We start from the raw sequence: 144179 nt of genomic DNA on the forward strand, positions 1-144179 counted from the left end.
GGGGCAGCAGCCAGGGGTCTCCCAACCCTACGGTTCCAGAGGTCTTCAGCTGCTACACCCTCCGCCCTGCTGCCCCCCTGCCTCATGATCTGCTACAGGTTGAACTGTGTGCCCCAAAAGATATGTTGAAGTCCCAATCCTCAGTACGTCAGCCTGTGACCTTATTTAGAAATAGGGTCATTGCAGATGTAATTAACTAGGATGAGTCAGACTGGAGCAGGGTGGATCTCTAATCCAACAGAGCTGGTGTCCTTAGAAGGCTGGTGAAGACACAGACACATGGGGAATGTGCCACGTGACCATGAAAGCACAGACTGGATCTAGAGACTGTCATACAGAGTGAAATAAGTTAGAGAAAAACAAATATCGTATATTAACGCATGTATGTGGAACCTAGAAAAATGGTACAGATGAACTGGTTTGCAGGGCAGAAATAGAGACACAGATGTAGAGAACACACGTATGGACACCAAGGGGGGAAAGCGGGGGGGTGGGGGGGGCGTAGGTGGTGGTGTGATAGTTGGGAGATTGGGATTGACATGTGTACACTAATATGTATAAAATGGATAACTAATAAGAACCTGCTGTATAAAAAAATAAATAAAATAAAATTCAAAAAAAAAGAAAAGAAGATACAGACACACAGGGAAAGTGCCACGTGACCATGAAGGCACAGACTGGAGGCGGGCAGCTGCAAGCCGAGGACGGCCGGAGCATCAGAAGCTAGAAAAGACCAAGCAAGGTTCCTTGGCTGGTTTCAGAGGCAGCGTGGCCCCAGGATTCCTTGATTCCATTCTCTCTGGCCAGGCCTCCTGGACTGCGAGAGGACACATTTCTGTTGTTTTAACCCACCCAGTTTGTGGTGCTTTGTTAGGCAGCCCTAGGACACTAACATCCACCCCCTCCTGCTTCTCATTAGGCTAGTCCAGAGGTGAATTTATTGTGAAGCTAACGAAGCAGAAGATTCAGTCCCCTTCCAAGGCTCTGGACCTTGCTGTATGTTTGTAATTTTGGATCATTTGTCTTAAAGTGTGTCCCCCTTATCGTATAAGATTCAGCCTCCACGAGCCCTGGCTCTGCGCTGCCCTCGCCGTCCCCCCGTGCGCTCCACCCTGGGCCCAGCCTCTGCAGGGCAGGACCGCAGGCCCTCGTGGGGTTCGTGGCCACTCCTGCTTCCTGGCGGGCAACATCGCCAGCTCAGGAGGCTTTGGAAAGAGAGGCCAGTGCCAGGTTGTTCTATCTGTTTGGGGGGTAGAAGGCGGAATTAGAGGACTTCTCAGAGTCTCTCCTGGATAGCTGCGTAGAACCGCATGCCTTCAGAGCCTCAGTGGGCAGAAGCTCACATTCACAACAGGCAGCCTCCATCTGAGCAGAGCTGAACAGCCCGACGGAAGAGTTGAGCCCCGGCAGAGAGAGGCCTGTCACCGCTCTCGTTCCAGGCTGTCCTGCCGCGTGGCTTTCCCACCTCCACCCAAACCTGTCTTCCTTCTCTACATCCCCATCGGCAGGGGTGGCAGACGTGCCCCCTCAGGCCCTACAGGCACGTGTACACACGGACACGGCCCTGGGCTCAATGCAACTTCTTTCCCATCCTGTCGCCCTACCTCCAAGCCAACCCAATTCAAACCAATATCACCCACTTGTGAGCGGCACTTAGTCTGCGCTAGGCACTGGGGAACCCTGGATGAACGGCACGTGGGAAAGGGGAGACAGACCGGCACACCTCGGAGATATTGCAGGTTCCATTCCAGACCATGGCAAATAGAGCTAGTCACACAAATTTTCTGGTTTCCCGGCGCATATAAAAGTTATGCTTACATGGTACTGTAGTCTATTCAATGCAATAGCATTACTTTTACAAAACAGTGTACATACCTTCATTTAAAAATACTTTACTGCTGGGGCTTCGCTGGTGGCGCAGTGGTTGAGGGTCCGCCTGCCGATGCAGGGGACGCGGGTTCGTGCCCGGTCCGGGAGGATCCCACATGCCGCGGAGTGGCTGGGCCCGTGAGCCATGGCCGCTGAGCCTGCGCATCCGGAGCCTGTGCTCCGCGAGGGGAGAGGCCATAACAGTGAGAGGCCCCCGTATCCAAAAAAAAAAATATATATATATACTACTTTACTGCTATAGTCGTAGAGAACGGACTTGAGGACACAGGGAGGGGGAAGGGTAAGCTGTGACAAAGTGAGAGAGTGGCATGGACATATATACACTACCAAACGTAAAATAGATAGCTAGTGGGAAGCAGCCACATAGCACAGGGAGATCAGCTCAGTGCTTTGTGACCACCTAGAGGGTGGGATAGGGAGGGTGGGAGGGAGACGCAGAGGGAGAGGATATGGCCATATATGTGTACTTACAGCTGATTCACTTTGTTCTACAGCAGAAATTAACACAACATTGTAAAGCAATTATACTCCAATAAAGATATAAAAAAATACTTTACTGCTATAACCTATATGGAAAAGAATCTGAAAAAGAATAGATAAATGTAATGAATAACCGAATCACTTTGCTGTACACCTGAAACTAACACAACACTGTAAATCAATTATACTCCAATATAAAATAAAAATTAAAAAAATACTTCGTTGCTAAAAAGTGCTAGTCATCACCTGACTACGCAGGATTGCCGCACCTTCAATTTGTAAGAAACGCGCTATCTCCAGAGTGCGATAAAATGAGGTATACATGTAAATGACCACGCAACATACAAATAGCACTAAAGAATGTGGTGAGTGCCCAGCGTGTAAGTGATGTACCATCTGGCTTCTCAAGAGGGCCATTAATTCCAGTTTGGGTGGGGGTGGGTGATGTTTGTATGAAGGAGGTGCTGCAAGGTGGTGATTAAAAGTCCGTAACAGTCGGGACTGACAGCACTGACCAGCGGGAGAGAAGAAAGTTCCCGGGGGCCTGGCGCGCACCCTCAGCGGCTGGGTCGTGGGAAAGTCCCAGGACCTTGCAAAGGGAGGGCCCGGCAGCCAGGAGGGCCGCTATGTCGCACTCAGAGCTGAAGCATCCCGATGCTTTCACAACAGGCTCGGTCGGTCGAGCCCGGGTGAGTGTACCCGCTGCCTGCAGCCCAGAGGTGCGGTGACGGCTGGACACATCCAGGCACCTGCTTGGCCCCTTCCCTCTGGAAATAGATTTCCTTCCATTTCCAGAACAGCCTCTCACAGCTGGGCCTGCCTCTTCTCCCTGGATGTTTCAACAAAACCACCTGCCTCCCGTGAAAGAAGGCGTGGTCTCCCACCTGGGCCGCCCCCAGCTGGGTGGGGAGGAGGGCAGTGCCCACTGGGAAGCTGCCCAGATGGGGGATCCTGGATGCCAGGCCTGAACCAAGAAGTGGGTATTGCTCCCACAAAAAAACACAACTCCCCGGGCACCCCGAACTCAGTCACAGGGCTGCTGTTTCCCTAGAGGTGTCACTATCATTGGGAAACCTCTCCTGAGAGCTCACCCACCATTGGGGGATAAAATGTTTACAAGAGGAAAACACGTGAAGAGATTTTGTTTTGCTTTTCTTTAGACACGTGAGCCACCCACGATCACAGTTACGTAAAACAAAACCTTCTAACTGCGGTCCACGCGGAAAGAGCAAAGGTGAGCGTCCTGAGGGCGGCAGGGTGAGACCAGGCCCATGGGGCAGGATTGAGGGCCCCAAACCCCAGCTGCTTACACCACCAGCCGTACTGGGGCCAGGGCTGTGGCCTCATCTTAAAAGGCCAGTTAAGATGTAAATTATTTAGCTGAGTATCTAACCTGAGACCTTCACACAGGAAGGGCATGCAGGCTGTGTCAGTTTAGAAGTGAGGGCAGTGTCTGTGTGTCTGTGTCTGTGTGTTAAGATGCCTGTGTGTGTGTATGTCTCTGTGTGTTTGTATGTGTGTGTGTCTGTATGTCTGTGTGTGTCTGTCTGTGTATGTGTCTGTCTATGTGTCTGTGTGTGTGTTTGTATGTCCCTTTGTGTGTTTCTGTCTGTGTCTGTGTGTGCTTATGAGAGAGAGACAGAGAGAGAGGAAGCACAGCTGTAGCTATGGGCAGGTCCATGGTGGGGGGCTCGGGGCCACAGGTGCCCCTCTCCGCCCCACAGCTCAGCCCCCTGGCCCGTCAGCCACACTTGCTGCCTCACCCACCACAGACATGTGTGTCCTTCGGTCGCCTCAATGTTTCCAGTCTGACGGCTACAAAGGGATGGCAAGTTTTATGCGCCAGGCCGTTTACTTGTGGGCCCATGAAGCATCCTGTCTGCATGGTGGGCACCTCCTCAGGGCCCAGGGCTGTCCTGCTGACTGTCTTGTCTGTCTGTCTGTCTGACTGGTGTGACCCCAGCAGTGCCAGCAGGCAGCCTGGCTCCTCTTTCCCTTCCTTTTCTCACAGTCTCCTTTGCCCCTTTCTCCTTCCTTGTCCTTTTTCATCCTCCCACTTTCCTCCCCACCTCCTCACGGTGTCTTTCTCAAGAGAGAAGCAAACTACAGGCCACTCACAGGAAATTTCTGAATTCTACGTATGGTGGGAAGAGGTTTTACCTCAACACCCCTTAAAAGAGCCGCCCCTGGGGCAGAGCGGGAGGCTGGGGAGGAGGGAGCTGGGGGGCTGTTCAAGCATTCCAGCCAGGCCCTCGGTCACCGCAGGCCACGAGGACCCCTTCACCCCACCCTTCCCTTCACAGAGCTGCCCAGCTGCGGCCGCTGCTCCCAGCCCGTCAGACCTCAGAAATCAGGAACCATCTTGTCAATACCAGGGTCATCTCCATAGACCGAGAGGACTTCATGCAGTGTTTTCTGAAGATGATCCTGTTGTCCCAGAGGGCCACTTGAGGGATACGTGGAAGCACAGCCAGAGCCCTGGACTGTGCAGCTGGCCTGGGTGTCCTCCCAACAACCTGCCAACCCAGGGATTCTCAGCTGGTCAGAGTCCAAGTGTTCCACTTAGTCCCACTTTCCCATTAAGTCATCAAAGTTTATGGCATGTTGTTGTGGTTAAATATACCCATCGACCCTAAGAAACTGTGAGAAGTGAGCACACACCAATCATGTAAGTGTCAAGTGAAAGCTTTTCCTTCAATGTTGGAGGGCACAAGAGTAACGCATTTGGAGTCATACACATCTTGTTTCGTGGGTGTGTACGTGTGTGTGAAACTCGGGGTGGAAAACCAGCACGAGAAAGGAGAGAGCAGGGACAGTTGCGTGACTGCATCTTCCTGTCTACAAGGCTCGTGCTCAGTCTCTGGTGACCTGCCAGCGGCCAATATTTTTGATGGGCTTTAAAGAACCCATTATGTGCATAACAGGTTGTTCCAGATGATGTGGGATTATAAAACATGGAGCCTGTGGTCTCTGGGGAGAAATATAAAACGTACATGCATGAGGTATTATAGAGCCCGCTTACCACTGAAAATAAAAGCTGGTGGGTGTGAGGGGCTCGGGCAGGTGTGTTGCAGGGAAGCTTGGAGGGGAAGATGGACGGGGACCGAGGTTCCTGCAAAAGGCTTTGTGGGTGGGTGCTCTCAATCATTTGGGTGCCAAGGCACAGAGAGAGGCAGGAGAAGGAAGCAAGGTGTGTGTGGAGGCCACTTCTCCGTCTACTTATTGGCTCAGGAAATATCCTGAAATCCCTGATTGGAGATCAGGAGCAGGTCACTTGTTCTTGGATCCTATAGTCAAAGCATTTGACTATAGGAGTGTCTGGGGCACTGTCCAGTGAGATCTGACAGCAGCAAGTCCCTTCCTGGCCCAGCATTAACCTTTCAGCTGCAGGATCCTTAGCAGGTGGGGGGCAGGTGATAGGAGGGTAGGTGGGAGCTCAAGGCAGCAGCGTTTACAGAAGTATTTCATTATTTTAGCAGCCATTACAACTGTACTCATGTGTGCAGCTACATGTCAGTTCTGACCGCCTTATATGGCTGTTGCAAGGATCCAATGGCATCATGTACATGAGAGCACTTCGTAGCTGTCACAGGCTATGCAAATGCAAATCGTTGCTGTCTCCGTACGTGCCGTGTTGTGTGGTGCAGTGCAGCTTGCTGGCACAGAGAGCTGAAACGTGAGCCTTTGCAACGATAAGGTAACCAGAAGGGGATTTTTTTTTTTTTTTTTACCATTTATAGCTGGTGATAGCTTACTTTATTTAAAATATACAGTTTAACGTAAAGAGCTAAATGTTAAACACTTCTAATGTGGCACATTCACAGAAAGATTCTAAACCTGAGAGCATGGAGCTATGATTTACACGTTTTGTATCCCGAGGATCCTTCACGCGCTTAACAAATTATTGAGGAGAGTTCTGTTTTGGAAGATGGGTTAGACAAACTTTTCCATATTCCTCCCACTGCATACAACTACAAGCCCTAGACATTACATATTAAAAAAACGTAAGAAAACTCTGGATTTACTTTTTGCCTCATATATCCCAGACTTGGAGCTAAAGAAGCCAGCAGCCTGGAAAGCACCTGTGGATGCAGACAAGAAAAACTCTAACCAAAGTCTCCTCTGTCTAGATAAAGGACCAGGAAAGGGTCAGCTTAGCAAGACAGAAAGCTTTTATTATTTATTTATTTTTAACATCTTTATTGGAGTATAATTGCTTTACAATGGTGTGTCAGTTTCTGCTTTATAACAAAGTGAATCAGTTATACACATACATATGTTCCCATATCTCTTCCCTCTTGCGTCTCCCTCCCTCCCACCCTCCCTATCCCACCCCTCCAGGCGATCACAAAGCACTGAGCTGATCTCCCTGTGCTATGCGGCTGCTTCCCACTAGCTATCTACCTTACGTTTGGTAGTGTATATATGTCCATGCCTGTCTCTCGCTTTGTCACAGCTTACCCTTCCCCCTCCCCATATCCTCAAGTCCATTCTCTAGTAGGTCTGTGTCTTTATTCCCAGAAAGCTTTTAGACAATAACCATTCTACGCAGGCCAGAAACTATAGCCCCACCCAGCCCATGCTAACAAAGGCCAAGTGGGGAGCCTTGACTTCTACCTCACAAGGCTGTAATGAGGTACCCCAGCACTTCCACCAGGATGGTGTCAGAGAAGGCCAAGTAGGAAACTGGAACTTTCATCCCTGCCAGCCTATAATGAACTCACACACACACACACACACACACACACACACACACACACACACATACACACATGGTGTCAGTGGAGACCATGTTGGGCACCTGAGTATCTACCCCCACCTGGCATTAATGAGGCAGCATCCCCTCCTTCCTCATGGGGTGATGCCAGAGGAAGCTTAGTGGAGAGTCAGGACTTTCACCATCTCCCAGAGGTAATAAGGCCACCTCAGAAGAGACCACAAGGGGGGCTGGAACTCCCACTCCTCTCCAGCATTAATGAGGATCCCCACCTTGGCTGCCATTGGGGGCTGAGTGGGGAACCTGGGCTTCTACTTGGCAGTAATGAGGCAGTGCACCCTCTTCTTCCATGCCAGAGTTGTATCAGAGAAAGCCAGTTTAAATAAGATCCAGAGTATCATAACATAATAAAAAAAAGTCCAGGTTCAATAAAAAAATCACTTGTTATACTAAGAACGAAGATGATCGCAAACTGAATTAAAAAAAACAAAACGGTCAATAGATGACAACACCAAGACAACAAGTTGGTAGAATTATCTGACAAAGATTTTAAAGCAGCCATGATGAAAATGCTTTGACAAACATTACGATTATGCTTAAAAAAATGAAAAAAAAAAAGCCCTGGCATAGAAGATATAAAGAAGAACCAAACAGAAATTTTAGAACTAAAAAATGTAATGACAGAAATAAAAAGCTCAGTAAATGGGCTCAACAAAAGAATGGAGGGGACAGAGGAAAGAACCAATGAACTGGAGTATAGAAAAGTAGAAATTACCCAATATGAACAAAAGAGAGAAAATAGACTGAAAAAAATGAACAGATCCTCAGGGACCTATGAGACTATAACAAAAGATTTGACATTCATGTAATGGAGTTATGGAAGGAGAAGAGAGAGTGAGGCAGAAAAAGAAATTGAAAAATAATACAGATGAACCGGTTTGCAGGGCAGAAACTGAGACACAGATGTAGAGAACAAACATATGGACACCAAGGAGGGAAAGTGGCGGTGGGTGGGGGTGAGTGTGTGATGAACTGGGAGATTGGGATTGACATGTATACACTGATGTGTATAAAATGAATGACTAATAAGAACCTGCTGTATAAAAAAATTAATAAAATAAAATTCAAAAAAACAAAAATAAAAAAAAATTTTTTAACTAAACAATATAAAAAAAATAAGAAAAATAATAGCTGAAAACTTCTCAAATTTGGTAAGATACATAAATGTATAGATTTAAGAAGCTGAGCAAACTCCAAACATGATCAACCCAAATAAGTCAAAGATACATCATAATTACACTTCTGAAAACTAAAGAAAAATCTTTAAAGAAAATTTTAAGAAAAACTTAAAATCAGCCAGAGGAAAACAACATCTTACCTATAGGGGAAAAACAATTTGAATGACAGTGAATTTCTCATCAGAAATCATGGAGGCCAGAAGGAAGTGGCACAATATTTTTGACAGAAAAGAATTGTCAACCCAGAGTTCTATACCCAGCAAAAATATCTTTCAGGAATGAAGGGGAAATAAAGACATTGTCAGATAAAGAATAACCAAGAGAATTTGTCATCAACCAATCTACCCTAGAACAGTAGCTAACAAAATTTCTCTAAACAAAAGTTAATGATAGGGGCTTCCCTGGTGGCGTAGTAGTTGAGAATCCATCTGCCAGTGCAGGGGACGTGTTCAATCCCTGGTCTGGGAAGATCCTGCATGTCACGGAGCAGCTAAGCCCGTGAGCCACAACTACTGAGCCTGTGCTCTAGAGCCCATGAGCCACAACTACTGAGCCCACGTGCTGCAACTACTGAAGCCCGCGTGCCTAGAGCCCGTGCTCTGCAACAAGAGAAGCCACCGCAAGGAGAAGCCCGTGAACCGCAATGAAGAGTAGCCCCCACTCGCCGCAACCAGAGAAAAGCCCGCGCGCAGCAACAAAGACCCAACACATCCAGAAACAATAAATAAATAAAATAAAATAATAAAAAAATAAATTTATTAAAAAGAAGTTGATAAAATCAAGAACCTTGGAACACCAAGAAGGAAGAAAAAACACAGTAAACAAAAATACGGGTAAATATCATAAGCTTTCCTTCTCCCATTTAGCTTTCTAAATAATGTTTAATGATTGAAGCAAAAATCACAACATATATAATGTTCTATATATTCAGAGGAAATATTTATGATAATTATTTTCAAGACAGGGGAGAGTGAAAGGACACTAAGAGATATAAGATTTTTATACTTCATTTTATACTTATACTTCATTCAAATGAAGTAAAATGATAACACAGGAATCTGTGATAAGTTTTGTATATATAATGTAATACCTAGTGCAGCCAGAAAAAAGCTACAGAAAGAGATACAATAAAAAAAAATACACTAGAGATAAATAGAAATAAAATTCTAGAAGGCATTCAAGTAACACACAGGAAGGCAGGGAAAAGAAATGAAAAACAGAGAGAACAAACAGAAAACAAACAAAATGACAGATTAAATGAGCTCACAATGGCCTAAACACAACATTTAAAAGACAGAAGTTGTTAGAGTGGTTTAAGAAAACATGACTTAATATGCTGGTCTGCAAGAAACTCACTTCAACTATAACAAAATAGGCAGGATGATAAAATATAGATCATGAAAATATTAACAACAAAAAAAGAAACATAACAAGATATTAATATCAGGTAAAGTAGACCTCAGAGCAAACAGAATCAGTAAAGAAAGAGAGCAACATTATATAACAATAAAAGGATCAATCCACCAAGAAGACATAGCAGTCCTAAATGTGTATGTACCAACCACCAGAGCTGCAAAATATGTGAAGCAAAAACTGATATAACTGAAAAGAGAAATAGACAAAACTGCAATTACAGTTGTAGACTTCAACATCACTTTCTTAACAATTGATAGACCAACTGGACCCCAAATCAACAAGGATATAGAAGAACTCAACAATGCCATCAATCCACTGGATTTGATCAACATTTATAGAACACTCCACCAAACAACAGCAGAATACACATGCTTTTCAAGAACCCATGGAACACAGACCGAGATGAAACATACACTGGGCCATTAAAAAAAGAATTTACAGGAATTTAAATCATATAAAGTGTATTCTCAGTGGAAACCAACTAGAAATCAATAACAGAAAGATAACATGAAAATCTCCAAACACTTGGAAACTAAACAACACATTTCTAAATAATTCATGGGTCAAAGAAGTAGTCATAAGATAAATTGTTTAAAATACAAGAAAATGAATGAAAATATGACATGTCAAAATTTGTGGGATATACATAAAGCAGTGCTGAGAAGGAAATTTGTAGCACTAAATGCATACATCAGAAAAGAGGAAAAGTCTCAAAGCACTAATTTAAGCTCCCACTTCAAGAACTTAAATAAACCCAAAGCAAGCAAAAGAAAGAAAATGATAAAGTAAGAGCAAAAATAATAAAATTGAAACAGAAACATGTGTTTCCAAATAAAGAAAATCAATGGGAAAAAATAGAGTTGGTTCTTTGAGAAGATCATAAAATTGATAAACCTCTAGCAAGACAAAAAGAGAGAAGACACAGATTACCAACATCAGGAATGAAAGAGAGTATATCACTACAGACTCTGCAGACATCAAAAGGAAAATAAGGGAATATCATAAACAGCTGTACATACATAACTTTGACAGCTGTGATGAAATGAACCACTTCTTTGAAAACCACAAGCTACCATAACTCACTCAGTATGAAATAAATCATTTAAATAGTACTACAACTATTAAGGAAATTGAATTTGTAATTTAAAAACTTGCAAAAAATCTCTAGGCTTAGATTATTTTGCTGCAGAATTCCACCGTTCATTTAAAAAAGAATTAATACCAATTCTATACAATCTCTTCCAAAAAATAGCAGAGAGAGAACACCTCAAAATTCATTCCATAAAACTAGTATTACCCTGATACAAAAACCAGACAAAGAGGGTATAAAAAAATTCAGACCAATGTCCCTCATGAACGCAGATGCTAGAGTTCTTTAAAAAATATTATCAAACAGAATTTAACAATATGTAAAAAGAATTGTTCACCATGACCAAGTGAGGTTTATTCCAGGGATGCAAGGCTGGTTCGATACTTGAAAATCAGTGAAGGTAATCCTTCATATTAACAGGCTAAAGAAGAAGCACATGATCATATCAATTAATGCAGCAAAAGCATTTGACAAAATTCAACACTTATTCATGATAATAGCTCTTGAAAAAATAGGAATAGAAGGGGACTTCCTCAACTTGATAAACAGCATCTATAAAAAAAAAACTCAAAAACGAAACCCTATAGCCAACATCATACTTAGCGGTAAAAGACTGAATGCTTTCCTTCTAAGATCTGGAACGAGGCAAGATTGTGTACTCTTACCACGCTCATTAAGCATGGTGCTGGACATTCTAGCTAGTGTGACAAGGAAACAAAAGGAAATAAATGGCATATAGATTGCTCTGAGAAAGACTGCATTAAGAGTTTAAAAAGACCAGCTACAGATTGGGAGAAAATACTTGCAAACCACATATCCAACAAAGGACTATTATCTAGAATACATAAAGAACTCTCAAAACTCAACAGTAAAAGAGCAGATAATCCAATTAGCACATGGCAAAAAGATATGAAGAGACATTTCACCAAAAAAGATAACAAAGATAGCCAACAAGCACCTCAAAAACAAACAAACAAAAACAAATGTTCAACATCATTAACCACTAGGGAAATGCAAACCTAAACCACAAACACATCAGAATGCCTAAATAAAAAATATAACAACAACAAATGCTGGTGGGGATACAAGTCAGAGAAACTGGATCACTCATACCTGGTTGGTGAGAGTGTAGATTGGTACTGCTACTCTGGAAAACAATTTGGCAGTATTTTTAAAAACTAAACATTACTGCTACCATATAACTGAGCACTCCTGGGCATTTATCCCAGAGAAACAAAGACTTATGTTCACACAAAAACCTGTACAACAATGTGTATGGCAGATTTATTTGTAATAGCCCCAAACTGAAAGCAATGCAGGTGTCCTTCGATGAATGAATGACTAAACAAACTATGGTATAGCAATAAAAAAAAGAATGAACTATTAATACATGCAAAAACCTGGATTAATCTCCAGAGAATGATGCTGAGTGAAAAAAATCCAATTCCAAAAGGTTACATATTATATGATTCTATTTATATAACATTCTTGCAATAATAAAATTATAGAAATAGAAAAGAGACTAGTGGTTGTCGGTGGCTAAGGAAGGGATGGAAATGGGAGGAAAGCAGTTTGTGGCTATGAAAGGGCACATTCTAGTGGTGACGGAAATGTTCTGTAACTTAACTGTATTAATGTCAACATCCTGAACATCCTGGTTGTACTAGCGTTTTGCAGGATACTGAGTAAAATGTACCTGATAGCTCTGGTATTACTTCTTACCACTGCATATGAATCTCAATATAAAAAGTTTAATTTAAAAATTACTAAAGATAAAAAAGAGCTTGCTTATGTTGGTTATATCTATTGATACTTACCATATTAAAAATGAAAATAGAGACATTTTAAGATATTTACTTAATACATTGAAAATAACAACATACCCAATATATATTAATACAAATAGAGTATTTTATGAGAAATAAGTATATTTTTCAAAACAAAGAAAGTGGCATGGTTTTGCATTTTTCAGATCTCTGTAAAGTTTAGCTTAATAGAAGACAACTAGATTCTCATACATGTTTCTGCATTCTATCATTTGCAATACGTTGTTTTAAGGTATTTGTAGACAAGCCAGCCCCACTTTGATATGAAGTTACAAAAGAGAATATTTTAATAGCCTTTTCAAGTAATTGTTGATACTTTTTTTTTGATACTATACAAAAACTTGACAAGTGATAGTTTCTTAAAAATTAGTTGTAATGTGGAATCTGAAACTATGTCAATAAGCTTTTCATTCTCCATTACATAAAATCCATTTATCCATCTTGTACTTTGAAGGAATCCATGGTTGAATTTTGGCCTCCTGGAGCCTTGAAAGGTGTCTGGAACCACAGGGGTTCCTGCCCCACACTTTGAGAACCATTGCCCTAGCGTTCTTAGTCTGAGACCTGATATGAGTGCTGAATAAATGTATCAATTTGATGATGGAATATTGAAACCCTTAGTTCGAAAGACTTGCTCAGAGACTGGGCAGACGAAATGATTAGAGGCAGAAGAATTCTTCCCCAGGAGAAGTCAGATAGCAAATACATATATTATAGAACACACAGTCCTTGCCTCTGGTGTTTCCCCAAGGTAGACCCATGTCCACCTGTGTGCCGTGATGCTATTGTGTGTCCTCAAAGAGGAAGGGCTCCTCTGTGGTACACCAGCCTACTAGGTGATGTTTCAAGCACTTTGTTTTTTTTTTTTTAGTGGTACGCAGGCCTCTCACTGTTGTGGCCTCTCCCGTTGTGGAGCACAGGCTCCGGACGCGCAGGCTCAGCGGGCATGGCTCACGGGCTCAGCCGCTCCGCGGCATGTGGGATCTTCCCGGACCGGGGCACGAACCCGTGTCCCCTGCATCGGCAGGCGGTCTCTCAACCACTGCGCCACCAGGGAAGCCCTCAAGCACTTTTTAAAAGACGTTTTATTCTCTTTTTAGAGATGAAGATGTTGAGTGATTGAAATGGCTTGTACAGGGAAGCAGAACGGGAACCAGGTGCCAAAGCTCCTGACCCTCTTCCCCATCTACATCCCCAGCAGAGCAATGAATGGCCCCTTTTAGAGCCTGTTAACAACTTATACTTAGCTTTTCTCTCAACAGGAGCATAATGGTTCCCCCATGAATCTAAACCAATGAAACAGTCCTTTCCCTTTCCCAGTGAATGGTAACCCAGGAGAGCTCACTGCCACAAGTTATTATTATAGCAAATAACTAAGCAAGGATAAAAACAAGATCAGACACTCGTTCGAATACAGGAAACCATGGCAGGCTTTTAAATCTATTTTCTTTGAAGCAGTAAATGGTCACCAACTCAAATCTGGGAAGACATCTCAGTAAGAGGCGATTAGGTGTGGTTTCTTGTTTGGTTCTGTGTTTTAGGGAAAAGTTTGCATCTTATTCCAAAACTCTCTGGGAAAATCTGAGAAGAGATTAGCTGTGAAATGCTTAGGAAGGCCCTGATAGGTTTTTACTTACAACTATAGACAATAGTTACCACTTTGTACCCTCCAGTTTGTCCCTGAGGGACAGTGCAGTGCATTGTAAGGGGCTGTTCCCTGCCAATTTCTCCCTCAGAGAACTCCACCTAGGTAGGGGCTGTGCCTTAGTCACCTGCCGTCTCTACCCCTGCACCCTAAGTCGTACAGAATTAGTGCTCAGTTAGTTTTTGAATTAATGAATCACATTTAGCCGGCTAGATGTTGAGCCATTGTTAAACAGTTATGTAGGAGCTTGTCCTTCCAGGCTGTTCTAGAATTCTATGGAAAACATCCTGGGATTCCATACAGGGGAAACTTCACTTGTGCATGATGTTGCTGTTTCTGAATTTTCTAAATTATTTTTGTTAATGTAATTTAATTTGTCAAGCAAAAGGACTTCTGGGATCAAAATCATGTTTGAACATGCCTCTCCTCTCTCTTCCCTTAGGTCCTCACTTCAGGCACTGGGAGTAGGCTGGTGTGCTATAGAGTCAGAAATAATTCAGGACAGTTTTTAAAAGCAGAAATTGTCTTCTTGGTGTCATGCCAGTCAGAAACCAAAGGATCCAGTCCCTTAAAGCATCTTGGAAATAGCTACATGCATTGTAGTTTTTTTGATAGAAAAACATGGACATGAGATTTCTGCCCTCTATATTTTCTTTAAATTCTCATGGGTTTTGTGGGTATACGTATGCTTTAGAAGAGATCTAAGTTAAATTCAATTATAGCACTTGCAAGTATAATAACAATAACAATAAAAACTCTATAAAATAAAGCATTTCCCAGCCCCAGCTGGTGGCCTACTTACAACAGCAATTACGCAGTCCTCAGGTTTGTTGTAATAAGATTTGATTCATGTCTGGGAATCCCTGAATATATGAATAGAGGATTTCACTATGATTTGTGGCCCTTACCAGGAGGTATATATGTATCATAGCAACTAGAGTTTTAGCTCAAGTTGACTTCATTCATTTTTTTCACTAATTCAACAGCTAGCTATTATAAAATAGCCTACCAAAAATAATTTTTTTAAATAAGCCCTGTACATGTCTTACTGTATGTCAGACCCTATTCTAGATTCTTTACTATATTACATCATTTAATTTCCTAACAACCTTATACTGTAGGTTTTTATTTGTCTCTGCCAAGAGTTTATAGTCTTCTGAGGGAGACAAACACTTCAACAGATAAATATAGAACAATATGGTAGATGCAGTGGGAGAGCTGGTCCAAGGGGTTATGGGAAACAAGAGAGACATGGGACTCAATTTCCCCAAAACACCAGGGGTGGGTGAAAGGTAAAAAATACTTGAGCTAAGTCATTATTTATTCTTTTATGTACAATAACTTAAACTTTCATGGTCTGAAAACATTCCTTAATATTTTATCACAGATAACTCAATATATACCACTGTGTTCAGTACATTTCTAAATATTAAACTATTAGGCTCTAAAAATATATCAATTTTCTGCTAAAAATGTTTTTAGATCTGACTTCTGCTATTTTGAGCAATCTATTGGTAAATCTGTATGGAGACCCCTGAGCTTTACTCCTTGAGAAATAAGAATATATGACGATTAGGTGAATTATTAAAAAGCAAATCTGGATAACATAGTGGGGAATACCTTGGCCAAATTTGCAAACTGGTGCTCAGAGTCCAAATTTGGAATCCAGAGGGTTTTTGTTAGACTCTCTACAATGTTTGCAAAAATTTAAGTCAATATTGAAACATTTGGGAAATGTCATGTAAAAATGGATGTATTTCTCATGAAAACCAAGATTCCTGTTTTCCCTTTGGAAAAAACAGAATAGCTGGTAACCTGGGCCAATATTTGGAAGGCCAGCATTAGAGACAGAGGAAATAGTATAAGAAAAGAAGGTGTGTGTGTGTGTCTGTGTGTTTGTGTGTTGAACTGCAAGGGGTTCCCTGAGTTAGAAGAGTAAAATCTGTGTCAAAAGGAGTAAAGATGAGTTTGGAAAGGCCCAAATGGGTTAGATTTTGGCAGGCTTTGCATGCGATGCTAAGAGCTTGAACTTGATCCTACAGACAGTAAGCGGATAGTTGGGTTTTAAGTAAGTGAGTCACATTGTCAGATTTCTGTTCCAGCCTGATGGCAAGTGGAGGGAGAAGGTGAGGACACTCAGCCCAAAGGCTGGGAGACCAGTTAAGAAGCTGTTAGAGCGGCTTGAGCTCTGGTAGTGACAGTGGGGATGGGAAAAAATATACAAAATACTTGAGAGATATAAAGGAGCATAGAAAAAGTTCATGGTTTTATACCATATGGAGCAAAAGCTTGAGGAAGGAGAAGAGGATACCTCCTAGGATTCTAACCACTGGGTGCGTGGTCTTGCCTTTTGGAAGGGAAGGGGTCACAGAAGAAAGAGCAGTGTAGGGGGGAAGAAAATGCTCACTCCCAGGTCTGGGAGTTCAGGTGTGTGGACGGCCAAGTAGAGATATCCAATAGGCAGTTAGCTATAGGAGCTGTCTTAGTCTGTTTGGACTGTGAGACCAGGGATGTCCAAGGTCAAGGCGCTGGCAGGTTCAGTCTGGTGAGGGCCCACTTCCTGGTTCACAGGTGGCTGTCTTCTTGCTGTGTCCTCACATGCAGGAAGGGGTGAGGGAGCTCTCTGGGATCTCTTTTATAAGGGCACAAACCCCATTCATAAGGGCTCCACCCTCATGACATAATCATGTCCCAAATGCCCCACCTCCAAATAGCATAATACTGGGGATTAGGTGTCAACATACGAATTTGGGGGGGCACACAGACATTCATTCTATAGCAGGCATCTAAGTCTCAGTGAAAATGACTTATATAGAGGTAAAACTTTGGTCGTTATTAGCAAATCAGTGGTTGCCAAACCAGAATGGTGCTTAAATCAGTCAGGGAGAGTATCTAGCTAGGGAAGGGCCGTCGTGGAGGATGAACCCCAGGGAACACCATCTTCTTATGCAACGGCATTCAGACTACAACTACTCGATATGTTTTTGCAGCTCAGACAAAATTTGACTCCTGTCTTTTCACCAGAATGGCTTTCTTTTCATCTTTTCCCTTATCACATTCATTCCTTCCTCTCTGTTCCTTCCTTGTCTTCCTTGCTACTTCATCATCTTACTCCCTTAGATTCTTTGTTATAAAATACATCACATATAGAAAGAGGGCATTTAATGCATATGCATGGGTTAAAGAAGGGTAATAAAATAAACATAGTATCAATTTAAGAAATAGAACATTCCAGATGTAACCCTCCCCTTCTCCCTCCTCCCAGAGGCAAAAATCACTATCATGAATTGTGTGGTCTTCACGTAGATTTATCACGTATGATTATCACTAAACAATATTTTTCTTTTTGGAGGAGGAGTGTTTGTAAAAATGATATAAGACTGTCTTTTTCTGTAACAGCTTTGCTGTTCGTGTTGTTTTCGATATGCTTGTGAGCTCCGTCTTTGCCCACACACGTAGCTGTAGTACGCACTGTCACGGCTGTTTGGTCCTTTGCATACCGCAGTTTATCAGTTCTCCTGCTAACAGACATTTGGGGTGTTTCTGGGCTGTGGCCGTAATGCACTTGTGTCTTTACAGACATTCTTATCTGTGTGTTTGGTGAACATCTGTGTCTTGAGTTACACCAAAATTTGAAATTGCTGAATTGAACTGTGTGGGCGGGCATACTCTTCCAAAGTGGTTGTACCGATTTGTAATCCAACGTGAAGTCATCATGCTTTTTTTAAGTTAAGAACGTTTATTTTGTTGTAAAGAAACCTATGTTCATTAAATAATTTGTTTAAGTGAAAAAAAATTTACCCATTGTCCTAATACTCAGTGACAAAAAACGTTTTTTTCAGCTTTCTTTCTTGTATTTTAACTTTTCTGTTCCACTTTCTTTCCCCTTAGTTTGTTTTCCACTTTTCCTTCATAGATTCATTCTAAAGGCCAAAGTGCTCAGCTTTATACTTTGTAGGCCCTGTTTTCTTTTTCTGCTCATCTTACTCGCCTCCGCACCCTGTTGTCTGCCACAGGAACTGGGGGAAGGCCCCCAGAGTCCCGTGCCTTGAAATTCCCTGTGGATTCATGGGCGGGAGCAAATTCCCCGCCATCAGAAAAGCAGGAGAGGGCAGGGTACTGGTGGCCTCTGGAAAATCCACCCCCCGCCCCGACCCGGGGCTCCCTGTTGGACCGAGTGCAGCCTGTTTTGTTCTTTCTTTTTTCTTTTGTAATATGTGTCATCTGTACAATTAGCCTTTGGGGATAGCGGATATCGGTCTGTTGAACTCCCTGTTTCCTGAGTGGAAAGGTAAACAGTACTGGGACCTACTCAGTGTCTCCCACAGGTTATTTATGAATGCGGCGTGATGGTCTGAAAATAGAAACATCGGCGCAGTGAGGTGTCCCAAGGTGAGTGGGGCAGGGCCCACTTGCTCCTTGCCAGACAGACAGCTGGGGCCTCAACAGAAGAGCAGACCAGAGCCTGGTTCCCTGCCAGGCAGAGGGAAGCAGCCACTTCCATTTGCCAGGAGTGTCAGGGAGGATTGCAGAGGCCGCGCGGCCCCCAGGAAGGGCTGGGGTCCCTTTGCAGCGGAAATGCTCTCGTTGGCCCCCAGCTGCCTGGCATTCGGGCATCTAGGCTCTGGGCGGTATGATGCGCCTCTGTCATTAGCCTCCAGGGGATTTCCTGAGGTGAGGGGGCTTCTCTCTGAGTATCTGTACTGCAGCAAACTGAGAAGGTGCCCTGGGTGGGATTATCGCCCATCTCCGTTTCCGGGGCTTCCTCCCCTTTGCCCAAACACTGGAATTACCTGGGCAATACCTGAGTCTCACCCTCAGAGATTCTGATGTAATGGGGCTGGGGTGAGGTCTGGACATCAGGATTTTTCAAAGCTCTCCAGATGATTCTAACATATAGCCAAAGCTGAGAGACACCACCTACGCTCAAAGCTGAACAGTTCAGGGATACCAAGGAGCCATCCGTTGTTTTCTAATTTTTTAAAAATAATTAATTAATTAATTTTATTTTTGGCTGCATTGAGTCTTCGTTGCCGCACGCGGGCTTTCTCTAGTGGCGGCGAGCGGGGGCTACTCTTCGTTGTGGTGCGTGGGCTTCTCATTGCGGTGGCTGCTCTGGTTGCGAAGCACGGGCTCTAGGTGCGCGGGCTTCAATAGTTGTGGCACGCGGGCTCAGTAGTTGTGACGCACGGGCTTAGTTGCTCTGCGGCATGTGGGATCTTCTTGGACCAGGGCTCGAACCCGTGTCCCCTGCATTGGCAGGCGGATTCTCAACCACTGCGCCACCAGGGTAGCCCCGTTGTTTTCTATTTTGCTTTAATAGCTACCAGTCATTGAAGCCCATTAAGTGCCCACAAGGTACAAAGCTCTGAACACACATTAGCTCACAGTGATTAGCCCTGAGTCAATGGTTAGGAAACAAAAGCTCAGAGAGGTTAAGGGATTTGCCCAAATTTACACAGCAAAGTTCGGTTTAAACTCTGATCTTCATGACTTCACTGCCTGTGCTCCAACCACTTTACCAGGCTGCCCCAGGTAACCTCTCATTTAGAGGCACCCTATGAGAATGAGAGATGAGAGAGCCCTTTCATTCAACATAGCAGGTTAACGTGATTTAGACATGAATGAGGGAGAGACAGAAGAATACAAGAGAGTGAGGAAAAAGGGGGCAGTTGCCTAATTGGAATTCGGGATCAAACCTTCTACAATGAAGCCTTTCTTCACGCAGCTCAGAGGAGCCACAGTCCTCGGCTGCAGTCGGGCCGCTGCAGTGGGGAGAGGCAGGCCTAGGCAGAGCTCTGACTCAGCTTTGATGGAGAGACAAGGCGCTCTCACCCGCCACATGCACCAGACCCCTCGGTATGGGGCCTGTGAGATCAGCACAGCAGATGCTGGAGACCCTGGGCCACCCTGCAGGGCACAGCCAGGTCGGCCAGGCAGCAGGACATGAGGAAGCTAAGGGACTGGCCATGTATTTAAAATTGTTCTGATTATCCAGTTTCCTGTGTATTCATTTTATGATGAGAAAAATAAACACTGAAAACACTATTATGTGACCACTTATTCTACAATTTGTTGTTCTTAAGTTTACAATCTCTCTTAAGGTACTTACTATAGACTGAAAATCTATTTAAAAAATCAAAACTATAGAGCCTAAGGCTATTTCTTAGCATGTAGACCGCTTGGGTCACCTAATTTACATTCAGTTTGGGGGCATAGAAAGAGTAGAAATACCAGTCTTCCTCTTTGGAGCTCAGATTCTCTACTCCCGGAACCAGTCCCCTAACTGTGGCCGTTTTCTCGGCTTCCCGTCATCAGAATTTAAAATAGCGATGGAACCAGTTGCCCGCAGGCTTTCTCTGCAATGGCAGCAGGCTGACCAAGCTGCTCTCCCAGAACCGTCTCCCTCCATGGCTTCTGTCCTGCCACCTTTTTACCTTGAACCAGAGATTACCACTTCCTGATTTTCCAAGGCAGGGATGCATCTGCTTCTTTCTTTCCTTTCTTTTCTCCCCCAAATGGGCCTGGAACATTATCTGAAGACACCTGCTTGGAACTGCTCCCTTCTTGCCAAGAAGCTGGTTTCCTTGTGGTGGTGTCGTCTCCCTGCTCTGACGCTGTTACCCCAGACACCACTGCCACGTGCATCATCGTGCTGTGTTTGGACGTTTATGTTGAGAACCAGGACGTCCCAAGGAGTTGCTGTGTTCTCATCAAGCACACTGCGTGCCTGGAACACCATTCATGGAAAGCCTACCACAGTCTTCCTAACAACATCACAGAGGATCAAAGGTTTCCTTGATAGCACCCCAAACACTATTTAGTTCACTGTAATGATTCTCTCACGTACCCCAGTCATCCAGGTCATTGACAAAAAGATCTTGAAATGAGGGTGTCTTATTTCATCTTAGGAAGTGTAACTTAGCCTGTGTGTGTGTGTGTGTGTGTGTGTGCGTGCATGTGTGTGTGTGTGTGTGTCCACGTGCAGTCACACAGAAGAGTGAAGATGTTCGTATTGACACTAAATGAATCGGCAGCCACGGTTGCAGGGTCTTGACTGAGGCTCTTACGGAGCCCGCACTGTGTTGACCAGCAAACACGTCTCTCAGGACAGCACTTTTCTCCCCTCCCCAACAATGAAGTGTGCGGGCTGACCGGACAGTGGATTCCTGAAGCATCCAGCGGCCCGGTGGGGGAAGGGGGTGAGCTCTCATCTCTACCAGGCCTTCCCTTCCACGCTCCCCGGCGGACACTCAATGTACTAACCCTGGAAGTGGAAACCCAGCGTCATTGCGGGAAGGAACGCTTTTTCCTTTGGTTGGTTTTCCCCTGAGAGGCCTGACACTGAGAAATGCAATACCTGGAGGGGATCAAATTGCTTCTGCTACCACAAGGAAGACTCTCAAGTTTGAAGGTGAGACAAACTTAGCTCTAATCTGGCCCATGCGGCCATGTGGCCTTGGCTTGTTTCCACTTCCTTGTGTGGAATTAGATGGGAGCTTTTCTTCCAGCCTGCAGAAAGGGGAAGGCATGAGAAAGTGCCTGTGTGGTGGAGGTGTCACCACAGAAGACACTTGACTCTCAGAGGGGCGGGGTTCCGGGAGTGTGCCGAGACCCCTCCCCGCACAGCTCCTGACACACTGTTCGCGTGGTCTGTGTCAACCTACAACACTACTGAGTTCTACTGTAATCCCCAATCCCAGTGGGGTTTTTAACATGTGATCCAGGGCAGTGTTTTTCAAACTGTAGGCCATAGACCCCCGAGAAGTCTGCAAGTACATTTAGGAATCCATACATTCTAGGAGGACTTTGAAAGGTTTGGATCATCGGACAGCCATTCAGAACAGAAATCGCAGAGCCTTCGTCTACTTTTGCGTTTACAGTCAAAGCGTCATTAAGACTATCAGTTAACATGATCATGTTTCACTTTTTTTTTTACATCAAAAGAACATTCATACAGAAAAGTACACCCTTTCCCAAATCCATCAGGTGCCCTCGGTCCCACCTTCTCTCCCATCTTTCATTTCTGGGTCAGTGGCCTCACCGCAGAGACAATGACTGAATTTCCGTCCTGGGGAAGTCCCGCTGAGGAGGTAGGGATGGAGCTAGGCCAGGAGGAAAGGGCGGGGTTTAGATGCGGAGGGAAGAGGGGGCCGGGTGAAGGCAGGAATGTGACGCTTTGCAGTGTCTACTCACTTCCAATCCAGACTGTCACTAGTTCTACGGGGAGACCCCTCACATGGCAATAGTTTGATACATTATGAAGTTAATGAATTGCACGTAATTAAAAAAATTATATCAGTAACAGTCATGACTTCTATTTACCTCCACCTTAAGATAGGTGAAGAATGAATTTTTCTACACGATACACATATTAAAACATTAAACTACTTTTGTATTGGACTCTGGCTTTCCATTCATGCCTTGGAAGACAAAGGTAGTTCTGCTTTGGTTTCACTTAGGAACTGAGTGATTGATAGCAGGCGACAGGCAAATATTTAGAAATACCATATAGGTTGTCATGGTAACCACCATAACTCCATATTCTGGTTTCCCCATGTCACTGAGTGTGGACACTGGCACATCTGGAGTCTGGAGAGAGGGTTGGGGGACTACTCCCGAGAGCCACATGGCAGGGGCTCCGTGGTTTCTCAGGCTGAAGGTAGGGAGTTAGAGAGGCTGAGAATGTGCAGTTGGTCCATTGCCTTTGAGGAAATGGTCTTGTCCTCCCTCACCTTCCCCAGCCTTTCTCTTAGATAACAATGTGGTTTTCTTTTTCTTTCTGGAATTATGGTATTTGATTCTGTGCCATCTCTTCCTTTTATCATAAGCACAAAAATTTCTCATCAGTCCTGTTTGATGTTTGAAGTCTAATCAGCTAACTTGAGGCAGCATCTGTTGGAACGTTTCCTCTACCCACAGGGTCACTTCCTGTCCTGGATACCTTCTTCCCCATGCCCCCGGGTGCCCTTTGCCCAGGCCCCCCTCTGTGTACTCACTGCACAGGCAATCAGTTTGAAATCCAGCGTTACGGTGCCAAGTCTCCACTTACTTTCATCCTTTTATCAAAGCCCAGGACACAGCAACAGAGGAGCTCTAGTGCAGCTCTGCCACTAACTGGCCAGGACTGTAGACACCTCAACTACTAGGCATGATCTTGCCCTCACCTTCCGACCCTGTCACCTTTCTGTCTAGAGCCACGATCCTGGACTGGAAACAGCCTTAAAGGAAGAGTCCATACCTCCACCGGGCTGGACCAACTTCTGCAAGTGGGGTGTGGCGACAGATCAGACAGGTCTAACTAGGAGGTCGTTCTGGTGTTAGCTAGCTGTGTTGACCTGGAGCAAATTACTTCCACTCTCTAAGCCTCAGTTTCCTCATATGTAAAATAGGGATAATAATAGTACTACTCCATATGTGCAGGACTACTGAAGATTAAATGAGAAATGTATGTAAAACATTTAGCACAGTTAGCTATTGATGGTGGTAACGATGATGATGGTGGTGGTGGTGGTGGCGGTGATAGTGATGGTGATGATAACCCCCAATCCACTCCACCAGAATATTTTGAAGAGTTTTGCCAAGGGTGGCCAGGAGAGAGCCCTGTCTTGGCTCTAGACTGGATCTTCTTCCCCTTCTCTATCTTGGGGAACTTCATCCACACTTGGACGTACTCCATGATCATACACTGGCATGCTGGCTACATCTTAGTTACAGAGAGCAATAATTCATTTCTTCCATTGATTCACAAAATTCAACACCTCGACATTGATCGTCTCGCCATGCGCTTCCTTTCTTTCTATAGCTCAAATGCACCTGTCACTGCAAGATGAGGGACTCGTCCCCTGACTCCCTCAGAACGCCCAAGGTCAATGCCTCCAACCTCAGCCTTGGCTCTAGCAGTGGAAAGTGGGGAGGTCAGATATTAGGATAGAGGATCCTGGAAGACTTCCTCCTCCCCCCACCACATACCCCCCCACCCCAATTCAAAAACTCTGTTGAAGTTTGACCATTTCCTTTATTTCCCTGCAACTTTCTTTCTGCAGAGGCTCATTTTCCTTTGAAACTAAGTTGCTCTCCCTGAGCTGGAGTCTCACTATTGACTTATTTTGTACCCATCAGTGGGTAGTTTACAAGAGTTCTCTGCAAATTCTGGGGCTTGTGTGGAAGTTTGCCAGAGACAAGTCGCATGAACTAAGTTAAAAATGAACTTTTTGCAGTTCCTGCATCCACCATACTTTTCCCAGAAAAGTTTTCCATTTTTCTTCCCACTTATCTATTATCTAGAGCTAGACTAGAATTATTCTATAAACTGAGGTGTAATAGATTCTTATCTCAAAGAGTTTGTTCCTTGAAAATTTTTATATGTGTGTGTGTATATATATATATATATATATATATATATATATATATATATGTACTTACACACTGAGGAGGACAGATTTCAATTGTATAACCCAGAGAATTTTTGCATAACGCACAGATACGTACATATTTGACCTCCTGGATCAGGATATGAAATATTTTCCATGTCCCAGAAGCTCTCTAATGTTCTCTAATGCTGCTTCCCTGTTAATACCAACTGCTGCCACAGACGAAATGACTTCAGTGGCTTCTATCACCATGGATTAGTTTTCCCTGTTCTTGAAATTCATATGAATGGAATCATACAACAAGTACCCTTTAGTGTTCACTTTTCTTTGCTTATCTCTCATGTCTATGAGACTCTTTTGTGCTGTGTGTGGTAGCAGTTATTTTTTATTTTTGTATGTTTTTCTATGGTACAAATGTTGCATAATCTATCCATTCCACTATTGATGGACACTTGAGTTATTTCCAGGTTTTTGCTATTTTGAATTAAGCTGCTATGGAAATTCTTGTACATGTCTTTTTGTGGGCAAGCTCATTCCTCTTGACGGTAAACCTAGCAGTAGGATTGCTGGGGCCTAGGGTAAGCTTAGTTTAGCTAGAGTAGAGATTGTTAAAGAGTTTTCCGAAATGGTTGTAGTCAGTTACATTCTCACCAGTGAAGTATGAATGTACTAGTTGCTCAACGTCTTTGTCAACACTTTGCCTCATGGGTCTATTAATTTTAGTCATTCCTGTAGGTGTGTAATATTTCATTGTGATTTTAATTGGCATCTCCTGATGTGGTACTGATGTGAAATAACCTTCATATGCTTATTGGCCATTTGGATATTCTCTTTTGCAAAGTGCTTGTTGAAGTCTTTTGCTCATTTAAAAATTGGATTGGGGCTTCCCCGGTGGCTCAGTGGTTAAGAATCCGCCTGCCAATGCAGGGGACACAGGTTCGAGCCCTGGTCCGGGAAGATCCCACATGCCGCAGAGCAACTAAGCCCGTGCGCCACAACTACTGAGCCTGCGCTCTAGAGCCCACGAGCCACAACTACTGAGCCCACGTGCTGCAACTACTGAAGCCCGCGTGCCTAGAGCCCGTGCTCTGCAACAAGAGAAGCCACCGCAACGAGAAGCCCGCGCACCGCAACGAAGAGTAGCTTCCGCTCGCCACAACCAGAGAAAGCCCTTGCGCATCAACGAAGACCCAAAGCAGCCAAAATAAATAAATAAATAAATAATAAAAAAATAAAAATTAGATTGTCTTTTTCTATTCATAGGAGCTCACTACATATTCTGGATTCTAATGCTTTGTCAAATAATGTATTGTGAACACCTGTCAATCTGTGGTTTTCCTCTTCGCTCTCTCAATGGCATCTTTTGGTGATGACAAGTTTCCTAATTTTAATGTAGTTCAATTGACCAACTTTATCTTTAATGGTTGTTGCCTCTTGTCCTCTACTTAATTCTTGGACTACCCTTAATGTCATAAAATATTCTTCTATGTTTTCTTCTGGAAACTCCATTGCTTCACCTTTCACATAAAGATCTATAATCTATTTTGAATTAATTTTTGCGTTAAATAGAGGGTCAAAGTTTAGTTTTCCCATATAGAAATAGAATCGATCCAGGACTACTTGTTGAAAGGACTATTCTTTCCTTCACTGAACTGCAGGAGTGCCTTTGTCATAAACAAAGTAATTGTATATGTGTAGGTCTGTTTCTGGGCTCTCAGTTCTGTTCCATGGGTCTATTTGAATATCCCTGTGTCAAAAAAATGCTGTCTTGATTACTGTAGCTTTATAATAAATCTTGATATCTTCTAGTGAAAAATCTTCCAATGTTATCCTTCAAGATTTTCCTGGGTATACTAGATCTTTTCCATTACCATATAAATTTTAGAATCAGCTTGCCAATTCTCTCTCTCTTGCTGTCACATACACACAAACACACACACACACACATACACACTATTGGCAGTTGATTGGGATTTCATTAAATCTATAGATCATTTGGGGATAGAATTGACATATTGACCATATTGAGATGATATATGTCTCCACTGTTTAGGTCTTTAGTTTCTCTTAGCAATGTTTATCATTTTCAATGTAGAAAAGAAATTTAAATAAAATTTATCTTTTTACTTGACATAATTCTTTCCTTTCTCATTGGGGAGGAGTAACAATATAAAAGCTGCTGAAAATCAAATTCCATTTCCAACCTATTGATGATAGACTTCAGGGGAGACTAGAGGCGCCACGGTGGCTTTGGTCTGACCCCACAAACCTCAGTGCCTGTCGTCCCCTGAGTTTCCACAGATTCCTTGAGGCCTCCCCGCATCTCTCCATCTGACTGTCCTGCTGTGACTCTGCCGCTTTCTCATCCCTCCGGACTGAGTTCTTCTTGTTATTTACTTACAGTCGGGTTTCAGACCGGATATTTGTTGGCAAGCTAGCTTAAGTGAAAAGACACTTTACCAGAAGGACACAGGGGGCTCACAGGATCGACGGGAGGCTGGAGGGCTAGGGGCTGAAGTGGGCAGACATCACCTGGCTTGGAAAGCTGTGTCATGAGAAGCCCAGCACGGTCTCTCAGTAGGAGCTTGGTCCACAAGCTGGTGTGGCTGCGTGGGAAGAATATCCACCACCTGCTCCTCCGTCCGTGTGCTACTTGCTCAAGAATGAATGTTCCAGAAGAAAGGGTCTTCTGAGCCAAGTCTAAATTATGTGAGGATCTGGCTGCTTTGGTTTTTGCAGTGGGAGGTTGGAGTTGGAGGAGGCAAGAATGGTCTCTCACCCGAGCTGTGCAGCATGAGAACTCACCAAAGGCTAAGCAAGGAGCTATTGTGCAATGCGAGGGAGGGACGCTCAAAGGTTGGGGGGCTGAAAAATGACACTGTTATCCTAACCACATGGTAAGCTACTTGAGGGCAGTCACAGGTCCCTGAATATAAACTGTGAAGGACAGTGCTTGTGATTGTTGTTTACAGCAATAAATACAGTTCAGAATATGCTCAAAGGATTCGTCCTCTGGTAGGAAACCCTTAGTCTTCATTATAAAGTGGAAAATGGTACCCCACCCCCTTGTTCTCTGGGTAACCTCAGAGTTACCATTGCAGTTACCATGTAATCCATTGCAGCCATCAATCATTTTAAAGAGGAGAGAGAAGGTAAGAATATATACAGAATGATTTCAACCACATTAAAATATACATAGATAAAACAGGAAGTATATGCACTAGAATATTGAGTGGAAATGTCTGGATTATGAGAGTGTAGCCAATTTTAATTTATGTTTTTTGTTTTATTTTCTATATTTTCTAAATTTTCTATAATGAGCATATATTACTTAATGGCATTATAGTCAGAGAACCTCGTCTGTATGTTTATTCTATGGGATTCGTTGACACATCCTTCCTGGTCAGTTTTATAAATATTTCATGAATGATTGAAAAGAATATATAGCTTCAATTTCATGAATGCAAGTTCTCTTCATATCTATTTTTTTCCAGAAACATAGCATAATGTTTATAGTGATTAGTGTCCTCACCTCTATAACATGTTTTCCCTATATTTTTATGTTGGATAACCTTGAATCATTTTTTCAAATAATAATTTTCAAAAGTGAAAATAATGTGTACTTTAACTTTTAGGTGAACATTTTGTTGACGTATGCTATCTAGAGAGAAGTGCATACATCCTAAGTGTACAGCTTGATGAATTTCCACGGAATGGAAGCACCCATGTATCAGCACCCAGGTCATTACTGGCACCACAGTGGCCCCCTCCTCGCCACTATTATTGACCTCCCAGTCTCTTTCTCCTCTCACAATAACCACTATCCTGACTTCCCACATTATGGATTGATTTTGCTGGTTTTTGAACTTTCTATAAACGGAATCATGCAAGACTTATTTGTGTGTCTGCCGTCTTTTATTCAACATTCTATTTGTGAACTTCATCAGTCTTGCTGTCTGTAGTTGCAGCTTATTTATTATCATTGATATATAGTACTCCATTGTACCAATTTATCATGATTTTTAAAGCCACTCTACTATTGAACACTTAGTTCCCCCACCCCAGTTTTTGCCTACTATGAATAGTGCTACTATCAGAATTGTTGTATATGTGTTTGATGAATATATATATATGCTTTTCTGTTGGGTATATACCCAGGAGTAGAATTGCTGTGTCGTAAGGTATGGGTATAACAAGCTTTAGCAAATTCTGTCAAGCTGCTTTCTACACTCCCTCCCTCTCAAGTGATGCTTGACAGTTCTAGTTGCCCCAAGTCTTTTCCAACACTTCACGTTATTTTTTCCATTTTAGCCATTATGATGGGGATGCAGTGGTCTCTCATTGTGGTTTTATTTTGTGTTTAGCAGTTGACTAATACAGTTGAGCACTTTTTTCAAATGTTTATTACCCTTTTTTGTAAAGTGCCCATTTTAAGTATCTTGCCCCTTTTTCCTGTTTGCTCAATATACCTATCAGATTATGCTTGATAATTGTGCCATTCAAATCTTCTCTGTCTTTAATTATTTTCTGTATGCTTGATTTATTAGGGTTAAAAAAAAAGTTAAAATCACCTGGGAGCTTTAAATAAATGTTATTACTGGGACCTCATCCCTAATTATTGTCAGGACGTCTAATTAGTGAAATCAGTTGCAGCACCAGCATTGGTATTTTGTAAAACTTTAAAAAACTTTTGATTTCAGACTTACCAAAGAGTTGCAAAAATAGTACAAAGAAGTCCCATATTCCCTTCAACCATTTTTTTTTTGGGGGGGTTCGCGGGCCTCTCACTGTTGTGGCCTCTCTCGTTGCGGAGCACAGGCTCCGGACGCGCAGGCTCAGCGGCCATGGCTCACGGGCCCAGCCACTCCGCGGCATGTGGGATCTTCCCGGACCGGGGCACCAACACGTGTCCCCTGCATCGGCAGGCGGACCCTCAACCACTGCACCACCAGGGAAGCCCCCCTTGAACCATTTTCATTAAATGTTAATGTTTTATCACCCTTGCTTTATTTATTATATCTACATCTATATTTATGCTTATATCTAGGTTTAGATTAAGATCTAATTTATTTTCTGAATCATTTGAGAGTAAGCTGTACATATCATGCCATTTTACCTCAGTCTAGCAGTTTTTGAGAGATCTTTTTTTTTTTTTTCTTGTAATTTGGTTCATTTCTACTTGGTAAATTTTCAAAGTTGTATTGTTAGGTCCCCTGAGTTTGAAAATTAGAATTTTCAAAGTTATATTGTTAGGTCCAAATAGGCTTATGTTTGTTATATCTTTTTAGAGAATTGTTTCTTTTTTATTGAAATATAGTTGATGTATAATATTATGTTAGTTTCAGGTATACTACATAGTGATTTGACATTTGCATGTTTTATGATCACCATGATAAGCCTACTAATGATCTGTCCCCATACGAAGTTCTTACAATATTATTGACCATATTCCTTATGCTGTATGTTACATCCCTGTGGCTTACTTATTTTATAACTGGAGGTTTATGCCTCTTAATGCCCTTTACCTATTTCACCCTCTCTCATACCCTCCCCTCTGGCTACCACCATTTGTTCTCTTTATCTATGAGTCTCTTTTCATTCTGTTTTGTTTGTTTCTTTGTTTTGTTTTTCAGATTCTACATATAAATGAAATCGTACACTATGTGTCTTTCTCTGTCTGACTTACACTTAGCATAATACTCTCTAGGTCCATCATGTTGCTGCAAATGGCAAAATTTCATTCTTTTTATGGCTGAGTAGTATTCCGTTATATGTGTGTGTGTGTGTGTGTGTGTGTGTGTATGCCACATCTTCTTTATCCATTCACCAATCAATAGACACTTAGGCTGATTCCATATCTTGGCTATTGTAAATAATGCTGCAATGAACATTGGTGTACATGTATTTTTCTCAAATTAGTTCTTTTTCCTTTGGATAAATACCCGGAAGTGAAATTGCTGGATCATATAGCAGTTTCATTTTTAATATTTTGAGGAACCTCCATACTGTTTTCCATAGTGTCTGCACCAATTTACAATCCCACCAACAGCACTTCAGGGCTCCCTTTTCTCTACATTCTTGCCAAGACTTGTTATTTGTTATCTTTTTTTAAAATTATTTTTATTTAATTATTTTTAGCTGCGTTGGGTCTTCATTGCTGCGTGTGGGCTTTCTCTAGTTGCAGCAAGCGGTGGCTTCTCTTGTTGTGGAGCACAGGCTCTAGGCTCACGGGCTTCAGTAGTTGCGGTGCACAGACTTACTTACCCTGCGGCATGTGGGAGGGATCTTCCCGGACCAGGGATCGAACCCCTGTCCCTTGCGTTGGCAGGCAGATTCTTAACCACTGTGCCACCAGGGAAGTCCTATTTGTTGTCTTTTTGATGATAGCTGTTCTGACAGGTGTCAGGTGGTATTATTATGGTTTTGATTTGCATTTCCCTGATTAGTGATGTTGAGATTTGTTTCTTACTTTCTTTTCTCTTAGCTAATAAGTAGCACTCTCCCTTAATCCTACTAATATTTGTTTTTCCAAATTATATATTATCTAATATTAAAATTACTACTTCATCTTTCTTTTGACTAGTAGTTTTCTGCTATGTATTTACCCCTGCCACTATATTTAATTTTTTTCTGTCAATTTGCTTTAAGTGTGACTCTTACGTGAGAAAGAACTCTTTCTTTGGGTTTTTTTTGTTTGTTTGTTTCCATCAGGTGTCTTTATGTTTTAACTGGTTAGTTTGGTGTTACTGATATCACGATTAGTGATATGTTGAGACTTATGCCTGCCATGTTACTTAGTGTTTTTTATTTATTTATTTTTCATGCCTGTCTCTTTTTGGATTGGTGGAATTTTATTTATTCCTTTTCTTTCTTCCTAAAGGGAGTTTCCTTTTACATTTTTAATTTTTTAATTTTATATTTAAATAAGTAATTATATCTCAGTTTTATTGAGATATAATTGACATACAGCACTGTACACATTTAAGGTGTACAGCATAATGATTTGACTTACATACATCATGAAATCATGACCACAATAATTGTATTGAACATCCATCATCTCATATAGATACAAAGTTAAAGAAATAGGAAAAAAAACTTTTTTAGCTTATGATGAGAACTCTTAGGATTTATTCTCTTAACAACTTTCATAATATAATGGATAGCAGTGCAATTACATTTATCATGTTGTACATTATATCCCTAGCATTTATTTATTTATTTATGGCCATGCTGTGAGGCTTGCAGGATCTCAGTTCCCCAGTCTCAGTTCCCTGACCAGGGATCGAACCCAGGCTTCCTGCAGTGGAAGCGTGTAGTCCTAACCACTGGACAGCCAGGGAATTCCCTAGCACTTATTTATATAACTGGAATTTTGTACCTTTTGACTGCCTTCTTCCTATGCCCTTCCCTCCACCCACCCCCTCTTCTTTAAGTTTTAAAGTCTTATTTAGATTTTCCAACAAATTTATTGAAATTTACTTCCTCATCATTAGTTTTTGCATCCTATACCTTCTTTTGCTTTTAATTTCTTTCTTGCTGACGTGCATCATTTAGTAGTTCTTTGCTAATCACAGCTAGTGAAGTCTCTAAATCTCTGAATGTCTGAATTTTCTCTCAGCCCTGAATGATATTTTAGCTACCGTAGAATAGTAGTTGGAAAAATATTTTTCGTCTGTTTTTTGAAGATAAAAATTTCATGTTCTATTGAATCTATTATCACTGATGAAAAGTCAACTATCATTCTAATTGCCTTTAAAAAAATACTCTGTCTTAATTCTTTAGTATTTTTTATAATTTTTCTTTGTGTTCATTCTGAGGTTTCAGTACTATGTGTCTGCAAGTGGGATTTCTTTTTATTTATTCAACTCAATACAGCTATTGTTTCAACTAAAGAATATTTGTCATTCTTGGGAATTCCCTGGTGATCTAGTAGTTTGGACCCTGCATTCTCACTGCCAAGGGCCTGGGTTCGATCCCTGGTTGGGAAACTAAGATCCCACAAGCTGCACAGTGTGGCCAAAAAAAAAAGGTGAAGAATATTTGTCATTCTTCAATTCAGTTCATTCTTCATTCTCAGATACTTGAATATTATCTCTCTTCCATTCTTTCCTTTTGGAACATGTTAGAGCTTTTCATTATAGACTCTTGGTCTCTTAAATTTTCTTTTGTATTTTTCATCTCTCCATCTCTGTGTTGTATTCTGGGTGATATTCTCAGATTTATCTTCAAAATGATTCTCTCTTTGACTATATCCAGCCCATGGTTCCACCTGTCCATTGGCGTTTGAATATCAATAATTATGGTTTAAAATGATTAATTTTTAAAGAAAATATGTGACTACTTTTTATAGTCTTGCCTTAATACATTCAATATTCTTTCAATATTTTAAACATAATTATTTTAAAGACTTTTTCAGATTTTTTCCTATTATTTATAATTCTTGACTCTTCCCATGGTGGTTTGTTTCCTTGTGCGATTTCCAACCATTGACTATGAAATAATCTTCAGGAATATTGTTTTTGTAGGAGTTCCACATGCCCTTGGTTGCAGAAGCTTTTTTAGAAGCTGGTCTCTCCTTTGTCTCTCCTGATTAATGGATTCTGGAACAATTTTTAATGTTAATCTCTTGGTTTGGCCTCCCTACATCACTGCCTACTTGGCACTGGTGTGGGTCTAAATTTTGTGAATGACTTTTCTACCCACAGGCCCAGGTGGAAAAATTTGACATTGTCCTACTGGTTGAAGTTTTTCTACTCTCTTTCATGGTGGGAAGCCATTGTTGAATCTCAATTTTATTCCAGTAGCTTAGTTCTAATTCCCTTTGCACATTTGAGCATATGTCTTGGACTCTTCTCCCAATGCAAGAGTTAAAGCCTAAGCTTGTAGTGGTTAAGACTTAAATCCAATCCTGATATCCCTGTGAGCTCTTTGTGTTTCAGCTCCTGCTTACTATTCTGACTTTGAACAAAATCTCATTTTATTCCTGGAAGCATCAATGTATTAGATATGTATTTAGTCTAGTAATAGTCCAGAATTTGTCTATATTTGAAATGAGTGGATATTTCTCTGCCAAACCAGTACACCATATTGACTAAAAGTGTGTGTGTGTGTGTGTGTGTGTGTGTGTGTGTTTGTGTGTAGATAAAACAGCAGAGAGGTAGCAGCAGAACCAGAGAATGGTTTTGACATAGAAGCCAAGAGAGGAAACAGCATCAAAGAGAAGTTGATGACCATGGGTTGCTATCAAGGAAAACAAAAATGAAAAAGAAATGACAAGATGTGAACACAAGATCTAGAAGCGAGCAACTCCTGAGTGTGCTGTTTGATCAGGTTTCAGAAGAGAATGGTGGTGGGGAAATAGAAGCAGTAGAGTCTGTACCTCCTGGTTGGAAAGGTACAGACTAGTGGTAGGAAGACAAGAATTACAAAGGTCACTTCAAGGAACATTGTGTGAAGATTTGTTTTCCAGAATAAGAGAGACCGCAAACTAGTGCCAGTGATTTACCTGTCCATCTGGCTGGACGTCTATCCTTCTAGTCATCTAAATTTTGTCTGCTTCCTGTATTCGAAGATAACATTTTTTAATTTGATGAGCCCAGGTGGACTTCACAATCTCTTTTCAATCTCCTTTGGCCTCCTTAACCTGAGAGTTATGGGTCTGGGTCTTCGCTTCTTGGTGAAGTAGACAAGGACGTGATAGATGTAGTAAAGGCAAGTTCAACCATATCTAAGCCAAGCAGGTCCATAATGAGTTAGAGTGGGTAGGGGGAGACAGGGAGCTGTGTAAGTGACAGAGGGAAGCAAAGAGAGAGAGGAGTGGCTTCCCTGGTGGCGCAGTGGTTGAGAGTCCGCCTGCCGATGCAGGGGACACGGGTTCGTGCCCCGGTCCGGGAAGATCCCACATGCCGTGGAGCGGCTGGGCCCGTGAGCCATGGCCGCTGAGCCTGCGCATCCAGAGCCTGTGCTCTACAACGGGAGAGGCCACAACAGTGAGAGGCCCGCGTACCGCAAAAAAAAAAAAAAAAAAAGAGAGAGAGAGGAGGAAAAGGGAAGAGATGAAGAGGAGAGAGGGCAGGGGAGAAGGGGAGAGGGTTTGAGTATACTGATTGATTAATTGAAGAAGGCAAGTGCAGAACCCATTACACTTGAACCTCTGTGAGGCTATGGACACTGTAATGCCACATGCCTCAACAGATACCCTCAGTCTAAAGATACTCTCTTCTGCCCCAAGCTATTCTTAATCATTTTCCTTATGTTTTAATGTATCTAGTCATTGTATCCATCAAGCAAACCTCAAACTAAATATATCTGGGGATGTTTGGAGCAGTGCAACGTCTGCAGAGTCCCCTCATCCAAAGGTATCCTCAGAGTCCACATACAGTTATTGTCCCCATCTGCTCTCCTGGGACTGAGATGTTCCTGGGTTCACATCTCTTCCTTGACTTTGCTCCTTAGTGGGTTCGCTTGTGACGTTTTATTATGTAAACCTCCCCAAGAATCTTATCATTGAGTCAATTTCAGATAATTTAGTTGGGTTGCAATGTCCTCCATGTGTGAATTAAGTGGGAGAACAGAATGAATGTTGACATGACTGTCAGAGGAAATGGCCATAGACGCAGGGGTGGGACATGGCCTCTTTGAGCCAAGAACAGTCTTTATGACCGGGCCCTTGAGCAGAAGTGGCGTTGAAAGCCCAGCTGGTGGTCAAAATCCTTAGTTACAGCTGAACTGCCTAATATGGAAACCAGCAAACTACTAAGGAACCCCCTAAGCGGTGGGTCTCAAAGGCAGTCTATTCAGCGTTGAAACAGGAAAGAATACATCTGAATGCTCTGGAGAACAAACCTCAGAGAAGCTTTTGACTAATTGAAGTTTGGATGGAAGTGCTAGAATCGCTCTGGGAATCTCCCAAAATTAATTAACTGCTTGGCTGAAATGAATAAATAGAAAGTTTGAGAAAGGGGATTCCATTTCTCTGTCTGCTCATGGCTGGTAGGCTTCACTGGAGGGAGACTCAAAGGAAATTCTGGAATAGATTAGTGGGGTCGATAGAGCCGAGTCAGAGGCAGTGGCAGGCCAAGTCTCTACGGCCCGATGTCAGCCGTCATTTGGGTTGGCTTCTGTGGTAGCACGCTCTCTGCCAAAGAAGAGATGCCTTTGTTTAACTTGCCCCTTGTTCTTTCAGACCTCTCCTTTGGAAAGCCTTCTTTGCCCACCTCTCCCTATCCCCCCATGGCTAGGTTGGGTGATAGCCATCCTCTGTGTTCCTCTGTATCCTGTGCCCACTTTTACCACAGCACAAGCCACTCTGTGCTGTGATTGGTGGTGCTGTTGTCAATCTTTGCCATTTGATCAGAAGCATTTCCATGACCAGACATGTCTCAGAGGTCCTTAGACCCACATGGCCTGGGATGTGGCAGTGCTCATTGTGTTTTGAATTGAATTTTCATTAGAGACCTACTGAGAGGTTTACAGGGTTTCCTTTGTTACTCTTTTAATTGGTTGCAAGAAAAGTCCCGAGAGGTAAGAACTGGTTGTGCATGTGGGTCACCATGTGTATTTTAATCTTGCTAACACACTGCTCATCACCAACGAGACGTGTGTCAGAGTACACTGGAACACCCGCTGGGTAGGTATTTCCTAACGTGGACTCCAGGCACAGTAACGAAGAGAAAGCTCTTCTTGCCTCTGTCTTCGTGCCCCTGAGCCACAAGTGGTTTGCTCTAAGTTAGACTGGAACTATCCATTCTCTAAAGATTTCTCATTTGGGGTTTTCTTTTCCTGAATATCTCTACTCTGAGAATCTATGTACCATAAAAGTAGAACACCAAGGGGGATTTGAATTTGCCATTAAACAAGGAGTCCTTGAAGAGTTTCTTGCAAATAACTTCTTCCTTTTAGAAGATCTGCAGGGTGAGGGTCTTGGCAGAGGTCAGGGGTCATGGGCATCTTGGGCTCCACTGCCCTGGGTGCTGGGCAGCCTCACCCCACACAAGTAATAGCTGCCATTTTGGTCACCACCCTTCTTTCTTGATCATCTGAGTTCGTTGAAGGAAAAAGAATAAGTATGGTAGAGAGGAGTTCACATTTTAAGCATATCAGCAGCTAACATCTTATCTTTATCAGCTGGTGCTTGGCTAGGATGAGTTAATAACCTGAAAGATGGCTGCTAGGGAGGGACAGGATGACAAGTGGACATGAGAGAGAAGCAGGAAGTACCAAAGATACACTGTCCCTGTGTTAGGATTTTATTCAGGGTCTTGACTGGTCAAAATCACCCTCTAGGGACTTCCCTGGTGGCACAGGGGTTAAGAATCCGCCTGCCACTGCAGGGGGCACAGGTTCAATCCCTGGTGCAGGAAGATCCCACATGCCATGGAGCAACTAAGCCCGTGTGCCACAACTACTGAGCCTGTGTGCCACAACTACTGAAGCCTGCGCGCCTAGAGCCCGTGCTCTGCAACAAGAGAAGCCACCACAATGAGAAGCCTGTGCAACACAACGAAGAGTAGCCGCCGCTCGCCGCAACTAGAGAACGCCTGCGTGCAGCAATGAAGACCCAGCACAGCCAAAAATAAATTAATTAATTAATTTTTTAAAAATCACCTTCTAAGCTTTTAGTATATGTATCCCAGGCTGCCAGCCTCTCACCTATGAGGTTATGGAGCAAGATGGCCCCAATCCCCTGAGGATCCTTTCTATGCAGAGACAAGGAACCAGTTATACAAATAAATAAACAAAATAAGCTAGGGCAAATACAGTAGGGTTGCCAAATAAAATACAGAATGCCCAGTGAAGTTCAAATTTCAGATAAACAATGAATAATTTTTATTATTTTAATATTGACTGGGACAAACTTATATTAAAAATTATGTGTTGTTATATGAATATACTCAACACAACTGAACTATATACTTAAAAATAATTAGGATTGTTAAAAAGATTATTTGATGTTATGTGAGAGTCTGGCTTAGCTGGGTGTCTTTTATCTTTTTATGAACTAAATCTTTCTGGGATCTCAGTTCCCTGACCAGGGGTTGAACGCAGACCATGACAGTGAAAGCACCGAATCCTAACAACCATACCACCAGGGAACCCCCTGGCAATTCTAAAGTGAGGCGAAGAACTTCCCTTCTCATTCCCCCTCCACTCGAAGCCAGGGTGGTAAGTGTAGTCCAGAAGATTCTTTGGGGCTCAGCAATTCAGCTCCTGAGGTCGGCTGCCCCAGATGGAGGGTGAGGCATGGACAGTCTGGGATGAAGGATGGGGTTCCAGATGCAGAGCTGCCCTGCTTCCTGGGAGTCCGCAGACTCTGGGAAGGGGCCCATAGGGATGCTGCAGAGTAATCCCGGGTGTCATGGGCCCACTGTGGCTGCCCTCTAGGGAGGGAAGAGACCGAGTCTCAGGTACCAAACGATCCTGCAAGACAGACCCTGACAGAAGTCAGAAATCAGTGGCCCGAATACACCTGTCATCGCTCGGTCTCGCTCTGGCGGGCACACCCACATCTTTAAGCTGCAGAGCCATGCCGAGGTGCACACCCACTTTAAGCAGACCCAACTCCACATAGGAAAATCTGGATCTGCTGAAAATACAGTAGTGAGTGATTATTTTATCCTGTTGTCAACAGGAGAGACAACAGGCTTTCTTTAATCAGTAAAACTCCCCTTATACCTTTAAAATAGGATACCATTTGGAAAAGAAAAAGAAAATTAAAAATAGAGGAAGATTGATTGGCACGTCACCTTGAGGAAGGCCAGGGATGGCAAAAATAAGTTATTCCTGCAGGAGGGACGGGCCCCTGGCGGACATCCTCAGGCGGCCAGGACACCTGGTGGGCACGAGGCAAGCTTAGCGCCGTGTGAACAGTGGCTGTGCAGCAGTAGACACTTTCCTGGAGGTTCACAGAGCCAGTCTCATTATGTTCTAGGCAACCTGCTTCCATTTGTGCGGTCCCGCCTCATCCTGATGTGGGTGGCGAAAGATGGAGAAGGGTGAATGGGAGGCGGAGAGTGGCGAGGTATGGGGACCTCGCTGCGGTGGAGGTGGCAGTGGAGACGGGAGGGGTAACTTGCTCTGGCCGAGGGCAGGGAGCCCCTGATGGAGGACCGGGCCGGGACTGCCATTCAGCCAACATCTGGTGACAGTGTGCTCCATGCACAGCGCCAGGTTAGTGTGTGGTAGAAAAATGATGCAGACAGTAGTAATGATGATAACACTAGACCAAATCCTGTCTCTTATGTCATGGGTTGAACTGTGTTCCCCCCAAAAGATACGTTGAAGACCTAACCCGCAGTGCCTCAGAATGTGATCTTATTTGGAAATAGGGTTCTTGTATATGTCATCAAGCTAAGATGAAGTTGGACTGGACTAGGGTGGGCCCCTAATCCATTATAATTTGTGTCATTACTGTATAAGGAGATGGACATGTGACCACAGAGGCACACAGAGAGAAGTCATGTGATGACAAAGGCAGAGACTAGAGTGACGTAGCTGCAAACCAAGGACTGCCAAAGATGGCCAATGGACCACCAGAAGGTATGAGAGAGGCCTGTACAGAGTTTCCCTCTCAACCCTAAGAAAGAACCAACCCTGCCGGTGCCTTCATTTCAGACTCTGAGCCTCCAGAACTGGGAGACAATACATTTCTATTGCTTTAAAGCACCCAGTTTGTAGTACTTAGTGATGGCAGCCCTAGGAAAAGAATACCCACCACAATCATCATCATCATTAAATTGTTACTGTGTGGTAGGCATCATGTGTAAAGTGGTTTACACAATTATATCACCTATTTTTCACCATAGCCCTATGAGAGAGGACACACCGAAATTGAGGAAATGGAAGCTTGGAGAGATCTGAGGTCAAATTACTTTAGGTAGAAGCTTAGACAACAAAGAGAGAAGTGCTTTGGGGTGAGAAACCTGCAAATCACGCTTCAGAAGCAATAACATCCTGGGGTTAGGTCAGCCCTACTCAGCACTCAGAGGAAAAGAGGTTTAATCTAGTAGGTCATTGTATGAGTCAGGATAGGTTAGATTATGTTGCAGTAACAATTGAGCCCTGAAATCTAGTCTCTGGAAGTCTCTACCACATTCACTTACTAGGTCGGGTAAGTGAAGTAGCAAATCTAGATAGCAACTAAAAGGAGAGGCAATGAGAGCAGCTGTGGTCACTTCAATTTGGGAAGGATTTAGATTCATGACTTTTTAAATAATAATGTTGCTAAGAAAAAAGAAAACTAGATTTCATAACCAAAGAGTAAGTTTCTTCATGGTACCTGCCTGGTGTAATGTTAGTGGCTAAGCTGGTTAAATTTATCAGAGATTAAATGTGGGAAAAATAGGATACCCATTTAATACTTTTGTTTTATGTTGTTTGTTTCCAAAATATTCCAAAAAATTTTTATCCCCTGTAAGAAAATATTATATCTTGACAAAGTCATCTACTACATATAGTAGATGCTTACTTAATATCTGTTGAATGACTAAATGAAATGAATGCTAGATGTTCATACTATGAAATAAGATACAGTTAGTTTTGTTCTTTACAGAAGAAACAGGCAAAAATAACATGCCCTGGGATGCTTTTCTCCGCTAAAGTTTGGGTTTTCATGGGCCAGTAAAATCGAAAGAAAAAAATGGACAAGTTGGCCAGTAAGGACATTAACAGCAATGATCACCTACTGGCACCACCAATAAACCGAATCAGAACATAAGACTGGACGCAGAAGTAGAATGAGTGATCTTTAAATTGGATACATTTAAGTTTTTTAAAATCTCACTGTATTTTCCTTATTTTTCTCATTTTGTCAAAGCAAAATGCATTAATCAGCACTGAGCTGAACCACCTGCCTTCCCTCCAGAAGCCTCATAGACAGAACCCCGGGCAGTAGGGCCTGATGTCAGCTGGGGACAGTGGCTGCCCGTTTCTGGAGGATGGGGGATTGGTGGGGGGTGGTGCTCCCAGGGACGGTACCCCTCCTGGTTCCCAGCCACCTCCCAACAGGTCCACGACCCTCTCCCACAGAGCAGGGCAGGGTGAGGTGGTGGAATTAGCTCTCTCATGGGACAGCACCCAGAGCCCTGGCTCCTGGACTCCTGCCCTTGTCTCCCCAAGAGAGCTGTTCTCACGGGGATTAGCCAGGCCAGTAGTCTTCCTCTCAGCACCAAGCGTGCATTTCCTTTCCTTCTCTCAGCACCACCTGGGAACGCTGCCTGCCCTGCAGCCGCCTGACTGCCTCCTGGCCCACCTGGCCCCGCAGCTCCCCATGGAGTGAGTTCTCTGGCAGCAAAGAGGTGACGGAAAGCAGAAGCACAGAGCCCAACGCTGGAGGCTGGGGGCTGGGCCATGTCCCTCAGCCCTTGGCCCTTCTCTTTCTTTGTTCCTGTTCCAGGCCATTACTGAACTCTCTGCCACTGCCTCGGCCTCCAGCCTCCGTGCAGTGGTAGGAAGGGTGCTTCCTGCTGACCAGACACGTAGGCTCCAGGGAAGGTGCCGTCTTCATTCTCCCGGCCTGCGACACATGCCCATTAGTACTGGTCTTAAGAAAGAAATGTAAAGGTGACCACAGCGGACATTTACAAGAATTTTTGGTTTTATGTGAACACAGGGGATGACATTGGAAGGGCCCTAGGATGCAGCAAGTACATTCTTTTTAATTAGTTGTATGACACGGCCATTGGGTAGCCAGGAAGACAGGTAAATGTAACAATTAATACATCTTTACTGCTTAACAGGTCAGTAAACTAGAGAAACGGGATCCAGTGCTGCGGTTTTCTCCTTTTAAGTGGGCTCTTGTTTAGATGCGTGTGTGTTTTCCCAAGTTTAAACTTTCAGAGTTATATAACCGTACCCCTTGGCTTATAATCAAACTTCCAGATTAGCTGGAGGTGCCCTAGAGAGTGGGGAGTTGGCATGGGGTGATGCATGTGACCCTGTAGAGCTTCCTGGTCGCCCTCTAGAAAGGTGTTTGCTTGCAGGTCAGGGAAGAGAGTTGCTTGCAGGTGGGTCCTAGTGCCCATTTTTGAGGCTTTCTGGCCAATACTCTGAGCATCTCCAGTTCTCAAAACTGTAAACATTAAAGGTAAAAATTCCATCACACTTTGCTCCCTGAAAAGAATGTCCGTTGCACTGAAGTGTCTATACTAGCAGGAGCCACTTGAGAAAAAGTCAAAATTTCAGTTGCTTAAGTTTTTATTTCAGTGGTATGCTCAACCCTGAGTGGGAACAGTGTGGTACTTGGAAGCAGTGTCTCGTGCAGCCCAAATCCTAAGTGTTTCCTTTCTTCCCTTGCTTGCTAGGAGTTAACATCTCCCAGCTGCCAATTAAAATGAAAATTATGACTATTTCTGTAGGATTAGGAAACGTGGTGGAAGAGAGATTATAGGTAGGACTGAACATTTCAAACTTTGTTTGGTAGAACGCCCTGTCACTGGTAGAACATTATATCAATATCTCCCCTAAAACCCAAACCAACTAGTCCCTTCCTGGCCCCCAAGGGCCGCCAGAGTTTGCAATCAGGATTAATGGCTCCAGGCTCATTGATCCCTAGTGAAAGGCCTATAGAAATGTAAATCTCTCAGCCATCCCTGAACTCCTCGGAACACAGAAAAAACAAGTGGGGCCTTGGGAACCCCCAGACATTATCTCCTGCTTCAGAGGGGGCTGGGGGAGGAGGCCCAGCTGCCAGCTGCTGGCAGAAGGCAAGCATTTCAGTGCAAGAAAACACCTTGATTTTTGCGATGTGCATGGTGCAGAGAAGGCCTTCCAGTGCCAGTCACTGTGAATTAAGCAGAGACGTTAAACCCCAAAGAGCCTCTCCCAGCCTTTAGTTCAGTCTGATTTGCTGTTTCAATGGGAGGTTAATAGGACAAGTGGGGAAACCGGCCAGCAGCCCAAGAATGTGAAAGTAGTGCCTGTGACTAAGACAGACCAGATTAGTGTCCCTTGACCTTTTATTTTTCAAAAGAGAATAACATTGTTTTTCTTATCATTACAAATAATGTGTTACTCATTGAACAAATTCAAACATTAAAGTATTAAAAAGAAAGCTGAACTCTGTCACCGTGGGATAGCGACTGTTACAATTTGGTGACCATTTTCCCAGATAGCTCCGTGTGTGTGTGTGTGTGTGTGTGTGTGTGTGTGTGTGTGTGTCTGTACCTAGAAATAAATTTACTCAGGAGGATGATATTATGCTTGGTTTTTTTGTAACTGGCTTTTTTACTCATGAACAATAAATATAACCATTTCTCATGACTACTTGGTAGAGTTGTCCCTCAATATCCAATGGGAATTGGTTTCAGGACACCCCCACCCCCAGGGTACCAAAATCCCCAGATGCTCAAGTTCTTTCTATGAAATGGTGTAGTTTTTGCATATAACTTAAGTGCATCCTCCCATATACTTTAAAGCATCTCTATATTACTTATAATACTTAATACAATGTAAATGCTATGTAAATAGTTCCTGGCACCAGCAAATTCAAATTTTGCTTTTGGGAACTTTCTGAAACTTTTTTTTCCTGAGTAATTTTGATACCAGGTTGGTTGAAGACACAAATGTGGACCGATGGATACAGAGGGCTGACTGTATTTCATTGTATGTGAGTATCATAATTCATTAACCAACTATGATTTGACATACACTTAGTTTTCTTCTACTATTTCACTATTATATACTACACTGCAGTGGACATCTTTTGGATATTTGGCTATTTACTTACAGGTAAATTTCTGATATTAAGTTGCTGGATCAAAGAGAAAGTTAATTTCAAGTTTTGATACAGATTGTTATTCTGCCCTGTAGTTTATAATCTAATCAGAATACAATATTGCCCATTTTCTCATACACTTGCCAACACCAGGTTCTGAGATTCTTTTTAAACTTTGCCAATCTGATGAACCCATATATATGTAATAGTTTTAATTTGCATTTCTTTTCTAACTTATGATATTGATACATTTTTATGTGTTTACTGGCCACTTGTTTTTTTTTTAATGAAATAGTTCTCCATGTCATTTTAGAAAAATGAACATTTTTCTTTTTCAGTTGTAAAAGCTCTTTATGTCTTAGAAATATAAGTCCTTTGCTGTCACATATTTTTAGAATATATAATTTTTCTTTCTGTTTTGGTAGTTATAGAAGCTGTTTAATGAGGTAAAATTTACTAGTATTTTGGAGAACTAATTTAAAATGTTATAACCATGATATGATTATTATTATAGTATGTTATGGTTCCTAATAAAAATGCAAATCTTTGTTCTACCAGAATTTCTTCTTTTGTGTAAGGCATATAGTAGGGCTCTAGCTCCTTGATACACAAATAAGTTGCCAGTTGCTTCCATATCATTTATAGATAATTCATCTTCTCCCCTTTTGATTCAAAATGCCTCCTTGATCACATATTAAATTTTCATTTATTATATGGGGCTGTTTTTAGACTTTATTTTCTTCCACTAATTTGATTGTCTACTTCTGTGCCAGTAATCACACTCTTCTAATAGTTTTATAATATATTTTGATATTAGGTAAGTAACCACTCATTATCCATCTTCCTCCCCTACCAAATCCTTCACTATTCTTATATGTTCTACTTTGACTTAATTTTAAAATAAATTTTGTTGTGGGTTTGCTTGAAGCATGTAGAAAGGTACACAAGTCAAAGTATATAATTTGATTGATTCTCAAGAGTGAAAACACTCATGTTCTTACTACCCAGATCAGAAAACAGATCATCCTCATAACCCCCAAACTTTCCCTGTGACTTCCAGTCACTAGTACCTCACCAAAGGTAACTGATGTTCTGATTTCAATCACCGCATTCATTTTACCTTTATTTATTTAAAAAAAATTTTAATTGTGGTAAAATACACATAATATAAAATTTACCATGTTAGCCACTTTTAAGTGTACAGTTAACTAACATTAGGTACAATCATATTATTGTGCAACCAATCTCCAGAACTCTTTTCATCTTGCAAAATTAAAACTCTATACCCATTAAACAATAACTCTCCATTTCCTGGCCTCCACAGCCCCTGGCAACCAACCATTCTACTTCCTGTCTCTATGAATTTGACTACCCTACGTACCTCACATAAGTGGAATCATACCATATTTGTGTTTTTGTGACTGGTTTATTTCACTTAGCATAATGTCCTCAAGATTTATCCATGTTGTAGCATGTGTCAGAATTTCCTTCTTTTATACTGCTGAATAATATTCCATTCTATGTACATACAACACTTTGCTTACCATTCTTCTGTTAATGGGCATTTGGGTTGCCTCCACTTTTTGATTATTGTAAATAATGCTGCTATGGACATGGGTGTACAAATATTTCTTTGACACCTTGCTTTAAATTCTTCTGGGTGTATACCCAGAAGTGGGATTGCTACATCATATAGTAATACTATTTTTAATTTTTTGAGGAACCGCCACACCATTTTCCAAAGTGGCTGCATTATCTTTCATTCCCACCAACGGTGAACAAGAGGTCTAAATTTCTTCACATCTTCTCCAACACTTGTATTTTTCTGTTTTCTTTTTTTAAATACAGTAGTCACGTTAATGAGTGTAAGGTGGTTGCCTTTGTTTCGAACTTTATAGAAATTGAACCATTCAATATGTATCATTTGTGTCTGACTTCTTGTTACATATGTAATATTATTTTTGTATCATCCATGTTGTTGCATAGAACAATACTTAATTAATTTCCAATGCTTTATAACATTCCATAAGTAACTTTTTAATAATTTATTTATCCACTCTAATGTTGAGGGACTTTGGGTTGTTTTCAGTTTTTTATTACTCTACTACTACTACCATGAACATTTTAAATATCTTTCTGGGTACAAATATATGCACGTCTGTTGACTATATACCCAGGAGTGGATTTGATGGGTCATAATGTATTCATGTGTTCAGCTTTAGTACATACCGCCAAACAGTCTTCCAAAGTTGTTGTACCAATTTGCACATCCACTAACAGTGTAGGAGTTCTCTGGTTGTTTTACTATTAGCCATTCTGGTGTGTAAAAAGTGGTATCTAATTATGGTTTAAATTAACATTTCCCTAATGAATAATGAGGTTGACCACCTTTTCAGATGTGTATTAGCCATCTGGATATTCTCTTGTGATGTACATGCTAAAATCCTTTGTCCATTTTTCTGTAGCATTTTTTTCCTGTTTTTTTTTCTTAGTAACTTAAAGGACTTCTTCATTCATTCTGAATGAGCCTTTTGTTAGAAATATATATTGCATTTCTCTTTTTTCAGTCTGTGGCTTGCCTTTTCACTCCTTCAAATGGTATCTTTTGATGAACAGAAGCTCTTTATCTTCATGTAGTCTCATTTATCTATGGCTAGTGTCTTTCATGTCCTGTTTAAGAAATTTTAGCATATCTTAATAGCACAAAAATATTTTCCTGTGTTATCTTCTAAGAGTATAATTGCTTTACTTTTCACATTTAGATCTACAATCCAGCTGGGCTTTTGTTTTGTTTTGTTTAGTGGGTTTTTTTTTTTATCATGTGAGGTAGAGATTAAGCTGAGATTTTCTCCATATGGATATCTGTTGACCCAGAATCACTTATTAAGAATACTATCCTTTCCCCCACTGTACTACAGTATCATCTTTGTCATAAATCAAGTGTTGGTTTGTTTCTAACTTCTTAATTCTGCCCACAGATCTATTTTTTTTTCTCATGCCAATACAACATTGTCTTAATTACCTAGCATTATAACTTGTGATATCCAGTGTGAGTTTTTCAGCTCTGTTCTTCAAGATTGTCCTGGCTATTCTTGGTCCTTGGCCCTTTGTAGTTCCACATATAATTTTAATTCTTGTCAAGTTCCACGTTTAAAAAAAAAAACCTGTCAGGATATTTTTGAGGTTTACATTGAATCTATGGATTTGGGGGAAATTGATGTCTTTACAATATTACATGTTCCAATCCACAAACATGGCATATCCCTCCATTTATTTAGATTTTATTTACTGTCTCTAAATAATGTTTATAGTTTCTGTATAGATATCTTGCACACCTTTTGTTAGAATTATTCCTAAATATTTGATTTTTTATCCTGTTGTAAACGACATCAAGCTTTGAATTTAATTTTATAATTACTTGTAGTGGATATTTAGAAAGACAATTGATTTTTGTGTATTAACCTTGTTTCCAACAGATTTGCTTAATTTGATTATTAATTCTAAAAGTTTATCTGCAGATTGAGCTGGATAGATCATTAATTTTCTGTCTTCTTTACTCTTCAAATATCATCTTCTAAGCTATTAATTTTTTTTTTTTTTTTTTTTGGTACACGGGCCTCTCACTGTTGTGGCCTCTCCTATTGCAGAGCACAGGCTCCAAACACGCAGGCTCAGCGGCCATGGCTCACGGGCCCAGCCTCTCCGCGGCATGTGGGATCTTCCTGGACCGAGGCATGAACCCGTGTCCCCTGCATCGGCAGGCGGACTCTCAACCACTGCGCCACCTAAGCTTAGGGAAGCCCTAAGCTATTAATTTTTAAGACTACACATTTTCCTCCAAGAATGACTTTAACTGCATCCCACATGTTTTATTATGTAACATTTTCATTATCATTCAGTTCAAATATTTTCCAATTCCATTGAGATTGCCTCTTTGAATCACGGGTTATTTAGTAGTACATTACCTGGTATGGTAATACTGGGGAATTGTCTACTTATTTTTTGTTATTGATTTCTTGCTCAATTCATTTAGTTTCTGAGCACTCCTGAAGAAGGTCACTAAGTTATACTAACTGGGTCAGCTATAAGTCCATGTAGCAAATTTTAGATATCATTCTAGCTTGGATAACATTTTAGCCATCTCTTCTGAACTCTTTTGTGTTCTTCATAACCGCTATTTCCTGTAATCTCAAACGTTTAATCCCATTCCTGTCTCCTTCGTTATAGCTGATGACCTAGATCTCTGAATGTATTAACATTTGAATTTGTTGAGGTCTCCACTTCAAGACTTGTCTCTTTTTTATCTATTTTTTCCTCCTTTCCTCCTGACTCAGAAGAAGACACGTCTCTCCTCTTTTGTCAAAGAATCTCTGACCTTGATCTCAACTCAATTGACTCCTCCTAAGCCTTGCCCTATTAATAATTACTCCTCTTTCTTGAATCTCTTAATCTCCTCTGGTTCCTTATTTTTTGTCACTGAATTTGCTCAAATCACCCCATCCCAAAACAAACAATTCTTGCTTCAATCCTGTTGCCTTCAATGGGTATTACTTCTAAGCAGTCATAATGGCAAACTGTTAAAAAAAGCAATCTGTCTGAACTTTCTCAGCACCAATTCAGCCCTTGCAATTTAATTTCTATCCCCATTACTCTACATAAACTCTTTTCTGTTTCTTTTCCCCCCACCAAAAATCAAACACACACCCCGTGCAGTGGAAGTGCAGAATCTTAAACACTAGACCACCAGGGAAGTCAAAGAAACTCTTTTCAATAGCCTCCTTTGATGTAAATCCTAAATCCAATGGCCTCTCCCCAGTGTTCATTTTCTTTGACTTCTTTGTAGCATGGTCAAATGCTTCTTGACTCTCCCTCCCCTGGGCCTCTCTGACTTTTTTTCTTGGGCCTCCTACTTCTCTAACAGATCCATCCAGCTCCCTTTCTACATCATCTTTCTTCTTCCATTCTCTGTAGATGTTCTCTTCGTCTCTGTTCTAAGCTGCCTCCTTCTTTCCTTCTCTCCCTGCTCTTTCCCCCTTTCACTGCCACATTCACATTCACAATTTCTTTAAGGCAGATGACTTTCCCCAAATTATTTCCAGTTCCATTTTTACTCTTGATTTTTAATTGCAGCTACCTACTCAACGTTTGTCACTGGATGTACTACCAACCCCTCAAATTCAACATGTCCAAAATAAGATAATTTCTCCCCAAATCTTCTTCCTGACTATCCTCTCTGTTAAAGGTACCAAGAAGCTCCTGGTAACTCAAGCCTAAAATTCTATAGTCATCATTGGCTCCTTCATCTTCTTGTTCCACCCTCCAACAAATCAGACACTATGTTCTCTTACTCTCCAAAATGCGTTTCGCATGGACCCCTTTCTTCCTTCATCACCACTCTAGGTTATTACTTTTGCAATAACTTAATGTACTTTGGTTCTTGTTTCTACATCTTCTAGTCTAGCTGGCTTGCTGCCACTAGACTAATTTTGCTTAAAATATGCTGAATCAATAAATGAATAACTGAAGTACAGTTTTTTTTTTTTTTTTTTGTGGTACGCGGGCCTCTCACTATTGTGGCCTCTCCCGCTGCGGAGCACAGGCGCCGGACGCGCAGGCTCAGCGTCCATGGCTCACGGGCCCAGCCGCTCCGCGGCATGTGGGATCCTCCCAGACCGGTGCACGAACCCACGTCCCCTGCATTGTCAGGTAGACTCTCAACCACTGCGCCACCAGGGAAGCCCTGAAGTACAGTTTTAATTATGCTTCCTGATGGTTATTGTTTTTTGTTTGCTTGTTTGTTTTGGTTTTTTGCAGCATGTGGGATCTTCCTGGACCGGGGCATGAACCCGTGTCCCCTGCATCGGCAGGCGGACTCTCAACCACTGCGCCACCAGGGAAGCCCCAGTTATTGTTGACTAAATGAAATTCAGACATCTTAACCTGCATTCCAAGCTCTCTGAATCTGGTTCTAGAATCTATCTCTGTTTTTCCAGCTTTAAATCTTTCATATACTCTGTGTTTCAGTCAAATATACCATCATTTTTCAAGCTGTGTCCTGCAATACAATAATACCCTTCAGGAGGTTAATACTTGTTTGTTTCTTTTTTTTTTCTTTTTTAAGTTCTTTGATAATTAAATTTAACCAATGTCAAATAGTTTTCCTGCACAATCTCTCAAAGCCTTTAGTATTCTAATACACACTGTGAATTTCCAATTGAGGGGAAAAGTATGTGGTATTTCTCAATTCTATTTGACCATGAACCCTATTTAAGGGACCATCAACTATCTCACTAGACACTAATGTTCCCAGGAACACATTCTGAAACAGACTGATACAGATGCTCCTTTATTCCCCAAACATACTCCCTTTCTAACATCATTCTCTTAGATTAGAACAGTGGTTCTCACCAGGGTTGATTTTGCCCTCCAGCAATGTCTAGAGAACAATTGGGAGGGGTATCCAGTGGGTAGAAGCCAGGGATGCTGCTAAATGTCCTGCAATGACATGACAGCCCCCCACAGCAAAGAATCACCCAGGCTCAAATGTGAATAGTGCCAAGGTTGAGACACCCTGATCTGGAATAGCCTCCCCTCACTTCCCTTGGCCAGGGAAAGCTGTATCCACTTCTTAAAGTCCAGATCAAATATATTCTCTTCAATGAACATTTGATTTTACTGCCTAGATTTTTTCCCGTCTAACTATATACAGCACTTTGTCTATTTTGCTCTTGTAGTATTTATCTAACTCTTTCCCATATTATACATATTTATGCACACTTATAGCATCTTATACTAGACCGTAATGTTTTTGAGTGTAGGGACAATATTATAATCATTTTTTTTCCTTTCTTCAAATAGCTAGCACAGTAGTAACCGTAAGTTCTCACTTGAAAAACAAAATGAAGCTTGATTTAACTTCCATTTCAGTCACCTCCTAAACTTAATTGTTCACCCAGTCTTGTCAGTATTTCCTTCACATTTTCCCCAAATCTTTCTTTTTCCTTCCATGTCCATTGCCACTGCTCTGGTTCAGGCTTTATGGCTCCATGCCCTTACTTCAAAGACAGAGAGGGGAAAGGGTGTCACAGAGAGGGCTCCAGGGACTTCCCTGGAGGTCCAGTGGTTAGGACTCCGAGCTTCCACTGCAGGGGGCACGGGTCGATATCTGGTTGGGGAACTAAGATCCTACATGCTGCATGGCACGGCCAAAAAAAAAAGAGAGGGCTCCTTGGGCTAAGTCTCACAGGCCTTGAGTTGACCCCTGGCTCTGCCCCTTCCTACCTGCATGACCCCAGGCAGAGCACTTGCCCTTCCCAGAAATAAGCTCTTCCTGCCAGTGTGGAGGTGATTCTATCTGCCTTGAAGAGTTTCTATGAGGCTCAAAGATAAGTATAGGAAGTACCTGAACCACAGTGGGTGTTCAATAAGTGAACTCTGATAGTCAATAGCTTCTGAAGGCAGCTTCTGACTCCCAGGCTCTGCGCCAAAGACTTTTCTTTGATTCTCCATCACCCACAAAAGCCTACACTGCTGGAATTCAGAGCTCTGGAGATTCATTACCAATTTACTCAAAAAAACTTTCCTCTAATTCTCCTTCACAAACCCTCAACCTCTGACAAACTGGTTCGTTCACTGTGCTTCAAAAAGGCCTGAGCATTCTCACCTCCACATGCTGGTTTGTGGGGCTCTCCCTCTTGGAAAATGCTCTTGTCCTTTATACAAATCCTACCCATCCTTCCCTCTCAGCCTTACCTCTTTGTTCCATAAAGTCTCCTTAACCCTCTCCACCAACAGGGATCCTTTTATTTTCTGAATATTCGGAGTCCTTACAGTCTTCCCTTAATGAATCAATTAATTTCCAATTGCCTGGTGGTTTCTCATGTGGGGAACTATTACAATCAACTTCTATGATTACCTAGCATTTTGTGTGTTCTCTCTTTCTTTTCTTTCTTTTTTTTTTAAAAAATAAATTTATTTATTTATTTTTGGCTGCGTTGGGTCTTCATTGTTGCGCGCGGGCTTTCTCTAGTTGTGGCAAGCAGGGAGCTACTCTTTGTTGCGGAGCACGGGCTCTAGGCGCACAGGCTTCAGTAGTTGTGGCATGTGGATTCAGTAGTTGTGGCGCATGGGCTTAGCTGCTCTGCGGCATGTGGGATCTTCCCGGACCAGAGCTCGAACCTGTGTCCCCTGCATTGGCAGGTGGATTCTTAACCACTGCACCACCAGGGAAGTCCCTTGCTTTCTTATTTTAGATTGTAAGTTGCTTGAGGACAATAGCCATACCCTACCAAGTTGCCTTGCACACACTAGAGGTTCCAAAAATATTTGGTGTCCTCGTAACTTTGAGCATGTCTTAAAATGTTTCTTCTCTTAAACCTCGTGCTCACTTTTAGAAGGTTCCTCTGGTATAGGCAGAAATGGAGAATGATTTAACATGGATTCAACAGGTGAGCCAGGAGAGGGAGGTCAACGCACCCAGGCTCTGAGAAAATCCTTATAAACAAGTACAAAGGCAATCAGACACTAACATTTTAATTAATAATTTTAATGGCTTATCCAAAATAATCCTCCTGATTTGCAAGGATTAAGTTCCACTTGACAAAACTACCAATCCATGTGGAAAGATGTCTCACGTGCTGCTTTTATAGTCACAGCAGGGTCTGGTGGGACAGGAGGGGTCATCCAGCAAAGTGATCCAGCCAAGTGCACGGCTGGTGGGAGCCCTGTCCCCAGGCGAGTGAGGGTGTCCCTAGCCCTGCACCAGACGCCAGCATCCTGAAACCAACAAAAATCTGGAAATAACTCCAAACCTACAGAGAAGTTATGAGAATAGGAATAGTACATGGTATACCCCCATATACCCTTTAATTAGATTTACCTTTTTTGCCCATTCTATTATCTCTGCTCATTCTGTCTCTATTCTTTTTTTCCTGAACTATTTGGAGAGTAAGTGACATATATTAAGCCCCTTACTCAGTACTTCAACATGTATTTCCTAAGAATAATGCTGTTTTTGTGCATAAAACTCAACAGTAGAGTTATCAACTTCACTAAATTAAACATTGATATGATTCTTTTACCTAATCAACCATCTGTTCTCCAGTCTTGTTAATTGGCCCAATAATGTTGTTTATAGCATTTTCCCTCCATTGTAGGATGCAATATAGGGATTGTTTTTAGTTCTCATGTTGCTTTAGTCTCCTTTATTCTGAACTACGTCCACAATTTTTCTTTCTCTTTTATAAAATCAACATTTATAAGGAATTCAGTCCTTTTTAAAAAAATAAAATGTTTGCAAGATGAAAACCCTAAATAGTCCACAAAAAACTTAGAACTAATGAAGGAATTCAGTAAAGTCAGGATACAAAGTCAACACACAAAAATCAGTTATGTTTCTATACACTAACAATGAATAATATGAAAAAATAAATAAGTTTATTAAAAAAATTAACTCAAAATGGATTAAAAACCTAATATGTAAAACTGAAAATGAAGTATATATGTACAATGGAATATTATTCAGCCATTAAAAAGCAGGAAATTCTGACACATGCTACAACATGGGTGAACTTTCAAGACGTTATGCTAAAATAAGCCAGTCATAAAAAGACAAACGCTGCACAATTCCATTTGTACGAAGTATGTAAAGGAGCAAAATTCTTAGAAATAGCCAGTAGAATGGTGGTTGCCAGAGGCTTTGGGGATGGGGATCAGGGGAGTTGTTCAATGATGAGCACAGATGGAAAGTTCTAGAAATCTGTTGCACCACAATGTGTGTGTAGTTAACGCTACTGTACTGTGCACTTGAAAATGGTTAAGAGGGTAAATTTTACATTATTTGTTTTTTACCACAATAAAATAACTAAACTATTAAAACGGTCTCTGTTTGGGGTTTGTCAGATGACTGCTCGTTATTAGATTCTGTTTATGGGGGTGGGTGGGAGGGGGAACCCTCTAAGTTGTGTCCTCCTCAGGGCGTCCCACCTGGAGGCACGTGGTGTCCACCTGGCCCTCCCTGCCGTTGTTAGTTTTAAAGAAAACGTGGTCGTATTCCTCCCCTGATAGTTACTCTGATGCCCTTAGCAACTGATGGGCAATCTGTGGGGAGATACTTTGAGACTATGGAAACATCCTGCTTCTTATCAAAATTTCCCCTGAAATTAGCAACCACTGATCCATTCTTGACTACATAAGTGTTTGTTATGATGGCTCAAAAATGATGCTTTTTCAACATGAAAAATCTTCAAACATTTTCACCCATGATTTCCTTCATGTTTATTGACCAGCACTTGACATTCTGCTGCGGCAAAACTCTTCCTTCTCATTCATTCACTCATTCATTCATTGATCTATTTATTATTGGTGTGGACTCCTAGTTTCCTCTTTTCTAATGGTCTATAATTCACTACTGCCCTCCATTATCTTAGTGCTCTAATTGTTCCAGAATTGGCCAGTGAGAGCCCCTGCCAGCTGCTCCTCCATCGTTGTGCCCCATCATTTCTGGAGCTCTCGTTTACTTTCTGGCAACACAAAATATTTGGCATCTTTTAAAATCCTGGGTAAAATCAAGAGAGAGGGAGGAGAAAAAGAAAGAAGAGAAAGAAAGCAGAATACCAGGGGAAGAGAGAGATGAGTAGGAGCATTGTAGCAGAGACTCAGACCCACTGGCCCCTCGGTGAGGGGTGGCCCGACCCCCGGCTCTTCCCAGAGAACAGAGCTGGGCCTCTGGGAGACCAGGTGGACTCTGTATGCTGGGCCTGTGGAGGCAACAGGCTTTGCGTATTGCTCATGACTCTGTCAGGTGCAAATGACAGAAACCCAACCCAAAACAGGAGGAGAGACAAAGATTGAGAATTTAACTGGCTTATATGCCTGCACATAATGGGGTTTCAACACAACCCCATTCAGTTTCAAACAAAGCTGGGTCTGGATGCTTGAATGGGTGCCAGGGATCAGTCTCTCTCTCCGTCTCCCATCTCCCTCTATCTCTCTACTATCTCTCTGCTTAGCTTCAGCCTGTGTTCCCTTTATTCTTGGTCAGCCTCTCCTCCCAGGTTGGCAGAGATGCCCCTGGCCGTGCTCGATGAACCCTACTTGCTTAGCAACTCTAGCAGAAAGAAAGCACCTGTCTCCCGATGACGGTAACAACAGTGTCACCGGGAGTGTCCCTGACTGGCGGACGCCTGTGCTGGGAGGGGCAGTGCTCTCATTGGCCAGCCCTGGGCTACATGTTCCCCTCTGGGGCCAGAAGGGTGGGTGAAGTCCCTCAAACACGTGGGCTGAGAATGGAGGGAGGGGCGGTTCCTCAAAGAGACGGTGGTTGGACTATTACCCAAAGGGAGGAAAGGGGTGTTGGGAAGAGTGACACCAAGATTCACTGTGTGTGGAACAGGGGGCTCTTGGTCCCGAATTCTGCCTTTGAGATGCACAGGTAAACCGCAGCCCAGGCTCTTTGCTGTGACAACCTCTCTCCCCTCACACAAGGCGCCTGACAAGAAAGACAACCTTGAACTCTCCCCCTCAAGACTCAGGCCTCTGTCCACCCGACTCACTCCTGGTGGCCATTGCTCACCAACAGGGATGAGAGCAGAGCCTCTGCCCCAGGAGCGCAAAGGAGTGGACAGGCCCCAGCACCCCGCGGGGTCCTCTCCCCACCTGGACAGGTGTTGTTTCATCATTTCTCCCTGGGCTCCAGGGGCCCCAAGGGGCAGTGTCAGTCACGGTGGTGGGTTACCTCACATCAGATGGCAATCAAGTGTGCACATAAGCTGACAGGACGGCTCTAGCAATCTGCTTATCTGGATGCCACCCTTGCTGAGTAAAGGGTCATTATCAGAATTATTCACGCAGAATTACAGCAGTGGGAAGTCTGCAGAGGCTTCATTGCATCACCCTAATTTTAGTCACTCAGCACATGTTGAACCTCAAAGAAGCCTGCCCTTCCCCCTCCCCTCCCCTCCCCCCTCCCCTCCCTTCCCCTCCCCTCTCCCCTTCCCCCTCCCCTCCCCTCCCCCTCCCCTCCCCCTCCCCTCCCCTCCCCTCCCCCCTCCCCTCCCCTCCCCTCCCCTCTCCCCTTCCCCCTCCCCTCCCCCTCCCCTCCCCCTCCCCTCCCCCTCCCCCTCCCCTCCCCTCCCCCTGCCCTCCCCCTCCCCTCCCCTCCCCCTCCCCCTGCCCTCCCCCTCCCCCTCCCCTCCCCTCCCCTCCCACCTCCCCTCTCCCCTTCCCCCTCCCCTCCCCTCCCCTCTCCCCTCCCCTCCCCCTCCCCTTCCCTCCTTCCCCCTTCTTCCTGGTACCTCAGAGGCTTCTCCCTTCCCCCACCCACTAACCAGGAGGGAGAAATTACATCAGGTCCCCCTCAGGCTTGGTCTTTCCTGCTGCCTGGCATCTGTTCTCTGAGCAGAGTTACACACCTGGAGGCCTCTGCAGGGGGAGGGCTTGGGATGCTTTGCAATTAAACCCATTCCTAAAATGGTCCCACCACTGACTTTGGTATCAAAATGTGAAAACAAGCGATTTCTTTGACCTGTTACATTTCAGGTCTGGTTCCCACAGCTACTGCCTGCTTAGCACCTGTCTTGTAAAGAAAAAAAGACACAAGCGTTGAGAGGGGGAGGCACCTCCAAGAACTCGTAGACCCACCAAAATGCTCCCCAGCTTGCTCGCGCGCACCAGCCTGGGTCCCCACCCATGCCACACCCACCCCTCCTGCATCTCTTCACCCAACAAGCCTGCACCTGCAACCCAAACACACGCAAAGCCCGCCCGGCACACACAGATCCCCGTGCAAAACCCAAGCAGGTCCGTGAAGGAGCTGTGGGAAAGAGGTGGGAACAGCTAGTGTGGTTAACAAACGAGGTGGGTTCAAAGGCGTGGGCATCTTCATCACCATCATCCAATGATGACACCTAAGAATCATGGGCCCTGAACCTCAAGGCAAGCATGGCGAGGGGAAGACGAAGATTTACACTTCACATGTTCCAAATGCCTAGCTGGGTAGACGCGACTTTAAACAATGCTTCAGAGCTGAGCCACACTGCCCTACCCCACCCCCATTTCTGGACAGAGCTGCAGCAGCTAGCAGCATCTTAGGAACGTGGTGATCATTTTGTTGCACAAAAGCAGGGTCTTGGTACAGTAATTTCTTTAGGTTCCAAGTGGACCAGATGCCCCCCTTGTTCTCAGGGCCCTGGAGGCCAGGGCGTCAGAGTGATGGGCCAGTGAGGGGATTCTGGACTGTGTCCGGCCACCTTCTAGTTACCCAGAGGAATGGAGGGACCCATCCAAGGACACCCAGGGGTCGATCCCATGTATTCACTTCCTAGGGCTGCAGTAACAAAGCACCGCAGGCTGGTGGCTTACGCAACAGAAATGTATTGTCTCCGGGTTCTGGAGGCTGGAAGTCCAAAATTAAGGTGTCCGCAGGCTTGGTTCCTTCTGAGGGCCGTGAGGGAGGCGTTGCTCCTGGTCTCTCTCCTTGGCTGGTAGACGGACATCTTCATCTTCCCCCGGCATTCTTCTCTTGTGGGCTGTGTCCAAACTTCCCCTTTGTACAAGGACATCAGTCGTTATTGGATTAGGACCACCCTACTGACCTCGTTTTAATTTGATTACCTCTATAAACACCTGTCTCCAAATAGGGTCACATTCTGAGATACATAGTGGATAGGAAGCCTATATTTTGGCAGGGGGAACATTCAACCCATAACACCCTGGCTCCCTTGGCCTGTCATCCAGTTCTGCCTCTGCTCTCAGGGTGGTGCCTCGGCACTGACACCTCGTAATTTTTCCATCAGTCCTTTCAGTGGCCAGGTACTTCTGGCAAATTCTCACGTCCATGGCTAATGCGGAGTTCTTAAAATCTGACAAGTTGTGAGATCAGAAACCTGGGCTTTCTTTCCCTCAAGATCTCAGGGTCATTGGCTACCCAAGGCTGGCAGGGTCTGGAACCGCGCCTGTACTGGGGGCCCCAGGCTGCGGCGTCTTCCTCCTCGGTTCCCCTCGGCCCGACTCCAAGCCGCTCTGTGGCCACGGCCTCGGTGTCCCGGGGGGGAGCTCTAGACCAGCAGGTGGCTGTGAGCATGTCTGTGCTTGGGGGCTTAGGGGTATCTGGTTAAAAGGCACAAAGTCATCGTGCGGGACCCTGTCTGCTACTTCCCTCTTCACCCCCAGTTACCTGACGTCCAGGGGCTCCTGGCAGGTTGTCCCAGCTTTTGGCCTTTGCAGATGGGGATGCATTGGTGACTGCTGTTAGATTTAACTAACGTCCGAGCCAGCGAGTGCTGAGAGAGTTGCCCTCCTCTGTCCCTTTGCTAGTCCCAGACCCGGACAGGCAAACCGACCTGAGCTTGAGAACGCTGATCAGGTCGGTTGCAGGCCATTTCCCCGCGCGCACCCTGTCCCCCCTCCCCCAATCCCTGCTCCCACTCTTTGAGGTGAGCGGCTCCTTCTGAGCTGGGTTCTGTTTCGTCTTCTTCCTGTTAATTAAAGTGAAGTTCCCGTTTCTGAGCAGTGCCCAACTATTTATTTCAGAACAGGCAAGTCTGAACATGGGCCTCCCAGCCACAGCGTGGGAGAGGTGGTAAAGGCACTGGGCTTTGCTGGACGGGAGCCATGGGTGCTGGGTTCCGGCAGCAAGGAGAGGGGGGTTCATTCTTAGAACACCAAGTTCAGGGTCTTAGAGATCCACTTGCCACACACAAGGCAGGGGCTCCCTAGGGGTGGAGGGGCCACTGCCCGCGGTAACACTCACAACATTGGAAAGGACTCAGAGCAGGGGAAGGACCTACCCAAAGACATGGCCCATCCAGAGAGTACCCAGGGGGGGTGACCCTGTTATTTGTTTCCCAGTGCTGCCTTAACACTGGTAAGTAGTACAATTACACTGTTAGAAATTCTTTCCTTTGGCTCATGCAGGTTTTGTGAAACCTCTTTAAAAATAAAAGGACTCTCTGAGAGTTTTTTACCTTAGCAAGCAAGACTCTTCAAGATTGGGACACAAAGCTCCCACACTGGTCAGGATGGGCTGTCGTGGGCAGTTAGGGAGAGAAATGGTCCTAGGACAGGATAAGCTGCCCGCTGAGTGGGTGTGAGGAGTGCTGGGGAGGGATTCTGCTCAGGGAGAGCCTGTGGTTACCCATCAATAAATGTCAAATTCAGGACACTTTAGTCACTGCCGTCTACAAAAGAGGACAAAGGCCAGCGTGTGGTCAGGGAGCCCACGGAAGGAGGTGGACTTGGGGAAGTTTCAGTCTGTAATTCACTCGTCTTGAAAAAATGGTCTTTAGTCAGTGAAGGAAGTTTTCAATGAGAAGGGGAGCCTGATAGGCTCTTTTTTTTTCTATTTTACTGCAGAACATTCATGGGAAAAAAATCAGCATTTCACAGGCATGTTTTTCCCTTCAAGAACTCTCACAACCGACAGGGTAAAACATCGCAACCCAAGTGACACTTTCTTTTTCTCACTGTGTGAAAGTCTTCAAAGGGGAGTTTGCCTCTTGTGCTGTGTGATTAAGGTGTTATTATAAAACTTGGGGCCAAGTACTTAATTTTTTTATTGAAGTAGAGTTAATTTACAATGTTGTGTTAGTTTCAAGTGTACAGCAAAGTGATTCAGGTATATATATCTGATATATATATATATATATATATGTATATATATATATTCTTTTTCAGATTCTTTTCCATTATGGGTTATTACAAGATATTGAGTATAGTTCCCTGTGCTATACAGTTGAGTACTTTGAATTGGGAAAAAAACTGAAAAGAGGGCTGCTCACTTTGGAAGTTTGGGTGTTCCCAGGTAATAGAGACTTCCTGCAGCCTACAAATAACAAGACCGGCTCCTTTGTGTGAGGAATTTGCATCAGAGGCAAAGATTTATAGTGAACGGCCACCAGATGGTGTCTTAGTTCTCCTCCAGCTCATACTCTGGCTTCCTTTGTTCTCTTCGCTCCTGAGAGCTGACATTTCATGGGAAGAACAGTCCATGCCAGGGAAAAAAGTGGGACCGAAGGACTCACAAGTATGATTCTATTGATTCAGCCTGACAAAACTCCCAGCTCGTAATGTGCGGAGCCACAGTCAGCGACCGAGAGCGAGGATGAGTGCATGTTTCGTCACACAGGGTGTGCAACGATTAAAGGTGTATCAGCTCCCAACATGTACTTGGCCCTGACTCAGTGCTAATTGCTCCCCGCAAAGTGTTGATGCTGGATGCATAGCTGATTTCTCGCTCCTGGGGTGTTTGGGGGACGCAGCTTGAGGGGGAGGGAAACTCTGTCCTTGTAGAACCATCTTTACAGACCACACTGACATTCTAAATAAATCGGTTTAATTTTTTAAAATTCTCTCTTTGGAGACTGAAATGACTTTTTTTCTTTTCCACCAGGAAGAGAAAACAGGAATGCAAGTGGGTAAATTCAGTTCTAAATGAGCACAGTGACCTTTATAATTTTCTTCTCTTTAGCAGACATTTTTATGCTTTTCCCAAAAAGACTTCACAGTTTGTCAGGATAACTGGTCTAATTTCTCTGAGTTACTAGATCTGCCACAGATGCTTCCAGAATCTGGAGAGGGGATGTGCAGCAACTATGACTTTGGGACTTGGGATCCTGTACTCTCATGAAATAACCCTGTCCACCTCCTTGGAAACACCTCCATGCTCTCTCCTTGGAAATGTTTGCTGTCTGGCTGTCACTGCCAGTTTTATAACTTAGCACACAGGTACACCCATGAGCCTCAGGCAGAGCATTAAGAAGGAAGAATCCTTGTCTCCCTCTTTTTCCTTCCATTTCCCAAGTCCGTAGGCATTCACGCCCCATTTCTATTCTCCAGGGTTTATCTCAGAGCGTGGAGACAAAGCAGGCCAAGGTTGGGCCAGCCAGGGCCACCAGCAAGGAAGAGTTGACATATGGAGGACAATTCCTGTAACTTCTCAGTGCCTGAGGTTGTTAGAGAAGAACGTGGTCTTCTGTAACTTAGAAGATGCCATTTGTGGACTTGAAATCCGTTTCCACGGGTAGCAATTTCCGGGCTGTGCTTGTGCTACAAACCACGTCTCCATTTTTGCCAGCCACGTTCAGCCTATTTTATGTTCATGCATACATATGGGGGTACTGGCCAGAGGCCTCACAGAGATTTCTGAGAGTGGGTTTGGGTGTGCTGTAAGCAGCAATCCTCTCTTTCATTGACTGAGAATATCCACTTTGGTATGGCATGCATCTACTTCTTAACCTTTATTCATTTTGAAAGTTGACTCTACCATGCCATTTGCAGGAAAGTTAAAGGTGCTTCAAAAGAGCTAAGAGGTCTTCCGTCTTACCTGTCCCCTTAAGAGTAGCAGCAGTGCAGCTGATGGACATGTGCCCAGAGGAGTCAGACCAGCTGGTTAAACTCTTGGCTCTGTCATGTGGACACTGTGTGGCTTTGCAGCGATCACTACTGGGAACAAGTTTGCGCTTTATTCTCACGCCTCTCACGTCTCTCACGTCAGAGACCGTTCAGGGGGCAAGCAGCTCTTGGCCCTGGAGCCCTGGCAACTAGGTCGTACGGTTGGCTCTGCACCACCTGGTGGCTGATAGGGGTAAAGCAGCCTCCTCCGAAGAGCACTGCGTTTTGGAGCGAGAGGCACTTTTTTTTTTTTCCTGGAATTCAACTTTATTACTTATCAAGGGGAAGGGCAACCAAGATAAGTTTGAATCAAAATACATAAATGTAGTCTTAAAATTTAAAAAAAAAGCAGTTCACAAGTATAAAACCCGGGTGTCAGAGAAATCCAAGATAGGAAAGACCTATCCAATGGGAGGCGGTAGCAGCATAACGGGGGGCAGGTGGCGGGGCAGAGGGGTAGGGACAGTGCTCAGTTTCATAAACAAAGAAATAGAAAAAAGTAATCTTTCTAGAGTTGAGAAAAGCTTTGTAACTGAAACAAATAATATCACATTACTTAACGTGCGGTTTTCTCGACAAGTTGTACCTAAGCGGTACATGCCGTGGGAACCTGTCTTCGGTTGTCTTCCATTAATATGGGCAGGGAGAAGTGAAAGGTGGAAGGCTGATGGAAGCACTTGTAAAGTTCCCTTTTACCTGAAGGTGTCAAACAGCATCCCCTAGAAGTGTGAAACAATAATGTGTAGGTCAGTTCCTCCAAATCAATCAATGGGGGCTAGGAAAGACACTGATCAATTTGCATGACATAGAGAACCACTCAGTGACTCAAATGCCACAGAAGATTATTAACCTGAAAGATCTTGGTTGATCGTTCCAATACCTAGCCTCATGAAAAAATAGTTCAGTTTCCTATTTTATTTTATTTTATTTTTTTGCGGTACGCGGGCCTCTCACTGTTGTGGCGTCTCCCGTTGCGGAGCACAGGCTCCGGACGCGCAGGTTCAGCGGCCGTGGCTCACGGGTCCAGCCGCTCCGCGGCATGTGGGATCTTCCCGGATCAGGGCACGAACCCGTGTCCCCTGCATTGGCAGGCGGACTCTCAACCACTGCGCCACCAGGGAAGCCCCAGTTTCCAATTTTAAATGATTTAATCTTGCCTCTTTACTCTCAGTGGAGGAAATGCAGGCTTAGAGAGGATGACGGGCTTGTCGGAGTTCTCACAGTAGTAGACTGTGGTGGTTAAGAACAAGCGGTTCTGGCGTCTCTGTGTCTGAATCTGGCCTTGGCAGTTGGGAGCTAGTGTAACCTTAGGCAAGTTTTGTGACTTCTCGGTAGTCAGTTTTCTTATCTGTGAAATGAGGGAAATAATGTTCACCACCTCACAGGTTTTAAGATGACATTAGCCAGTGCATGTGGAAGTGCTTAGCCCTGCCCCTGACCTCAGCGAGGAAGATGTCTCTGGAGCAATCTCCCTCACAGTGATTTATCTGTGGTTATAATTTTCCCTATGATGGATAACACTCATTTGACCTGAAAGGAGGAAAATGAAGCCTCTCAAAGACCACTGAAGGAAGCAGCCACAGATATTTGGCTTTCAGACAGAACATCTGAGTCTGGTCGCTGAGCAAAAGGAGAGTGCTACCATGGCTCAAATTCATTAGCAAGGATTAAAGATCCTGGGTGCTCTAGAAATATCTGTTAGATGAGTGAAGGGAAAGGGGCCTGAACACAGAGCTTGTGAGCAGGGGTGGCCCTTGTCTCAGAAGGGAGAGGTAGGCACTCAGAGAAAGTCTCATTTTGCACTATCCACCGTGGCCCAAAGTCCAGCTGGGACCACTGCAGTGGCCATTTCTCTGGCTTCCTCCTTTCCTGTAGCAGTGACATTTACAAAGCCCACTCACTTAATGCTGCAGAGACCACGTTCTTGAAATAACTGCAGAAGTCTTCATCCTTTCCGGGACTGGTCTGGCAGTTCTGTTGAAAATAGGACAAGTGAACTTTGCCAGAAGCCAGGCAGTCGAAGGGAGAGAGGAAATGAATACCTCACCCTCTTTCTCCTCCTTCTCTCTGATCTACTAATGATGCCTCCCACGGGCCTGTCCCAAGTCAGGAAGCCCGGTGGATGCAGTCTGGACACGTCAGCCTCCCAGGATAAGCAGCAGGGCAGAAAATGGATCTGAGGGAGCAAAGAACACACACGGCCAACGGCTTCTACGTGCACAGGAAGTTTACATTTTTCTGATATTTATATATTCAGCAGTACCTCTCTCAATGTGAAGTGGTTCTTTATAACTCATCTTATGGGACTGTATTTCCCCTGGCACTACCCAAAAATAGAGGTTCTTTTCCCCCCTCTCCTTTCCCAATCCATTCCCTTCTCTGCTCTAGCTCTCGCTGTGGCTCACACCCATACCTAATGTGATGGGGGATGTTAGGCGCTTAGTTGGAAATGGATAGCGAAACCGACCAGTGCACCTTTCTAGAACGTTCCTCCCCTTGTGCCACCTTCAGTGTTTTCTCAGGGGCCTGCCCACGAGGCTGGTGCCTGTGGAGAGTCAGGGAGGGAGAGGTGGAAACAGAGGACGAAGTGGGAGACTCTCCTAAAAGGAAAAGGGGAGGGCTCCACCATGTCTTGGTTTGCAGTAGACAGCACAGCTGCTGTTCCTGCATTCTGTTTCTATATGACCATGGATCCATTCACTCGATTAACTAATATTTATTGAATATGTAATTTGTGCCAGACACTGTGCTGAATACTGTTGAATGGTGGACAGCCCTGCCTACAGGGATCTCATCGTCTGTATCCTACTGGTCCTTATGAGATACATCACCCCCCCTTTGATCACACAATGAGATAAACTCCCTGAAAGAGACGTGCCTGGGGCACGGAGGGAGCCCAGGGGAGGGTGCTGAGAAGTGAGCGAAGGCTTCTTGCTGACTTCTAGGAACTGAGTGTGAGGCCAAGAGATTAACAGATGCAGGGAGAGGAGGGAGGGAGGCACAAGCAGGAGGAGAGCTTGTGCAAAGGCATAAAAAGCAGCAAGATGGGTTTGGGGCAGACTCTGGAAGACTGGACGCAGGAGCGTGTAGGAAGCCCTGGAGAGGAGGCTCAGAGGAGAGGCAGGTCCCAGAGCAGGGGCGCTCTGAAAAAGGATGGAAATTTTATTCTGAAGGGCATCAAAGCGTTCCTGTGAGAGGGTCACCTGGAGAGCACCATTTACAAACAACCGTGGTGGCCATGGTGTGGAGCCTGAGAAACAGTAGTAGAAAGTTCCTAAGGTAAACTGAGCAACGGATGGCAATACCTGACCGTCGCCAGTGGCAGTGAGGAGTGGGGAGAAGGGGTATCCTGGACTGTAAAGCCAGGCAAAGGGAGATGGCTTCCAGGAACATCCGCTTCCGCTTCTGCCTCAAGTAATCTGGGCCTTCTGTTTACACAAAATTGCTCTGTGAATTTTACTACCTATTTCAGTTAAATTCAACATGGAAAGGAACGAAAACCCTTTCTAGACGAATATCTCTTCCTTGGGGCATGGGATCTCTACTGTCTGCCTTGTACACAAATTTCTGCTTGATATCAGAAAGATGACACGGGCCTCTGAGGCCTTGTTCTTGGCAACACTAAGTCCTGGGAAAACTTTTGCTGGAACGAAATGTAGAAGCACCCCTGAGGGGCCTGTGCCCCCGCCCCCCGACCTCAGCTCTGGGGGCTCTGGATGACTGTGCCCAGGCGCTTTTTAACGTGGGCACCAATGCAGAACTCATTAAGTAGGCAAAGGGGATCCTGGCTGCTTTGTCTTAACCCCCTTCCATCGTTGTTTTTTTTTTTTGCGGTACGCGGGCCTCTCACTGTTGCGGCCTCTCCCGTTGCGGAGCACAGGCTCCGGACGCGCAGGCTCAGCGGCCATGGCTCACGGGCCCAGCCGCTCCGCAGCACGTGGGATCTTCCCGGACCGGGGCACGAACCCGCGTCCCCTGCATCGGCAGGCGGACTCTCAACCACTGCGCCACCAGGGAAGCCCCCTCTTCCATCTTTAATTAGATGATTTTTTTAAAAAAATCCTCCTGTTGGTTGATGTGGAGCAGCTAAAATTAAAACATGTTCCACAGACTGACTCAGCAAGCTTACCTGGTTTGTCAATGACTGTCTATGCATCAATCCCCTAAGTTTATCCCTGTGCCCTGGAGGGTGGACATGGCCTCCATTTGTTGAAAGAAGTAGTTTGGGATTGGTGTTCCTGATCACCACCGTCTTGGGAGCTTCCTCCAAGCATCATGAGACTTCTCAGGTGGGCCGACCCCATTCAGGAGGGCTTCCCACATCTGTAAACTGTGAGACTCAGTTCAGACGAGCTGACCTTTGAAGCTGGAAGGTTTGTTTTGGAAGCGCCGATTTCATTTCTGTTCTGGTTATAAATAGTAAGATTAAAGCATAGAGCTGAGGATTCGGACAAGACGTCTTTCGAAAACCTAACTGACAATGAAATAGCATAATGCAATAGTAAATTTCTTTGCAGGAAGTATAAGAAATGTAAAATCATTGAAGAAAAACTGCAAGATAGCATATAAATACAGTATGCATTTGCTGAAGTGTGTTTATGCTGGCAGATGGCTATTTTAATGCAATTCCAACAAAGTTTGTATAATATAATCATCGTAAAAGGCAATTACAATACAGGGGTTTTCAAAATGAGAAATTTTGCGTTTTTAAAGAATGGAGTTATTCTCCTTTAGGGGTCTTCAGAGAGAAAGGCAAAGGAACATAGGAGCCTCTGCTTGAAGCAGTCAGCTGCTGAGTTAGAATTTGCAAGTCAAAAACTTACTTGAGTCTAATTCTCAGACCAGAGAAGAAAGCCATGAAAGGTTGCTTAGAGGAGAAGTTTTTAAGATTATTAGATATTTCTTTGAGTAAACCAGCAGAAGGGAAACAAAGTGAGACGTATGTAAATGTGCAGACATATCTAGAGCAGTTCTGATAAAGGCGTACACGAGTCATCCCAGTGAGCACGTTTATAGGAGGCACTCCGTGTGCTGGGCGCTATGATGGAGACAAAACACGCATTAGATGCGGTGCCCGCTCAGTTACCATGTGGTTGGGGATCTAAGACGCTGCGACACAAGACAGGCATACACACAAGGGCAAACACGTAATTACCACCCCAGAGCAGCCATTGCGCGTGCTCTGAATACATCCTTTTCCTCTTTCAGAACTGAAGCAGCACAATAAGGCAGTTCAACTAACTCAGCAAATGGGTGACAGAGGCGTCACAGGCATGGCTTTAATGTTATCTAAAAATAGCTTTTGTATTTCAGCTTCATTTTAATTTAAGCAGAACCAGAACTCCCCCCTCCCCCCGCCCCTGACATATGTCTTCTCTTTGCTTTCTCTAAATGGGGGAAACAAAGTTGGCTGCCTTAGGTGCATTTGGAGGCAAAGAATCTCTGTGATGATTCAGATACAAGCAAGAGTGATTACGATTGTGGAAAGAAGGGTCTATCAGTTTAGGCTAAAATCCTGAATAGCAGTGGTCTCAGGTAAGGAAGACCAAAGGTAAGCAATATAAGCCAAGAAGAAGGCTTCAAGGATCCAGTCTCTCTTGCTCCTCCACCACCCTCTACATGAGGCTTCCACCTCATTGCTTCAAGATGGCTGCATGGGCTCCAGCCATTATGTTGGGACTTTCACCAGCTGGAAAGAAGAGAGAGAGAAGGGCACGTCCCACACTTTAAGTTTGTGTCTTAAAAGTCTCAAACATTTCCACCTACATCTCATTGGCCAGAACTTAGTTTTATGGCCCCACCTAGCTGGAAGAGAGGTGAGGACACATGGTCTTTCTTCTGGGCAGCCTTTTGCCCAGCTACAACCAGGGCCTCTACTGGGAGGCAAGAAGAGGGGAACAGATACTGGGAGTCTCTTCTGTAAGGAATTAGCCAAAGGGACAAATGCATGAAAGAGCCTGGGCAGCACTTATCTTCGAGTGGCACACTTCCCCCTGCTTGTCTAGGGAAGAGAGTTGAGCTTGTGTTTGCAGAGCCCACACCAGTGTAGCTCCCCCTTTAGCCTCCTACCTGGTCCCAATAGGTTTGTATTCATACCTTTATTAAGGAAGAGCCAAATGCTGACATCTGTTCTCATTTCTTCTTCCCAGGATCACATGTAAGTCTAATTCTCATGACATTTCAGCCCAGACCAGAACCCACCAGAAACCTCCAGGTGCTGCAACTAGGGAGCTGCACCCACTCTCCTGGGGGTGCTGTCGCTTCTACCAAAGTGCTGGTCTCTAGAGGACGTGGACCTCGAGGGATGACTGCCAGTGAGCAGGGTGACATTCTGCAGCACACCAGGTCTGTACGGACCATGGAGACACCAGTGCCAGGGGATGGTGGCTAACTGTGGGGAACACGTGGCCAAGGTGGCACTGAAGGACTCCCTACTGCCTCTGGGGCAAAGCTGTTCACATTAGGCACAAAAGCAGGGTCCTGGTATCCATTGGGTACCGTGTCCTCTCAGCAGCAGGCAGAGGCGTTCAGAGCCCAGAGACACCTGATCTGGGTCCAGATCGGGCTATGCACTCACCAGCTGGGAGACCCAAGCAGGTTACCTAATCTCTTTGTGCCTCTGTTTCCTTATCTGTAGAATGGGGATATACTAGTTTCCTGTGGCCGCTGCCACAGATTTCCAGTTTGTATAACAAATTACCACATACAGGATGGCTTAAAACAACAGAAATTTACTCTTCCACAATTCTGGAAACAAAAAGTCTGAAATCAGTATCCCTCCAGAGGCTCTAGATAAGAATCCTTTCCTTACCTCTTCCAGCTTCTGGTAGCTGCCAGCATTCCTTGGTTTATGGCTCCATCACCCCAATCCGGGCTCCGTGGGTCATGTTGCATTCTCGTCCTCTGTGTGTCTATAATTTCCCACTGGCTTTCTTTTATAAGAACACGTGATGGCATTTAGGGCTCACCAGATAACTCAGGATAGTCTCCCCACCTCAAGACCCTTAACCCAATCACATCTGCAAAGACTCTTCTTCCATATAAGGTGATAATTACTGATTCCAGGCATCAGGACCTGATAGCTTTGGGGCTGTTATTCAGTCTAGGCAAGGAGTAATAATAGTACTAACTTGGAAGGGCTGTTGTAACATCAAATGGTTCAACATGCATAAGGTGCTTAGAACAGGGACAGGCACATTGAAACTGCTATGAAGGTGTGGGATTTTACTATCCTTTTACACAGGTAAATCGACAGGTACGATGGTAAAGAAAGAATGGAGGGCTTCCCTGGTGGCGCAGTGGTTGAGAGTCCGCCTGCCGATGCAGGGGACGCGGGTTCGTGCCCCGGTCCGGGAAGATCCCACATGCCGCGGAGCGGCTGGGGCCGTGAGCCATGGCCGCTGAGCCTGCGTGTCCAGAGCCTGTGCTCTGCAATGGGAGAGGCCGCAACAGTGAGAGGCTCGCGTACTGCAAAAAAAAAAAAAAAAAGAAAGAATGGAGACAGGGAACTTGGGTCTGAACCTGGTTCAGAGATTCTCCACTAAACCCAGCTCCTCTGTAAAGCCTGATTTTGAGCTCTGGGTTTCAATGAAGACCTCAAAATCAGGCCTGTAAATACTTCCAAATCAAAATGCCTGCTCTTCTGCTGTGCTTTCTTTTCACCTCCGGCCTACTCTCACCACATCTTTACCCCAGTCTGTGTTATTTCTTTTTTTCCTCACAACGAGAGCTAGACCTATTCATTGCAAAAAAGACAGTATCATGAGAAAGTGATGACAGGACCCAAGATGTACTTTGTTTTTTTTAACTTGGGAAGTGTAGTCCATGGTGCATACAATCTTATATGTTTATTGGTAGGTATGGTCGCCCCTCTATATCTGTGGGTTCTGCATTCACAGATTCAACAAACCTAAGATCGAAAGTATTTGGAAAAAAAATTCCAGAAAGTTCCAAGAAACAAAACTTGAATTTGCACCTGTAACTGTTTATATAGCATTTACCTTGTATTACGTATTATAAGTAATCTAGAGAGGAATTAAAGTATACAGGAGAATACGTGCAGGTTGCATGCAAATGCTATGCCATTTTATATAGGGGATTTGAGCATCCTCAGATTTTGTTATCCGTAGGGGTCCTGGGATCAATCATTCATGGATACTGAGGGTCGACTGTGTAACTTTCTGCATTCATCAGAATGGGCTAAGTTATGCCTACTTCTCATTGTATCCTCACATGATGGAGAGCAGAGAAGGAAGCAGGCTCTCTCCTGACTCTCACAAGGGCACTGATCCCATTCATGAGGGCTCCACCCTCATGACCTCATCTACTCCTAATCACCTCCCAAGGACTCCACCTCCTGACACCATCACATGAGGGGTAGTGTTTCCACATATGAACACCGCTGGGGTGTGGGGGGGAGGGCACAAACGTTCAGTCCAGAGCATACAAAGAATTTAAATGTGCTCCTTTTCTATTCTCAAACAGCTTCACGTGGGAACCAAGGTCTGGGCTGTAGGAATTCAGAACGGCAGAAACTTGACTGAACCGGCTTTCAGTTCGATTTTTGTGTCCATTCACTAAGTATAACAAATATCATTAGATTTGCATTGCCTTTTATGTTTCTCCCTTAACTACTTTTCTTCCACCTATATTCTGATAGTTTTTTTTAAAAAAAGAAAGAAAGCACTTTTTCTCTTTAATTTCTTCATGAAACAGTAAGCAGTTACCGGCACTGCAGGCTTTATCCACATCAGGGCAAACAAAACGTGAAAGTTAAACAGCTCCCCTCAGCCCGCTGGTCCACCCCATCTCTGCCCCCTGGCAGCCCATTAGTGCGTATTCAGTCCTGAGCAGAAATCTGATAACTGGGTTTGCAGTTCTTTCTTTGAAAGAAAGGTACAAAAAAACACTAAACCTGAAACTTGAAAGTAAAAGAGACTTGAGTATGTCTGCCACCTCAAGCTGCTTGCAAATCATGTCCCAATATCCTCCTTTCCCTCCAATTTATACAAAGTCCCAGTTAAAGCAACTCTCATGTGAGCATTGAGGGCTTGGTAAAGTGACTCCCAGAGGTAGTGGAGAGAGCTCTGCTCTGCATCTAATTTGGGCCAGAGGAGAAAAGTTTTGGTGACTCTGGCAGGGTGGGGGAGTGGTGCCTTGACTCCGCATGGACCCCAGACACAGTCCTGGAATAAATAACAGAGCAGCCGTCATGCGGGGGTCTGTAGGAGGTCTGACATTTTGGTTAGAGATTACTGACTTTAGAATGGCAGATTTTAAGATCTGAGATTCTGAAAAAGAAAATAGTCAAGAAAAAAGGGAGCTTCTCAGAAGTAAAATTCCAAGCAGAGAAGTATGAAGGAACCTATTGTTAGAGAAAGAGGCCATGTCTCTAGAAGCCCGCTGGCCTCCTCTCGGACCCAGGCCTGCTTCCCCCTGCTGTCAGAGAGCCTGGGATTTGGTCGGTTTCCCTTCCTTGTCAGCTATCAGAGCTGCAGCCACCAACCCTCTCCCCAAATCACCTCTGAGTAGACAGTCTTAAGGCTCAGCTTTTGTCTTGTTGCTTCCACAGATCTGCATTTATTCCCGTTGGGTTAAGGCTTATTATTGGCAAATCACGGAGAAAAACAGATGAGGGTCAGACATACGCGATTATGGAGAAACTCCAGAGGCTCCAAACATCTCAGGGGCCTTTGGTGCTGCCAATCCTCCCAAGGTGCGCTGAGCCACTGCCCTCCTGCACAGCCCCCTCTGTCCTCCACCCCCCTCACAGCCTCCCCCTCCTCCGGGCACCCAGGCGGGTGACCTGGGATTCTTTAGTAGTAGCTCTCCAGGCTCTGGAGGCAGAAGTGATGACACAGGTACCATAGAAGTGTCAGCCTATACCCATCACGGATTTCACGTTTCCAGGGAATTTCAGATGAATGCTTTAACGTCAATGAAATATTTTCTCCACAAAGGAGACACCTTCGGTTGCTTTCTCACAGGACCTCAAAGGGTAGATACACTTCACAGGGGGCTCACATTTTAAAGACAAGCAGAAGGACTCAGAACAGAATGGTCCCGTGAGGGGGGCATGGGATCTCCAGTCTAAGGGGCACTCGCCAACTCAACTGCCCAGAGCAAGCCAGGGGCCTGAGCAGGGCCGCCTCAAGCCCATATGGCATCTTTGTCATTCAGGAAACGGGGACCTGTCTTCTGGGGGATGCACCCTCACTTCAGGACCACAGCCTGCTGGGCAGAGCCTGGGTACATTTCAGTGGCCCTCGTGCCCTGGTCAGGCCCGCTGGCATGGGGCACACCTGTCCTCTGTGGGTGGCACCCTGGTAAGGCAGTCGGGAGAGCTGTGGAGCTCGCTGGAGCTGGCCCTCTGCCCAAATCCTGGTTGCCACACGGAGATGTGGGCCCAGTGTCGCCAGATGGTACAGTTTTTCAACAGCAGCTAAGGGCCCAGCCTCTAATGGGAACTCTCCTAATTTATAAATGTAGGCAACTGTTTCAAATATTTTAAAACACCACGTGGACCCCACAAAATATTGATAATTAATGGCCTCTGAAGCAGAAGGTCAGGGAGGCAGGCCCAGATGGTCCTCACGCTTGAGAAGACAGCTAAAGGGGACAATAGTGGGGTTTCAGAGCAAGAAGGTAAAAGGGGGAGGAACAGGTCTTTCACTTGGGAAGGACCACGAAGAAAACAGTCAGAATGTGGGAATGCTCCGCTTTTATTTTGTTCTATATTTGTTTTGCCTTCTGCTAAGAGGAGGGCTGGAAAGAGTGGACCAGAACAATGAGAGTGAAGTGAAGGTTAGCAGACCTCTGGCCCGGCGAGTCCATCAGAACTAGTGCATGCGGCGCAGGCCAATTGTCAGGCACGACGTCTTAGCTCAGTTAATCTATCAATAACCCTGTTAGATGGGTGTTGTTATAATCTCCATTTTTTAGATGAGTAAACTGAGGCACAGAGAGGTTCAATCACTTGCCCAAGGTCACACAGCCAGCAAATGGAAGAGCTGGGATTTGAGCCCAGGCAGTCTGGCTCCAGAGTTCTCACCACTACCTCCCTTTGGCTGGAGAAAAACACGCAGACAGAACTCTCGGCTTCTGGGGTCACCTGTGAGAATCCTGGAGAAAGGGAGGGAACCAGAAAACTGGAGACAGACAGAATGTATCCGGATTTTTTTATAAAAAGTTTTAAATAAAACACTTTACTTATACAAAAATATACATAATGATATAATAATATACCTGTGCACTCATCACCTAGCATAAGAAGTAAAAGTGTACAGGTGTGTTGTTTCCTATGCCCCTCTAAACCTGTTCCCTGAGCCACTGCACCCTGACACATATGTGTTTGCTGTCGCCACCTCTGTGTGTATCTGTAAACAACTTACCCAATTGTTTGGTAAGTTTTTAGACCTTATACTTTATGTCACCTTCAGCGATATCTGTTTCTTTAACCTTGTGTTTTTTTAGATCAATCTATACAGATACGTGTAGTTCACGTTCATTCATACTTGGTACACTTTTTTATTGAAGCGTAACAACCATTCAATAAGATTCACAAATCTTAAAGGTACAGCTCAAGGAATTTTTTACAAAGTGATTGCCTTTGTATAACCATCACTTAGCTTGAAAAAGATATGCAGAACATTACTAGGGTTTAGATGCCTTCCTTATATGCCCTCTCCTGTTCATTCATTTTCATTGCGGTATAGAATTCCACTGTGTCGATATACCACAATTTTTAAATCTATTTTCTCTTCGATGAACATTTAGGTTGTCTGCACTTTTTCTCCTAATAAACAAGGCTGCTGTGAACATTTTGGTCCATGTCTCCTTGGGCGCGTGGGCAAGAACTGACCTCGAGTCTACACTGAGGCTCTGTCTTGCTGGGCAGGAGGTGAGGGTGGGGGAATGGGGAGCCTGCACGCCTCCAGCTTAACTAGATGTCGCCAGTTGCTCTCCAGAGCCACCCAATCCCCACCCACTGCAGTGTGAGAAGTTCCCATCCTCCGAGTCCTCACAGCACCTGGAATTGTCAGACTTTCATATTTCCTGATCTAAAGGGTGAGAAATGGTTTTTCAACATGATTTGAATTTGCATTTCCCTGCTTGCAAATGCGGCGGAGCATCTTTGGTATTCGGGTTTCCTCTCCCGTCAATTGTTTATCCGTGACCTTGTCGGTTTTTCTATTGGGCTGTTTAACTTTTTCTGGAGTTCTCTACATAGTCTGGAAACTACTACCATGTCAGTGACACATCAGGGTATGCAAGTTTACTTCAACTTTCAAAAGGGGGAAGAGGATTCCTTTTATGAGCTATAGATCATTGAGTTTGATTTTTAAAAAATTGCTAGCAGTAGTCTACAACAGATTATTCAATGGATGATTTGTGAGCATTTAGAAGTCAAGATCACTGGGAGGGGCACAGATCACCAAAAACAAGTCGCACCGGCCTCTCAGCCTTGTCTCGGTAGGGTTTCAACTGTCAACTACTACCATTTGGGTGACACTCATAAATTGGGAGTCACTAAGTGCTTTCACATATGTGCTCTCACTATGGCCTGAGACCAGTATTACCACTCTCCTCACTGTACAGACTGGAAGGGTGAGGCTCTAAGTCCATCAGCAGCATAGGGATTGAGGAAGAACTATGGCAGAGCAGGAAGTGCTGAGACTTTTCTGCAGGGATTTCAGCAAGGCCCTTGACCTTGGACTTGTCAAAATGCAGAGAAATGAGGGTCAAAGCACCGATGTTAGATGGGTTCAATTACTGTGTCCTATGGGAATTTTCTAGAGACCTGCGCCTGGGCTCTGTCCTGAGCCCATTCAACAAACACATCAATGTCTTTTAAGAGGGACTTCCGTGGTGGCGCAGTGGTTAAGAAGCTGCCTACCAGTGCAGGGGACATGGGTTCGAGCCCTGGTCCGGGAAGATCCCACATGCAGCACAGCAACTAAGCCACTGCACCACAACTACTGAGCCTATGCTCTAGAGCCCGTGAGCTACAACTACTGAGCCCACGCGCCTACAGCCCGTGCTCCGCAACAAGGGGAGCCACCGCAATGAGAAGCCCAGGCACAGCAACAAAGACCCAACGCAGCCAAAAATAAATAAATAGATTAATTAATTTAAAAAAAGAGGGCAGAGACAACATGCAGATCATATTTGTAAAGGGCTTGAGACTGAATTAAATTAAAAATTCTTAACAGATGGGCCAATATGAACCAAATGCAAATTACTAGAGACACATAGCAAGAGGTCCGTCCAAATCTTCTTCCCTCCTCCTCTCTCTGACTGCAAAGACCCAACTAGAGAAGGGGGTGACAGGGATTGTCCAAAGGGGTCTAAGAGAGGTGGGAGCATCTTGTGGGGGCCGAGTGGAGCAGAAAGAGCCAGAGGCTAAGTCCAAACCCAAGAAGAGTTAATACTGGCTGAGTCCCAAAGGCAGGAGCAGTGCCAGAAAGGACATCTGAGGCCAAGGGCCAGGATGGGGGAGCTGGAGAGGAGTGGAGCGGGGGTGGGGGCAGGGGAGGGCCCTGGGAGGGTCACTGCCACAACCTAGAAGCAGCCAGGGTTACCGTCAGAGGAATGAAGGCTAATAGCCTTAGCCTTATCCTTCATTCTTAAACTTAAGGGAGTTAAGGGTCCTGGACTCCCTGAAAGGTACCAGATGAGCGCGGGCAGGTCTCAGAAGAAAAAAAAATTGGTTGCACATGTGACAGGTGTCATATCCAAATGGGAACAGGTCCTGTCCAGGAGGCCACTCACCTGGGACATTGTAGAAACGGCCCACAGATCCAGGACACTGTGGCCATTCCAACTCCAGGTCCTTTGATCCCCTGTTGGAGGGATAGCTCAGGATCAAGTTCAAGCAGCACCTGATTTGGACGTGAGGGATGAGGGGGTAGCTGTGATAAGAAGAAGTCTCACATTCATTGTGAACCAAAGGAACCTTGAAATTTTCTTTTTTTTTTTTTTTGAAAATTTCTTTAAATATTCCTCTCAGAGAGAGAGGGAGGAAAAAACATTTGAGCATGCTATTAGGACAAATTTTCTTTCTTTTTCCCTCAGATCACAAAAGTGATAAACATTCATTGTCAGTTTTGGAAAATACAATAAAGTAGGAAGAAAATTAAGATTCTCATACTCCTCTCCACAGAGAACTATTGTTACTGTTTCTGTGTATAGTCTACTTCCAGGCCTACGTACGCTTGTAGGTAAACTTTTGTTTGTTTGTTTTGCCAAACTGGGATCATATTGTATGTTTTGTAACCCGATTTTTGCACTTAACTATTTATTGTATTTTCCCATATTCTTAACCACATTGTAATGGTCGCAGAAGTTCCCATTGTGCGGAAGTACCATAATTATTTAACAGACCTCTCATTGTTAGGCATACGTTAATATAAATCTTGAGATATGATCTGGGCATTCATCTAGACAAACGAGCCTGAATGCTTCGGCTCTGCGCTTGGGAAATGACGGTGAGAAGCTAAGGAGCCAGCTTGCGTGCTGCAGAGCCCCCAAGGCCCAGAGTCAGGTGCTCAGAAGCACGGTCTCCGACCCGCAGCCAGGCACCCTCTCAAGGCCCAGGACTCCATGCTGCCGGCCTCCGGGCACTGGTCCCCGACTTGCCCCTGTTCCCCCTCCATCTCCCCTCAGTGGACCCATCGCCCCCCTTACCTCACCCCTGCTCTGCTGTGATTGGCAGATCCCACACTTCCAGCCCCTCCTCTCAGTGTTCCCGCCGTCTCTGTGTTGACCGAAACCAGACTGTGTCCCCCCGGACCCTGCTTCCCTTGGAGCCCTCCCCCATTGCCACTTCCAAGTTATTTCTCTCTCTCTCTTTTTTTTTTCCATTAAGAACGCCAGCTTACTTGAAGCTGTGTCACGCAGCTGCATCACGGCCTGCCTCTCCTCACCGCTGTCTTTACCGACCTGTGGCTGTGCACTCATCCCTTCACCTTCCTCCTCTTCATGAATAACTCTAGCTCCGACTCGCTAATTGCCCCTCATCTTCTACCCCATCATCAGCCTCAGTGGCTTTTTTTTTTTGTGGTACACGGGCCTCTCACAGTTGTGGCCTCTCCCGTTGCAGAGCACAGGCTCGGGATGTGCAGACTCAGCAGCCATGGCTCACGGGCCCAGCCACTCCGCGGCATGTGGGATCTTCCCGGACCGGGGCACGAACCCGTGTCCCCTGCATCGGCAGGCGGACTCTCAACCACTGCGCCACCAGGGAAGCCCCAGCCTCAGCGGCCTTTATACCCAGCTGGAGGGCAAGCAGCGCCATAGCTGCTCAGTCCTGTATCAGTTTCCTGGGGCTGTTGGAACCACAGACAGGACAGATTAAAAGGACACAGACTGATTGTCTCACAGTTCTAGAGGCCAGAAGTCCCAAATCAAGCTATGGACAGGGCCAGAGTCCCCCCGAGGGCCCTAGGAGGGACGCTTCCTTGCCCCATCACACCTCCGGTGGCTTCTGCTCTTCCTTGACTGTGGCTGTTCACCCATCCCCCATATGGCCTCCTCCTGTGGGTCTGTCTCCTCTTCTTTCTGGTATCAGGACACGTCTTGGATTTAGGGCCCACTGGGATAATCCAGCATCCTTAACTTAATTACATCTGCAAAGACTTTCAAAATTAGGTCACGGCCACAGTTTCCAAGGCATGAATGTGTCTTTTGGGGGTTACCATTCAACCCCTCCTGTGTCACGGGCACACCATAGACCCGGCATAAGGAGCATCCCCCCGCCTCCAAGACATGAGTCTCAAATATCCTCCTCCCCAGCCGCTCTCTCCCCTCTTCCTGGCTCTCCTCTATGCCCTAGGACCTCACCCCAAGGACTCTTTCAGTGAAGACGCCACCTTCCCTACCTGTGTCTTATCCGTCTCCCTCCTCAGCAGTGTCCCTCAGATGACAAGATCCGTCATTCCAGCCTCTCCCTGGGAGACCTCTTCCACTCCCATGCTCCTCTGTTCTCTCAGCCATACTCCTGTGGCAGAAGCCCGACCCTGAGTGGTTCAAACATTGACCTTCTACCAGCCTGACCTTGACAGAAAAAAAAATCACACAATCAACCAGGCTGACTGGTTTCACTGTAAATTCAGGACCACACACCTCCCATGGGCACTACTTGGCTGCCCCACTGGTTTTCATTGAGTTTACTTTCCCCAGGTGGTGGTGGCACACTTTTCCTCGCTCCTCACAGCTCCCATATGACCTCCTCCTCCACCTTTAACGTCAGCTCATGACCTGCCTCATCCTTAGCTGTCAGACGGGAGCTCAATTCTCTTCCCATCCCTACCCTGCAAATGTACCCACATCTACACCTGTCTCACACCTGTCAAAAGCCATCCCTTCACCCAAACTCACCCCAGCATGGAAGCTCATGGGAGTGGCAGCCCTGTGTGGGCCATTCAGTGCTCTGTAACCTGCACGCAGAGCAGCACCCGACACGTGTGAACACTGAACACTTGTTGAATGAAGGGAGCTTCCTTCCTCTGTGCTCTCTCTTTCTCTTGTACCATCAATCTCCAAGGATCTACTAGATCATTCCCACTAACATACAAATATGGGCTGGAATCACCCATCATTCAAGAGAAGTGGTCTTTCCTTGACTCCACAGGCCCTCAGCTTTCCTCGCCTTTCTCTGTTCTGCTTCAGAGCAAACTTCTCCACCAAGTTGTCTACAACACACTGTTACCTCTACTTTGTCACCTACAATTAACTGTCCAATACGCTCCAGTCTGGATTCTGGATTCTCCATTGCTCCCCTGAAATGCCTCTCATCAAGGTCATCAATGACTTCCGTGTTGTCAGTTCCAACTTCCATGTAATATAACCATCCTGGAAAGTGCAATATACACAGCTGCCCTCTTCCCTTCCTTGAATCACTCTCCTCTCTTGTTTTCCCTGATCTAGCCTTCAGCATTTGCTCCTATCCGACCAGACACTTCTTACTGGTCTCCTTCATCGGGTCACCCTCTCCCTGATCTCTACATATGCCCTCTCATTCTTCTCTATCAATTTCTTTTACCTAGGTGTTTTCATCCCTGGCTAGGAACCTCATCCGTTTACTTTCAACCTCATCCGATGACTTTCAAATTTATTCCTTCATTTGAATACCTCTAACGTCCAGACTCTTACACTCATCCAAGTACCAGCTTGGTACCTCCTTCAGATACTTCAGAAGCAACTCAAACTTGACATTTCCTAAATGGTACCCTCGATTGCCACCCCCTCTACCCACCCTATTTCCTCCATCAGGCTCCAGAAAATGCTACCACCATCATGCTTGTGTAGGTCAAGCCCAAAAGCTAGCACCATCTTTGTGGGAATGTTTCTGGAGATAAAGTCTTAGAGCAGGAGTCAAAGGCTTTATGCCACTTCCTAAATGTGTAGAGATCTTTGACACGTATTCATCATGAATAACAAACGAGGCTTTGAAGCTCCTGACATTATCATCTCTGGGGTGAGTTATGGCACTTGTTTTTAAGTAGGTAGTTTCCTTTACTTGGAACTCTTCCCATCTCTGAAGCGTTGGTTGAATTCACCAGGGTTCTTAGATGTGAGCAATGGACACCAACACCGGCTGATTCAAGTAGAAACAAAAATGTACCGAAAGGACTCTGGGTAGCTCACGGAGAGCCACGTGGAGGAATGAAACCTGTGGGAACGTGGGCGCCCCAAAGCAGAACTCAGCCACAATCATGCCCTAGAAACTGGCTGTGAAGATTCTGCCCACACCACACTCTGGACAGGGTCACAGCTCTGCCGCCATCATGGTCATTGCCTGAAAAACGGTCTCCTCGTCCCTGACTCTTTGCTTCACTAACTCAAGTTTCAAGGCCCCAGGCAGATGGATCTGCCTGGCTGAGCCTGGGTTGGTGCCTGTGCCCTGGCTTCCCAGTTGCTGGGTTTCCCATGTGGGTCATTTCAACGGCCTCCCCCGAAATTCATCAGTCTCCAAGGTGACGGATGCCACCAGCCACAGCAGCTAGCTACAGACCCTGGCTGAGGCTTTGGAAAAGGAACGTGGCTTGGAGGGTGGAGGGTGTGTCACGTAAGGCTTAGTTTATATCATTCTGGAGTTCTGGTCACCAGTCTGTCCTCCTGTCTGTTTATCCTGCTAGCGAGTTCTGCCTTTGGGGTGTCAGTGGCCATCTTCATCTTCATGCTGGGCCTCTCCTACAATGTAATAATAATGAACACGTTGCCTATATTTTGTCCCTTTTTTTATCAGAGAGTCTGAGAGCAGTTTGCAAACATGAATTAGTGATAAGACAGCAGTACCCAGCTGTGAATAAATCAGCAGGGACTTTCTCAGCTGGGTTCTTCCTCATGTTCTCCCTCCACCCATCAAGAAGGTGGGGGGGGGAGAGACCAGACTCCCCTTTCTTTCAAGCATTAACTTACCACCCTACTGCCACCCTGGCACCTACAGTGGAAACTTGCCGCTTCCATTTCTAACTAGATATATAATCTACTTTCATTTGGGCGACTGGTCTGTATTTTTTTTTTCCATGAGGTTGGGTGATGAGCCTTTTGCCCTGGTTTCTGATGTCTCATGTTCACCAGCAGTAAGCCAGGCCTCCTTTTATCCCCTGTTTTTTTTTTTTCAAAGAAGAGGAAACCAAGGCAGATACTTGGCAAATGTGGCCAAAAGGCCGAAGCTGTCGTTCTGCAGGCTGCTGCCCCATCAACGCGGTGCACGTTCAAAATAACCCATCGCCAGCCCCCACCAGCCCTGCCCCTCCACCACCCACCCCCTCAGTGTCTTTGGCAGCAAAGCCAAGGGAACTGCGTTTTTAGTAATTTGGAGATGACGGTTGCACACTCTAATTTGAAAACCACACCCGGACTAGCAGTGGGAAACACGGCAGGGACAGGATTGGAAGTCTCAGGCCTCAGTCCACACACCTTCGGGGTAACTGATGATAAAACGATGGGCAGCAAAGGAACCTTCATTGAGGGCATTTCCCATTTATTTCACAGTATCTGGTAGTCATCCCTAATGGGCAAAATCTGTGCCACAAAATATTCAGATAGTTCTCAGTTTCAACACTGTATTAGCCCCACAGTTTTTTCTGTCTTCTAAAATAAGGGAGCTAAATAGATGGAGATGGAGGGTCTTCTATTCCAATTGCCTACAATTTATCAAGTGGATGGATTTAGCCATGATTGCTTCCTAGACATTGTTCAAAAAAGTTTTCAAACTCACACGAAAAAGGCACAAAAAATAATTTAACAGATGCCAAACATTAGCACTGAACGCATTTTAGCATTTTGCAATATTTCCTTCATACATTTTTGGAGAGAAAGAAATTTTTATAAATACAACTGGAGCCCTCACTGCCATCCCATCTATCTCCTTCCCTTCCTTCCTCCCCAGAAGGAATGACCTTGAAACTGGTATGTGTCCCTCACCCACGGTTTTATAACTTCAATATATATATTGTTGTTTAGTGTGTTTATTTATATACCAGACTCTATGGTATTTGGGTTCCTTTTTACTTACAAAAAGGCTCTTGCACATTTTATTTGTTTGCTTCACATTAAGTATTTCCAAATATATCTATATGAATACATCTATTTGGTTCTGATACGTGGTATTCCACGTATCAGAATATTGTGTATGAATATTGCCACAATTTACTTAGCCACCCCGACGGATTGACATTTTCCATTTTCCATTCCCTCTGTTTGGGTAACAAATTGCTCTCCCCTGTAGTGGTGACTTTTACATCCCCACCGGTGCTGGCTGAGGCTTCTGACCTTCCCACAGCCCTGCTAATATTTGGTTTTAGCATCTTTAACATTTGATCAGTTTAATAGGTACGAAATGCTAGGCCCTTGTTATGTAAATTTGTATTTCTTTGATTACCAATGAGGTAGAGATTTTCCCCCCATTATCTAATGGTCATACATACTTCCTCTTCCACAAATTGTTAATTCCATACTCTTTGCTCATTTTTCCATTGGATTGTTTGTCTTTTTCTTATTGAGTTGTAGGAGTCTTTATTTTTCTGGGCATTCTCCCAATCTGTGACTTGAAACCTGGAACCTGTTTGTCAGAGAAAAAATGTTAGCCTCTGCCCTGGCCCTAGGACTTCACTGGTCCAGGAACAATTTTGATAGTAATTTTTGACTCGTAATCCCCTCAACCTGCAGATAGTATGAATTTGGACCTCACATCCACACTGGACACAAGCTTGGGATTTTGATTTCTCATAAGAGACCAAAATATTCTGCCCATATCTCTGGAAAAAAACATAATCCAAAAAGATACATGCACCACAATGTTCATTGCAGCACTATTTATTATACAATAGCCAGGAGATGGAAGCAACCTAAATGTCCATCGACAGAGGAATGGATAAAGAAGATGTGGTGTATATATACAATGGAATGTTACTCAGCCATAAAAAAGAATGAAATGATGCTATTTGCAGCAACATGGGTGGACCTAGAGAATATCATACTAAGTAAAGTCAGACAGAGAAAGACAAATATCATATGCTATCACTCACATGTGGAATCTAATTTTAAAAAATGATACAGGGCTTTCCTGGTGGCGCAGTGGTTGAGAGTCCACCTGCCGATGCAGGGAACACGGGTTCGTGCTCCGGTCCGGGAAGATCCCACATGCGGCGGAGCGGGTGGGCCCGTGAGCCATGGCCACTGAGCCTGCGCACCTGGAGCCTGTGCTCCACAACAGGAGAGGCCAAAACAGTGAGAGGCCCGTGTACTGCAAAAAAAAAAAAAAAAAGATACAAATGAACTTATTTACAAAACAGAAACAGACTTACAGACATAGAAAACAAACTTATGGTTACCCAAGGGGAAACGTGTCGGGGGTGGGAGGGAGCAATAAATTAGGAGCTTGGGTTGAACATACACACACTACTATATATAAGATAGATAACCAACAAGGGTCTACTGTATAGCACAGGGAACTCTACTCAGTATTCTCTGATAACCTGTATGAGACAAGAATCTGAAAAAGAATGAATACATGTATATGTATAATTGAATCACTTTACTTTTCACTGGAAACTAACACAACATTGTAAATTAACTATACTCTAATAAAATTAAGATTAAAAAAAGATCTACCCAGGCCTGAGACATGCTTCCTTGCCATTACTCGGGCTGCTGGGTCGTTTTCTAATCTTCACAGATAGGGGCTGCCCTCTATTGCCCCTGTTTTACACTGGGTCTCAGCTATCTTGCACACGCCCAGACATGGCTGCTGTCCCCCTTTGGGCATTAGGCCCTGCAACCCTGAGGGTTTGACATCCCCTGGCCCTTTGGTCCACTCTCCTACTTCTAGCTCACTTGCCACTCCAGCTCCGGCTCCAAGTTCCCTTTTTGTTTCTAGCGCCTGTTATAGTTGATATGTTATAGTTTAACCAGCATTCCCATGAGTTTTAGTTTAGGGCCATGGCAGTGGTGTATCGGAGTTGGTCTGTATCAGTTCATAAGAACCGATTATTAAATGTTTAGGAATTTTATGAGCCAGCTGCTAAACACAGCCATTATTAAAAATTAAATTATGGAAACTCACAATTAAATACATTATAATAAAAACACAGGTAATAAAAACTCAACACTTGTCATTTGAAAATTATTGGACAACATTTTACTGTTCTCTATGGTCTTGAGGTCATTTACATCTACTGTATCTGTGTGGTCGGATTTCTGTGTGATGGTTTCTACCCAGCAATCCTTCCCAACTCTGCATTCAGTGACGTCACATTGGTAGCTTGAAACTGACTGCGGTGGGAGTACCTACATCATGGAAGCCTGCTAAGACCACAAATCAGGGCTTGATTTATCATTTGTTGATCATCTAGATCAAGGGTTGACAGACTTGTTCTCTAAAGGGCCAGATAGTATTTTCAGCTTTGTGGTTCACACGGTTTCTGTTGTAACTACTCAACTCTGCCCCTGCAGTGCAAAAGCAGCTACAGATACTATGGAGACAAATGGGTGTGGCTATTTTTCAATAAAACTTTATTTACAAAATGGGCTTCGAGCCAGATTTGGCCCATTGGCCATCGTCTGTCAATCCCTGGTCTAGAATTAAGAAGGTGATGAGAAAATGTTAATAATGCAGATTAAACTTAAAAGTATGTCATATCTAGTGCTGAGGCTGAAAGAGGTTTCAACTTAATGAACATAATCTGTTTAAGCATGAGAAATAGTTTAACTGTGAGTCATGTACCAGATTTTATAACAATAAATCTATTAGGAAGTGAGTTAGCAGATTAAAATGCAACTCCATTTGTCAAATCATGATCGGACTGCAAACAGAGATTGGCTACAGATATAAGTGGTCTGCAAAACGCAACAAATGCATTCTGTGAGAGTCAAGTGGTGATATGAAATCTACTGTAAAGAGTATATTTAATTATTATTTGTAAATTGTATGTTATACACATCCTTTAAATAAAGAAAATGTGTGATAAGCTTATATACACATACAGCATTTCGGAAGAGCTGGTTGTGAAACATTTACCAGCACATCACTGGGGAGAGGTCATCTCAGCCCAGGCTGCGGTGTTGTCAAAACTGCTCTCCAGATTCTATTGACTTAAAATTCCACATCAGTCTAACTCCTACAGCTAGAATGCAAGTCTTTAGACATGAAATAGCTGGATGTTTTAACTATTGTACTTTATTTGGAAAATATCTCAAATCTAGTTTCGCTGCTTTGTGATGCACACTGTTAGGACTTCATGAGCTGTGCTCTCCTGAGCCAGACATGGGAATGAAATGCTCACCTCCCATGCTTCATCAGCACGCGGACAGCAAAAGAGAGAGTTCTCAGAGGTGACATTGTACAGGTGGGCTTAGTAATACAAGATGCAACTGAAGGATATTTTGTACTTTGAGACATATTGGGTTTTTTTAAAATAAACTTATTTATTTTTTTATTTATAAAAAATAAAATTTATTTATTTATAAATTTATTTATTTTTTATTAAAATATTTTTATTTTTATTTTATTATTAAAATATTTTTATTTTTATATTTATTAAATAAATTTATTTTTTAAAAAATTTTATTTATTTATTTTTATTTTTTATATTTTTATTTTGGATCATTATTGCTGCACGTGGGCTTTCTCTAGTTGCCTCGAGCGGGGGCTGCTCCTTGTTGCAGTGCATGGGCTTCTCATTGCGCTGGCTTCTCTTGTTGTGGAGCATGGGCTCTAGGGTGTGCAGGCTTCAGTAGTTGTGGTTTGCAGGCTCTAGAGCTCAGGCTCAGCAGTTGTGGTGCACGGGCTTAGTTGCTCCGCGGCATATGGGATCTTCCCGGACCAGGGATCGAAACCATGTTCCCTGCATTCACAGGCGGATTCCTAACCACTGCGCCACCAGGAAAGTCCCCATATTGGGTTTTATAAAGCCTCCCTCTGGACAAATTTCCTTTTCTAATTTGTAATCTAAAATTCCACAATATGTTAATCTTATGATAATTACAAAGGAAACTTTCTCTCTTCCCCCCTGGTTTTCCAAGTTCAATTTGGAAACACTGGCCAGAGAAAGGGGGAGAGCAGGGAGTTTTCTTCCCTGACTTTGGGTTTTTCCAAGTTTGCTGTGCTTAAAGTGTCAGAATTTATAGGTTTGTATGGGACACTCATATCTCACATTTTGCTAGAGAAGAAATGGCACAAATTTGAAGTGACCCAGTGCCTCACCATGACAAAGCACTGACTTTGTGTCAAGTTTAAAGGTGAAGTCATTGAAACACCACACATTTTGACTCAAGATTCATTATATTTCCTTATGGCAAAATATCAAGTGAATCTGGCATTTCTTTATGAAGATATAAGGGAACTCTTGAGCCTTAGGCCATGCATTCCTTGAGGACAGGGATTATGTTCCTGGGCCAGTCAGCATCCCAGAAATGCTTTTAGGGCACAGGAAGGAATGAACAAGACAAGCCAGAGAACTGAGTCTGGAAACTTCCACATCAGGATCCTTAGTTTGAACTCCCTCTCCTGAGGAAGGGACTCGGGGCAGCTATCTGATGGTGACTAAGACAAATATGCATTTCTGTTAGCACGTTACATAGAAGAGTCGTGTTCATCACCGTGCCACGACGTGGGCTTGGGTAAGTTCAAGGTTTAACACGAATACACAGGCTCCTGCCTCCGCGGGTGCTGGGCTCTCTGGGCATCAGGGTCTGCCAGGGAACTTGAATTCCTCTCTTCCGCAGTCTTGTAGGCTCAGGCAGAATTCCAGAAGCAGAAACGTGATCACTGAACAAACATTTGTTGAGCGCTTGCTGTGCACAGTAGGTGCAGTGGAAGCTAAGCCCTTGGGGGTCCAAGGATGAAATACAGGGTCGGGAGAATAAACATGGTTACAACCCAGAACTGACAGGGTCATGGGGCAGGCAGAGGGCACTGGCTCCACAGGGGACACTGGCTCCACAGGGGACACTGACTCCACTGAGGGACACTGATCCACAGGGGACACTGACGCCACAGGGGACACTGTCTCCACAGGTGACACTGGCTCCACAGGGGACCCTGTCTCCACAGGGGACACCGGCTCCACAGGGGACACTGACTCCACAGGGGACACTGGCTCCACAAGGGACACTGACACCACAGAGGGACACTGAATCCAAAGGGGACACTGGCTCCAAAGGGGACACTGGCTCCACAGGAGACACTGACACCACAGAGGGACACTGACTCCACAGTGGACACTAGCTGCACAGTGGACACTGGCTCCACAGGGGACATTGGCTCCACAGAGGGACACTGGCTCCACAGGGGACACTGGCTCCACAGAGGACACTGACTCCACAGGGGACACTGACTCCATAGGGGACACTGACTCCACAGGGGACACTGACTCCATAGGGGACACTGACTCCACAGGGGACACTGGCTCCACAGGGGACACTGACTCCACAGAGGACACTGACACCACAGAGGGACACTGGCTCCACAGGGGACACTGACTCCACAGGGGACACTGACACCACAGAGGGACACTGAATCCAAAGGGGACACTGGCTCCAAAGGGGACACTGACTCCACAGGGGACACTGGCTCCACAGGGGACACTGATCCACAGGGGACACTGGCTCCACAGGGGACACTGACTCCATAGGTGACACTGGCTCCACAGGGGACACTGACACCACAGAGGAACACTGGCTCCACAGGGGACACTGATCCACAGGGGACACTGGCTCCACAGGGGACACTGATCCACAGGGGACACTGACACCACAGAGGGACACTGGCTCCACAGGGGACACTGACTCCACAGGGGACACTGGCTCCAAAGGGGACACTGGCTCCAAAGGGGACACTGACTCCACAGGGGATACTGGCTCCACAGGGGACACTGACACCACAGGGGACACTGAATCCAAAGGGGACACTGGCTGCACAGGGGACACTATCTCCACCAGCGACACTGGCTCCACAGGGGACACTGGCTCCACAGGGGACACTGGCTGCACAGTGGACACTGGCTCCACAGGGGACACTGACTCCACAGGGGACACTGGCTCCACAGGGGACACTGACTCCACAGCGGACACTGACTCCACAGGGGACACTGGCTCCACAGGGGACGCTGGCTCCACAGGGGACACTGACACCACAGAGGGACACTGGCTCCACAGGGGACACTGACTCCACAGGGACACTGGCTCCACAGGGGACACTGACACCACAGAGGGACACTGGCTGCACAGGGGACCGGGACATACTCTTGGCACAGGACCAGGAGCACCTTTGCAGAGGAGGCGACAAGGTCACCGAGAGTTGGAAGAAAAGGTTCAGATGTGCTAGGATTTTAAACTTAAAAGCCTCTCCTTTCCTCTGCCTTCACGTGGGCTTACAGCCTTCGGTGAGTGTTGGCGTCAGAGGGTGTGATGGTTCACTTTGTGTCAATTCGGAGAGGCTGTGGGACCAACGACTCCCAGTTGTGCGGTCAAACTCCAGTCCGGATGTTGCTGTGAAGATATTTTCTAGATGTGATAAACATTGAAATCAGTCGACCTGGGGAAAAGCAGATTATCTTCCACAACGTGGGTGGGCCTCGTCTAATCGGTCAAAGGCCTTAAGAAAAAGAATAAAAACAAAAACTGAGGTCTCCTGAACAGAGACCAGGTGGCAACAAAGAAACTCTGCCTGAGTTTCCAGCCCTCGGACTCACGACTGCATCCTCATCTCCCATCTGAGTGTCCAGCCTGCTGGCCTGCTCTGCAAATTTCAGACTTGCCAGCGTCCACAGTGGGATGGCCAATTTCTTAAAATAAATCTCTTTCTGTATATACACATCCTATTGGTTCTATTTCTCAGGAGAACCCCAACTAATACAGAGGGCTTGATACTTAACCCAGAGGGTTGGTAGGCTTGGGGTCCTGGCCACATGCCTTCAAAAAGGATCACAGAATGCACAGCCACCATGGAGGAAGCCAGCCCAGCTCTGCTTCTCTTTGTCTTTGCACCTGTTGGCCATCAGCTCTGGGAAGCAGATCCCAGGATGTTCTGGCAGCTGGTGCAGCATCTGGTCCTCACGCCCGGGTTCTCCCCAGCCCTTCGCCCTCACCCCCAAATTTGCTCCTTCATCCAATCCCAAACTGCCACCCGGAGCTCTTGTCAGCACTGCCCCTAATGTTTGCATTGGTATATGGTGTTCCCTCATCACTCCAGGGTCCCTTGGTAGGTAGGTCCACAGAGCAGACTGTGGTTTACCTGTGGAGGTTTGCATTTTGAGTCTCAGGAAAAATGTAAGACATTAGGTGTTGGTTCCTCTCCCAGTTACCAGGGGTTCTGGGCCAACCACTCTCGAGGAGGCTCTTGTCACAATACATTTTAATTAACCGTGGTTCCCCCACAATCCACCCCTGACTGAAGGGAATAAATTGTGTCTTTGTCTTGATTAGTATCCTTAGTATCTCTTATGATGCTTTGAATATAATAGGTGCAATAAACGCTTGTAAAATATCAATAACAGATCATTTATTCCCACTTCACAGGCATATCGACTGAGATAATTTTCCTAAAGTCACATAGAAGAGGCAGAGGCCATCCTCCAGAGGCCATGCTCCCAACAATATGCTGCTTATGTAAACCCTGTAAAGTCTGAACGGACCTTGATGATGTTGGAGGTCATCTTTCTCCCGCCACGTCTCCCCACAACTTCCAGGATCAGAACTAGAGGAACTTGATTATCCTGAGTAGTATTATGGAAGGAGCTCCCAGGTGAGAGTTAGGGACCCAGGTGTTGGCCTATGCCCACCCTGGGTGACTTTGAGACTCAGTTTCCTTATTTATAAAATCAACGACTTGGATGGGATGACCTCTGAGGTCCCTTGGTCTCTTAGACATCGTGGGATGGGAGGCTCTGTCAGCTCTTTGGGGCTCTTCTGCCTGTCAAGTCCCTGAGTCAATGCAGCTTCTCCAACCTCAGTTCCCCCACAGTCCCTCTGGGGTGATTTCCATAGCCCTTCAGGGGCTATAAATCCCTTTGAGAAGCCAATGAAAGTTTAAGCTCATCCTCTAAGGAAAACAATGCATATTTTTATTTTTTAATTTATTTTATTTAAGTATAGTTGATTTACAATGTTGTGTTAGTTTCTGCTGTACAGCAAAGTGATTCAGTTATACATATGTATATTCTTTTTCATATTCCTTTCCATTATGGTTTACCACAGGATATTGAATAGAGTTCCCTGTGCTGTACAGTAGGACCTTGTTGTTTATCCATCCTATATACAATAGTCTGCATCTGCTAACCCCAAACTCCCAATCCATCCCTCCCCCAACCCCCTCCCCCTTGGCAACCACAAGTCTGTTCTCTATGTCTGTGAGTCTGTTTCTGCTTCATAGATAGGTTCATTTGTGTCATAGTTTAGATTCCACGTGTAAGTGGTATCATATGGTACTTGTCTTTCTCTGTCTGACTTCATTTAGTATGATAATCTCTAGGTCTATCCATGTTGCTGTGAATGGCATTATTTCGTTCTTTTCATGGCTGAGTGGTATTTCCATTGTTTATACGTATACCACATCTTCTTTACCCATTAATGTCAATGGACATGTCCATGTCTTGGCTATTGTGAATAGACAATGCATATTTTTATAACCACACCTCTCACATATGACTTCAAAACATTCCAGACCCTGAAATCGTCCATCCTTAAGGCCCCAGGATAAAACCTCCTGCACTAGAAAATGAGCGGGAAGTCACAGAAGTTGAAAACGTCACTGATGGAGGATGTGACCTCAGGGAAGGGCGAGCTCTGGCTGAATGGGCTTCGGGTCTGCAGGTGGTCGTAGCAGGGGTGCCTGGGCTCATCCAGAGAGGAAATCAAGAAGGACAGGGGGGGCTTCCCTGGTGGCGCAGGGGTTGAGAGTCCGCCTGCCGATGCTAGGGGACGCGGGTTCGTGCCCCGGTCTGGGAAGATCCCACATGCCACGGAGCAGCTGAGCCCGTGAGCCATGGCAGCTGAGCCTGCGCGTCTGGAGCCTGTGCTCCGCAAAGGGAGAGGCCACAGCAGTGAGAGGCCCGCGTACTGCAAAAAAAAAAAAAAAAAGAAGAAGAAGAAGGACAGGGGAAGGAAGGCTGCAGAGGGCTCTCCCATGTGCCATCTAGTTCTTTTCCTAGAGACCATCCTGGAAGGGGATGAGCCCTTTATCAATTCTGCACATAATCAACAAGGACCTACTGATAGCACATGGAACTCTACTCAGTACTCTGTAATAGCCTATATGGGAAAAGAATCTGAAAAAGAATGGATTATATATAAATATATACATCAATTTATCCCTTGAGGGAAAATGACTGCTGACAGCAAACACTCTCACCTCCTCCCCAGAGCACCTGGCCTTCTTCAGATGTGTTCCAGCTTGTGTGCTGCTGTCTTTCTATATAGAAGCTCTTGCTAAAGAGGAAACTCACTTAATTCAATACCTTAAGGTCCCTTAGGCCAAGAGATAGCCGTATAGATAAAACTCCAAGGAGCTCAAAGCTTTTAACATAATTGCTTCTAAAAATACCTTTTGGAGAGGTATGCTGAAGTTCAAGGTAATACTTTCACACAGACCCTAAGAAAAAGCTGTAGCTGAATCCTTCTCAGACACTGTAATCTTCCGATTGTCCGTCTCTTGTTCTGGGTCATTATCCTGGATTCTGTAATGCATCGCTATAGCTTATGCAAAGGAGCTTATTTTGCTAACCGAGACTTCTTGCCCGTTGCTCCCAATAACTCAGCCTGTCAGCTCTTCCGAACTGTTTACTTGTCTTTTGTCCTTGGGGGGACAAATAACGCATCTTTCTGGAGCAGCAAAACCTGCCTCTTTATAGATTCAAGCACTCTTGTTTGCTATAGAAAAGAACATGCACAGCAGACCTCAGGAACTAATGTCAATATTAGGAGCTTAAAGACCTGTAAGTAAACAAGGGGCTGGGTTTCCATTTGTTTGCTTTGAGTTGCTTACTCTGAAATATTCCTCTCTTTGTGTTTGCTGAGGAATGGTTACTGTTTTGTTAAAAACGGACCATGAAATTTGCTCTAAGTTTTTAAAAGCATAATTATTTCAGGAAAGCTCTTCATGTGGATGGGATGTGTTTTCAGTAATAAACCAGAACAAAGCCAGGGATAACACGGGGCCTGATTCGGGGGAGGCTGAGTGTCTGACCACTGTCTTACCAAACAGAGCACCTATATTTTGTCCCACCAAATGCATAATTCATGTTTAAATCTATTGGTTTTGGATTCAGCAATGTCTGAGTGCATCTCATTCTGGGAAAACACAAGTCAGGCAAAACTGGCTGTTGAATAAATAGGTATTACTGGGATGGAATTTATTACACTAAGCAAACAATATCATTAAAAAAAAAAGGTCTTTTCTAGTTTATTTTTATAACTCAGAATTCAGCCTGTCTGTGACAAGCTGTGGCCTAGTTCTAGGCTGTTTGTGGAGATTACAGGAGGCAGCATTAAATATTGAGTTTCTTTTGCTTTTTAAAACTTTTCCCTTTTGTTCTCAGTCCTCTGGGTGGATTGTGTCTGTTTTGTTCTTAGCTGCTCTGCTTCACCCAGGTCAAGCGTCCTTTGAGTAGCCTGGGGAACGAGTGCCCCCTTCTGGACAATCCACTAATTGCAAATTCAGGAAGCAGTGGCCTGGTTATCAAACAGGCCCTGCATCTGAATTTTCTTGGTAGAGAACACAAAAGAAATGTAATAAATCCTGTGCATTTAAAGGGTCTGCTTTTATCTTAGAAGATAAAACATTTTGCTTTGTAATTTTCAAAGTGATTTGGAGAGACAAGAAGACACCGTATTTTAATAGTTTTTCTTTAAAAGGTATGGCCTCAACAGGCACATGAAAAGATGCTCAACATCACTAATTATTAGAGAAATGCAAATCAAAACTGCAATGAGGTATCACCTCACACTGGTCAGAATGGCCATCATTAAAAGTCTACAAATAATAAATGCTGGAGAGGATGTGGAGAAGAGAGAACCCTCCTACACTGTTGGTGAGAATGTAAATTGGTACAACAACTATAGAGAACAGTAAAAAAACTAAAATAGAGTTACCATAGAATCCTGCAATCCCACTCCTGGGTATATATCCGGAAAAGACAAAAACTCCAATTGGAAAAGATACATGCACCCCAATATTCATAGCAGCACTATTTACAATAGCCAAGACGTGGAAGCAACTTAAATGTCCATCAACAGGTGAATGGATAAAGATGTGGTATATATACACAATGAAATATTACTCAGCCATAAAAAGGAATGAAATAATGCCATTTGTAACAACATGGATGGACCTAGAGATTATCATGCTAAGTGAAGTAAGACAGAGAAAGACAAATATCATATATCACTTATATGTGGAATCTAAAAAAAAAAATGATACAAATGAACTTATTTACAAAACAGAAACAGACTCACAGACATAGAAACCAAACTTATGTTTACCAAAGGGGAAAGGGGGCTAACTGATACACACCACTATATATAAAATAGATAAAACAACAAGGACCTACTGTATAACATAGGGAACTATTATATACTGTATATTATTATACAGTATATATATATAATAATACTATTATATACTGTATATAATAAATAATAATATAGTAAGTAATACTATTATATACTGTATAGCACAGGGAACTACTATTATAACAAAATATTTTGTAATAACCTATAATGGAAAAGAATCTGAAAAAGTATATATATGTATTACTGAATCGCTTTGCTATACACTAGAAACTAATACAACATTGTAAATCGATTATACTTCAATAAATAAAAATTTACATTTAAATTTTAAAAATAAAACAAAAAATTTTAAAACCCTGACGTCCAAGCCACACATCCAGGAATAATTACATCAGTGTGTCCAGGGAGGTACCCAGGCATTTGTAGTCACTTGGAGTCCCCAGTGATTGCAATGTGCAGCTAACTTTTATTCATTCACTTAATAAATATTCATTTTATTTTTTAAAAAAATGTATTATTATACATCAATATGGATCACTGATTTAAAATTAAGCTGCTTGGGAAAATGGATACTGTATAATTTTCAAAGCTTGCTTTCACTGTTTTGATTCAGATACTGTCTTAAAAGTTGAGGTATTTCACTTAAATGAATTTCATTCTCACAAAGTATAATATACCTGTGGCATTAGGTTTCTGGGATTTAGACTAAGTCAGGACCCAATATCCCTTTCTTTTTAAATTTATTTATTTAATTTTGGCTGCGTTTTGTCTTCATTGCTGCTCATGGGCTTTCTCTAGTTGCAGCGAGCAGGGTCTACTCTTCGTTGTGGTGTGTGGGCTTCTCATTTCTGTGGCTTCTCTTGTTGCAGATCAAGGGACTCTAGGGACACAGGCTTCAATAGTTGTGGCACGCAGGCTCAGTAGTTGTGGCTCACGGGCTCTAGAGCGCAGGCTCAGTAGTTGTGGCGCACGGGCTAAGTTGCTCCGCGGCATGTGGGATCTTCCCGGACCAGGACTCAAACCCATGTCCCCTGTATTGGCAGGCGGATTCTTAACTACTGTGCCAACAGGGAAGCCCCCAATGTCCCTTTTTTTAAAATGTCGAAATTTCTATAATCTCTTATGCATAATAAAAGATTAACAAACTTGGGAAATAAACAAACAAACAAATAAATAAATGGTATGGCTTCACTTTATAGCCAAAATTTCATTTTAAAAACCAAATCACTTATTTTCTTTCTCTATATAAATTTTTTTAAGCATGTGATTTAAAACTCCTTCCCTTTTAAAGATCAGAAACAGAATGATTTAATAAGGGTGTGTAGGACGTTTGTTTTCAGTAAAGGTAGCTGGATATTTAAAACCACGATAAGAGTAAATTACTTTTTGTAAATCTCAAATCGAATTATTATCTTGTGTATCAGTAACTTATCACAAAGTGCTTAGGACAGCTTTACTCCCCTAAAGTACTATTTGCCAAAAATGAAGAGTACCTTTTACAATCTCTCCATAATGGATATCAAAGAGTAAATACTCTGTATTTCACTTTTTTTTCACTCATCCGAGGAGGGGAGAACAGAGCATGGGGATGGCCTCGCTCTTCCCTTAACTTGTGAGAATATTCGGTTTGTGAGTCGTCAGCAAGTTTTAGGTGTACCACTCACTAACTTAAGGCCTTGTTGAGGTTACTTAACTGTTGTAAACCCTTAGTTTCACCATAGGAAAAATGGAGGTAATAGTGGTTATAATAGAATTAAATTAGAGAATCCATTATCTAATTAGCAAGTGTGCAAGACAGTTAGTTGCCAGGACCAACACCACTACCACCACCATCAAAATCACTCTCTGTCTTCCTCTGCTCCCCTCTCTTTGCACTTTTTTATTGTAAAATCAAGCATATAGAAACCCCCCCGAATAAACACAGAGCTTTAGTGAGTCATCATAAGGTGAACACTCATGTGACCAAAAGTGCTGGCCTCCCAGACACCTTCTCCGTGGCACAGTTCCAACCTCAATTATTTCCCTTCCCTGGAAAGTAACCACGATGCTGACTTTTGTTGTAATCACTTCCTTGTTTCTTCATGGTTTTATCAACCAAATGTGCATGCCTACCTAGACACGCTATAGTTTAGTCTGTGCGCCTCCCCCCTTATTTATTTTTTTTTAACATCTTTATTGGAGTATAATTGCTTTACAATGGTATGTTAGTTTCAGCTTCACAACAAAATGAATCAGTTATATATATACATATATTCCCATATCTCTTCCCGCTTGCATCTCCCTCCCTCCCACCCTCCCTATCCCACCCCTCCAGGCGGTCACAAAGCACCGAGCTGATCTCCCTGTGCTATGCGGCTGCTTCCCACTAGCTATCTACCTTACGTTTGGTAGTGTATATATGTCCATGCCTCTTTATCGCTTTGTCACCGTTTACCCTTCCCCCTCCCCATAGCCTCAAGTCCATTCTCTAGTAAGTCTGTGTCTTTATTCCTGTTTCACCCCTAGGTTTTTCATGACATTTTTTTTTAATTCCATATATATGTGTTAGCATACAGTATTTGTCTCTCTCTTTCTGACTTACTTCACTCTGTACGACAGACTCTAGGTCCATCCACCTCATTACAAATAGCTCAATTTCGTCTCTTTTTATGGCTGAGTAATATTCCATTGTATATATGTGCCACATCTTCTTTATCCATTCATCCGATGATGGACACTTAGGTTGTTTCCATCTCTGGGCTATTGTAAATAGGGCTGCAATGAACATTTTGGTACATGACTCTTTTTGAATTATGGTTTTCTCAGGGTATATGCCCAGTAGTGGGATTGCTGGGTCATATGGTAGTTCTATTTGTAGCTTTTTAAGGAACCTCCATACTGTTCTCCACAGTGGCTGTATCAATTTACATTCCCACCAACAGTGTAAGAGTGTTCCCTTTTCTCCACACCCTCTCCAGCATTTATTGTTTCTAGATTTTTTGATGATGGCCATTCTGACTGGTGTGAGATAATATCTCATTGTAGTTTTGATTTGCATTTCTCTCATGATTAGTGATGTTGAGCATTCTTTCATGTGTTTGTTGGCACTCTGTATATCTTCTTTGGAGAAATGTCTATTTAGGTCTTCTGCCCATTTTTGGATTGGGTTGTTTGTTTTTTTGTTATTAAGCTGTATGAGCTGCTTATAAATTTTGGAGATCAATCCTTTGTCAGTTGCTTCATTTGCAAATATTTTCTCCCATTCTGAGGGTTGTCTTTTGGTCTTCTTTATGGTTTCCTTTGCTGCGCAAAAGCTTTTAAGTTTCATTAGGTCCCATTTGTTTACTCTTGTTTTTATTTCCATTTCTCTAGGAGGTGGGTCAAAAAGGACCTTGCTGTGATTTATGTCATAGAGTGTTCTGCCTATGTTTTCCTCTAAGAGTTTGATAGTTTCTGGCCTTACATTTAGGTCTTTAATCCATTTTGAGCTTATTTTTGTGTATAGTGTTAGGGAGTGATCTAATTTCATACTTTTACATGTAGCTGTCCAGTTTTCCCAGCACCACTTATTGAATAGGCTGTCCTTTCTCCACTGTACATTTCTGCCTCCTTTGTCAAAGATAAGGTGACCATATGTGCGTGGGTTTATCTCTGGGCTTTCTATCCTGTTCCATTGATCTATCTTTCTGTTTTTGTGCCAGTACCATACCGTCTTGATAACTGTAGCTTTGTAGTATAGTCTGAAATCTGGGAGCCTGATTCCTCCAGTTCCTTCTTTCGTTCTCAAGATTGCTTTGGCTATTCGGGGTCTTTTGTGTTTCCATACAAATTGCAAAATTTTTTGTTCTAGTTCTGTGAAAAATGCCAGTGCTAGTTTGATAGGGATTGCATTGAATCTATAGATTGCTTTCGGTAGTAGAGTCATTTTCACAATGTTGATTCTTCCAATCCAAGAACATGGTATATCTCTCCATCTATTTGTATCATCTTTAATTTCTTTCATCAGTGTCTTATAATTTTCTGCATACAGATCTTTTGTCTCCTTAGGTAGGTTTATTCCTAGATATTTTATTCTTTTTGTTGCAATGGTAAATGGGAGTGTTTTCTTGATTTCACTTTCAGATTTTTCATCATTAGTATATAGGAATGCCAGAGATTTCTGTGCATTAATTTTGTATCCTGCCACTTTACCAAATTCATTGATTAGCTCTAGTAGTTTTCTAGTAGCATCTTTAGGGTTCTCTATGTATAGGATCATGTCATCTGCAAACAGTGACAGCTTTACTTCTTCTTTTCCGATTTGGATTCCTTTTATTTCCTTTTCTTCTCTGATTGCTGTGGCTAAAACTTCCAAAACTATGTTGAATAAGAGTGGTGAGAGTGGGCAACCTTGTCTTGTTCCTGATCTTGGTGGAAATGCTTTCAGTTTTTCACCATTGAGGATGATGTTTGCTGTGGGCTTGTCATATATGGCCTTTATTATGTTGAGGAAAGTTCCCTCTATGCCTACTTTCTGCAGGGTTTTTATCATAAATGGTGTTGAATTTTGTCAAAAGCTTTCTCTGCATCTATTGAGATGATCATATGGTTTTTCTCCTTCAGTTTGTTAATATGGTTTATCACATTGATAGATTTGCGTATATTGAAGAATCCTTGCATTCCTGGAATAAACCCCACTTGATCATGGTGTATGACCCTTTTAATGTGCTGTTGGATTCTGTTTGCTAGTATTTTGTTGAGGATTTTTGCATCTATGTTCATCAGTGATATTGGCCTGTAGTTTTCTTTCTTTGTGACATCCTTGTCTGGTTTTGGTATCAAGGTGATGGTGGCCTCGTAGAAGGAGTTTGGGAGTGTTCCTCCCTCTGCTATATTTTGGAAGAGTTTGAGAAGGATAGGTGTTAGCTCTTCTCTAAATGTTTGATAGAATTCGCCTGTGAAGCCATCTGGTCCTGGGCTTTTCTTTGTTGGAAGATTTTTAATCACAGTTTCAATTTCAGTGCTTGTGATTGGTCTGTTCATATTTTCTATTTCTTCCTGATTCAGTCTTGGCAGGTTGTGCATTTCTAAGAATTTGTCCATTTCTTCCAGATTGTCCATTTTATTGGCATAGAGTTGCTTGTAGTAATCTCTCATGATCTCTTTTATTTCTGCAGTGTCAGTTGTTACCTCTCCTTTTTCATTTCTAATTCTATTGATTTGAGTCTTCTCCCTTTTTTTCTGGATGAGTCTGGCTAGTGGTTTATCTATTTTGTTTATCTTCTCAAAGAACCAGCTTTTAGTTTTATTGATCTTTGCTATTGTTTCCTTCATTTCTTTTTCATTTATTTCTGATCTGATTTTTATGATTTCTTTCCTTCTGCTAGCTTTGGGGTTTTTTTGTTCTTCATTCTCTAATTGCTTGAGGTGCAAGGTTAGGTTGTTTATTCGAGATGTTTCCTGCTTCTTAAGGTGGGCTTGTATTGCTATAAACTTCCCCCTTAGAACTGCTTTTGCTGCATCCCACAGGTTTTGGGTCGTTGTGTCTCCATTGTCATTTGTTTCTAGGTATTTTTTGATTTCCTCTTTGATTCTTCAGTGATCACTTCATTATTAAGTAGTGTATTGTTTAGCCTCCATGTGTTTATATTTTTTACAGATCTTTTCCTGTAATTGATATCTAGTCTCATGGCGTTGTGGTCAGAAAAGATACTTGATACAATTTCAATTTTCTTAAATTTACCAAGGCTTGATTTGTGACCCAAGATATGATCTATCCTGGAGAATGTTCCATGAGCATTTGAGAAAAATGTGTATTCTGTTGTTTTTGGATGGAATGTCCTATAAATATCAATTAACTCCATCTCGTTTAATGTATCATTTAAAGCTTGTGTTTCCTTATTTATTTTCATTTTGGATGATCTGTCCATTGGTGAAAGTGGGGTGTTAAAGTCCCCTACTATGAATGTGTTACTGTCGATTTCCCCTTTTATGGTTGTCAGTATTTGCCTTATGTATTGAGGTGCAGCTATGTTGGGTGCATAAATATTTACAATTGTTATATCTTCCTCTTGGATCGATCCCTTGATCATTATGTAGTGTCCTTCTTTGTCTCTTCTAATAGTCTTTATTTTAAAGTCTATTTTGTCTGATATGAGAATTGCTACTCCAGCTTTCTTTTGGTTTCCATTTGCATGGAATATCTTTTTCCATCCCCTTATTTTCAGTCTGTATGTGTCTCTAGGTCTGAAGTGGGTCTCTTGTAGACAGCAAATATATGGGTCTTGTTTTTGTATCCATTCAGCCAATCTGTGTCTTTTGGTGGGAGCATTTAGTCCATTTACATTTAAGGTAATTATCGATATGTGTGTTCCTATTCCCATATTCTTAATTGTTTTGGGTTCGTTATTGTAGGTCCTTTCCTTCTTTTGTGTTTCTTGCCTAGAGAAGTTCCTTTAGCAGTTGTTGTAGAGCTGGTTTGGTGGTGCTGAACTCTCTCAGCTTTTGCTTGTCTGTAAAGGTTTTAATTTCTCCATCAAATCTGAATGAGATCCTTGCTGGGTAGAGTAATCTTGGTTGCAGGATTTTCTCCTTCAACATTTTCAATATGTTCTGCCACTCCCTTCTGGCTTGCAGAGTTTCTGCTGAAAGATCAGCTGTTAACCTTATGGGGATTCCCTTGTGTGTTATTTGTTGTTTTTCCCTTGCTGCTTTTAATATGTTTTCTTTGTATTTAATTTTTGACAGTTTGATTAATATGTGTCTTGGCGTATTTCTCCTTGGATTTATCCTGTATGGGACTCTCTGTGCTTCCTGGACTTGATTAACTATTTCCTTTCCCATATTAGGGAAGTTTTCAACTATAATCTCTTCAAATATTTTCTCAGTCCCTTTCTTTTTCTCTTCTTCTTCTGGAACCCCTATAATTCGAATGTTGGTGCGTTTAATGTTGTCCCAGAGGTCTCTGAGACTGTCCTCAGTTCTTTTCATTCTTTTTTCTTTATTCTGCTCTGCAGTAGTTATTTCCACTATTTTATCTTCCAGGTCACTTATCCGTTCTTCTGCCTCAGTTATTCTGCTATTGATCCCATCTAGAGTACTTTTAATTTCATTTATTGTGTTGTTCATCGTTGCTTGTTTCATCTTTAGTTCTTCTAGGTCCTTGTTAACTGATTCTTGCAATTTGTCCATTCTATTGTCCATTCTATCTCCAAGATTTCGGATCAACCTTACTATCATTATTCTGAATTCTTTTTCAGGTAGACTGCCTATTTCCTCTTCATTTGTTAGGTCTGGTGGGTTTTTATCTTGCTCCTTCATCTGTTGTGTGTTTTTCTGTCTTTTCATTTTGCTTATCTTACTGTGTTTGGGGTCTCCTTTTTTGCAGGCTGAAGGTTCGTAGTTCCTGTTGTTTTTTGTGTCTGTCCCCAGTGGCTAAGGTTGGTTCAGTGGGTTGTGTAGGCTTCCTGGTGGAGGGTACTAGTGCCTGTGTTCTGGTGTATGAGGCTGGATCTTGTCTTTCTGGTGGGCAGGTCCACGTCTGGTGGTGTGTTTTGGGGTGTCTGTAGACTTATTATGATTTTGGGCAGCCTCTCTGCTAATGGGTGGGGTTGTGTTCCTGTCTTGCTAGTTGTTTGGCATAGGATGTCCAGCACTGTAGCTTGCTGGTCGTTGAGTGAAGCTGGGTGCTGGCGTTGAGATGGAGATCTCTCGGAGATTTTTGCTGTTTGATATTATGTGCAGCTGGGAGGCCTCTTGTGGACCAGTGTCCTGAAGTTGGCTCTCCCACCTCAGAGGCACAGCACTGAGTCCTGGCTGCAGCACCAAGAGCCTTTCATCCACAGGGCTCCTTAATTTGGGATGATTCGTTGTCTATTCAAGTATTCCACAGATGCAGGGTATATCAAGTTGATTGTGGAGCTTTAATCCGCTGCTTCTGAGGCTGCTGGGAGAGATTTCCCTTTCTCTTCTTTGTTCTCACAGTTCCCAGGGGCTCAGCTTTGGATTTGGCCCCGCCTGTGCGTGTAGGTCGCCGGAGGGCGTCTATTCTTTGCTCAGACAGGACGGGGTTAAAGGAGCCGCTGATTCGGAGGCTCTGGCTCACCCAGGCCGGGGGGTAGGGAGGGTCACGGAGTGCTGGGCGGGCCTGCAGCGGCAGAGGCCGGCGTGACGCTGCAGCCTGAGGCGCGCCGTGCGCTCTCCCGGGGGAGCCGTCCCTGGATCCCGGGACCCTGGCAGTGGCGGGCTGCACAGGCTCCCCGGAAGGGCGTGTGGCTAGTGACCTGTGTTCGCACACAGGCCTCCTGGCGGCGGCAGCAGCGGCCTTAGCGTCCCATGTCCGTCTCTGGGCTCCGCACTCTTAGCCGCGGCTCGTGCCCATCCCTGGAGCTCTCTCAAGCAGCGTTCTTAATCCCCTCTCCTCGTGCACCAGGAAACAAAGAGGGACGTAAAAGTCTCTTGCCTCTTCGGCAGGTCCAGACCCCTCCCCGGACTCTCTCCCGGCCAGCCGCGGCGCACCAACGCCCTGCAGGCTGTGTTCACGCCGCCAGCCCCAGTCCTCTCCCGGCGCTCCGACAAAAGCCGGAGCCTCAGCTCCCAGTCCCGCCCGCGCCGGCGGGCGAGCAGACAAGCCTCTCGGCTGGCGAGTGCCGGTCGGCCCGATCCTCTGCGCTGGAATCTGTCCGCTTTGCCCTCCGCACCCCTGTTGCTGTGCTCTCCTCCGCGGCTCTCAAGCTCCCCCACTCCGCCTCCCGAAGTCTCCACCCGCGAAGGGGCTTCCTAGTGTGTGGACACTTTTCCTCCTTCACAGCTCTCTCCCGCTGGTGCAGGACCCGTCCCTATCCTTTTGTCTCTGTTTAGTTTTTTCTTTTGCCCTAACCAGGTACGTGGGGGGTTCCTTGCCTTTTGGGAGGTCTGAGGTCTTCTGCCAGCGTTCAGTAGGTGCTCCGTAGGAGTTGTTCCACGCGTAGATGTATTTCTGGTGTATCTGTGGAGAGGAAGGTGATCTCCGCGTCTTACTCTTCCGCCATCTTCCCGGAAGTCCCCTCCCCCCTTATTTTTACATTTTATATCTTTTGATATAAACTTTTGAGTTTACTTTAACCTATAGGCTCCGCTCTGTTCCTTTTGTTACTGACCAGGGTCCTTGGCCTCCTCAATCAATAGAAATCGATCAGAGGCCAGACAAGAAATTCAGGGAAGGCTCTACTAGGGCCCCTGCTGCCTCAGTGGGGAGCGAGAACAAACAACAGGCTCCCTTGCTCCCCAAGGGGGGACGAGGTGGTTCCTTATATGGGGTGAGGGTAGGAGCAGGTCCAGGGGTCAGGCCAGAGGGCTGGCTTAGGTAGTTTGCCCACCCCTTTGGTGGTGGTGTGTGTGGGGGACATATGCAACACCCTGCTATTAGTGCTCCTTCTGCTTCAGAACTGGCAGCTGGGTTTTTTGGTCTTTTTGTATCTTCTTGTCCATGATTCTCCCCAACTGCCCATGCACGCAGTTATTTTTAGTCCCTTAGAGTTTCTTTGTATTTTGTTGCTCAAGGAGATGTTTGTCCAGGTGCAAGCACTGCAGCAAAGGGTCCCAGGTCCCAGGTCCCGGGTCCCAGGTCCCAGCTTGTCTCACTTTATTTCCTTTTCAATTGATCTGTTCACCTAGGGTATTTGACCTACAGAGCACCTCAGAGTCTGTATTTCCCCGACTGCAGATTTGTGGGTACAATCCAGCATCTCCCCCATCCTCTGTATATCCTGCACATTTGTAGCTGGATCCGGAGGCTGGATCACACTCACGTTCAGTCCCTTCTGCACAACTCCAGGTGGCGGTGTCTTCTTTCATCACGAGACAGGTTATCACTGGTTGTCTCTCTTTTTGTGAGGTTACCCGCTGTTGCTACTCAACATCTATCTCCATTAATTCACTGAGGTCTGCAAAATTGTGATATTCTTATTCAATCATTTATTTTTTATTCATTAGTTGGACATTTTTGTAAAGGGTGGCTTCCCTTCATATTGTGTTTGCTTTCTCAGTGGCACCATTCACATAGAAATAGCTTAATTTTCTTTGCTTTAATTACCAGTTTCTGAGAAAATGAATTCGTTCTTGTGATGGTTTTAAAACATGGCTGCGAATTCTCTGGCACTTCTGAGCTTAAGAGGTGGGGTCTGTGTCCCTCCCGTTGAATCTGGGAGGGCATGTGACTGCCTCAAACAATAGAGTACGTAGAAATGACTTACGAACCCCTGAATTGAAAAATATTTCATGATTTCAGTTGGTAGCCTTTATTATCTTTTTTGATTCTCAAATTGTCCCTTATTTGGTCAATGGTGCCCCTTCAAGTTGGTTTCTGAGTCCTTCTGACATGACTCTAGTGGTCTTTGCTAGTTGAGTCCTATTTTGTATGACAAGATAGTCCAGGCTAATACTGTACCGGGATTCAAACATTTCTCCAGGAAGCCTTGGTTTCTTGATTGGAAAATGGTATTTCAAGCCACCGTCCGGGTATTGGAAATGTTCACTGCAACTGGATTGGATGATTGTTTCTAGACCTCTTTCAATAGATAGGTAGATACATAGATATCAATACACAGATTGATAGATAGAGATAAAATATCTCATGAATTCCTACTGATATTTCCAGTTCAATTCAGGATTTCAGGTTTTTTATAATCTCTTTTCTGTTATAGTTGTATTTCCTTGAAAATGACAATCCTGGTTCTCAAGGGATGAGTATATCCATAGTACTCATTTGCTTTAGTCCTTGTTACATATATAACAGTCTCAGAATAACATTACTATCATCACCAATAAAATTATTGAGAATAGTCTAAAATTTTTGCATGTGCTCTTTCTATTCTCTATTATTTTTTATACTTGTTCTATATTCACATTGTCTGCACTTTCAGCCACGACACACTATATACTCTCCTTTTTAACCCTCACTTGGTTTTAGTTCTATATGTCTAATGTTCCCTGCTCAGTCCATATATCAATGTATCTCTAATCATTCTGGCTTTTCGAGAGTCTTTCTCTAAACGACTCCTCAGGAAAAGCTCATGGAAACAATATTCTCTGATGTTGATAACAGTTTGTACCTTTTACCCGAAAGCCAGTTTTGCAGGATATAAAATCTTTGCTCACATTTTCTTTTCTTGAGTATCTTAAATATATTATTCTGTTTTCTTCTGACGAAAATCTGATTTTCTTTCTCTTACAAGTCTCTCATTAGTTTTGCATGGACAACAAAAGGATTGTTTTCTTTTCTTTCTTCCTTTTTTTCTTTTTAACTCCAGTAATTTTACTAAAATAGATCTTGGCGTTGATTGTTCTGTCAATACTCAAGATGTGTGTTATCTCTCAATACATAGTTTCAAATCTTTCATTTCAGGAAAGTTTTCTTGAATTATAGTTTTCAGTATTTGTTCTTTTCTCTTGCTTTGATATTTTTCTTTAGAAACTCCTACTATCTATGTGTTTGATATTCTTTGCTTCCAATATTTGTCACTTTCTCTTGAATCCTTTTAATATCTTTCATTTCTTTTTGATTTTTAAAAAGGTCTTCCTTTTCACCTTCTATGTCTCTTAAAACATTATCTATTGTTTTTAGGGTATTGTTCACCTAGGGTATTTCTTGTAGTTTAGTCTTCATTTCTGAAATGATTTTTTTTCTTTTATTTCTAATTCTTTCTGAATTCTATCACCTCATTTCTGAGTTTTGAATTCTGGTTTATATTGTTCTTTTATAATTTTCTTCCCTTAAACAAGTGCTTTATGAAATAAAATTCTCATACCATACAATTCACTTATTTAAAGTGTACAGTTCATTGGGTTTTGGCTGTATTCATGTCATCGAACTCAAGTTCATGTGCCTGATGCACAGTGAGGCCAAACAAACTGAAACATCAGAGTTTGGAGCAGAGAAAGGTTTACTGCAGAGCCATGCAAAGAAAACGGGTGCCTTGTGCTCAAATACCTTGTGCTCAAAATACCCAAACTCCCTGATGGTTTCTGGGGAGGAATTTTTAAGGCAAATTTTGGAGTGAGGGCTGCAGAGTGTGTGATTTTCTTCTAATTGGTCAGAAGTAAATTGATGGTGAGGTAACAGGGCGGTGCTCCAGGAATCTTGTGCTCAGCCTGAAGTTACCATCCTCCACCTGAGTGGGGGCCTTAATTCCTACAGAAGACCGCAAAGATATTGTTATGTATATTCCTTGAGGAGGAATTAGGACTCTGCTTTACTGCTGCCCTATTGTTTGACTGTTTTTCCTTTGTTTCTGCATTCCCTCCCTTCCCTAAGCAGTAACTCTTCGAATCTGCCGTTTGGAACTCAGGGAAGGTCTAAGAGGTCGAAGACTTTTTCCTACAAACAAGATATGAGGGACACATAAAGGATTTTGGGCTCAGGAGGGCCCCACAGTGTCCTGCTCAGTTTCAATCACCCCTTTTCTTTGATACTCGTCAATCTTCAGGGGAACATGTTTTGGACAAAGAGGGAATAACGTTTTGCATAGAGACGTTAATTATAGACTAGGCAGAGGAACTCAGTTTTAGGGGAACTCGGTTTCATTCACAGGAAAGAGCAACCATCACACTTTTAGAACATTTCATTGCTCCAAGAAGAAACTCTATACCCATTATCACTCCCCATTTCCCCCCAACTCCCGAGGCAACCACTAAACTACTTTCTGTCTTTACTGATCTGCGTATTTGGGGCATTTCATAGAAATGAAATTCAATATATGGTCTTTTGCGCCAGGCTTTTTCACTTAGCATATGTTCATCCTTGTTGTAGCATGGATCAACACTTCATTCCTCTTTATGGCCAAATACTATTCCATTGTATGGATATACCACAATTTGTCCAATTTGTCCATCCATTCATCAACTGATTGTCATTTAGGTTGTTTCCAACCTAAATGGGGCTATTATCAACAATGCTGCTGTGAATCTTTATGCACAAGTTTTTGTGTGGATGTATTTTTTCAATTCTCTTGCTTAAATACCTAGAAGTAGAAATGCTGGGTCGTATGGTAATTCTGTGTAACTTTTTGAGGAGCTGCCAACTATGTTCCAAAGTGACTGCTCCACCACGAGCAGTGTATGAAGTTCCCAAGTTCTCCACATCCTTGGCAATACTTGCTATTGTCTATCTTTTTGATTATAGCCATCCCAGTGGGTGTGAAGTGATTTTTTATTGTGTTTTTTGGGTTTTTTTTTTTTGCGATACATGGGCCTCTTATTGTTGTGGCTCCTCCCATTGCGGAGCACAGGCTCCGGATGCGCAGGCTCAGTGGCCATGGCTCACGGGCCCAGCCGCTCTGCGGCATGCGGGATCTTCCCGGACCAGGGCACGAACCCGTGTCCCCTGCATCAGCAGGCGGACTCTCAACAACTGCGCCACCAGGGAAGCCCTTTATTGTGGTTTTGATTTGCATTTCACTGATGGTTAATGATGTGGGGCATATTTTGATACACTTATTGGCCATTTCTATGTTTTCTTTGAAGGAATGTCTATTCAGATGTATCCTTTTCTTAATGTATTTTAGCTCATTTTGAAAGAGAAAGTTATAACTGTGATCTTTCCTGTGAACTTTTTTTTCTGGTATATTTTCAATGTCTGTATATTGTTATTCAGCTCTTTTATTCCCCCTTAAGAACTTTATATGGAATTTGACTTTTTATATTGTTTGTTTATAGGAAAAATTAATTTTTCTCAACTTTTAGAAGGAGGTAGGGTAGCTTTTCTATCTTCACAGAACTCCCTCTTGGTTTTTGATTGTGTGTGTGTGTGTGTGTGTGCGCGCGCGCGCGCGCATGCGTGTGTGTGTGTGACTTGTGTTCTGAGATTTCCTGGCTCTGTTTCCCTTCATTACCTTTATCTGGACTTTCTCTCTCCTGTCTTTCTTGTCCATGTCCTGCTCTATTTTGATCGCATAGTTTCTCCTCCACGTGGAGTTCTGTGCCTGAAGGGGGCGCTGGCTGGATTGCTTTGGGGGACCATAGGGAGTAGACTGAGCTTACCATGGACCTCTTGGATTCACCCACTCTTGGAGTGGATGGACCCCTTCTGGTTTCATCTGCCCCTCTCAGACTGTTCCATCATGCTTTCCAGTGAACACTTGTTGATACTCTGGGATTCTCCTGTTCAACCGTCTGGCAGTGTCTCATCTACTTGTAGTTTGGGGTTCGTGGGGATGGATTAAATTCCAGTTTCATTGTAAAGATTGTTCATGGGGTTTTGGTTTTGCTACTTTGTTGCTTCTTATGAGGAAATTTGATGTGATTAAAAAAACTATTCTTTCACCACTGCCATCTTTCCAGAATCTCTCTCAGACCATTTCACTGCCAATGAAATTGAATTTGCCTTTCAATTTGCTATTTGCTTTGAACTTGATTCATGTGTATAGTGCAGATTCAAGGTTGATCATCATAATGGGGATTGTTAGTTACTTCAAATGGTGTATGTTCTTCATCACTATGGTTAATTAGAGCTGCATGCTATGTGTGTTCTGAGTTTTTCAAATCACATTCAGCAATCAGCAGCCCTCAAGGCCAGTGATTCAGCAAGTCAACCTTAGGCCTCTGACCAAGAGCTGAGCTGCCACAGCTCAAGTTGTGGCTCATCTTTCCTGGTGCCTTTGCTTGTCTACTGTGCATCTGAGAGATTACATCTTACTGAGAACTTACTATGGGCATGCTTTTTGAAAATTTCAGGATGCCCCCTCTAATCCCATGTACTAAATGTCTAGGATTCCATGGACTCTGGACTCTGTACAAACTGACAGCCCCCGGAGCAAGAATAACCTCAGTCTAGACTAATCTACTCAGATTGCACTGTACTTGTTATCACTCCCTTAACAGGTACTTATCAGGTGCCAGTTATGTACCAGACACGCCATGCTGGATGCTATGAATGTAAAGATAAATGGGTCCTGCTCTCTCCCCTCTAGCGACAGGAAAGAATGATACACAAATTTTTTTTTTTTTTTTTTTTTGTGGTACGCAGGCCTCTCACTGTTGTGGCCTCTCCCGTTGTGGACCACAGGCTCCGGACGCGCAGGCCCAGTGGCCATGGCTCACGGGCCCAGCCGCTCCGCGGCACGTGGGATCCTCCCGGACCGGGGCACGAACCTGCGTCCCCTGCATCGGCAGGCGGACTCTCAACCACTGTGCCACCAGGGAAGCCCGATACACAAATATTAATTGTGGTGTAGGGAAATAATTGCTAGACTAGAAATGTGGATTACCTGATATGCTCTGGGCGAGGTGCAAAGAAAGAAACCACTGTCAATAGGAATTCCTTTGTCACCAAATAAAACTGTATGTTTTCTGTGATCTAACATATAAAATGTATGTATTTGGCAAAGGTGGGAAGGGAATGCACAACTACAAAAATATTTTGTGTGTTAGTAGAAGAATAATGGGTGGGGTTTTGTTAAAATGCTTTTAGTGTTGTTACTGTTCAATAATGATATATGTACACACACACACACACACACACACACACGCACAATATGTTCCCTTGCTATTTTCTTGGTGCACTTTCACATGAGTCATAAGCAAAGTTCTTGGCACAGAAGGTAGACACCATGAGGGTTTTTATTCGCTTTCCCTCCTCGTGTGTACTAGTGGGATTTCAAAGTGTCACCAGCATTATGATTTTCAAAAGAGAATAATAGAAAAAACTGACTAGGAAAGTGATTGTGACATAAAACCCTGACAGAATCGTTTTGAAGCAGAAACTAAAGCTGGGAAACCACGCAGGTGTTTCCAGAATCATAATGAGACTTCCAGCAAGCATGGCAGAAGCATCTTTGCGGATTGAGAGACGCCCAGGGAACGGCCCACGGTGTGGGTGGGGCAGCAGCGAGGTACTCACAGGCCCTTCGTGGCGGGGGGGGGGGGGGTCAAGAATGACAGATGTAACTGCCCCAGAAGTTCACCAAGGACAAGGTGTGCCACACGTGGTAGAGCGTGGAATTTTAACACGGGTGGAAGTAAAGTTGTGATATCAAGAAAATGGGGGGCTTCCTGGTGGCGCAGTGGTTAAGAATCCGCCTGCCAATGCAGAGGACACGGGTTCGAGCCCTGGTCTGGGAAGATCCCACATGCCACGGAGCAACTAAGCCCGTGCGCCACAGCTACTGAGCCTGCGCTCTAGAGCCCACGAGCCACAACTACTGAGCCCGCGTGCCACAACTACTGAAGCCTGCACGCCTAGAGCCCGTGCTCCACAAACAAGAGAAACCACCGCAATGAGAAGCCCGCGCACCGCAACGAAGAGTAGCCCCCGCTCGCCTCAACTAGAGAAAGCCCGTGCGCAGCAACGAAGACCCAACACAGCCAAAAATAAATAAATAAATTTATTAAAAAAAGAAAAAGAAAATGGGCCATTTGCACTCTTCATGCAGACAGAATAAGAGAGTGTGGGCTATGTAAGAAAGGGAGAGACATTCACTTAATCTTGGACTTAATCTTGGACGACTGTCAGCCAGGGCTCCAGCAGATACATCTGCTCTGGTCGTTGTAGCATCACCAAAAGTGCCCTAGAGCCCGGCTCCTAACTTCCAGCACCTGCTCCCCTATCCAGCCCGTGTTGAGACACACAGTCTGAGCAGTGCCAGGAGCTGCAGGTAATTCCCTCCCTACCCAACTGGACTATATCCAAAAACCGTAAATGAAAGTCTGGAAGCTTCCTGAGTCTGAGACTCTCCAAACCCTGCTCTCCTGGCTTACGTCCCCGGCCCCTCCCTAAACTCCGAGGATGAGGAATCACAGGTGACTCACAGGATTCTCCAGCGACTGCCAGACAGCATGGTGTCTACTCGGCTTCAAACCTGTCAGATGACAGACACAACATTTCTGTGTGTCTGAAAAACTGAATTTTCCTCAGTCAGGTTCTATTTAATATGTCTTGGGGGAGTTCTCTAGTTTTTGTAAAAATCGTTTCAACAGGAGAAAGCAGGAAGGGAAGGTTTCAAAGGGGGTGGTTTCCTCCCATTACTTTATTGAACTTTTTAAAAGGTATTCCCCTTCCCCCCATGGATTCAGTAGCAGACGCATGGCAGGTGCTTAACATCAAAGATCCTACAGTCTGAGTTGTTGGGAAGGAGCATCTCAGGAGTGAGGGTGGAAGAACGCTGGGGTAGGGGGTGGGGTTGAGGATGAGAGCGAGCCCTGAACCCACAGCGTTAGGGACAGCCAGAGCCTCCTGAGGGCGGAAGCTGTTCCCCAGGTGCCGGCTCCAGCCCTGGACTCCACAGACCAGCAGCATCACCTCTAGAACAGCCCACGACCCAGTTCCAGCCAAGAATCACTGACTGCAAACATCATGGGATCAAGTGTTCCCAGGAAACTACAAAAGCTGGTGTTGGTTGCAAGGGAGAAAGTGCCTAACAATCTCACCAGCTTAAGCATCTTTCTCATCACCCTCAGAACTGCTTTCCGGGTTTTATTTTATTTCCTGCTCTGGTCATGTGCAGCCTTTATCTGAACAAGGACGCCCACCCCAGGCCCGTGGGTTCTGGTTGGTCGGTGGCTGGCAGCTTATCTAAAATGACAGAAGGCTTCTATGACGCAGAGAGCTAAGTGCGTCTTGTCTTCTTTTCAACAACAGGCTTTGGTAGCAGAAATGTTCATTTCTCTCTGATTTTCTACAGACTGTGATATATATGCTCCTCTTCCAAGTTCTAAGGATTACCATATTTGGATTGTTGCCCTGACAATGAAATGTTAAACGTGCCACAAAACATCTTAGGTGAACTGTGTGAAAGTATGTTACACTTAAAATCTGATAAATGAAAGTCTGACTGTACAGAATGGAAAGAACTATGGTCCAATCATCTTCCATGCTGAATCTTTCTCTTCTCCCCGAAAGGATTTATCAAAAGCCCTTTTATAGGTTTTTACAAGGTTCCTTTGTACTTTGGTGATAAGAAAGAGCTCTGACATTAGGTAGGGCTCTGATCTTAGGCCACCTGAGCTCAAGTCTGGCTTCGCCTGTATACCCACTGGGATCTGGGGTGAGCTAAGGAATTGCTCTGTGCCAAACTTCCTCATTTGTGCCTTGAGCATAGGGTTGCCTGGATGATTCCATGAGACAAAGCATGGAGGGAAAGTTAGCCCCGTGCCTGGTGCAGGGAAACCCTCAGGAAAAGTTAGCTGTCATTGTCACGCGCAGCAATTGATCCCCCCCCCCCCCCCCCCCCGCTCTTTGGGAGTATATCTGTAACACAGAATCACATCTATAGCACTTGAGTACTCTGGCCTCTTCTGAGTCAATTTCTGAGTTTTACAAACCAGTGAATGCAGATTTAGGTAATATGAATGGGGATCTTTCTCATGCCCGATGAATTAAAAGAAGAAACTAGATGTTATAAAACACAGAATCTGAAAGGTGGCCTCTGTCTTCACCCTGAGGGTTGTTTCCTACCACATGCTGGTAGAACACAGGAAATTCTTTGCTTCCAGCACCTGCAGGGAAAGTGATTTCGTGCCCAGTATCTGCCCCAGAGATGCCCCTTCTGCCAGGAGCTCAGTCTATGCACTGTGTATTCGTAGGCCAGGGACTGCTGAGCCTTGATGTACGTTGTTTCTAAAGTCGCAGACACAGGCAACAAGGCTTCACCAGGAGGCATGAGCGAGACCCACAGCTAACTATCTCCGCCTGTGCCTGCCCCCTCGGGACTGACGGGGCTTGCAGGGTAGGACGGGGGTGGAAGGGACGGATGTTGGGTGGACGGCAGGCAGGGAACACTTGGCGGAGGACACAATTAAAAGCCCAGGCTCCGGACGATTTGGGCATGACCATAAAGTCACAGGGCCTAAACAGAAGTTGGTGACGAGTTTTGGTAAGCACTTGGTAATCACATTTTAAAAATTGTGATAAAATAGACATAACATAAAATTTACCATTTTAGGGCTTCCCTGATGGCGCAGTGGTTGAGAGTCCACCTGCCGATGCAGGGGACGCGGGTTCGTGCCCCGGTCCGGGAAGATCCCACATGCTGCGGAGCGGCTGGGCCCGTGAGCCATGGCCGCTGAGCCTGTGCGTCCAGAGCCTGTGCTCCACAACGGGAGAGGTCACAACAGTGAGAGGCCCGCGTACCGCAAAAAAAAAAAAAAAAAAAAAGTTACCATTTTAGCCATTTTTAAGCGCAGATCCACCGCAGTAAGTGCATTCACCTTGTTGCGCAACCATCACCACCCCCATCTCCAGAAAGACACATTTTTTGTTGAGGTTGTTGAAGACAGGGAATTGAGGATGAAGTTTTATTAAACAAAATGTATAAATCCATGTAATGAGTGTCCATACAATCAGGAGAAACTGAGGTTTAACAGGAACTTGGAGGAAGGTCCTGCTTAGTAGGAAGCAAACCGCTCGGTCAAGTTCCAAGAACCCGTGAGACTGATTTTCATCCTCTGTAGCAGGCACCCCTTACCAGTTAGTTCCGGCTGACTTTATTCCCAGTTAGGGCTGTGGTCACTTTGGGCAGAATGGAGGGAAAATGAGTTTGCCTTTGCTTCTGGCCCTTTGCCACATCCCTGGTCTCCCACCGCCTTCCCTCTTGTTTCTCACTCTAGGATGTAGTCCCCTCAGCCTTCCATGAGGTGTCACGTGGGGGCTTGACTCCCGCTCCAGGGTGAATCCCAGCAGCTTTTGGTACCCACGGTCCAGCATCTTCTCACAGCGCACTCCGGTCTCCCCCCGGCTGCAGCCCTGGCTCTTCCCTGGGTGTTACAGGCCAAGCCCCATCTGTTTCCCCCTCCATAAAGTGGGAACAGGTCCCGCCTCCCAGAGTGCAGCTGGCTGCAATACAGGACCTGCACCCAGCGCCTGGAGTAGGTGCTCCGAACACACCCGCTCCCCTTGTTGACCCATCAGCTGTGATGCAGCATGCTGCCGTCCACATTTTTTCTTTCTCTTTCTTTTAAAAAATTACTGACTCAATACATTGGGCCAATGCTATGCGCTCTGAGTTACAACAGTGAGAAAAGGCAACGTTTTCATGGAAAGAATGGGACAAGTACACAAAGAGCGGTGCACACAGTAGGTGTGCAGTCGCACAGTAGGTGTGTATTCTCAGTTCTGGAGGACAAGTGGAAGGGAAGTGAAGGGCTCTGAGCTTCCCCAGAGGGAGCTGTTTCCTTCAGTCTGAAAAGGGTGGTCTCTGGCGAAGGGTGCGTAGGATTTTGATGGATGGGGTGGGAGAGCTAAGTGTGATCTTCAGAACCCACAGCTTTCCCACCTCTGCAAGGTGTTTGTTTGCTCCTCCCCTCCTGTGTGTCCAGCCCTGAGAGAGGACTAGTGGAGGAGGATGGTTCACTTATAGACAAGAGAATGCTTTCATGATAGAGTGCAGCAGGGAAAGGTGATAATGACTGGCTGTTATTTGGATGAAATGCTGGAACGATCTGAACTGAGGTGGGCAGGCTGAACGGGAGAAAAATATGGAGAACTGGTTAAAACAGGGACTTTGGCTTCAGACCTGGATTTGGGCCCCAGCTCCGTCACACACGTGCCGTGTGGTCTCTAACTTAGCCACTCTGAACCTCAGTCTCCTCATCTGTAAAATGAAGTTGCAACTTTATAAGATTATCTGAGGATCAAATGAGGTGAAGCATATCAGTGTCTGACATACAGTCAGCAGTGATAAATGTCAACTACTTTCATTTGAGAGCCATAAGATGGAAAAAATAAACTTACGTTTGCTCAATAAAAGAAGTTTTCTTCATATCAAATCACTAATGAAACTTTTAAAATAAAAGTGGTAAATCAGACCCTGAGGATCTGTCTTTGATCACAAGTACCATACATTTTTCACGCTACTAATGTTCTTCAGAATTACTGTTCGCATTTTGAGGATCCAATCTTCCAAAGTGGATCAGACAAACTAGCAACAATGCCTCTGTTCCTTTGTGCCTCTAGTTTTTCTCTTTGGCCTTTTCTAGGCTTTTGCTTCAAGAACTGGCACATACATTCTATGTTGCATCGCAGTAGAAAAGCCTTACAAAGATCAGGGAATTACTGAGTGTCAGGACATTGGGCAGCAGTCAACCTGGTGTCTGCATGTTAGAATTCTGAAAGTTTGAAAAACAGTTGTGAAACTTTTGTGAAAGATTTATGAAAAATCGAGGCGAAATAGAACTTTTAGGCAATGTCTAAATGACACTGTCGTTTTAATATGAGCATGCTTAAACTAAATGTCACATTTTAAAATTGTAAATGACAGAAAACTGAAATCAGTTTGCCTTATAAGACAAAGGGAGTTTATTGATTCAGTGGTAACTGGAAATCTAGAGGTGCTGACTTCAGGTGAGGTTTGATCCAGCAGCTCAACAGATGCCACCTAGGGCCAGGTTTCTCTCCTCCCCACTCTACCTTCTATGGTGTTGGTTTTATCCTCAGCCTCCATGAGGTGGCCACAAAGGCAGCTCCAAGATCTCCCTTAATGGAAAAGTTGCTACAGCAGCTCCAAAGGTCACATTCTCATACCGTACTATCCAGAGTAAAAAGGATAGTCTGTTCTCCCAGAATTGCTACAAGAAAAAGAAGGTTTATTTTTCCCCAGAGTCTCAGCAAATATCTTCTTGTGGCTCACTGGCTCTGATTGGGTTAGTGCCAATCCAGGTGACTTGGGGGCACAAGCGGGTGTGCCACTGGTTTAAGATTATGGGGCCCACTCCTGGAACTTAGTTTCAATCTGACCCAAGTCAAACTTTCTCTGGAAATTCAAGCATCTGTTGCCAGACTGGGATGATAAATGCTGGGTAGCAAATAGCCAATGTGCACTATATTGCATTTTTAAAAGGGAGCACCAAATTTGTGCTTACAGATTTGTATACTAAAAGCAAAGGCAAGGGAAATACCTATTTCTCACCTGACTTTCCCTGTTGATAGATCACAATAACCAGGAAGGATTTTAGCACTTGGCAGTTTTGTACCTTAGTTCTGTCCTGGAAGCGGGCCGGGGTGGGGGGGGGCAGTGGCGGGTGTGACATTTACAATAAGTAACCAAAGATCAAGGTCAAATGAATGGAGGGCCTAATTAGTTCCCTAAACAAAGAAATATGTCTGGTGCCTTCCTGGCCCTGTTCTCCTCTGAAGGTGCTGTTGGCTCCAGCCCAGAGGGCTCTGCATTCTTTGGTTCCAGTTCATGTTACTGAGATCACCTGATCTTAAATGACATTGCTAATGTCATTTAATTATTGCTAATAATAAATATTATTTAAATATTGCTGACTAATGCTAATATACGTATATTTTTAAAGTTTAGATGAATCATGTGTACCTCAAAGAGAAAACAGAATTTAAGCCTTGGAGTGAAATAGGGTGCTCAATCTGCCGTGACCAAAGAGGACTGGAAATGACAGGAAATTGGGAAGGGGTGGGGGGTGAGGGGAGGTCCAGCCAGAGCAGCCCAAAGACTCAGCCTCAGCTGCTGTATTTCTCCCCTCTCAGCCCATGTGGTGACACTTTGAGTGCACCCTGGGCTTCCAGCCCAGAAAACAGAAGCCAGGATAAGTGGTTTCTATAACATAATGGGGCTAAATGAATGGTTTCTAACTCCAACTTTCAATTACAGTTTAGAAAATGTTTTAGTGATAGATTTGAAGTTAACAAGAGATCAGCTGGAAGGAAGATGTGGAATCAGATTTTCCAGTGTTCCAAATAGCTCTGGCGGACGGGCTATTCATTGATTCAACAAATATTTTTGATATCCAGCAAATATTTATCCAAGGCCCACTCTGGGCAGATCCTGGGTTACAGTGGTGAACATGACCCTGTCCACATGGGGTTTATGGTCTAGCCCAGAGGAGATAAACAATAACCAAGTGACTGTGCAATTCCACTGAGGGTAAGGGCTAGGCATGAAACATACACGCACATTTGTATATAGTTAAGAAAGTCTTAGACGAACTTTTTTGGATTAAATGGGTAGAGAAACTTCCAGTATAGAACACCTTAAAATTCTGGATAAAATATAAAAACCTTAGTCTTTTTTGTCCATTCTGTTCAGGTATTATTTACATATAATGAAATTCACTGATTTTAACTGTACCATTCAGTGAATATCGACAAATGTATAGAGTCACGTAACCAGCACCATAACCACGATACAGTACATTTCCATCACCCCACAAAGTCCCCTGTGCCCCCTTATTGTCAGTCCTTTCCCCTCCCCCTCCCCCTGGCAACCACTGATCTATTTCCAATTACTATAGTTTTGCCTATTCTAGAACTTCATATAAATTAAGTCATACAGCATGTAGTTTCTGTGTTTGTTGGAGGAGGTAATCAAGAGGACATGACCAATAGTTGACCCAAGAGCTGGGCAATTGGAGGCTCCTTACCTCCATCCCTGTCCTTGGAATGTGAGCTTTGCCTGCCTTCCCTGTGCTAGAAGCCACCCAAGGACGCAGCCTGGAGATGGTGATGAGGTGCTGAGGCCATCGGGACAGTATACAGGACTAAACTAAGTTAAGGCCTCTACATAAATTTTTAAGATTCTGGCAGGCAGGTGTGAAGATCGACCCATCTTGTACCCATCCCAAACAAGCCTTGTAAGTAAGTTCCCTTGGTTATTAAACCTGCCACCTACCAATATGAAGTGGTCTGCCTCTTTCTTCTGTCTCTTCCTGCCCTCTGTGTATGGGAGCCAGTTTCAGGTTTCAGAATAAAGTAGACCAACCAGTATTCAAATTCTTCCACTGAGCACCATGATTTGGTGATTCCTCCATGCTGTTGTGCGTGGCAGGAGTCTGCTCCTTTCCTATTGATGAGTGGTGTTCCACTGAATGGATATACCACAATCTGTTTTATTAATTCACCAGTTGATGGATATTTGAGTTCTTTCTGGCTTTTTGCTATAATGAATAAGCGGATATAAATATTTACCTATAAGTCTTTGTGTAGACATATATTTTCACTTCTCTTGGGTAAATACCTAGGAATGGAATGGCTGGCTCATATGGTATAGTAAGCAGAATTCTGAGAAAGACTCCCAATGACACTCACCCTTGCCTAATTCCCTCCCTTTTGAGTGTCAGTGGGACACGTGAATATGATGAGCTATTGCCCCCATGATTATGTTACCTTAACACGGCAAAGGGAGATTAGCTGGGTGGGCCTAATCTAATCATGTGAGCCTTTTAAAAACTTTCAGACAAAAAAAAAAGTCAGAGAGATGTGAAGCACAGGGGAGATTCAATGCGTCCTCACTGACTTGAAGACAGAGGGGACCCCTAAGAAGGAATATGGACAGCCTTAAGAGAGAAGCCCTCACCTGACAGCCAGCAAGGAAATGGGGACCTCAGTCTTGCAACCACAAGGAACTGCATTCTGCCAACATCCTCACTGAGCTTGGAAGCGGATTTCATCCTAGAGCTTCCAGAAGAGGACTCAGTCTGGCTAACACCCTGACTTCAGTCTTGTGACACCATGAGCAGACAACCCAGCCACACTGTCCCAGACTTCTGACCTTCACAGCTATGAGATAAAAACCAACTGTAGTTTTAATCCACTAAATTTGTGGTTTTGTTATAGCAATAGAAAATGAATACATATATGTATGTTTAACTTCATAAGAAACTGCTAAATTGATTCCCAAAGTGGTTATACCATTTTAAATGCCCATCAGCAACGTCTGAGGTTTGCAGCAGCTCCATGTTCTTGGCAATACTTGATATTGTCAGTCTTTCTCATCTTTTAGCCATTCTTGTGTAGTGGTATTTCATCATGGTATTTCATAATTCGCATTTCCCTGATGTTCTTATTTGTTATCTGTATATCTTCATCAGTGAAATGTCTGTCTAAATCTTTTGCCTATTTAAAACAATTGAATTGTTTGTCTTACTCTTTCAAAGCACTGTGGAGCTGGTGGTAAAGTAAAGGGAAGGCAGAACTATGAAAAACCTTGATTGTAGAGGGGAAAGCAGGCCTTTGCTGAGAGGGATGAAGGAGAGGGGGCACTGGCCAACCCCAGAGTCTCAGTATGAATGAGCCACATCCAGGAGGCAGGAGATAAAAAGCAGTGGGCTTGAATAAGGTAGGAGGCAAGAACCCCTGAAAGACAGCACAATGGCTATACCAGAGCACAGCCTTCCTGCGTAAGGAAATGTTACCTACCTCAGTCCTGGCACTGGGAAGAAAACTCTGCCCAAAGTACTTCCAATGTTAAGCTTCCACTCACAAGTGTTTGAGCCTGAAATTTACATCTCCTACATGGACCTGAAAACTTTAAACATAAAATTTATTTTAAAGTGGTCCCATGTTGGTAGTGCTTCTACCTCCCCAGCCCATCTACCTGAGCATTTCACTTTAACACAGGACTCAAAGAGGTCCCACATGCCGCGGAGTGGCTGGGCCCGTGAGCCATGGCCGCTGAGCCTGTGCTCCGCAACGGGAGAGGCCACAACAGTGAGAGGCCCGCGTACCGCAAAAAAAAATAAAAAGTCACTAAATAAATAAAGAAATGAGACTCTGTGAGCCAATAAACTGTAAAGGCTATGAATACTGGATGATTGGGCATAAAATATTAAATAAGTGTGTTTAAGGTTTTTAAAGAGATAAGATAATGGAATAAGGGCATAACAAAGAACAAAACATTCAAAGTTGACAGATATCCAGAAAAAAGCGAAAATTACATGACAGCTATTCTTCATTAGCAACAGTGAAGCCACGAGACAGTGGAATATCTTCAAAGTGCTGATTGAAAATAACCATGAACCTAAAATTATATGTCAAGTGAAGCCATATTTCAAGAAGAAAATCAAAAGAAAGACATTATCCAACCAAAACTGGGAGATTTCAGTAACAAAAATCCTCACTGTGAAGGTTCTTAGGGATGTATTTTAAGGAAAAGGAAAGTAATCCCAGAGGAAGTTCTGAGATGCAAAAAGGAATGACGAGAAGTTTAGGTAAAAACTGTGGACAAATGTAAACAACGTTGCATATATGAAACAATAATTTCTAAAGGAAGCTTCAAAAATATTCAGTGTAGAATTAAAATCCTGGGAAAAGTAGCCTAAAAATTGGGATTCATGTATTTGCTATAATGAACCCAGTGTCAGGCCCTGTGCTGAGGTCTTATATTACTTAATCCTCCCAACCACCTTATGAGGAAGGTGCTATTCTTAGCCAAGGTTTTCAAATGAGAAAACACACATAGCCAGGAAGTGTCAGCTGGAACTTAAGCCAAGTCTATTTGATTCTGAGCCTCCTCTCTCAAGCAGCCTACCGCACTGCTCTCACTGGTAATATTTGTTGTGGAAACCATAGGCAAGTGTAGAGAAAATATAGGCAAGTGATATAGGCAAGTGTAAAGCCAAGAATTCCCTGCATCATCACTGTCATATGTACAGGTACACACACACATAACTTTGAAAACAATTGGGATCATAACTATCTACTGTTTTGAATCTCAGTTAATATTACCTATGAATATGATATTTTAAATATAATCGTCTTCCTCTTAATTATTTTTTGGAGCAATATTTTTAAATGGTTCATTGCTTAGTATTTTTTAACTTCTTTACCCCTATTCTTCTACAGTATTCACTGTTAAATTTTGTTAGACGTGAAGATAATCTATTTGATACTTTTATTTTCTCAAACTTGAAATGTAATAAGAGAGAGAAGTGGATGACTATTCTATTGCTGGCTATACTTTGTTTTAGAGATCTTCATTTGCAGATAAACATCACATCACATGATTCCAAAATTATGTGCTTCAAAGCAGATTCAGGATACAGCATGTGGATTTTCAGAACATGTAAATTAGATGGTTCTTCTTGATGAAAGTCTTTGCTTTATGACAAAAATTTCCTATATGTTTTCTTTCACATAAACTGTTTTCTTAAAATATAGAAATATCACTTTCCTTTATGAAAATTAGGTGCGTGTGGAACTTAACAGAAATGCATTTATGACTTTTAAAGAGATGAGTTTGTGTATACACACGCGCGCACACACACACACACACACATATACATACAAATATGTGCATTTCAGTCTCAACCCAGAGGTTAATTAAAATCATCATCATATTATAATGTGTATAGTAAAATCTCCTCGATTCAAATATGCCATTGATTTTAAACTTTCAATAACTCAGATACTAAACATACAATTTAGAGTAAGGAGAAACCAATATGAGGTATGTGTGTATTTGTCTGCAATCCTATTATGCCTTGCTCGAAGCACATTAACTTGTTTCATTTTACTTGTGAATACCGACTTGTTTGACAAGTATCAAATGCCCATATCCAAAAGTAACAAGATGGCATACGAACATTGAACCTTTGAACAAACATGGATAGTCTCATCCACCCTTCTCCTTTTCCCCACCCAAACCATCACATGAGTTTAATTTTGTAGCCATGTGTTTTCCGTGGCCTGATAGTGCAGAGAGTGCACAGTCAAATATTATTCACACCAGGTCTCCCCTCGGCTTCACACATCTTTGTGGGCCTCTCCTCACTTCTACCGGGAACTAGCTATTGCTCCGTCTGTGCAAAACAGCTTTTATATAGTATCTTAAGCAGAATAGAGAAAAGGAAATATGCTGAAGAGAATGACGGAATTTGTTCTAGAACCAAGTGTAAACTCGTTTAGTGGGGGGGGGAAGGGGGGGAGATATGCGGTCCCCCGGGCCTGCGACGTCCACTATCCCCACCCACAAGCAGGCTCCCGCGGCTCCGCCTCCATTCCCAAATATCACTCACTGCCCTCCTGTTTCTGCCCTCCCACCCTTGAGAATCTCTCTGAATCTGTGATTTAAAGCGGGCATCCATTGCCATCCTTCCTGGACCGCCTAATGCTAGGTCGCAGTTGTCGGGGTAACAGCGTGTCCAAAGGGAGGACTGGCTCTCCGGAGTTTCCACGGAAACCACTCCCCGCAGAAGCAGGTGCGGAGGGCGCAGCGGGTGGGGCTGGGAGGAACCCTCGGGGCGGGGCTGGGCCCCTAGCGCCCTGTACGGGTTATATATGTACTATATTTTATCAAGCACTACCTTCGGTAGGATATTTCACATGTAAAACAGAACTACTAATTCCTTCCGGCTTGATAAAAACCCAGTGGCTCTCGAGGCGCTGCCCGCGCTTTGGAGATGGTCCAGGTCGAGGAGGAGCTGCAAAGGAGCCCCCCCCCCCCGCCAAAACAGTAAGGTTCTCCTGGCCAGTGTCCTCTGGAGAGGCTGGAGCATTCGTGTGCGCGACAAAACGTGAGCGAAACCCAGTTTGATGAGCTCCTTGCGCTTTGCATAGTGCCAGGATATTCCACCAGTGCCCAGAAAATCAAGTATTAATAGGTTTGAGGTTTGCTGCGTTCCTCTAAGCTCCCTTTACATTTGAGACGCCAGGTTGGGTTAACTGGAAAGGCACTCGCCCTCTTGCTTTGTTTCACAAGTATCGTTGGGAAGAGTATCAGTTTTATGTTCAGAGCGACTAGGAAAGAACTGAGGTTTCTGGAGAATTCCTAGGTCAAGGCTGGAGTTTGAACCTTTTCCCGGTCCGTGCCTGCGCAGTCATTCCAGCTGCGGCATCGCTAGGGATGAGGCAGGGTGACTGCGGTCGAACATGCTCTCCTTGGTCCCCGGCCTGTCATCTTTGTGTCTCTTTTTTGGGGGAGGGGCTGTCTGACACAGTTATTAAACCTGGCAGCTGCGTTGGCGGCACCGAGGCGCATTTTGAGTGAGCCTGCAGAAAATGAGGGGCTTTCAGCGGGGCGCCAGCTTGTCACTTCTCGCTGCCTGAAAGGCGGCTCTCAGAGCGCTTTCTCTGGCTTCTATTAGTGGCCGCGGGGAGTGCGCGCATTTCACGAGAACAATTGGAAACGTGAGTATCTGTGGCTCCGCACTGCTTGCAGGCGACTCGGCTCCTAGGGCTTACAGCCTAGTGGCGGGGACGCAAAGGCAGAGGGAGGAGAGGCCGGCCCGCGGGGGATCGGGCTGCGGGAGGGCCTCGCGACGCACGTCGCCACGCCTTGTCTGTAGGTGGTGCGCACTGGCGCGACAAGGAGGCGACAACCGGGCTGGCTGCGAGAGGGGGCTGGAGCGCCCGGTTTCTAGCGCACGCCTTGGGATCTGGTCCTGTGCTTTGGGGACGGATGCACAAAGAAAAGACCTCGGGCCTAGGCAGCCAGGGGAGACAGTCCTGTTCAGCCCCCAGTACCTCGGGTCCTTTTCGAGAAAGGGGAGAAGCTGCATTTTACGGTTGGCTCGAAACAATGAGATTAGGCCTCCCGCCCGGGAGGACCCTTGTGCAATGGCAGTGACCACCGCGGCCAGGCCTGCGGGGACCCGGGAGTGGCGGCGCCTCCAGGGTCGCGCCTCCCGACGTTGGCCCATCCGGATTCTTTTGCGATTTAAGAGCCTCTTGGGCCTCAGATCCCAAACCCCGAGCTTGCTCCTTCCCTTCGCCTCCTCTCACACTGTGTTCTAACAGGGCAGATATTTTATGAACACCATGCGTAAATAATTCCCTTTTCTCCCCGAAGTATGAGTGTGAAGGGGTGTGCTTTTTCTTACTATTGGTTGCTAGAGGGAATCTTGAAGTTCAGCTTCGGTTTTATATGTATTTCTGGACAAGATTTCCAACATTCCAGAGCTGGCATCATGCCAGGGTGGCTCCATGGTTTATGTATTCCTTAAAGAACCTTGGCTTTCCCCCAGGGGTTCCAAGGAGCGTTTAACAGCGTCAGTTGGCTCTGGAATATCATGTTCAATATTTCGTGTGCGTTTCCCTGTCGATCTGGTTCAGGCCCGAATGTGTGGTACCCAGACATTGTATCGAAAGCCTCACTCCTGCCATCTCTGAGGCTGGATTTCTTGCTGTGCTGTCTGATATCCAGCGTCAGGTAAGGTTCACCTTGCCCAGGGGGCCGGCCAGAGCCAGGACTCCTCTGATGTTGGGTGTGTGGGCAGTCAGCTGTGGGGTGGGAGAGCTTTTCCAGGCCTCAGTTTCCTAATCTATAAAATGAGCACAACAAAATAATAGAGAGATGCTGGTGTTTCAATCCCATCTCCCACTAAGCAACTTTTCTGTTATAACCTGATAGTTGAGGATTATGTTAATGAAAACAAAAAGGAAAGAAAGGAGAAGCCTACAAAATGGAAAAAAAAAATTAAATAACCCTAAGAAAAGCAGTTATCAAGTTAGCTTGGAAATTCCCTAAAAACAGACTAGCCTGTTGGGAGGAAATTAATGTATAGGTGAAGAAGTAAAACTGTCATGGACATGAATATGGCCTATTTATTTATTTATTTTGGCCACACCATGCCTTGAGGGATCTCAGTTCCCTGACCAGGGACTGAACCCCAGCCACAGCAGTGAAAGTCCGGAATCCTAACCAGTAGGCCACCAGGAAGCTCCCCATATGGCCTCTTTAATTTTGCATTATCAGGTTGTGGCCCTTGAGGAAGTTTGATGTCCCTCTAACAGGGAGACGAGGGTTGATATTCGGTGCTTTATTTGCCCCCAAACTTGGTTTTCCATCCTGGAGTGTGGTGTCTCAGGTTTTTGCAAATGAGTTCCTTGTTAACAAAAACCAGATGATAGTTAAGTTTAAAAAAAAAAAAAAGCATTGTGAAAAGAAATTAATGTGGTTCTGAGGTGTTAAGTATGATATGATAGAACCAGGAAGAAATGCCCCTACCGAATTCTACTCTAGTAAAATAATGGTTAGGGTATTGTTTCTAATTTTGTCCACTGTACTTTAAAAAGAATGTGGAGAAACTGGAGGAGGGGGTTCAGAATGGAGCAACCAAAATAACAATGTAGCAGAAAGAGGAGAAGCTTTCAAAAAAAAAAATTTTTTTTTTAAATCCTGAGGCTGGGTGAGGTTCTGAAAAGAATGGAATAAGAGAAAACCAGGTTTCAATAGAATAGAATGAACTTCTAAAATGGTGAAAGAATAAAATGAGGCACTGAGGAGCTTCAAAAGGAGGATAATTTACCACCTGCCCTTCATGGTCTAGCCCCTGCCCTGCATGAACCTGGCTGCCTGCTCACATCACGTAGGGACTTTAAAACTCTGCTAAGGCCCAGGTCCCTCCCTAGGCCCAGATTCTGTCTTCACTCGTCTCAACGTGGGTGTGGATATTTTGTTAGAGCTTCCTAGGTGAAACCTGAGGTAGGGAAACATTGGTCACGCCTAAGAGGGCAAAGTCCATGGCTGCAGGGACCAGCAGGGAGCATAAATGCCGGAGGAGGGCCAGGGGCTGCTGGGGCTTAAGGAGGGAAGGCAGCTATGATCCACACGGGGATGTCAGCCAACTTTGCCAGATCTTCCACTTTATCAGGGATTTCTGGAAATCCAGTTATCTATTTATTAATATGAAATCTTCAGATCTTTAAGGGTTGCAGCTAAGTAAGAGTAAAACATTGAAAAGTAAATTGTGCTTGCCAAACAGAACACATCCCACAGGCCAGATTAGGTAACCTCAGCCACAGACTTGTGCCTTCTCTTCAGGGCTGGAGCAGGGGCAGGACTAGGGCCTATCCCAGGACCTCTTCTAGTTTGAGTTCTGTTGTTTTGCTTTGTTTCGTTATTTGTTTTAGTAAATTTATTTTATCTATTTATTCTTTTTTAAGTTGAAATACAGTTGATTTACAATAATGTGTTAGTTTCACACAAACAAAGTGATATAGCAAAGTGATTCAGTTATACTTATATGTGTATATATATGTATCTATTTCAGATTCTTTTCCCTTATAGGTTATTATAAGGTATTGAGTAGAGTTCCCTGTGCTATACAGTAGGGCCTTGTTGGTTATCTATTTTATATATAGTAGTGTATATCTGTTAATCACCAACTCCTAATTTATCCCTCCTCCCCTTCCCCCTTTGGTAACCATAAGTTTGTTTTCTGTGTCTGTGGATCTATTTCTGTTTTGTACATAAGTTTATTTGTATCATTTTTTTTAGGTTCCACATATAAGTGATATCATGTGATATTTGTCTTTGTCTGACTTACTTCACTTAATATGATAATCTCTATGTCTATCTATGTTGCTGCAAATGGCATTATTTCATTCTCTTTTATGGCTGAGTAATATTCCACTGTATATATGTACCACATCTTCCTTATCCGTTCATCTGTTGATGGACACTTAGGTTGCTTCCACATCTTGGCTATTGTAAATAGTGCTGCTATGAACATTGGGGTGCATGTATCTTTTAGAATTATCGTTGTCTCCAGGTATATGTCCAGGAGTGGGATTGCTGGATCATATGGTAGCTCTAGTTTTAGTTTTTTAAGGAACTTCCACACTGTTCTTCATAGTCCTGCACCAATTTACATTCCCACCGACAGTACAGGAGGGTTTTCTTTTTCTCCACACCCTCTCCAGCATTTCTTATTTGTAGACTTTGATAGATCTCTTTAGATTATTTGAATGAAGAAACACTCTCTGTTCCCTAAGCTTCCCCTGACTGTAAGTTAAAGGGGCTGGCCCTGGGGATTGGCATAATACCCACAGGCCCCCGAGGTAAGAAGTAACCAGCATGCCCCCTGCCCAACGTCTACCACTCAGAGTTTCTGGCTGCCTCTGCTGATCACGGAGATAAGGCGAGTGAGGATTGGGAGGCTTGATCTGTTCTATGGGAGGCCTGGGAACTGTCCTGAAGCCGCCTTCTGCTGTCACTTGGGTTGGGGGGAGGGCATGGGTACCATAAATTGTCCATGCATATAAGCAGCACTGATGTTGAAATGTGATTTCAAAAGTCTGCAGTTCAGGGTTTCCCTGGTGGCGCAGTGGTTGAGAGTCCGCCTGCCGATGCAGGGTACACGGGTTCGTGCCCCGGTCTGGGAAGATCCCACATGCCGCAGAGCTGCTGGGCCCGTGAGCCATGGCCGCTGAGCCTACGTGTCCGGAGCCTGTGCTCCACGACGGAAGAGGCCACAACAGTGAAAGGCCCGCGTACCCGAAAAAAAAAAAAAAGTTCCCAGTTCACACATCTTTTAAATTTCCCTCAAGCCTTCCCTAAGCTGCACAAGCAACAGAAGAAGGTGTGTCTCCACGAGCAAAGAGGAGGCATTGAACACCACTTTCCGCAGATAAAAGCTTAGCCAGAAGTAGAAAAACTCAGAGGACCTTAAAATGTGACTTGGCTGGATTCTCCCTGCCTTTTCCCTCTGGTTTAGGGCTGCTTTTATTTTGCTCGGATGTGGGGTCAGGTGAAGTAACAGGAAGGCAGAACACCTGCCTCTCTCTGGCTGTTCCTCCCACTGTAATGCTGAGACCAGGGTGGTACCTCCCTCCCCAGACACAAGGCAGCCTTGCAGGCTAACACACAGACCTGGGTGTGCACAGTGGCAGGGATTCAGCACAGAGGGGATGGCCACTTACCCCAGGGCAACGAGCAGATGCCAGCTTTGTTCAAAACAGCTTTGTCAAGCAAGGCGGCCCGGTACGTAAATGAAAAAAGCACTTTAGCAGCTGCCATTTTCGCTTCCCATAGGCTCTGGGTAGGCAGGCAAAACCAGAGTAATTGAACAGATGCCTGGCTCCCCTCTACAGGCTGTGCAAAACCTCCCAAAGCCATGGCCATTTTGTCTTCAGTCCTTTTGCCAGCCCCTCGGCTCTCCAGTCAAAAAAGCAGTACCCGTGATCAAAGATTTCACTAGCAAGGAGAAAGGAAGGAGAGTTTTGCAGCTAGAATGTGGAAACAGCGCTGAGAAAGGGGAAGGAAATAGGATCCAGGTGTTTGGTTGGATTCTGGGTGCCAAAACCCAGAAATTAGTTGCTTGGAGGGGGCAGAAGCCGTATCAGCCCTAATGTTGAGCTGCCAGGGCCTTAGGCTGTGGCAGAGATGCTCTGCTCTGGTATAATCTTCGTCTCTCCTAAGGACTGCATAAAAAAAAGGGGTTGATTTGATTCTCCCATGGGAATCCTAGATGAACACATTCTACCCCATCAGCCTTTGCCACTTGCCGGGGACCAGCTTCGGAGGACCAGGGTGTAAGGTGGGGTGCTGTGAGGTCCCTTTGAGGGTCTGACTCACGTCACAGCACCGGTGCAGCCTCAGGACTGTGGCTCAGGAATGGGCCGCATACAAGACTGCTCCCACTCGTGCTCCTTTTAGTCCTGGGACCAACCTTCAGAGTGTTCTTTGGAATCAGCTTCCCTTTATGTCTGTCCTTCTTCCGGCCATAGCCCAGGCTAACTGTTAAATATACCAATTGCCTGCCCTCCAATGCCTGGAACAGCAAGTTCCGTCCATTTCTGGCTTGATAATGACAGGTTGCCTATGGAGCATCCCGGCCCGTGAGCTGTCTACCAGGGTTACGCAAGCAGCTTCTAGTTTCTCTTGAGGTAGTTTATCCGGTTGCCTTTCCATCCTATAAACTTCCTGTTGGCTCTTTTTAGTAAATTACTCTTAACAGAAGATCTCTTTATGTGTGTCCAGGGACAGAGAGAAAAGGTAAAACTCCATTCCACTTTTTTGAATTTCTTCATGATGGTGGTAGAAAAATTGATTAAGGGGAAATTTGATACTGTTGGCTAAAATGCAACTATATGTTCATGACCCTTCAATTCATCTCTGTCCTGCATGATCAAATATTCTTGTTATATGAGATTAATAAGAATATTAGTAAAGTTCAATTATGCAGTGATATGAACTATAAAGGGTTTAAAAAAACAATTCCATTGGAAATTTTATTTTAAAGTAGATTATTCTCATCACCATGTAGTGGTAAGCCAAAAAGTAAATTATCCTAATGTGTAGTTATATATAGTAGGTAACCAAAATGCAGAAAATTTTATTTTTTAAGTTTTATTGAAGTGTAGTTGATTTACAATGTTGTGTTAATTTCTGCTGTACAGCAAAGTGATTCAGTTACACATATATATTCTTTTTCATACTCTTTTCCATTATGGTTTATCACAGGATATTGAATATAGTTCCCTGTGCTATACAATAGGATCTTGTTGTTTATCCATGCTACATATACTAGTTTGCATCTGCTCACCCCAAACTCCCAGTCCTTCCCTCCCTGGCCCCCCGCCTTGGCAACCGCAAGTCTGTTCTCTGTGTCTGTGAGTCTGTTTCTGTTTCATAGATAAGTTCATTTGTGTCCTATTTTAGATTCCACATGTAAGTGATATCATATGGTATTTGTCTTTCTCTTTCTGACTTACTTAGTATGATAATCTCTAGGTACCTCCATGTTGCCAAAATGCAGAAAAATTTAAATTAAATCTATGAAATAGTTACCCTGTTTCTCCCACTAAGTATGAAAAAAGAAGGAAGCATATGACCATTTTAAAAACTAGCTCTTGCCATCATGGTTAGAAGAAAGATTTACACACACAAAAACAGATAAAGAGTATAACAAAGAAAGTGTTAGGTGGAGTGCTAGACTGACTAATCAAATGTGGGAGCAAGTGACACAGTCTGTTCTATGCCAAAGCCAGAAAGGGGAACATTGATGCTTGCGGGTATAATCAGGTACTCTGTGGTGGCTCCAGGGCTTTGAGGAATGGTCTAGAACTGGAAAGGTAAGCAGAGAAGGTGGAGGTATTTTTCACCTAGAGGCAGACAGCTTAAGCAGTGGCTCAAAAGTCATGGATTTGGGAACTTACTTTTTTAAAAAAATTGAAGTATAGTTGCTGTACAATACTATATAAGTTACAGGTATACAATACAGTGATTCACAATTTTTAAGGGTTATACTCCATTTATAATTATTATAAAATATTGGCTATAGTCCCCACATTGTACAATATATGCTTGTAGCTTATTTTACACATGATAGTTTATGTCTCTTGATCCCCTACCTCTGTCTTGCCCCTCCCTTCTTCCCTCTCCCCACTGGTAATCACTAGTTTGTTCTCTATTTCTGTGTGTTTCCTTTTTGTTATATTCACTAGTTTGTTGTATTTTTTAGATTCCACATATAAGTGATATCATACACTATTTGTCTTTCTCTGTCTGACTTATTTCACTCAGCATAATGTCCTCCAAGTCCATCCATGTTGCTGCAAGTGGCAAAATTTCATTCTTTTTTATGGTGGAGTAGTATTCCATTGTATATATATACCACATCTTCTTTATCCATTTCTCTGTTGATGGACACTTAGATTGCTTTCATGTCTTGACTATTGTAAATAGTGCTGCTATGAACATTGGGGTGAGTGTATCTTTTCGAGTTAGTGTTTTTGCTTTTTCTAGATATATACCCAGGAATGGAATTGCTGGGTTATATGTAATTCTGTTTTTCGTTTTTTGAGAAACCTCCATACTGTTTTCCACAGTGGTTGCACCAATCTACACTCCCACCAACAGTGTATGAAGGTTCCCTTTTCTCTACATCCTCACCAACATTTGTTGTGTGTGTTCCTTTTTTTTTTTTAAGGAAAATAGTTTATAATCATTGGAAGGAGGAGAGTTCTTTCTTCCTTTTGATGAAGGCCATTCTGACAGGTGTGAGGTGTTATCTCATTGTGGTTTTGATTTGCATTTCCCTGATGATTAGCGATGTTGAGCATCTTTTCATGTTGACAGCTCACTTTTGATGGTTAACAGAGAGAAAGAAAACAGGCCTTCTCTCTGGAGGCAGATGATAGGTATTTGTATCCCAGAGGTGTGTGACCTTGAGCAGTTTGCATAACACACATAGATGAGCTTCCTCATCAATGAGTGGGGACGACCATTCCATTTTTAAGGAATAAAGGGAATTGATGTAAAGGGTTCAGCATGGTTCATGGCACCCAGATGATTAACCTATCATGAGTATTGTTTTTTTTTTTTTTTTTGCGGTCTGTGGGCCTCTCACTGTTGTGGCCTCTCCCGTTGCGGAGCACAGGCTCCGGATGCAAGGCTCCAGACGCACAGGCTCAGCGCCCATGGCTCACGGGCCCAGCCGCTCCGCGGCATGTGGGATCTTCCCGGACCGGGGCACGAACCCGTGTCCCTTGCATCGGCAGGCGGACTCTCAACCACTGCGCCACCAGGGAAGCCCTATCATGAGTATTGTTAAGAAGAAAGACATACAGTAAGGCTCTACCCAACTTCAATATCCTCAAAGAATGAGGAATTTGAACTTGTTCTTAAGACAATATGGCACCATCGTAGAATCTTTAGGAAAAGGAAAATGTCTTGTACCACTTATAGAAAAGCTCACTAAATTTTTACAAATTCCTATATGATCATTTGAATCTCTGCTTGGATTTGTTTTCTCTTCTTTTTTGTGTTTGTAATTCAAACTTTAATACTTGGACAAATTAACCAGAATTTAAATACACTCCTCTAAATCTGTGAGAAGACTGCCGCTCAAGATGGTTTGTCAGGAAACTGTGTGATCTGTGGCCAGTATTGTATTGACCTCCAGCCTCCCTGGAGAACTAACAGTAGCTCTGAGTTTAATGATGTGATAAACTCTGTCAGTTACTTTTTTGACAGATGAACCTTGTGAAAATTCACTACTCAAAAATTTTTATTAAATATATAGGACTGCCTCATTTCCACTAGCATATTATTCTTCTTGGACTTTTCCCCACAACCCTTTATCTTTAACTCTTTTAAGTAAAAGTTACAACTTTACTATGCTTTGGGTTTGGCAATGAGCAATATGTTTCCATTGTTATATCTCTATTTTACAACTTTCCAGAATTGTTTGGTGTTATTTTTAGAATATGAGTCAGTTGCAGTCTTCACACTGTGGTTTTGAGAGTGTTTTTATAACCCTTCTGAGCGAAATGTTTCTCTGGAATTTTTCTCCCTACTCCTCCCCTCCCTCCTTTCCTTAATTCCTTTGAGTTTGTCTTTATTAAACATAATCTTGAAGCGGAGTTGTTATCTGACTCTCCCCCCTTACCAAGTTCCTAAGAATAAACATTTCTGAGATAATCCAGCAAAAATCACTGATCTCATTAGTTTCCCCAAAGGAAAGCAAATCAGTCTTGTGAGGTAGTATCAGGATTTTTAGAAGATGATTATTTTCCAGGCTTAATTTTTAAAGGGGGGCGAGGAGGGCTGGGGGCCAGCTCTGTGCCTCACACACAGTAAAGACTTCCATATTCTGTTCTTTCATTCACATTTATGTTTCCCTAGGAGGGAGAGGGAGACCAGGCACGGTCTTCTTGCCAATGTGAATTAGCTCTTCATTGGCCAGATTCTTTGGACATCCACTTACCAGCCATCCTCTAGTTTTCTGAGTAACAAAGATCTTGTTTTACTTGGAACTAACATAGGTCCTTTGTTCAAAAAGCTCAACACAAAATTTTGAAATGAGAACTGTAATCCTTCCTTTATAAAGAAATGTTTGGCAAGCTAATGTTTATAACCAACCCTACTGCTTTTACAAGCACAGAGATGGATCAAAGTTCCACCGACACTCCGTGGATTAGCATGTGTGCTATATAGCAGACACTGTCCTTGTCACTGTGCAGCTGGGATCCCATTGAGTCCTAACAGGAATCCTGTGAGAAGGTACTGTTGTCCTCATTTTAGAAGGTCCGAGAGGCTGGATCAGTTGTCCAAGGTCACCAGCTACTAAGAAGCAGGCCCAGGAGTCTGCCTCAGACCCGTCTGACTTTAAAGCCATAGCTCTTTCCAGTACACTCTACTCTATTCTCATACAGTATGAGACACAGCAGAATCCTTTGGAATAGTCTGTTCCCCAGTTTGGGTTTCATTAGAGTTCTCTGATGAGTGAATGGTTCACACTCAAACAATTCTCACAGACAAGACCAGGACTAGTTTTCTTTGAATCATCTAGTTCTCATAAACCAACCGGTACAAGGCAGGTCCAGCAAATTTCCTGGATGATTGACTATTGGCCAGTATTTCAAGGTGGAAAACTGTGTCTAAGACCCACTCAGAAGTGTAGTAAGGGTAGTTGCACGGACCAACAGCAGGTAAATGCCCTGTGTCCTCAGCAGCTGGCCTATTAGGGTGTGGGAAGTTGTAGCTTTTCACTAGAACCTTCCATCCACTGGAAAAAAACAGATACGGCAAGACTGGAAAAGCCAAGTACTTAAGCAAATTTGATGAGGCTGTAATCATGAATAAGCCTGATGAAGCCTGAAGCTCCTAAATGAAATTCATGCGTAAATTCTCTCTTGCCAGCTTACTCTTAGGAGAAACTATTTGTGGTCATCATTATTGTCAAATTTCTAAGTTTCCAAAGGTAAGGACCGTCGTTTTAACTCTTTATCCTGGCACTTAGCTTGTTGCTTGGCACACAGTATATGTTAAATAAACATTTGTTTGAATGAGTGTATTAGTCAGGGTTCTCCAGAGAAACACAACCAATAGGATATTGATTGATTGACTGATTGGAATTGGCTCATGTGATTTTGGAGGTTGGTAAGTCCAATCTGTAGGGAGGACAGCAGGCTGGAGATGCAGGGAGAGCCAATGTTCCAGGTAAAAGCCATCAGGCAGGAAGAGTCAATATTGCAGATGAAGTCCAAAGGCAGTCCGCTGGTTATTTTGCTCTTACTCGAGAGAAGGTCCATCTTTTTGTTTTATTTAGTCCTTTTTTTAAAAATTTTTTTTATTGAAGTATAATGGATGTACAATATTATATAAGTTACAGGTGGGTGTACAATATTGTAATTCACAATATACTTTGTTCATAGTTATTATAAAATATATGCTATATTCCTTGTGTTGTACAATATACCCTTGTAGCTTATTTTATACATAATAGTTTGTACATCTTAATCCCCTACCCCTGTATGGCCCCTCCCGCTTCCCTCTCCCAAGTGGTGACCACTAGCTTGTTCTCTATATCTGTGAGTCTGCTTCTGTTTTGTTATATTCACTAGTTTGTTGTGTTTTATTTTTTTATTTATTTTTAAGCATCTTTATTGGAGTATAATTGCCTTACAATGGTGTGTTAGTTTCTGCTTTATAATAAAGTGAATCAGATGAGGCCCACCCACATTATGGAGGGCAATCTGCTTTACTCTACCAATTAAAATGTTAATCTCATCCAAAAACACAGTTGCAGAAACACCCAGAATAATGTTTGACTGGATATCTGGGCACCCCGTGGCCCAACCAAGTTGGCACATAAAATTAACCATCACAATGAGTGAGTGAGTAAATGAGAAGCAGCAGTTTCTGGACTGCAGCAGAGCAAGTGGGATGTCAGGGGTTGGTCTCTTATTGCAGGCTTCCGTTCAAATGACATCTTGCTAATAAAAAGGAATCTTCTTCCTCGTGGGGCAGCTCCAACAGACCACAGAGTTTGAAACCATGATGCCCAAGATTCTGGGAGAATCTTCCTTTGGCCACTTGTGCCCTAGTGATCAGTAACCCCTGGATCAAGTGAATTAAAGGGGTTGACACACGTATCATGCTCTCTGGAATTGAGCAGTAAGATTTTTTTGGCATCAGAATCCTAAAAACATGTAAGAACCTAGCTTTTCCAAGACGTAAGGGAAAAATTAACCTTTATGTTACCCGAGTATACATAGCTATTTTCAAGACTACTTTCTTTAGTTGCCCTTTTTTTTTTTTTTTTTTTTTTTTGCGGTACGCGGGCCTCTAACTGTTGCGGCCTCTCCCGTTGCGGAGCACAGGCTCCAGACGCGCAGGCTCAGCGGCCATGGCTCACGGGCCAGGCGCTCCGCGGCATATGAAATCCTCCCAGACCTGGGTACAAACCCGTGTCCCCTGCATTGGCAGGCAGACTCTCAACCACTGCGCCACCAGGGAATCCCTCTTTAGTTGCTTTTTAATGCAGTTAGGTGGTTACTGAAGATTTCTGAAATTTGTAGATTATTGATTCTCTAAAATCATAACTCATGTCATGTACTCTGGGGTCAGTTTTCTAGATTTACATGTTAAAAATGTGCTGCGATGTAAAGAAACTTAGGAAACATGTCCCTTCTTTGAGATTTAAGTAGTATTTATTTTTGTTATTCTCATACAAATTTATTTTCTACTGTACCTTTTTAGACAAAAGGTGTTTGGGGGGAAAAAGGTGTTATTAAAGACGTTAACGTTTTGCTCACTCAGGGTTGACATCTGCATAAATTCCTGCTGTAGCCAGTTTTCTTTCACCTCACCTAGTTTACCTCTACAATTGTTCTCATAGTCTAAGGTTATTCTGACTTTTTATTTATATAAATACATGCACTTCATTTTAAAAATAAAATGGTATTGTTAAAAGCTTATACCTAAATACAGCAGGCTCTTATCTGTTACCCCATCCCCCAGTTCTCCTTCCTAAAAATAACCCCTTTGAACAGTCTTAACCATTTTTCATTAGCTGTTTCATGTTTCTAAAAATTATCCTCTTTCTGCTATTTTTTTAAATTATTTCTTTTCTTTATTCAAAAAGGTAGTATATCAACACAGTTCAAAATTCAAAAGAAAAAAGGGTAAAAATAATGAAAAGTCTCCTTTTAACCCTGGTCCCCAGACTGTCTAATTCCCTCTCTGGAGGCAACCAATATCACCCACCCCTCATATATTTTTCCTGAGATTTCCTTACATATACATACACTACAGTTTACTGATCAATTTTGGGTATTATCTGTTGACTCAGTCACAGAAGATGAGAATTTAGGTTTCTCTCTTATACTCTGTTTCCTCACTTCCTTCCCCACAACTTAGTTATAGTACAAGTCTTGATTAAATCATTATTTACATTATGACCATATAAATGTTTCACTGCTGAGCAATGTAGTTTATATACTGCATTTTATTTTACCCAGAGCTAATAAACACTTCATTTTTTCATTAGATTTTCTATGGGCCAATTGTTAACATTTTTTTCAACTGTCCTAGCAGATGTGTCACATGGCCTCTGTTCTCCAGTTTGGACTGTTTTTTTGTGTTGTTTTTTTCTCTACTCCCAGTGAGCTGTTGTTTGGAGACATGCTTTTGTCAATTCTTCTGTGTTGGATTCTCTTTTCTTGGACCCCAGTGTCTTTTTCTTTCTTGATTTAATTCTGTTTTTCTGAAATACATCCTCCAGTAGCTTTTTAAAGAAAAGGTACATACAAGGTAAATTTTGAGTCCTTGTATATCTGAAAATGTCTTTATTCTACCCACTGACTTCATAGTTTGGCTGGGTATAGAATCTCTAGATGAAAATAGTTTTTCCTAGAATTGTAAAGGCTCATGTACTCGCCTCTGGTCTCCATTATTGCTACTGGGAAGTCCTTTTGCCATTCATTCCCTTTCTCCATCTCCTTCAGTGTTTTTTCTCCCTATATATTCTGCTATTTCACAGCTATTTGCCATGATTTGAGTGTTTTTTCATTAATTATTCTGATCACTTGGCCCTTTTTAATACAGAAACTCATGCTTTGCTTTTCTGGGAAAATGTACTTTATTTTCACTTTACTGATTCCTTCCCTTTTATTTCCTCCTGTTTTCTCTTCTGGAACTCTGGTTAGCTGAACAACACACCACTTGAACTGATCTTCTAATTTTCTTATCTTTCATGCTATTGAGATCTTTTGTTTTCAAATTTTTAATTTCTAAGGTGTCATTCTTGGGTTTTAATTTTTAAAAAATATCTTGTCCTTTCATGGATGCGTATTTTCTTTTTTGGCTCCAAAGATATTAAACACAGTGGATTTTTAAAAACCTTTCTCTACTCCCTGTATTGTTTCTATGGCCTCTGAGTTCCATTATTTTTGTTTGTTTGTTTGTTTGTTTCAGACTCACATGTCTGGAGATCTTTGTCCACACACAGTTAAGAGTGAAGCTGCAAAACGTTTGATTGCAGCCTTTGTGTAATTGATTGGTTTGGTAATTGGTGGACCTCCTTTGAAGAATGATCTGGCAGTGAGCCAAGTTTTTCTTCGGGCAACCCCAGAAGGCAGTGTTGTAAGGATTTTTCTTTAATGGGAACATTTAGTTTCTTCTAAGACTAAGAAATCTCCTAAGAATACTTCTGCTTTGGATGGATAAAATTGATTTCCACCATTCTGGGAGCATGAAAGAGAACAGAATCTGGAATGCTATCATTCGTTATGCAGACTTCATTTTAATCTTTAGCTTTCAGTTTGAGATGCTTTGACCTCCCAGGAGTCCATCTGGTGAACTCAGATTAAATTCTCCTCTCAAATAATTTTTAAACTTTTTACCTAACCACAAAACTGGGTGTGTGTGGTGGAATCAGCCATATAGTATATAATATCAAGAATTTAGACTCTGCAGCCAGAATGTTTGGGTTCATATCTTAGTTGTGACCTCGGTCAAGTTCCCCAAGCCCTGTAGTTCATGACTCCATGCTAAAGGTGAACATCGCAATGCCCAGGGAAGAAAAGAGCACATTTCTTTTTCAGGTTAAAGAGAATTTATTTCTCTTTAATCTGAACTATTGATTTTGTATTTTTAAAATGATCTCTTGTACAACCAAACCAATGAAAGCACAAAGGAGTACAATTGCACACATGATCTTTCTGCAAAGATGGTATGGAGTTTCCCACTGAAGTAATTCATTGTTCACAGAACTTGGCAAAAAGAAAAGAAAAAGGTCTCTAAACAAATAGCCCATTGAGAAATATAGCATGACAGGAGGATGATGCAATGGCAAATTGCAACATAGAAAGAAGTCCTGAATGAAAATTTTGTGTTACAAAAGGATCAAAAGCAGTCCAACGAAATGTCAAGGAAACAAAATTTATTTTGAAATCTTATTCGGTTTTCATGTTTGGAATCTTTAACAAGTTATTTGTTTCCAGTTCACCACCACACGCCATACCTAGAGTTAGCATGAGCTAGTCCTCAGCTCCTGAATTCCCTTTGCCTCTGGGAAAAGTATGACTATGGGATGCAGAGAACCTGACACCTCCCACAGTGAGAATGGGAGTAGAGCAACTGCCCCACGAAAAGTGCAGGAGAGGAGAGATGCAGACAGACTTTGGTCAAAACCTCACTAACAACACAATTCAGGAAGGAGACAGGCCTGAGGTTCTGTCCCCCAAGGGCTTATGCTTGTTGTTGAAAGTGTCCCTAAATCTCTCCACCTAGAATTTCTCTTCTTCAGATTCTCTGGTTCACAACCATAGAAAATGACAAAATATAAAGGGTTTGAGTAATATAAAATATAAAAACATGTACTTTCCATGGCTCATTTGCCAATTTCCTTGTCACTTAATTCTTGATTTATCTATGGTGATTTAAAGACAATAATAAAACAGGGGAAGTATAACCAGCTACTTATATGTAAAGAGAACATTTTTTTCTTTTTTGGCTGCACCATGGGGTATGTGGGATCTAAGTTCCCTGACCAGGGATCAAACCTGCTCCCCCTGCATTGGAAGCGCAGAGTCTTAACCACTGGGCCGCCAGGGAATTCCTAAGAAAACATTTTAAATAGGAGAAATTTGCAAAGGTGTATGTACAAGAATTTTTTTTGCATTTGTTTATAATATTGACTTATCCACATAGGGGATTGGTTAAATAAATTATGCTACATCCATAAAACAGCATACTATGAAGCTACACACCAAAAATAGGCTTATAGGCCCAAACATTTCCATAAGGGAAGTTATCCATGATATGTTATTGGTAGGAAGGTAAAAGAAATGATAAATTACTGTGAATTATTTTGTTTTAATAAGCACTGTTTTGCTAATATGTTTGCCTAGAAAACCATCTGACATGATGCTGAATTGTTAAGTAATCATTTCTGTGTGGTAAGATAATAGATGACAGTTGAACTTTTGCAAAGAGCATTTATTGCTTTTGAAACTAGAAAAAAAAATGTATATAGCTGTAAAGTGACCAAAGGCAGACAATGGGAAGCATGGAGTTAGAAAAAGACCTTAATATACACATAGTGGATAATCAGGATTGATTGAGATTAAAACTATAGAGACCTTCTTTGAAATAACTCAAAATGTTAATTTTCCATTTTCTCAAATGAAACCAGTTGAATAGGCTTAAAGATATAAAAATAATGTTTCTTAAATTAGACAGCATAGTGATATACAGTGGTTGACTTAATTGCATTGTTAAAAGAGCTTTAAAATACATTCCCAAAGTGTTGACTTTTCCAGCTCTAATCTAGCACTTACTCAAACTTCTTTAAAAGATTTTCATTTGATATAAATTCTGTGGTACTGGAGGCACCTTGTTCTCTTCAAGAAGTCAATCCATGTTGAAAGGTGGAGAGGTTGTTACTCATGACATAGTTAGAGCCAATTATTTCAAGCAGATTCTTGGAAGAAGTGTATCATTGTGACTGGCATGCCTTAGAAAATGTAGACTCACACACCACGCTTTAATATAGATTTAATGTTTCTTGTTTGCTTTTAAAAATTATCCTTACACTTGTTATCTGGAAGGCAGTAGTCTTAGTTATCGGACTAGTCAAAAAAAAAAACTGTGTAATATGCTGTGCTATTGCAATCTACCTTGGCATATGAATTTGGATTTAATTTCCCTTGACTATTTGAGGCAGCATTTTTTAAAAATAAATTTATTTATTGTTATTTTTAGCTGCACTGGATCTTCGTTGCTGCGCACGGGCTTTCTCTAGTTGCGTCGAGTGGGGGCTACTGTTCATTGAGGTGCGCAGGCTTCTCATTGCAGTGGCTTCTCTTGTGGAGCACCGGCTCTAGGCACACGGGCTTCAGTAGTTGCAGCACGCAGGCTCAGTAGTTGTGACGCACAGGCTTAGTTGCTCCGCAGCATGTGGGATCTTCCCAGACCAGGGCTCGAACCCATGTCCCCTGCACTGGCAGGTAGATTCTTAACCACTGCGCCACCAGGGAAGCCCTTGAGGCAGCATTTTTCACCTGTCATTTTTCTGGTGTAATGCACAATTTATAAATGTATGCAAATGTATATGTAATTATAGGGCATTTTACTAGAAAAGGTAGTCCTAAGCCATAGTATTTGTAAAGATGTTAATATTGATGAAGGCTCCCTGTGATCCTTGGCCGTAGCAATGACAAAAGCGCCAACCTTATGAAATATTTCTCCAGCCTTCCAGATAGTCAGGAATGGATTTGAATATATTTGCATTTTTGATTTCTGAATGTCTACACATGGCATCTTTCCATGCCTGAATGTCCTGAATGTGGTACACGTGAACCATGTACATTTCCTCCTATAGCCCAGTGCTTTGCATGAGTGAGGCACGTGTCCCTTCACAATGGCATCCTCGCAGTCAGGCACATTCTAGCTTCATTTGCATCTACAAAACAGATGTGCACTTGTGTGACTATCCATGGAAGCATTAATGGCGCCTGCAGCTGGGATGTGGATGGTACATTTCAATCCACCACATAGCAAAACACTTGCTGAAGTGAATGGCCTGATTGTTGGCCATAACAGTGTTTGCTTTTTTTTTTTTTTTTTTTGAGGTACGCGGGCCTCTCACTGTTGTGGCCTCTCCCGTTGCGGAGCACAGGCTCCGGACGCGCAGGCTCAGCGGCCATGGCTCACGGGCCCGGCCGCTCCGCGGCATGTGGGATCCTTCCGGACCGGGGCACGAACCCGCGTCCCCTGCATCGGCAGACAGACTCTCAACCACTGCGCCACCAGGGAAGCCCCCAGTGTTTGCCTTTTAATTAAAGAAGGGGTGTGGGGAGGAGGAGGAGAAAGAGGAGACAAAACAAAATAAGGGATAATCAAGACTAGTGATAAAGTAACTTTCATTCCCAGTAAAACAAGCAATTAATCTACATTAATACATTAGTCACCATTCCTATTACCGTCATTTAGGAGAAATGAAAATACAATTTTAAAATCCATCAATAGGATTGAACACTAGGAATGGCATGTTTAACACGACCCCAGCACTGTGAGGTTAAGCCTGGTGGTGGAGGGGCAGAGTGGGCATGGGGGGAGTTAGTTGTAAAGCGTCTGCTGTATAGGTGGTTGTTTTTTCTTAACCTGGCAATCCTGCCACAATAACCCCCAAACACAAGTTGGTCAGCGCCAAGCACCAATGTGCTTTTTGAATGCTAAGCACATTCATCCACACGCTCAATTGTAGGCAAGCTCTGGAGCTTTCCTTCCTTTTGGGAAATTTGAGGGGGCTCAGGGTGGGCCTGGGAAACGTATGCAGAGGCCCCACCTATGATATACAGATTGAGCCCTACACAGGGGAGCCCAGCCAGAGGTAAGACCAGCCAAGCCCTTCACCCTTGTTCCTGGCCGCGCCAGCCCGAGAAAAGGGCACTTTTTTTCTAATGGCACAAAGGGCTACTGCTAGGCTGCTCTAACCACATCACGATGTTGGTTATTGTCATTGGCTCTGTATCAATAGCCTAAGCAGGTACTAGGCTAAGCCCGTCATTAATACTCATAACCAGCGCACGAAGTGGGTCCTACCATTAGCTGCTTTTTATAAATGAGGAGACAGAGGCTTAGGAAAGGTAGGTGGCTGGTCCAAGACAGCCTGGTTAGTAAGGGGTGTGACCAGCTTTAGAATGGAGGCTGCTGACTACTGATGAGCATACCCAGCTTCCAGGAAGAGTCAGGGTTTTCCATGCCCAGGCAACCAAGTATAAACCACCAGAGATATTTATCCTGTACATATTTGATATCTGATCATGTCTTATGTAGCTCTGTACCCCTCACAGTTCCTACCTCAATGCTTTTCACATAGCAGGGTTTCAGTAAATATGCATTGAATTAACTAATGGAAAAAAGATGATACGACCTGGTTCAGGGGTTGGAGATTGTGGATTCCACTTGTAAAATAGTTTTCTTTTGAAAGGTTTCAAAATTACACAGAAAGTAGAAAAAATGGTATCATGAACCTCCATGAATCCAAACCCAGTGTCAACAATTATCAACATTTTGCCAGCCGTGTCCCTTCCCTGCCAACTTTTTGTTGTTTTGTTTTTTGCTGTTATATTTAAGCGAATCCCAGACAGGTCATTTCAACTATAAATACTCAATATGGATAACAGACTAAGACTTCAAAAAAAACCCAACAACATAACTACCATGCAACTGTCATACCTAATGACATTAACAGTAACATTTTAATATCATGTAATACCTCATGCATACTCATATTGGTTGTCACAAAAACATTTTTTTATACTTTGTGACATCAGAATGGAAATGATCTGCACATTGCATTTGGTTGTCTCTTGTATTTTTTCTTTTACAGTCCCTCCCGTGCCTCTGTTTTTAGTGACTGACTTTTTCTTTTTCCCTTCCTCCCTCCCTTCCTCCTTCCCTCCCTCCCTTTCCCTTTCTTTTCTTTTCTTTCTAGAAACCAGGGCATTTTTCCATTACAGTGATTTTTAGCTGACTCAGGAAACACTTCCTGGAGGGCGTTGATGGTGTCCAGTTTTCAGGAGTTCTTCACTCCCAGTATCCTCTGGAACGGTGTCTATGTTGATGGGATTCTGGGTTAGATCAAAATCCTTCCTTCAGCGCACAAATGTGTATTGAAGGCCTGCTGTGTACCTGCCCTGTATCCACTGTGGGAGATATAGCAGCATCGCAGTGGGGCTACAGCTGGATGGGGACAGAAGTTAGAGCACTGATGTCTCTATCTTTAGGTTCAAAGTTCTAAAAAAGAAATGCAGGTGACACACTCTCACAGTGGCCTCAGGAGGGACAGCCCCAGAAGTGCCAGGTCACAGATGGGAGCAGCCCGCCACACCTCTTCTCTCTGGCCTGGAGCCCCACTTCCCTCTAAGCCGGCCCACCCTCGGCCATCAGAGCGTGCACAAGGGCAAGGGCGCCCGCCTGACAGCCACAGCAGGAAGCACTTTAACGACGGCTTCCTTCTCAGGGGAAACATTTGCACTGACCATGGTTTTCTCCTCACCCATCCGGTGATTCTGAATCAATGCAACTGCAGTTTGAAGATGTGACAGCAGTTATGCAGACAGCGGTCTTCCCTGAACGTGCAATGACCCTCCCACCCCCTCCCTATTCTTTCCAGCTGGCTGGAGTCTCCAGGCTTCAGCCTGAGACCCGAGTTCAATGGAGAGAAACAGCACGTAAGTGTCTCCTAGGCCAGTGGGGTTATCGTTAGGTGTGGGGCTTCCCTGGCTCATCAGCAGGATCCCCAAAGGTGTCCAAAGGAGGGGTCCTTGTCAACTCACTTATCAGGCCGCCTGCCCGCCCCACAGAGCAGCAGCCAACCCGCCCCCGATGATTCCTCGGTAATTCTTTCTTGGGAACCGAGAGACCATTTTAGACCATTTAGTAATATACCCATCTATGCCTATTAATAAATTTCATTAATTAAAAAAATCCTATCTCTTTCCTTATAAAATGGAAGGAATTGACTGGTGCCTAAAGAATAAGCTCCGTGAAGATGCGTGGAGAGCTCTGCTGCACATCAGCGATGGGCTGTCAGCAAGCCTGGTTCTTGCCGTAGAGACAGATATGGCGGAAATAAACCCTCAAGGATGAATAAATCATACCTCCTAAGTCACCTTATCAAATGCATTCGAGATATGGATTGCTGCTACATCTGAACAAAACTTAGACAACTGTTTAATGGCTGGTTGCATCCAGGAGGCTTAAACGATCACGGTTCCCACCTCTTTGTCAAGTGCCCCGTGCAAGTTTTTCCAGTGTATTGAGTCCATCAGGCAGTTATTGGGAATGGTGTGCACGATGGGGTGATCTCCACTGCTGACTACCCCGTAGGTGAGAATTGCTAACACTGAAGTTACCGCAGCCTCGCTGTGACTGGGACGCTCAGAACTCCTGGAAGTAGCATGGGGAATAATGGGAGAAGGGGGTGTGGGCAGATCTAGAAAGACACATTGGGGTGGGGGTGCTGCTGCATTCAGGGGCCTAAAATTGAGCTTGACAGCAGGAGAATGGCAGGTTTGTGAATCACTAAAGAGGTAGAAGTGGCGGTGAGCTGGATATGCAAATAATCTGATTTCTTTTTAATTTGTATTCTTCTTTTTCTTTTTTTTAAAGAAATACTCCATTAAAAATGGTTATTTGAGATACAATAAATAAATATATGATTCTAATTGGATCCTGAACTTTTTCTTATGGTTAATAACTTTTAATGAGACTGTCCTTTTTTTTATACGTTTTTATTGAAATATAGTTGACTTACAATGTTGTGTTAGTTTCAAGTGTACAGCAAAGTGATTCAGTTATATATAAATAGGTGCGTGTGTGTATACACACACACACACACACACACACACACATAAATATTCTTTTACAAGGTATTGAGTAGAGTTCCCTGTGCTATACAGTAGGTCCTTGTTGGTTATCTGTTTTATATATAGCAGTGTGTATCTTCTAATCCCAAACTCTGAATTTATCCCTCCCTCCCTTTTGGTAACCATGTTTGTTTTCTATGTCTCTGTTCTATTTCTGTTTTGTATATAAATTCAGTTGTATCATTTTTTTAGATTCCATATATAAGCAATGTCATATGATATTTGTGTTTATCTGTCTGATGTCACTTAGTATGGTAATCTCTAGGTCCAACCATGTTTTTTATGGCTGGGTAATATTACATTATATATATACACCACATCTTCTTTATCCATTCATCTGTCAATGGACACTTAGATTGGTTCCATGTCCTGGCTATTGTAAATGGTGTTGCTATGAACGTTGGGGTGCACATACCTTTTCAAATTATAGCTTTCTCCGGATATATGCCCAGGAATGCTGGATCATATGGTAACTCTATTTTTAGTTTTTCAGTGAACCTCCATACTGTTCTTCATAGTGGCTGCACCAATTTACATTCCCACCAATAGTGTAGAAGGGTTACTTTTTGTCCACACCCTCTCCAGCATTTATTATTCATAGACTTTTTTTTTTAATTTTATTTATTTATTTATTTATGGCTGTGTTGGGTCTTCGTTTCTGTGTGAGGGCTTTCTCTAGTTGCAGCAAGTGGGGGCCACTCTTCATCGTGGTGCGCGGGCCTCTCACTATCGCGGTCTCTCTTGTTGCGGAGCACAGGCTCCAGACGCGCAGGCTCAGTAATTGTGGCTCACGGGCCCAGTTGCTCCGTGGCATGTGGGATCTTCCCAGACCAGGGCTCGAACCCGTGTCCCCTGCATTGGCAGGCAGATTCTCAACCACTGCGCCACCAGGGAAGCCCCTATTCATAGACTTTTTGATGATGGCCATTCTGATCAGTGTGAGGTGATACCTCATTATAGTTTTGATTTGCATTTCTCTACTAATTTGTGACGTTGAGCATTTTTTCACGTGACTTTTGGCCATCTGTATGTCTTCTTTGGAGAAATGTCTACTTAGATCTTCTGCCCAATTTTTGATTGGGTTGTTTGTTTTTGAGCTGTGTGAACTGCTTGTATATTTTGGAAATTAATCCCTTGTCGGTTGCGTTGTTTGCAAATATTTTCTCCCATTCCGTAGCTTGTCTTTTCGTTTTGTTTATGGTTTCCTTTGCTGTGCAAGAGCTTTTAAGTTTAATTAGGTCCCATTTGCTTATTATTTTTTTTTTATTTCCATTACTCTAGGAGGTGGATCCAAAAATATATTGCTATGATTTACGTCAAAGAGTGTTCTGCCTGTATCTTCCTCTAGGCGTTTTATAGTATCTGGTCTTAAATTTTGGTCTTTAATCTGTTTTGAGTTTATTTTTGTATATGGTGTTAGAGAACGTTCTAATTTCATTCTTTTACATGTAGCTGTCCAGGAAAAGACATTATTGGGGCAACTGGCAAAATTGGAATATGAACTATAGATTCGGTAATAGTATTGTATCAATGCTAAAGTTCCTGAATTTGGTGACTGTGTTTATGTGGGCGCTCTTGTCCTTGTTCACAGTGAAGTACTTAAGAGTAAAGGAGCATGATGTACACAGTTCCTTCTCAAGTGGTTAAAAATTGTGTGTGCATGAAGGGAAAGTGAAACAGAGAGGTTAAGAATGATAAAGCAAACGTGGCAAATTATTAACAAATTGGCAAATCTGGGTAAAGAGCATACCAGAATTCTCTGTAATATGCATGCAACTTTTCTGTAAGTTTAAAGTTATTTCCCAATACGAAAATGTTTAGGCACTATCTGTTGCATTAGTTAAGACTTAATTCAGCTGTGACAGAAAACCCACAACAGCTTAATCAAGAGGAAAATATGTATTTCTCTCTCAGGTAAAAGGGATCCAGAGGTGAGTAGCCCAGTTCATAAAGTTGTCAGGGTCTAGGGCTCCAGTGCTCACGTTTTTTTGGGTACCCTCTGTAACCAGCTTCTACCTCATGGACTAAGAGGGCTGCTTAAGTACCAGCCATTTCCCTCAATCTAGTCAGCAGGAAGGAAGGGTTTGAAGAAAAGGGTGAGGGAGAACAAAAGGCCCCAGGTCAGCTGTCCTAAAACAAGGTCTCCTGGAAGCTGTCACTCAGTGTTTCCACGTACATCTCACTGGTCAAAACGTAGTCTCTGGCCACAGCTCGTTGGAAGAGAACCTATGAAATGAATCCTTTATAGGTGTTCCTGGGTCCATTTAAAAATCAGGGCTTCTAGCAACCCCACTCTTGGGTATATATCCAGAGAAAAACATGGTTTGAAAGGATACA

General features: G+C 43.6%; 1 protein-coding gene across 1 annotated transcript; it reads left to right on the forward strand.

Annotated features, from left to right (window-relative positions):
* Window positions 1-2996: 2996 nt before the first annotated feature.
* On the forward strand, window positions 2997-86450 carry LOC132519052 (sericin-1-like). Its single transcript, XM_060147023.1, has 2 exons — window positions 2997-3059; window positions 86025-86450. The coding sequence occupies exons 1-2, from the start codon at window positions 2997-2999 to the stop codon at window positions 86448-86450; spliced, it is 489 nt and encodes a 162-aa protein (XP_060003006.1).
* The last annotated feature ends 57729 nt before the right edge of the window (window positions 86451-144179 follow it).

This window comes from Lagenorhynchus albirostris, chromosome 4 (genome assembly GCF_949774975.1).
Source record: "Lagenorhynchus albirostris chromosome 4, mLagAlb1.1, whole genome shotgun sequence".
Lineage (NCBI taxonomy): Eukaryota > Metazoa > Chordata > Mammalia > Artiodactyla > Delphinidae > Lagenorhynchus > Lagenorhynchus albirostris.

Coding starts and splice junctions, on each gene's coding strand:
- LOC132519052 (XM_060147023.1), top strand. CDS start 2,997: ATGTCGCACTCAGAGCTGAAGCATCCCGATGCTTTCACAACAGGCTCG. Junction 3,060..86,024: donor GCTCGGTCGGTCGAGCCCGG/GTGAGTGTACCC, acceptor ACTGATCCACAG/GGGACACTGACACCACAGAG.